Source organism: Aulonocara stuartgranti, assembly GCF_965226115.1.
Source record: "Aulonocara stuartgranti genome assembly, chromosome: 10".
Classification (NCBI taxonomy): Eukaryota; Metazoa; Chordata; class Actinopteri; order Cichliformes; family Cichlidae; genus Aulonocara; species Aulonocara stuartgranti.
The window spans coordinates 16,587,918-16,732,096 of record NC_138946.1 but is presented as its reverse complement, the minus strand read 5'-3'; the positions used below and the strand labels follow the sequence as shown (position 1 = coordinate 16,732,096).

At 42.4% G+C, this 144,179-nt stretch overlaps 8 protein-coding genes, 1 long non-coding RNA gene and 6 pseudogenes across 16 annotated transcripts; 12 read left to right on the top strand and 3 right to left on the bottom strand.

Annotated features, from left to right (window-relative positions):
* Positions 1 to 3,400: 3,400 nt before the first annotated feature.
* Positions 3,401 to 3,725, bottom strand: LOC309716161. The gene is made up of 3 exons (XR_014279378.1): positions 3,652 to 3,725; positions 3,509 to 3,567; positions 3,401 to 3,430 (listed from the first exon to the last, which is right to left on the bottom strand). It is a non-coding gene; the product is annotated as an uncharacterized lncRNA (long non-coding RNA).
* A 7,398-nt stretch (positions 3,726 to 11,123) lies between these two features.
* Positions 11,124 to 11,673, bottom strand: LOC309715464 (olfactory receptor 1E16-like; annotated as a pseudogene). Its single transcript has one exon. The product of its transcript is annotated as an olfactory receptor 1E16-like (transcript).
* An 11,184-nt stretch (positions 11,674 to 22,857) lies between these two features.
* LOC309716331 (olfactory receptor 1F1-like) lies at positions 22,858 to 23,584 on the top strand (annotated as a pseudogene). Its single transcript has one exon. The product of its transcript is annotated as an olfactory receptor 1F1-like (transcript).
* Positions 23,585 to 35,967: 12,383 nt separating this feature from the next.
* LOC309716152 (olfactory receptor 1500-like) lies at positions 35,968 to 36,694 on the top strand (annotated as a pseudogene). The gene has a single exon. The product of its transcript is annotated as an olfactory receptor 1500-like (transcript).
* A 7,043-nt stretch (positions 36,695 to 43,737) lies between these two features.
* LOC309715463 (olfactory receptor 1500-like) lies at positions 43,738 to 44,718 on the bottom strand (the record flags this gene model as incomplete). Its single annotated transcript, XM_082548616.1, has 1 exon — positions 43,738 to 44,718. The coding sequence occupies one exon, from the start codon at positions 44,716 to 44,718 to the stop codon at positions 43,738 to 43,740; it is 981 nt and encodes a 326-aa protein (XP_082404742.1).
* A 10,582-nt stretch (positions 44,719 to 55,300) lies between these two features.
* On the top strand, positions 55,301 to 56,016 carry LOC309716154 (olfactory receptor 1468-like; annotated as a pseudogene). The gene has a single exon. The product of its transcript is annotated as an olfactory receptor 1468-like (transcript).
* Positions 56,017 to 58,116: 2,100 nt separating this feature from the next.
* LOC309715725 (olfactory receptor 1500-like) lies at positions 58,117 to 59,088 on the top strand (the record flags this gene model as incomplete). The annotated part of the gene is made up of 1 exon (XM_082549063.1): positions 58,117 to 59,088. The coding sequence occupies one exon, from the start codon at positions 58,117 to 58,119 to the stop codon at positions 59,086 to 59,088; it is 972 nt and encodes a 323-aa protein (XP_082405189.1).
* Positions 59,089 to 69,088: 10,000 nt separating this feature from the next.
* Positions 69,089 to 70,272, top strand: LOC309716148 (olfactory receptor 1500-like). Its single transcript, XM_082549792.1, has one exon. It carries the CDS (start codon positions 69,180 to 69,182, stop codon positions 70,155 to 70,157), a length of 978 nt encoding a protein of 325 aa, XP_082405918.1. The 5' UTR covers positions 69,089 to 69,179; the 3' UTR covers positions 70,158 to 70,272.
* An 8,636-nt stretch (positions 70,273 to 78,908) lies between these two features.
* LOC309715724 (olfactory receptor 1500-like) lies at positions 78,909 to 79,980 on the top strand (the record flags this gene model as incomplete). Its single annotated transcript, XM_082549062.1, has 1 exon — positions 78,909 to 79,980. Exon 1 carries the CDS (start codon positions 79,000 to 79,002, stop codon positions 79,978 to 79,980), a length of 981 nt encoding a protein of 326 aa, XP_082405188.1. The 5' UTR covers positions 78,909 to 78,999.
* Positions 79,981 to 87,757: 7,777 nt separating this feature from the next.
* Positions 87,758 to 88,936, top strand: LOC309715723 (olfactory receptor 1500-like; the record flags this gene model as incomplete). Its single annotated transcript, XM_082549061.1, has 1 exon — positions 87,758 to 88,936. The coding sequence occupies exon 1, from the start codon at positions 87,959 to 87,961 to the stop codon at positions 88,934 to 88,936; it is 978 nt and encodes a 325-aa protein (XP_082405187.1). The 5' UTR covers positions 87,758 to 87,958.
* A 4,569-nt stretch (positions 88,937 to 93,505) lies between these two features.
* On the top strand, positions 93,506 to 94,232 carry LOC309715722 (olfactory receptor 1500-like; annotated as a pseudogene). Its single transcript has one exon. The product of its transcript is annotated as an olfactory receptor 1500-like (transcript).
* A 1,160-nt stretch (positions 94,233 to 95,392) lies between these two features.
* Positions 95,393 to 102,168, top strand: LOC309716157 (uncharacterized protein). Of its 2 annotated transcripts, none has more exons than XM_082549805.1 (3): positions 95,393 to 95,572; positions 95,916 to 96,116; positions 101,806 to 102,168. In XM_082549805.1, exons 1-3 carry the CDS (start codon positions 95,443 to 95,445, stop codon positions 102,000 to 102,002), a joined length of 528 nt encoding a protein of 175 aa, XP_082405931.1. In that variant the 5' UTR covers positions 95,393 to 95,442; the 3' UTR covers positions 102,003 to 102,168. The 2 variants fall into 2 exon arrangements, with proteins under 2 accessions (XP_082405931.1, XP_082405932.1); XM_082549806.1 differs by lacking the exon at positions 101,806 to 102,168 and adding an exon at positions 96,770 to 97,227.
* Positions 102,169 to 117,632: 15,464 nt separating this feature from the next.
* Positions 117,633 to 119,458, top strand: LOC309716153 (olfactory receptor 1F1-like; annotated as a pseudogene). The gene has a single exon. The product of its transcript is annotated as an olfactory receptor 1F1-like (transcript).
* A 5,038-nt stretch (positions 119,459 to 124,496) lies between these two features.
* On the top strand, positions 124,497 to 125,471 carry LOC309716158 (olfactory receptor 1E16-like; the record flags this gene model as incomplete). Its single annotated transcript, XM_082549807.1, has 1 exon — positions 124,497 to 125,471. Exon 1 carries the CDS (start codon positions 124,506 to 124,508, stop codon positions 125,469 to 125,471), a length of 966 nt encoding a protein of 321 aa, XP_082405933.1. The 5' UTR covers positions 124,497 to 124,505.
* Positions 125,472 to 136,936: 11,465 nt separating this feature from the next.
* Positions 136,937 to 137,908, top strand: LOC309715721 (olfactory receptor 1E16-like; the record flags this gene model as incomplete). Its single annotated transcript, XM_082549060.1, has 1 exon — positions 136,937 to 137,908. The coding sequence occupies one exon, from the start codon at positions 136,937 to 136,939 to the stop codon at positions 137,906 to 137,908; it is 972 nt and encodes a 323-aa protein (XP_082405186.1).
* Positions 137,909 to 144,179: the final 6,271 nt, after the last annotated feature.

Below are 144,179 nucleotides of genomic sequence, written 5' to 3'. Positions count from 1 at the left end.
GAATGTTTTTTCTACCCTGGTGCTTTTCTTTCTTTCTTTGGTAATTGATCTAATCAGTCGCAATAGTCAGAATGAAAAAATAAACAAAAAACAAAGTTAACAAAGTTGTAACCTGTGTTTTCTGTGTTTTCATCTAATCAAATTTTAGTGTTAGATGACATTACTTAAACCAGCAAACCATTAGTTTTATGTTTTGTATTCTGGCACAAAATGGAAGTTCTGGTGCCTCAGATGAATCAGGAAATCCACACTGACTAGCCTCAAGTAACATAAGTTTGGGAGTATTTTACCCTTTTAAAATAAAAAAAACTAAAAAAAATTATTTATATTTGCCTCTAAAAGTCCCTCTGACTGAGATACCCTCAGCCCCTGAACTACCCACCCAAACTACTTTAACTAGCCTTAGCACTCAGGACATGGAAGTGGTATGATATGTTCAGGATAAGAGATCAGCAATCATGAAATCACTGCCTAATAACCATTTAGGAAAATTGAGTCACAGTTCCTGAAATATCCCTCAGATCTCTGAGAAAGGATCAGGATTAGTTCCTTTGTCTTTCCCTGTTTTTCATTGGTAATAAATAAAGATTCTTAGACTTTATTCTTGACTTGACTGCAAACAGCTTCACAATTTCCAGATTATATACATCAGTATATAATCCTAAAATATGAAAAATGCTAAATATTGCCCATCAGTTTCCTGTAAAGCAAGGCGTGGGGATGCACAGTGTCAACGCAATATGCGGTTAGCTCGTTAACGTGTTGACGACGTGCAGCCCCACGCACAGGGCGATCCGTGGTAACTCGCTAACAGAGATTTGCCGCATTAATGCGGTTAAGGTGTTAACGTCATTTTAACGAGATTAACGCTGACAGCTCTAATTTTGTCATGTTGCTCTTAGAGAAAGCCAACAATTCTCTAAATGTAGATTTCTAGTTTAATCTGTTGACCATACGGCAAATTAGCAGACAGATTAAGGTTAAATGCTATTGCGGCAGTAGGTAGAAAAGACTAAAACTGTTGTTTAAACATCAATTTAATGAAATACTAATAATAATCTGTCAGATTCGCCAATGTCTCAATAAGAGAATTGTGATAAATCTGTCAACTCACACAGCATTTTTGCCAGCTCTCCTTACTGGCTTGAAGTAAGCTAAACTTTATTAATATAGTAGGTTTTTTCAATCTTACTGACTAAAGGGCTTAAAGAGCTCATGCATTTTAATAATGCTTTTAATACTAAACTCCCGTGCAGTGCAAACAGGTAAACACACACACATACACGCATCACAGCTTTTAATCAGCATTGTATGCATTTAACATAAACATATACTATGGGGAAAATGTATGAACTTTTTTTGTAAAATAAGCCACTTTCCTGCCAGTAAACTTACTATCCAATCACCATAATTCCGATTGGTTAAGTGCTCCTAACACTACACTTTCATGTAATTGTATTGAGGAAACTGTGTGTTCACCACCTCCGTTTGTCCTTCTGAGTATAAAATATCATTATCAACACTTTTCAAGTCAGAAGTTAATTTAGTTTAAGTAACCTGTGAATTTGCCTCATCTGTCTGTGTGGAATATGACATCCTCTGGCTGTAAATCCAATGTCATGAAAAATGTTTACCACCCTGTGTATATTAGCCCTGTGTTTTCCTGTGCTCATTGTCGCGTCATACCCTCAGATCCTGCCTGTGTGTTCCTGTTTGGTTTCATGGTTTGGTTTCTGTTTTTGTTTCATGCCAGCAATAAAAGCTGTGGTTTTCAGTTACATTTTGTCTCGGAGTCCTGCATTTGGTTCCACATTTCCACCTGCCCGCACACAGAGCCCTGACAGTGTGTATACATAGACCAGTCATTTGTGCGTTGAATCATATATCGTTTGATCTTTGCTTCATGTATATATTAGTAAAAAGTGCAAAAGAAAAGTCCATATAGGAAGCAGATGTGTTGGTGCAAAAGATTACAGTGCATCCAGAAAGTATTTGTACGGCTCACTTGGTCCACATTTTATCATGTTATAATCATGTTGCAAACCATCCATTCATCTTTCATGGATATCACCACTTCCAGCACATCTGCGGGGACAGTCTTTCCCAAGGTAGCCGAGAGATGTAATCTCTCCAGCAAGTCCTCGGTCTGCCCTGGGGCCTTCTCGCAGTAGGAGATTCCCAGAAGGCATTATCAAGGTTTTCTCTCTCTCTCTCTCTCTCTCTCTCTCTCTCTCTCTCAGGAAGACCACAGCCACCCTTCAAAGCAGATTAATTTCTGCCATTTGTAGCCATGACCTCATTCTTTTGGTCATTATCTAGAGCTTGTGACTGTAGGCAAGGGTAAGAATGCAGACTGACTGGTAAATCAACAACTTCTGCTTACTTCTCGTGAGGCCTGGTATCAAGATGAGTTCAGGCCTGAGTTAACATATTTAACTATTCCATCCTCGCTCCTTTGTGAGAACCATCTCACACCAGCCCAGAGAGCAGATGTTGCTGGATTGCAACCGTAGTTTGCAGATGTGTTCTCCCTCTGCCCGGTTACACCACACTCATAGAGTTCTATTTGGATCGCCCTTTCATTCTGTAGACTGATTCCTTGAGCAAAGGGCTGACAGTTGTTTCGACCCAGCAAGGGGATCGAACAACCTGTGGTTTACATCAGCCGAAAACTGTCATCCAGGTCATGGTAGTCTAAAGAGCTTGGAGAGAAAAGCGTCTGGACTTCTTTAAGGTGTCACAGATAAATACAACAAAATAAAATGATACAACCAAGACAAAATTTGTGGTACTTTGTAAATATAATAATAAACGTGAAATTCACTGTGTAATTGTGTAACTTTATTAGCAGCATCCTCCTGAACTGCGCCAACAACATTGAGAGAAACGTCCACCTCTCTGCCCCTTAATGCTATCTGGTTGCTATGGTAAGGTGTAAATATTCCTTTCAAAATAAGACACACAACTACAACACGGGGAAAGAACCAGGAAAACTGGGTTAACGATAAAAAACCCGAAAACCATAAATTTCACACCCGAGCTTCAACTTTCGGACTGCTCCTTTAAATGGCACATATTGTAATACCCAGAAATTCAAAATTTGATGTGTAGAGTGGTACTGAAGGATATTGGAATACTTTATCATTTCGAATCCTAAATCCTTATCAGTATTTTTCTGCAATTCTAAACTGCGCTCTAGTTTGTAACAACTTCTTTAATGACTCTTTGATCTCCTGTGTCTGAAGAACATAGATAATCGGGTTTAACATGGGAGGCAATACAGTGCTAATAGAAAGGCTTATGATTCTAGCATTTGGATGTATTATACTCCCAAAGATATACACAAATGTAAATGTAACTCCGAAATGACAACACAGGCACGGCTTCTTCAAGATGGGCGCTTGGCTGCATTTATTGAACGCCGTGAAAACTACAAACATAAAACACAAAGACTTTAAGCGCTTCAGTCTATCAAAATTAACACTTGTGCTTTAACAACGAAAATTACCTCGTGGCCGCCTGCCACTTCGGAGGTCCTAGAAGAATAGCTTTACAGTCTTGTGCATTCTAAATTAAAACATAAAATAATTAGAACACCATACATTACAAATTTTCACAATATCACAATACAGTTATGGCAATGACAAATACCTTGTACCGCTGGTAGACTAACCAGGCCTTTGCAGAGAGCTCGCTGAACTCCTTAGCGTGATTATTAAACGTGGGCTCACAGCCTATACTATCACGCCCAAACCTCGCGATAATAGCGGTGTAACAAAACTTGTTCTTTGTGACAAGATAAACACACCCTTACAATATTGGCCACAGAAACGTACAAGCAAGAACATTTTAACTGCTGGAACCATCTATTAAACTTCTTTATACATAAGCCATTTCTGTGACACTTACACTCCCACCAAAATCACTCATTGTTTGCAATGTGATTTTCTAATGAGTGTCAACCTTAGAGTCTGGTTCACCTTGCATGTCAGTCTCCAGTAAAGTCACTACCTTGTGAACAGGTCTTTCCAGATATATCAGCCTTGTCCGTGGTTTCCCCCTGTCAAAAGTAGTTTCACTGGTCTTGAGCTTCACCTTTCGAACCTTGCCATCTGAGCTCTCTATAGCCTCTACTATTAGAGCAAGTTTCCATTTACATCTTGGAGCATTATCATCCTGCAGTATCACAATGTCATTTACTCGCAGGTTTCGTGAGACGTTCTGCCACTTCTGTCGCCGCTGGAGATTTAACAGATACTCTCGCCTCCACCTTTGCCAAAACTCATTTGCCAGAAATTGCACTCTTTTCCATCTTTTGTTCAAGTACAAATCCTCTCTGCAAAACTCTCCTGGAGGTGGAAGAATAACCGAAGATTTCATTGTTAATATGTGATTGGGAGTTAGTGGCTCTGGTCCCAAGGGATCATTGAGATACTCAACACTTAAAGGTCTGCTGTTAATGATGGCCTTTGTCTCGTAAAGCAGTGTTCTTAGACTAGCTGTGTCGAGTCTGTTTGAGAACTTGTCCAGCATCGCTGTCAGTACACTTCGTACTGTTCGAATTTGACGTTCCCAGACGCCCCCCATGTGGCTAGCTGCCGGAACGTTCACCACAAATTCACAACCCATAGCTCTTTGTGGTTCTTGATCCATATCCTTCATTAGCTCCAAAAGTTCTCTTTTGGCACCCATGAAGTTTGTCCCTTGGTCGCATCTTAATTGCCGGACAGGACCTCTTATGGCTATCAGAACTCGAAGAGCGTTCATGAAGGCATCTGTCGATAAGTCATCTAGTGTTTCGATGTGCACCGCTCGTGAACATAAACATGTGAACAATAGTCCATACCTTTTGACTTCCTTTCTTCCTTCCTTTACCATGAATGGCCCGAAACAGTCGACGCCACAATACGTGAAAGGAGGTGCTGTTTCTGTTCTCACTTCTGGCAAATCTGACATCTGTTGGACATTTGTAGCCTTTCTGTATCTTCTACACTTAACACAATGGTAAATGTGTGAAGAAACAACACTCCCACATCCTAAAATCCATATGCCATTTGCCCGCAGTTCATTTATTGTCATCCCTCTTCCTTGGTGATGTACACGATCATGGTAGTGTTTGACGAGTAGGGCTGACACATGGGACTCCTTGGGGAGAATTGCAGGGTGTTTTACATCATAGTGTAAAGCTGATTGAGATAATCTTCCTCCTACCCTGAGAACATCCGATTTGTCCAAAAAGGCATGTAACTGCTTTAGTCTGCTGCGCTTGTGCAGAGAATTTTCTCCTTGAGATTTGATCTTCTGTATTTCCTCAGTAAAGACGTCTCTTTGCACTAGCTTGATGATGAATAATTCTGTGTCTTTTCTTTCTTCAAGATCTGTCACTTTGTTTGTTCTTCGTTGAACACCCTTGTACTCTTTGATGAATCGCCTGAGCCTGGCAATGGCCTTGATAGCTCTCGACCAACTGGAGAACTTCTTTAAACGCTCTAGCACTGGGTTTGCTTCCTTCGAATATACAGTGTGCGTATAGCCTTTACGGACTTCAGGATCCATTTCTTCAACCTCTCCCACCATTTCCTCTTTGACTGGAAGATCTTGTTTCCAAAGAAAATCGGGACCTTTCAACCAGTTTGAATCTCTCAGCTGAGTAGCATTTAAACCTCTTGAGGCCTGATCAGCTGGATTCTCCTCTGAGCTGACATGCTGCCATTTCCCAGGACTTGTGCTTTGTCTTATTCGTTGAATTCGATTGGCGACAAATGTGTGAAATCTTTTAGCATCATTATTTATGTATGCTAATACGACTTGTGAATCTGTCCAATAATATTCCTGTAGATTTTGGATGTCTAGTTCTCGTTTGATCACATCTGCGATGCGAACTTAAGTCACGGCCGATGACAGTTCGAGCCTTGGGATGGTTGTTTGCTTAATGGGCGTTACTCTTGCCTTGCCCATGACGAGCGCACAACTGACCTGTCCTTCTCTACCCTTTGCTCTGAGATATGAACATGCGCCATAACCACTGAGGCTCGCATCCGAGAAACTGTGCAGTTCGTACTGCACAATGTCCACATCTTGCGAGTAGCTTCGTGGGATCTTCAGAGCTGCCAACTTGGGCAGGTCTCTCAACCATGCTTCCCATTGTGGTAGAATGTGATCTGGGAGATCCTCGTCCCAATTAACTTTGTCCTTGCACAACGTTTGGAGTATTTGCTTTCCAATTAATATGAATGGGGCAACGAACCCAAGGGGGTCAAAGACTGAAGCAACAATCGAGAGCACCCCTCTCCTTGTCAATGGGTTGTCTTTAACTTGGACTCTGAATTGGAATTCATCTGCCTCTATGCACCATTGCACTCCAAGTGCACGTTCAATGTGGAGTTCTCCAAGAGCCATGTCCTGGTCTTTGGCTTTAGCTCGTTCCTCTTGGGGAATAGCTGCAAGCACTTCTTTATCGTTTGACACAAACTTATGCAGATGTAGTTTGCCTATTTTACAAAGTGCCCTTGACTCGTTTACCAACTGTATGGCTTCGACTGTTGATGTCACACTAGCGAGTCCGTCATCAACGTAAAAACCTCTTTGGATGAACTCAATAGTCTCTTCACTGAATCTGTTTCTACCTTGAGAAGCAATATGTTTGAGTCCGAAATTGCAGCATCCGGGAGATGAAGCTGCTCCGAAAAGATGCACTCTCATCCTGTACACTGAAGGCTCAGAGTCTAAATCGCCTTTGTCCCACCAAAGAAATCTTAAATAGTCTTGATGCTCCTTGATGACGTGGAATTGGTGGAACATCCTCTCCACGTCACACATGATGGCGATGGGGCCCTTTCTGAATCGACATAACACTCCAATCAGTGCGTTGGTAAGATCTGGTCCAGTCAGAAGGTGATCGTTAAGAGATGTCCCCTGGAAACGGGCCGAACAATCAAAAACCACACGTATCTTCTCAGGTTTGTGGGGGTGGTATACCCCATGGTGTGGTATATACCATGCTGCCTCCTTATCCAGTTCTTGCTCTGGGACCTTCTCTGCGTCCCCACGGGCTATGATGTCGTCCATGAACTTGACGTAATCCTCATAGTATTTCTTATCTCTTCTGAGCCGACGTTCCAACGAAGACAGTCTATGCTCAGCGCATTGTTTGTTGTTTGGAAGATTTGGGTCGTCGGTTTTGAATGGCAATGGGAGTTCATAGTGACCGTTTTCCCTTTGCCTTATGCCTTTAGTCACCTTTGACATGAACAAAATGTCTTCCTGAGAGACTGGATTGTCATCTGTTGCATGCTCAGAGAAATCAGATCCCAAAGCCTTTATTACATCAGCTGGACCCACTTCCTTCACTTGAGTTCTGCATACAAAATGCACTTCTTGCCTGAGTTCAACTGCTTGTTGTACTGCAGGAGTAACTTCTCGAACAATGATTCTGTGGCTTATGCCAATATCATCATTGTGATTTTGAACTTGAGACGTACAACCAACTATGCTCCAGCCGAGATCAGTTAGCTGTGCGTAAGGCTGATTCTCCTCACCTGCAATGACTTCCCGTGGAAGAAGGGCTTGCTGACAGTTATAGCCGAGAAGCAGACCAACTTCGCATTCAAGCATTGGAGGTAACCTATCTGCCAGCCTTTCGAGGTGAGGCCAATTCAAAGCAGTTTCAGACGTCGGGATGTGTGATCTGTTCACAGGGATGAATTCTCTTGTATAGACCGGCGGCAATGTAATTCTCTTTTCCTGCTTGTAGCCTCTAACTTGAAGATTTACCAGTTTCTCACATGGTATGACTGTTGACTTGGCGGACATGGTCGATAGTCTTAGATGAGCCTTACTCTTATCTGTGTCGAGATCCTGGGCTACTTCATCCAAGATAAAGGATGTATCGCTCTGAGAATTGAGGAGGGCATATACTAGAACTTCTCTGTCTGGGTGATTTTTTGATGAAACCCAGACAGGTAGAATGGAGGATGTCAGTGTGCTCGAAGCTACTTGAGTTACTCTATTAGAGATTGCAGTTGCTGGTTCATCTCCTTCGTCCTTGTCTTGAGAGTTATCATTCGGTGCAGGCATTATCCTTTTACGCTCCACAAACTTGTCATCATGCAGACACGTGGGATGCTTCTTCTGGCATTTCTCACACGTATTCCTTTTATCACACTTCTTAGAATGATGTCCCCCCTTTAAACATCCAAAACACAGCCTTTCTGCTTGTGCAAACTTGATATGATCCTGGACTGATTTTTCCATGAATTTGAAGCATTTATCCAGAATGTGACCATTTCTTTTGCAGTAAAGGCAGGTCATGGGATTTATGTGACTTGAGTTGGTTATGTGACTTGAAGTTGTCGTTAATGTTTTAGCTTGAACGACTTGGCTGCGTGAGTGTTTGGGTTTACTGATTTCCAAACCCTTGAGTGCTTGCATTGAAGCTATGGGGTCACATGCTAGGTCTGCTTCAGTGGATACAAAGTCCGTAAACATGTGAAATGATGGATATTCTCCATTAAGGGTTTTTCTTATTTTCATCGCTGCGCGATTCCATCTTGTTGTCAACCAGTCAGGAAGTTTCAGCAAGAGCTTCTGAATTTCCATACAGTCATTGAGAACCTCTAATGTCTTTATGTGTGACATCGCAGCTTCACAACTTCTGAGGAAGTCAGCAAACTCTCTCAACTCACTTCCATCCTTGGAGCTTATTTTAGGCCAACTGTGAAGTTTGTCTCTGAAGCATTTTCCTATAGTGAACAGATCTCCAAAGCGCCTTTCCAGCACTTCCCAAGCTGCATCATACGCTTCATCTGTGCCCACTAGGAGAAATCCTTCAACCACTCTCTTTGCGGGTCCACCAAGGTACTTCCTGAGATAATAGAGTCTTTCGTTCTTTGGAATGTTTTTCCTTTCAATCAAGGTCTCAAATGACAACTGCCAGTCCTTAAACTTTAAAGGGTCACCAGTAAATAGTGCAGGTTCCGGAGTTGGAAGACGATTAGCAATTATTGCATCTGCTAGTATGCCGACTAGATCCAAGTTTGGCTGTGGATGAGTTGCTGAAGCGGCAGCTTGTGTTGCTTTAGGGATAAATGGCGGACTTGATGCGTTTACTGCTTGGCCTGTGGTGCCCTTAGAATAGAATTCAACTTTATTGTCATTGCACATGCACAGGTACAGGGCAACGAAATGCAGTTAGGTTGCACACCAGGGTTTTGTTGGGCTTGGTTTATGACTGTGGGAGTATGTGGAACAAATACAGGGCTTGTGGCATTATGGGCTTGGGTTGTATTTGGAGCTTGAGAGGGAACTTGTGGTGGAGCAGGGATTGCTGAGGTTTCGCTCTCAGTTTTGATACTGCGCACTAAACTACACCTTTCAGAAATACTTTCAGCTTCTGCATAAACCTTTACTTTAGCTCTTGCAGCATTAAATTTTTTAACCTCTTCCAAGCGTTCAATCTTTCTGCGCTGCTCCTCCATTGTTTGTTGCCTTTCCAAGTTTTCAAGTTCCAACCTTTTTAGTTCAGCTGCTTCCCTTTCTTGATCCTCCATTACTGCTAATATTTCCTGACACGCAGCTGCCTCAGCCTCTGCTTCTATTCTTTTAATTGTTTGTGAGTATGACTGGCTTGAACCACTTTTAGACCTTCGTGATTTTGACCTTGATTTAGTACTTTCAGATCCTAAGCATGATCCCACATCTGGCCATGGCTCTTCATCACCATCTGCAAGGTCTCCTTGTAAGTGTTTTTCAGCTCTTCTGACAATGAACGAGGAAAGTGATGTACATGCATCCACTTTGCGTCTTTCATCTGCATCAGGAGTTTGTATTTGCCGTATTTGTTCATAAATGGTTTGGACATCCTTGCAGGCAACATTTACATTGTTGATGAGCTCATTCACTTCACTCTCAGAAACCTCATTTCTTAATATTACTTTGCTCAATCTTGCTTCATATCTCCATTTTTCAAAAACAACAGCATATCTGTGTTGGAGGCCTTTGAGTTTCTTCTCTTGAAGCTCTTTACCCTTTTCTGTTAGTGTTCTTACTCTTTCACTTTTACGAACAGTCTGTAGTTCTGTAATTTGTTCATCATCATTTTCTTCCACTTCGGTAAGTGGTACAGCATGGTGCTCTTCGAGATCTTTGTCAACCATCTCGGGAGTCTAGTTAAATGTCATTGAGCGCACTGTGTTCAGATTTCAAATACTGTATACTTTAAGTGCACCTTTTCTTAAAGGACCTTGTAAACTTCACTCAAACTTTGACCTTAAGCAAGCACACAGAACTATTCATCAAACTACTAAGCATCTCCTTGAAGTACAGTAGAAATAAATAAACTTTGACAAATGTGTTATAGATACTTATTGTGGCTCTTTAAACTTGACTTAAACCACTATTATTCTACCTTTAACACTGTCCTTTATTAATTTCCACCTTACTCCAGTTGTACAACGTTGTTGCCGCTGTGCTTGGCTGCTTGAGAACGGTGAGCTTATGCAATGGCGCCCTCTTGTGTCGCTCCACTTCACCGTCGCTCTCTGCAGCTGCCGTCTTCGTAATTAGCTTCTCACCGGCACTGGCTAGGGCGAGTTTTCACTGTAACTCCGAAATGACAACACAGGCACGGCTTCTTCAAGATGGGCGCTTGGCTGCATTTATTGAACGCCGTGAAAACTACAAACATAAAACACAAAGACTTTAAGCGCTTCAGTCTATCAAAATTAACACTTGTGCTTTAACAACGAAAATTACCTCGTGGCCGCCTGCCACTTCGGAGGTCCTAGAAGAATAGCTTTACAGTCTTGTGCATTCTAAATTAAAACATAAAATAATTAGAACACCATGCATTACAAATTTTCACAATATCACAATACAGTTATGGCAATGACAAATACCTTGTACCGCTGGTAGACTAACCAGGCCTTTGCAGAGAGCTCGCTGAACTCCTTAGCATGATTATTAAACGTGGGCTCACAGCCTATACTATCACGCCCAAACCTCGCGATAATAGCGGTGTAACAAAACTTGTTCTTTGTGACAAGATAAACACACCCTTACAATATTGGCCACAGAAACGTACAAGCAAGAACATTTTAACTGCTGGAACCATCTATTAAACTTCTTTATACATAAGCCATTTCTGTGACACTTACAGTAAATGGAAGGAAATAAATTGCCACTAATGAAAGGTGACCTGTGCAGGTTTTGACAGCTTTCACTCTTTCCCTAAATGTAGAAATTTTTGACAAAGAATAGCCAATAAAGCAGTAACTTCCTACGATAAATGCCAGTGGAAACCGAAGAATTATAACTGGTGCCAAACCAGCAATTGCACGATTGGGGGTAATATCATTGCAGCCAAGACGATACATAGGACCATGATCACAGAAATAGCTCTGAATAACAACAGACTTACAAAAAGAAAGTCTTGTGAGAAGGCCAACTACAATGAGTACAAGAGTTATGGCAAGAAGCCAGAAAAAAAGCGATCAAAGATAAAATGAGCTTGTGGCTCACTCTCATTTGATAGTGCAGCGGGTACATGATAGCCATGACTCTGTCAAAGACAAAATAATATCTAATATTAGGTATGCCAATAAAACCACTTATAATAAAATATGCAGGTCGCACAAAGGTGATGTTGTTCTCAGCAGCTGAGTTAATCAATGCCATGTAAAGAGCTTCTGTTAATCTTCTATAATTCTGTGTGTTTTATCGTTTGTTTAGGGAGCCTCTATTTTGTGAAGGCTATCTACAAATAGAAGCAGAGCAACATTGTGCTCTGATACTTATAGCAGTGCTCTTTTCCCTTGTGTCAGCTGTAAGCAGGCCTGGGTTCACAAATGTTTCTATCGGCCCATTTGAAAAACATTAAATAAGTCTGCCTCTTCTCTTCTCGATAGCTACATGCCAGTCTCATAATTCATATTTACTGCTACTTGCTAAGGTTTTAGAAAAGGTTGTGGCCAAGCAGCAGCAATAAAGGAATCTTGATCATTTTCAGTCTGGCTTTGCAGACCTCATTTTACAAAAACAACCATTTGCAGAGTCCAGCGACATCTTCTTTTCAAAGTCATGTAGGTAAAAGCTGAACAACATAAGGGCCAGAGTTACTTTCCTGAGGATTGTAACATTCTGTACTTCACTGAGACAGGGCTGACCCCCATCTGTGCCAGACCATGCCATAAATCTGTTGGACTGATTCTCAGTGTTCTGTACGGACAGAATGGGAGAGTTGAACAAAACCAAAGGTGGAGGGGTGGTTCTCATGGTAAACAGAAATTAGTGCAATGCCAGGAGCATTTCTACTGTCTCCAGTGACTGCTCGCCTCATTTGGAATACTTGACAATTAAGTATCACCCCTTTTACCTGTGTCGTGAGTTCACCTTGGCCACCGCCTATCCCACCCCACGGTGGACACAAGTATGGCTTTGTCTAAACTACATGATATGCTGAGTGCGTTTCAAAACCAAGATCCAGGTACAGCCCTCATTGTGGCAAGAGACTTTAATAAAGAAAACCTCAGAGAAGTTATGCCGAACTTTTACCAACACATTACGTGTCCGATGAGGGAGAAAGAATTTTGGGCCATTGCTATACGCCATACAAGTAGGGCAACAAAACTGTTTCACATCCAAATCTGACCACAACCCCATTTCCTCATTCCTAGTATAAACAAAACATACATATTGATGAGTAGTCACGAGGGAGGTGAAATGCTGGTCTGCCCAATCAGAAGCTAACTTACAGAAAGCATTTAAACACGTAGACCAGGACATGTTATCAATGACATTAGCGAGTTTACGGAAGTAGCAGTTAGCTTCATTAGCATTGTAGCAGGGGAGATCATCCTTACTGTAAGAGTCAAGATACTCCCAAACCAGAAACCGTGGTGGACGGATTGATTCGCACTGCAGTGAACACCAGGACAGCCACATACAATGCTGGTCTCGCCACTGGCAATATGAGCGCCTAAAAAGTGGCTTTGTATAGTGGTGAGGGATGCCAAACACAGGTATCGGGAGTGCGTGGAGTTCTCACTTCCACCATGGTGACACACAGAGCATGCGGCATAGACTGCGCAACATCGCAGATTACAAAGTCAGGGACACCACGACAATTAATGTCGATTCTGCATTTACCAATGAGCTGAAAGAGTCCTATGCCCATTTCAAGGTTAGCCAGGTGGCTAGTGCTAACTACAGCCCGACAACAGAGGACGGTGACGTCAGCACCGAGGAACAGGTAATCAGCATAGTGGAGCACGACGTCTGAGCGGCATTGAGGAGAGTGAACACCACAACAGTGGCGGGAACAGACGGCATCACTGGCCATCTGCTGCATTGCTGTGCTGACCAGCTTGTAGGTGTATTCACTTCTATCTTCAATGACTCCCTGGTAAAGTCTGTGGTCCCCACATGCTTGAAAATATCCTCCATTGCTCCGTGCCCAAGAACAACAAGCCAGACTCTAGGACTTAAGAGGCATCTATGTGCATGTGTGTTGGACTTCCTCATTGGCAAGTCTCAGGTGGTGAAGGTGGGTAGGTGTGTCTCTGAAAACATCACTACCAACACGGGAGCACTACAGGGGTGCATACCCTCACCACTGGTGTATTCCCTCTATACTTCTGACTGCATGGCCACTCATGGCTCCAATACCATTGTTAAGTTTGCTCCATCAACAATCCTATTTGGATGAGGTGAAGAACCTGGCATCGTAGTGTTGGGACAACCACCTCCAGCTGAACATCTGACCAAGACCAAGGAGCTGGTGGAGGACTTTAGAATGGGTCAGCAGTGAGTCTATCATCAATGGAGCTCCAGTGGAGAGGGTACTGCCCTGAAGTATCTAGGTGTTCACATTGCCTCAGACCTGACATGGTCTGCTTGCATTGAGGTCCAGTCCAAAAAGGCTAGGCAGCACCTGTACCATCTCCGATGGGGATGGGGTCTCTCAAATGATCCTTAGGACTTCCTATTCAGGTGGTGTGGAGCGCATCCTCACACAGAACATACTGGTATGGGAATAGCTGTGTTCATGACCAAAAACTCTTCAGAGAGTGGTCCGTGCGGCAGACCACTGCTGCAGGTCTGTTCTCCCTTTCCTACTGGACAGTTACCACAGGAAATGTTGGTCCAGAGCAGTTCGGATATTAAAGGACTCGTCCCATTCCAGTAACAAACTGTTTCCACTTCTGCAATCAGGCAGAACGTTCCACACTATCAGGACAAAAACGGAGAGATTCAAGAAGCGCTTCTATCCTCAGGCCATCTGAGTCCTAAATCGGAACATGCCCCCACTCCCCTCATAGCATCACCATAAGGGTCTGGAACACAACCTTATTATCATATTCTTTTTTTTTTTTTTTTTTTTTGCCTGTCCCATTTGGTTCTTTAGCCATCAGAATTGTTGTCTGAAGACCAACAAGGATACCCAATGGATTTACTTTGCCAAATGGATCATCGTGGCATTGCCGTATTGGTCCATTTGGTCGATCTTTGTTTTTATTATTTATTATATTTTATTTTCAGATGTTACAGACGGGACAGACATGAGTGAGGGATAGGAAAGGGAGAAAGAAAGAGGAAGGAAAGGAAAAACAGAAGGGGAGAGGGACAGTGAGAAAGGGGGGAGAAAAAAAAATCTCCTGGATCACCTGTTGAGAGAAGAATAGAAAACAAGCAAAAAAACAAAAAAAACAAAGCAACATACTAAACACAACACCATCGCATTAATCTAGGTAAGTGTAAACAGCAGTAAATACTAAATATTCAATGTTGTTTGTGCAGCACGCAGGACAGATGTGCTTCGAAGTAGCAGCCAAGAAAGGTGTAATTTAAGTCTACGAGCAGTGAACACCCGTGTGCATACCTGTGTGGATCAGCGCGCTTGTATTCCAAAGGTTTCTCCATGTAACGATCTGCTAGGGAGTGGGGGGGCCACAGCCCCGTCCTCCGGGGTATGAAGCAGGTATTATTATCATATTCTTGTCATATTTCATAATGCTCACTGTCACATTTCATATTATATCTGATTTATTATTACATCACACACTGCTACACTGATCATACTGCTTCACTGCTTATATTACTCTGGTTATTCTGTTCACATTACTCTGGTCACTCTGTTTACATTACACTATATTACTCTGGTCACTCATTCAATTACTCTGTTAAATTACACCACTTACATTACTTTGGTCATTTTGTTTATTCTACTTGCATTGCTCTGTTAATAGATTGCTGTGGTAATATGGCACAAAGCACTTTAACATTCCATTTGCACAATGTACATTTCTAGTTTTTTAATTAAAAAATTCTGGGTGTTTTAAAAATTTAAATTTACTTATTGTTTATAATGTTTGCACAGTCAAGGAGCAGTTCAGGACACATTTCACTGTGGGTTGTACTTGTAGGACAATGCATGTGACAAATGAAGAATCTTGGAATATTGGTAATGCTTCACATTATATCTGTTTTACATTACACATGACATCTCGCTGCAGGAAGGAGCGCTTTCGCAGATCATCCCAACAGCAGTTAGACTCTATAACTCCTCAATCACAACGTCATAAGTCACTGGACATTGTGGCGATCCACAGTCACCATTTCATGCATAATGCACCTACTATGTGTATGGGCGTGTGTGTGTGTGTATATATATATATATATATATATATATATATATATATATATATATATGTGTATGTATTTTGTATTACTTTTCCCTGGAACATTCTCTCACAGTCTGCTCTCTAAAACCTAAAAGAGGAATTATGGATTTGATCCACTGGTCCCTAAATGCAATTGACACCCCTTTCTCAACGAGAAGTTTGGGCTTGGGTGAGCCTGAGTGCTGAAGATATCTACCTATTCTGAACCATGGTAACAGGGTTCTGGCTGATCGGAGCTGGCTTGGCCCTGACTTATGGAAGAATTAAGAAAGCGGAACCGGCTGTTCAACCCCCCACAAGGGTGCCCGCTGGGATTGAAACGATGAAACTCAGAATAAGATCTCTGAGTGCAGACTGGATTACATCTTGGAGGGCGCGCTCGGAATAACATCTCTGAGCGCAAATTGGATTACATCTTGGGGAAGCTCACTGTGGTCATGAGTTTTCAGAATCGGCTCTTTGAGCACAATAATGACAACATCACAGAGCGCAAGTTTGATAACAAATTTGAATTTGAATTTGGGAAGCTCACGGCTCTCCAACGGGAGATTGAGAGACCAGTGTTGGACTGTTAGAACTGCTTTGAAATTCATATGAGCTGTTCGCACTAAAGTAAAAAAGCACCATCACTTCATGCGGATACCCTTTCGGCACCAGCTGCGGTTGCAAGGCTGGAACTGAAAACCCCCCCCACTGATAACGACTGTGTTTAGACTGTTCCTGTCACGGCCGAGGCTGCCTGAAAAGAGAAAGGACTCAAATGCTGGACGCCGAACAGCACGTAACTAGTTTTAGAGACAACGTTTATTTTCTTAGTAAGTGTTCATAAACAGGAAACTGGAATGTGCGTTTAACAAGTGCAAAATGCCACAACTAAACCAAAGGGGTTTTAAGCAGCCTGGGCTAAGTAAGTAATCTGGTGTTGGTCAGTAGAAACAGCAGTTCCAGGGATTGGGCTGGAGGGAGAGTCAAACTGGGTCCGGGGTTAGGGTCAGAGCCACTGTAATTAGAGTACAGATGTTCAGGTATGGTTCAGGAGGAATATGGGCAAGCAGTTCGTTCTGAATTTTCCTTCGCACTGCGTACTTGCCGCGGGTGGTCTGTAGTGGCGTGGAGGGGTGAGTGATCCGAAATTCCTGGCGTTGAGGCAGGGAGGCAGGCAGGTGAGTCGGGTGAACAGCTCGTGGGACTGTCAGGTGGTCCAGCGTCCGGATTGGAGCTCTTCGGCGGAGATTTGTGTCTGGCAACTTGGTGCGTGGCTGTGAGAGAAACACACAATGAGTCAAGGTAGTTTGCAAAGTGTGTGCGACATCACAGTGGTGGCCTGCACTAACTAGGGTTAGCTGAGAATCTGGCGAAGATAGGTTGAGTGCACTGGCCTTATGAGTCCCTGGCTTAATTACCCACAGGTGTGAGCAATCAGCAGAACACTGAGGCCCCTCCCAGGGGTGGAGATGCCGATTCGGAGGGAGACACCCTGGCACATACCCGGACCATGACAGTTCCTTTCTGTTCCATGTAAGGCCACCTGGGTTGGCTGGAAGACTATTTACTTAGCCTAGCAGGGCGAAGGACTCTGTCTCAGCTGAACTCTGGACACGCACACACATACATATACACTGATATGCACACACTCATCCCCCCTCCCTTTCCAAACGCCTTCGATGCTTGTTCTCTCCTGGGAACAGGGCGGGTCTAAGCCTGCGCTGGAATGATAGCGCTGGGCAGGATGGCTGCTGTGTTTGCTTCGGATTACTCCTCACCCCCCACCCTACCCTGTGGCTTGTCACGTGTTCCATAATGTTGTGCTGGGGACATTTATGTGCTTTTTTGTGCAGAGGAGTTTTTTTTTGTTTCCTGTTCTCATGCTGTCCTCCCAGGAGCCCAGCATGAGTAGAGGTCTCTTTTTTTCCTCTTGTACTTTCCCATTGTTTCTGGTGTGCGACATGGTCTTATCGGCTGGAGTTAAAAAGCAGAGTGGCTTTGGGGACAAAGGTGGCTCTCCTCCTCTCAGTCCTGCAGGAAATGCAGGACTGAAATGCGGGGTGAAGAATGTGAGAGAGGTCGTTTATGATTTTGTCTGCCTGTCTTGTGCAAGAGTTCTGACAGGCAGGCCAATGATTTTAGAGCACACTGATGCTGCAGTCTGTTCCTGTTCTGAAGGCTGAGGCAGTGGAACCAGCAGGTGATGGAGAAGGTCATGATACTTTCCAGGAAGGCATAGTAAAAAGTCAACATGATGGGTGTGCTGACTTCAAAGGAGTTGAGTTTCCTAAGGAGGTATAGCCGTTGGTGGCACCTCCTGAGAATCTCCTCTGTGTTAGCAGAGAATTTAAGGAGGTTGTCAAAGATGGTTCCCAGGTATTTGTACTCCTCAACTACCTCCACTGACTTCCCGTGGTGGCGGTGACTGAAGCAAATTCAAGTTTGTAGAGTGGTGTGACAGCTTCAAACTCCTGAAGAGCAGGCCTGTGGCGTTGTGAGGGGCCTGACAGCAGTGACAGGAGAACTGTGTTGTCAGCATATTTCACTGGGTGACAGTTGGGCTGTGTGGATCTGCAGTCAACGGTGTAGAGGACGTAGAGCAGAGGGGAGAGCACACAGCCCTGGGGGGAGCCAGTGGACGTTGTTGACGGGAAAGAGAGTTGTTGACCCGAACTTTCTGAGTCCTGTTTGTCAAAAAGGCCAATATCCACAGGGTTAGCAGATCATCCAGATGAAATCGGGAGGAAAGTTTAGTGGCCAGGATATGAGGCTCCAGACTGTTGAACGCTGATGAGAAATCAGCAAACAGAACTCTGGCGGAGGAGTCAAGGAGTTCCAGATGTTTGTGGATGGAGTTCAAGATGAAGATTTTTGCATCATCAACACCTCTGTGTGCACAGTAAGCAAACTGGAGTGGGTCCATCAGGGGGTCAGTTGCTCTTATGATGCGCTGTTTTATGATCTTCTCCATGGCCTTCATCACCTGTGAGGTGAGGGCCACAAGATGAAGATCCATCAGAGACTTTGGGTTGTTTCTTTTGGGGATGGGGATGACTGTGGAGTGTTTCCACAGCTGGTGGACGATGTGACTGTCAATTGATTGTTGAAATAGAGTCTGGAATAGGGCTGCCACGATTAGTCGACTAGTCACGATTATGTCGACTATCAAAATCGTCGACGACTGATTTAATAGTCGCCGCGTCATTTGAAGCTTTGTAAGATCCCAAAAGACACACGAATAAGTAGTAGGATTTAAGTGTGTAATAACGGACTGAAACAGAAGATGGCAGCACTGCATGTACAAGGATACCAGCTGCCGATAAACCCCGAAGAAGAAGACAAAGCTGTGTCCCAGAATTCATAGCGCAGCCCTGCTCAGTTTCCAACAATAGCAGCAGCTAGTTTTAATATTACTCTTTCATCATTCTTTCTGGGTCACAAAATAAACGTTTAACATATTTTCAGGCGAGAATGTAGATGTGTAAACCTCAAATATCTGCTCAGTTTATCAAGACACCACATATTTCTAAAAGCCCCCCGACGTTTTCGGAGATGTCTGTTACCCACTAGCTTGATAGCTAGCCCGGGTTCAAGGCTCACTAGAGCCGGTGGGAGCATCCGACTCCCGGGAAATCGTTTTCAAACCCCCCGCCGTCTTTCGCTACTCAGGTTAAACATGATATATAAGTCGCTTAGATAACTTTAAAATGTTATTGTTTGGCTTTTCTCAGTACTTTATTTGTTTCTGAGTAAATCGGTTTGGCTGAGATTAAAGTTATAGTTTTTACACAGCTGAATAAACCTCAAGCAGACAACTGATTATCAGAAGTGTGAGATGCTCGAGAATATACTCCGGTGTCCTGTTATATTTTAGATAGCAAGTTTATTAAACTTCACCGAAACAATCTGCAAATTTCTATTAAAATTTAATAAACTATCATCTTGTCTTTATTTTTAGTTAGAACATACCTTAAACACTTCAAGCTGTAAGATAATGATTGTTATATAAGAGCAGATGCATGCTGGTGCAATAAGCTGTACGCTGTACATCCAGTGGATGCATGATCTGATTAGTCGACTAATCGCAAAAATAATCGTTGACTAGTCGACTATCAAAATAATCATTTGTGGCAGCCCTAGTCTGGAACACACTTCCTAGTTGCCCTGCACAGTGCCTCAGAACTCGACTGCTGATGTTGTCAAGGTCCTCTTCCTGGTCCTCCTGAGGGCTCTCACCACGTCCTCAGTCTTGAAGGTGAATGTAGAGCTGCCAGGTTTGAGTGAGGATCTGGACCCCTCAAGCTGGGTGATATTGAATGGTATACACTGGGTGATATGTATGTATACACTTTTCTCAGACAGGCATGAACATTTTCACACTTTTCTCTCCTGTTTAAACACTCTCAAAGTTTAAACCTTCATAGAAAGATAAGTCCAGTATTATAAAATACTGCACGGTGGCACGGTGGTTAGCACTGTTGCCGCACAGCAAGAAGGTCCTGAGTTCAATTCCACCATCAGGCCAGGGTCTTTCTGTGTGGAGTTTGCATGTTCTCCACGTGTTTGCGTGGGTTCCCTCCGGGTACTCTGGCTTCCTCCCACCGTCCAAAGACATGCAGCTTGTGGGGATAGGTTAAATGGATAATCCAAATTGCCACTAGGTGTGAATGTGCAGGTGAATGTGAGTGCGAATGGTTGTCCCTGTGTGTTGGCCCAGGCTGGCGACCTGTCCAGGGTGTACCTGGCCTCTTGCCCTATGATAGCTGGGATAGGCTCCAGCGACCCTGAAAGGGATAAGTGGAAGCAAATGGATGGATGGATTATAAAATGAATCCAAAGGCACCCGCGGTTGCCTTTGATGGTGCAAAACGTTTCATCGACATTGGTGTTTGTTGGGGAGAAAATTTACAGACATACTGTACAGCACTTCAGAGTCACACTGCGAGTGATCGAACATTTATGTAAAGTTGACAAGCTGAATGCATTCTGTACTGTACAGGAGACATGGCATGAGATTGACAATGGTCTGCAGCCAATCAGGACGCAGAACGCAATGCACTGTAAAAAAAAAAAGCATGCACAAAAAAATCAACGAAACAGTGAGGCCGCGAAGGGTGAACTGCGTTATAGAGATTGAAAATGTGACGTCATTTCCGGGGTAAAACCGCAAAGGATTGTAGGTACGAGTGGCAAGCGGTACAAGCGCACGCAGGCTTTTACAAAAAAATAGTCACACAGCGATAAAAAGGAACACAAAGAATTCCAGTATGTTGTTTTGCAATGGTTATTTTTTATTTTTGCATTGTTGATTTGTTTTTCACCGAAGCAGCTAATAAAGCATAATGGAATACAACTTTGCATCTTTTTTTGTAAGATTCTATAATAGAATGAAACAATAATGCCAGTTATAAATAAAGACAATACATTGAATGAATTACAAAACACTAATTTTATTTCTATTAGATCTGAAAATGTTGTGTAATACTACAACCTGAAACGATAAATAGATTGCGTTGGCCTGTACAGGAGATAAAGGAAAAAATGTAACAACAGCTGTGAAATGGAATAGTCCAAATCACCAAAGTAACCTGGACCTGGGCTTGTTGCAGGGGTTTGAAGTTACTAAACATTTTGTGAGTGTATGCACTCGCACTTAGGACCATATAATAATAAATATGTGCGTGATGAAAGTTGGGCAGCATGCTAACGTCCTTACTCCACTCTGTATGCTCGTATGGGTCTGACCCTTTCACTCCTTTGATTGTTTTTCCTCATACTTTTTTTTTTTCCTTTTCGTCAAGTCTGTCTTTGTACGGACCTGCCGTGTTCACCGTTGTTTTGTGCATAACTGTTTTTGGGGCAAATAAAATGCAAGTAGGGATTAAAACCACAGAATTAATGATTACCAGTGCTGGAAATGCTAGTGCTTGATGCAGTGTTTTGATTTTGCTGCCACTCGTACCCACAATGCAATGCGCGAAAGTCACGTCTCTATAGCGAGGGACCACTGTAATGCCAGTATCCTGGGGTTTTCTCCAGCTGATGAGAGGGTTGCTTCCCTGCACCTTGAGGTCAGAATGGCTTCTCAATGACATTTGTGTCTGTACACCAAAAACAGTTCAGAGTACCCAGTCTTATTGGAGTTGCTGGGTGGGTTGCATGAGTGCTTGGGAGGAACATCATGGTCAATCTGAACCAGAGTTGTGTTCTGTTATTGGTCATCTGTGCTAACCACAGCTTGACCCATTACTAACCACTATGTTTGAGCATACGAGTAGTTCTAAATTCAAATGGCACTGACTGCATGTCTTTGAACTGTGGGAGGAAACCAGAGAGAACCCACGCAAACACGGGGAGAACATGCAAACTCCAGAAAGACCACAGCCTGATGGTGGAATTGAACTCAGGACCTTCTTGCTGTGTGGAAACAGTGCTAGCCACCATGCCGCCCCGTCAGGCCTTTCATAATCTTTAATAATCACATCCCTGGTCTGGAGGGGAAGGGAACGACTTACACTAGGGGTGAGGTCTAGAGATGGCACGATACCACTTTTGTATGTCCGAAAAATACATTTGGATATCTGCCGATTCCGATATGAATTCGATATTGTCTAATTCATAATCAATAAAATTGTTTGTTTAATGTCTTGCTACATTTTGTATAAGTTCGTAGTAAAATTTTAATAAACACTAAAGCTATTCTGTTATACTTGTGTGCAAAAATATAACTGCACCCAAGATATTTTGCAGTTCAACAATACTGATCTTTTTATATATAAACTACTTCTGAAACTTTGGAGGTTTTAGCTCTTTATACAGTAAAGTTACAAGAGGATAAAAATAATTATCAGGCAAAATGTCCTTTGTTTGTTAATATATTCCTGTCCCATACCACGTGAGAACAATAAACATATAATTTTCTGATGTAAGCCTCAAACTGAACGGTAATGTAGCGACAATCATTTTTCACAAATTTTTTTACAAAACTAAAATATTACTACTTCCATGTCTAATTGTCTGTAATGGAGGCGGAGTAAACTGGCCTGCTTACAGCTGACACAAGGGAAAAGAGCACTGCTATAAGTATCAGAGCACAAAGTTGCTCTGCTTATATTTGTAGCTAGCCTTCACAAACTAGAGGCAGCCTACACAAACGAGTACAGAGAATTATAGAAGATTAACAGAAGCTCTTTACATGGCATTGATTAACTCAGCTGCTGTGAACAACATCACCTTTGTGCGACCTGCATATTTTATAATAAGTGGTTTTATTGGCATACCTAATATTAGATATTATTTTGTCTTTCTGTGTTTTATTTACATTCTTGCAGTGGTGGGAAACACATTAGTGATGATTGTAATAACATTGGATCACATGTTGAGAAGTCCTAAATATATTGCTGTTTTTAACCTTGCATTTACAGACCTGTTAAGTAGCTCTTCTTTGGTTCCAAAGGTTGTTGACATTTTTCTGTTTAACCATTATTATATTTCCTACAATGACTGCTTGACTTTCATGTTTTTCTGCTTTACTTTCATTTCAATGCAAGGTTTTAATCTGGTTGTATTGTCCTTTGACAGAGTCATGGCTATCATGTACCCGCTGCACTATCAAATGAGAGTGAGCCACAGGCTCATTTTATCTTTGATCACTTTTTTCTGGCTTTTTGCCACAATTCTTGTACTCATTGCAGCTGGCCTTCTCACAAGACTTTCTTTTTGTAAGTCTGTTGTTATTCAGAGCTACTATTGTGATCATGGTCCTATGTATCGTCTTGGCTGCAATGATGTTACCCCCAATCGTGCAATTGCTGGTTTGAGTCCAGTTATAATTCTTGGGTTTCCACTGGCATTTATCGTGGGAAGTTACTGCTGTATTGGCTATTCTTTGTCAAAAATTTCTACATTTAGGGAAAGAGTGAAAGCTTTCAAAACCTGCACAGGTCACCTTTCATTAGTGGCAATTTATTTCCTTCCATTTACATTTGTGTATATCTTTGGGAGTGTAATACATCCAAATGCTAGAATCATAAGCCTTTCTATGAGCACTGTATTGCCTCCCATGTTAAACCCAATTATCTATGTTCTTCAGACACAGGAGATCAAAGAGTCATTAAAGAAGTTGCTGAAAACTCGAGTTACATCCAAAATTGCCACAAAATATTAAAAAAGGATTTAGACTTGAATGTCTGCAGTGCCCTCTGCCATCTGATGTAAAAGATTTAGTCTTTCTGTGACCAAAGAGATTCTGCTCCTCTGTATTTTTCAGGAGTAAGATGTAGACATTATTTTAACTTTAGTCAGTTTTAGTAGCAGCAATCTTCTTTTTTCTTTGAATTTGTTGTTTCAGTACCTGCGTGTGCCACTGTTATGGTACTATTATAGAATCTAAATGACCATAGAATTGAAATTACAAGTTAATATAATTGAAAAAGAATATTCAACAATAAAAATATAAGTGAAGTAATACCAGAGTAATTTCTCTTGCATGACCATAGTAAAATGAAATTGTAATAGCTGCTTTCCATTATAATCATTTATTTTTTTTAGAGTCGTACAATACCACGTGTCACATACTAAAAAAATTTGAAAAATACGAAAAATATATCGATTCTCACATTAAAATATCAATGTTTTAGTAATTTAGATTAAATTTGTAGTTTATCATTAACACAGTGGAAAGAAACTATAACATTTGGATTGTCTACATTAAAAGGAAATACTTCCTCGTCCACCTTTCAGACATGTGCGAAATACGGCTGTATAAATGTCTCGCAGCCCCTTGACTCACAGCAATGGCTGAGCGTAATTGGAGTCATGTTTGGACGTATTTTACCTCCACAAACAGCTGAGACGTGGTTTGCGATTCATGTGGCAAAAAAGTGCTCCAAGAGTGAGGTGTTGTGGCCATACTAGGGAGACATTCAAAAGGGCTGTTGGGCCGGGGGGGGGGGGGGGGGGGAGGGTAAATACATTTTACGGGGTTTATCTATCGGATAAAATACGTTAAATGTCACCGTTATTATTGGCCGGCTGGTAAACAGCGGTGGTGTCCAAATTAAGAGGCTGCTTCCACCTGAGGACCCGGCCTTCGCGGTCTAAAGAAAGCCGGGTAGTACGGCACGAGCTCCCTCGGTGGAGTGAAACTCTGCTGTCTGCTCCTTGCTATCTAAAATATAACCGGGCCCTGACTTAAACTCTCGACCATCTCAAACTTCTGTTTAATCATTTTCTGTTTGACGTTTATTCAGCTGTGTGAAAGCCCCGGAGGAACCCACCCGAGGGATTAATAAAGTTAAATTTAATTGAATCTAATCTAATAACTTTAATCTCAGCCAAACCGATTTACTCATGAACAAATAAAACACTGAAAAAGTCAAACAATAACATTTTTAAGTTATCAAAGTGACTTATATATCATGTTTAACCCGAGTAGCGAAAGATCGCGGGGGTTTGAAGATGATGTGTCGGTCGCCTCAGATATTTGAAGTTTACACAGCTACATTCTCACCTGAAAATATGTTAAAAAAAATTTGCGACTGTTGAGACAACGCCGGTGTCTGCAATTCTTTTGGTCCTGGTAGAGATCACGCTGAGATGTTTCCATGTTTTACACAATCCTTTTATTACCCATTATTCTTACAGATCCATCTGGAGATCAGCACAGTCCTATGCTAAAGGCTGATCTAAAGAACTCCACACAACAGTTACAGTTATAACCTCTGGTCTCCTCCCCCCTACAGTAAACACCCCCACAATGCAAATACACTAGTACAGTGGCCAAGGGTGCTGACACCCTGACCCCCATCTCCTTTTAAGGTCTTTGTCTGCCCCTCACCCTCAGTAACTCTTGCTTCCTGGCCTGGGGGTGGGGATTGATTGTCCTCCTGCCCTGCACCCCAGTTCTTTGTTCCCATTCCAGGCCTTCTTACACCCATTAACGGCCATATTGTAATATTACAATCCCAAACTACACTCAACAAAAATATAAACGCAACACCTTTGTTACTGCTCCCATTCCCCATGGGATGGACGTAGAGACCTAAAATTCATTCCAGATACACAATATAACCATCCCTCCCAAACAGTGGTCACAAATCAGTCCAAATGTGTGGTAGTGGGCACATCTGCTATATTGAGATAATCCATCCCACCTCACAGGTGTGCCACATCAGGATGCTGATCTGACATCATGAGTAGTGCACAGGTGTACCTCAGACTGCCCACAACAAAAGGCCACCCTGGAATGTGCAGTTTTTTGCGCTATTGGGGGTCTGGGGACCCAGAACCGGTCAGTATCTGGTGTGACCACCATTTGCCTCATGCAGTGTAACACATCGTCGCATGGAGTCTATCAGATTGTCAATTGTGGCCTGTGGAATGTTGGTCCACTCCACTTCAATGGCTGTGCGAGGTTGTTGGATATTCGTGGGAACTGGTACACGCTGTCGTATACGCCGGTCAAGCACATCCCGAACATGCTCAATGGGTGACATGTCCGGTGAGTATGCTGGCCATGCAAGAACTGGGACATTCTCAGCTGCCATCTGCCCTGAACAATGTGAACCATGATTCATCCGTGAAGCGCACACCTCTCCAACGTGCCAGACGCCATCGAATGTGAGCATTTGCCCACACAAGTCTGTTACGGCGACGAGCTGGAGTCAGGTCAAGACCCCGATGAGGACGACGGGCATGCAGTTGAGCGTCCCTGAGACGGTTTCTGACAGTTTGTGCAGAAATTGTTTGGTTGTGCAAACCAATTGTTCCAGCAGCTGTCTGGGTGGCTGGTCTCAGACGATCTTGGAGGTGAACCTGCTGGATGTGGAGGTCCTGGGCTGGTGTGGTTACACGAGGTCTGCGGTTGTGAGGCCGGTTGGATGTGCTGCCATATTCTCTGAAACGCCTGTGGAGACGGCTTATGGTTGAGAAATGAACATTCAATGCACGGGCGACAGATCTGGTTGACATTCCTGCTGTCAGCATGCCAATTGCACGCTCCCTCATTGCTTGTGGCATCTGTGGCATTTTGCTGTGAGACAAAACTGCACATTCCAGGGTGGCCTTTTGTTGTGGGCAGTCTGAGGTACACCTGTGCACTACTCATGATGTCAGATCAGCATCCTGATGTGGCACACCTGTGAGGTGGGATGGATTATCTCAATATAGCAGATGTGCCCACTACCACACATTTGGACTGATTTGTGACCACTGTTTGGGAGGGATGGTTATATTGTGTATCTGGAATGAATTTTAGGTCTCTACGTCCATCCCATGGGGAATGGGAGCAGTAACAAAGGTGTTGCGTTTATATTTTTGTTGAGTGTATGTCTGTGAAGGTTCTCAGTCATCCAGGTCATCGTAGTCAAAGGAGCTTGCAAAGAAAAGCGTCTGGACTTCTTTAAGTTGCTTGAAGACGTTTCACCTCTCATCCGAGAAGCTTCTTCAGTTCTAAGGTCAAATGGTGGGGAGTCCCAGATTTAAACCTAGAGGGACAAAAGGACCCCCTGATGATCCTCTAATCGCCTGAGCCAAGGTGTGAAACTGGGTGTGGGTCCCAATCAGCCAGAGTTTTGGGTGAGCTCATTGTGAAACCTGGCCCCACCTTATCATGCAAATTCCTGAGGTCAGATGGCCCAGGATGTGAGTGGGCGTTAAGGCGTCTGGGGAGGGAACTCAAAACTGGATTATAGATGGCAGACAGTTGGTGTCATAAACCACCGCCTCTGTTCAAAGATGGTCGCTCACAGTGGACATAGATGGCTTCTTTCACTCCTTTTTCAAACCATCTGTCCTCTCTGTCCCAAACGGGAACATTGGCATCCTCGAAAGAGTGTCCTTTATCCTTCAGATGCAGATGGACTGCTGAGTCTTGTCCTGTGGAGGTGGCTCTTCTATGTTGTGCCATGCGATTGTGAAGTGGCTGTTTGGTCTCTCCAATGTAGAGGTCTGGGCATTCCTCGCTGCACTGTACAGCATACACCACATTGTTAAGTCTGTGTTTTGGCGTTTTGTCTTTCAGGTGAACCAGTTTTTGTCTGAGCGTGTTGCTGGGTCTGAAATGCACCGGGATGTCATGCTTGGAGAAAACTCTCCTGAGTTTTTCTGATACACCGGCTACATAGGGGATGACAATGTTGTTGCGTCTGTCCTTCTTATCCTCCCTCGCTGGTGTCTGATCTTCGACCAAACTATATTCTCTTTAACTCTGATGTATATTACGGAATCTATTTTCAACACGACTCAGAAAGAGAAATAAGAGTAATATTAAAACTAAATAGCTGGAATTGTTAAATAGCTGGAGATGTTAGCCCAGTGCATCTTGTATGCACACTTTCTCACAGTGACCTTTGCATTGTAAACAATAGAAGGTCATATTAACACACAGCTTGTAAATAGACACAGAAAAAACTGGCAACCAAAAGATCTGCATGGCCTACAAGACATGCAAAACTAAGATGTTGCTTTCATCCTCCTGTTCCTGTAAAAAAAAGAAACATCCACGCTTTTTGCTCTGTGGGTGGAGGTGCAATCTTGCATATTGGTGTCAAGTCAGTCAAGTTTTTGTCAGTCCAGTCAGTCCCCATGTTTATTGCTGATAGCCGAACCTCTCGTGTCGCATTAAGTTTCTACTGCCAGCAATATGATGACATTTCAAAAAGAACAAAAATAGAATTTTAGAATGGATTACCTCGCTGAATCCTTTTAGGCAGGGACTCCCTATCTGGTTGCGTCCCAAATAAGTGACTTTCTCCAGAGCCCATTGTAATGTGGAGAAGCTCAGTTTGCGATCATTTTCCAGCAAAAATTTTACATAACGCTTTCAGATCCAATCATGCATGCCTGCTTGAAGGAGAGAAAATGGTCAAACAAAACTTTTAGTGCACTGTTTAAAAATACCAGCATAACCAAATATATAAAATCGTAGTCTTAGGGCTTATCCCTAAGTTACTGCAGTAGGTAACTGAACAAACTGGCGATCAGTAGCAGGCAGCGCTGGCTTAAATAGTCCTCCTGTAATTGGCAGCGGTTTGGGCTCAAGTGCGGCCCAGGTGGCTCCGCCCAGGAGAGAAGCCAGGGAACAATACTGATGACAAAATGCAAAAAGCCCCTAAGCTGCTCCCACAGACCATGACATTCTCTCACAAATCATTAACGTATTGCATTCATTGCTTTTAAGAAAACTTGTGTGTGATATGCAAGCTCCATTGGCAGCATTTATGACAACATGTAACTGCATATGGAGGGAGGCTCATGTGGGATTAATGCTATTAATTTACAGAAGGTTTTGTGGTTATGACACCTGTCTCCCACAGGCTAAAACTTAAAAAAAGAAGAAAAAAACCACAGAAAAACATTCATACTCACACCAATGGGCAATTTGTAATCACCAATTAACCTAACCCCACTAAGTGCATGTGTATGTACTGTAGGTGGAAGCTATGCAAACTCAGAACGTCTCAGCCAGTCGAGCAAAATATAATGTTCAACATAGAGATGGCACGATACCACTTTTTTATGTCCGATACCGATATCATAAATTTGGATGTTGGCCGATACCAATATGAATCCGATGTAGTGTGTTTTTCAATCAATAAAACTGTTTTTTTAATATCTTGCTGCATTTTGTATAAGTTCATACTCAAGTTGAAATAAACAACAACACTAAAGCTATTCTGTTATACCGGTATGTAAAAAATACACTGCACCCAAAATATTTCATAGTTCAGCAAAACTGATCAATCTAATGAACTTAAACCTACTCCATCCTCACTATTCTGGTATTTTAAAGAGTACTTAGCAGAAATATTAAGCAACCTAATTAATAGGGTTGCAAACTCCCAGCAAAAAAAAAACATAGGGAACCACCCCCCACCCCATGATGCTTAATTGACGTAATCAACTTTAATTTGATGCAGTGTGGAAAGAAAATGCACAGAAATAAATTATTTTCCAAGAATAATTAAATAGATTCAACATCTTTCTTCAACAGAATTGCAGACTGCACAGATGGTACCTTCCCAAAGGAAAAAGTAGTATAGCTAACTAGGGTATATTAGACTTAACAGTTACTATATACAGTAATGGACTTCTATATATTTTACATAAGATTAAAACTTTGGGTGTAAAATTCAGATAATTATTTATTAAAAGCGAGACATTTTAAATGAGAATAAGAAAGAAAAGTATGTCTTTGTGCCCCCTTCTCCCTGTTCATGTCCTATCGGCCCCCCTGGCTAAACTTTGCTAGATCCGCCCCTGCACAGTTACCAGCCATCAGCTACGTAGAAAAGGATCCTGGTCTAGAAAGTTATATAATATTAAATAAATTCTAACAACACCTTATCAAGCTTAAACGTGCTGCTGTTGTTCAGCCGCTGTTTTCCTCTTTCTGGTTGTTACGTCCCCTGGCTAGTCTAGGGGGTTGAAGGGACGAACATAAAGGTGGATAGAGAAGGAGGAGCCAAGATGGTAATTTTAGAAGGTTTATTTAATACTGGTGATGGGATTTGGGTTCAGACTGAGGTATAACGTCAGGGAGAGCCAAGGCCAACATAACAAACTGTTACGGCCGAGAGGTCCAGGCTGTGGGTGTGGACTCAAATGCAGACACAGAGGGAGGCAAAACGGGCAAAACGGGCGTGAACACAGTGCTTTATTTACAGTGCCTAGTGAACTTACAAAGTAGGAAACTATGAATGCCACATCTCGCTGATTCTGATGCGTCGGCGGGTCCACGGTTTGTGTTTACGTCTTTGTGCAGAATTGGTGTACCTGCTCTCATTTACTGTTTCAGTTGTTTGGTGGTGGTTGAAATGTAGTAATATTTATATTAAAAATCGATTCAGGGTTTTAATGAATCAATATCACGTTATCCAAGCCTGAATCGATTTTAATCGATAATCAAAACCTGCTCCTAGTACCTGTGTAATCATGCTTATGTACATCTGGATAATGACACAAACTAGTGTTTGGTGCTTCACTTTTTATTAAACTAAAAGACAGAAATCAGATTATAGGATCTGTAGTGTTGTTTATTTATATTATGGTGCTTATCATTTGTGATATTTATTACTGTGTGCATACTTTATAAGGAGAGATAAAAGAAAAGAAAAAATCTCTTCCTTGCTGGTTCGATCGAAGAAGAAATGCTCAAGTAACTACACTCAAAAAAGTCAACTAAGGCAGTTGTTTGATTAATTCAATAGACATTTGTCTATTTAACATGAACATATTGAGTTTAGGTTTTTAAATCATTATCAGTTGTTGGTTTAACATAAAATAACAAAAAGTTTAATGAACTAGATTTGCATTCTTCAGTTCAATTAAATGTAATTATTTTAAATCAACAACTCTAAAACCGATGCCTAGTGCGCATGCTCAAACTTCCCAGAAGTGAAGAGGCGGGAACGCGGAGAAAGTTATATGTGTTCAGTGAACTGCCATTTCCCTCTGCGGAATCTTCCACAATACAGGTAGGGCTGCCACAAACGATTATTTTGATAGTCGACTAGTCACCGATTATTTTTGCGATTAGTCGACTAATCACATCATCATCCATTGGACATACAGCATACAGCTTATTGCACCAGCAGCATCTGCTCTTATATAACTATCATTAGTTTACAGCTTTAAGTGTTTAAGGTATGTGCTAACTAAAAATGGTAAATGGCCTGTATTTATATAGCGCTTTACTAGTCCCTAAGGACCCCAAAGCGCTTTACATATCCAGTCATCCACCCATTCACCCACACTGGTGATGGCAAGCTACATTGTAGCCACAGCCACCCAGGGGCGAGGCTGCCAGACACTGGCGCCACCGGGCCCTCTGACCACCACCAGTAGGCAACGGGGGAAGTGTCTTGCCCAAGGACACAACGACCGAGACTGTCCAAGCCGGGGCTCGAACCGGCAACCTTCCAATTACAAGGCAAACTCCCAACTCTTGAGCCACAATCGCCCCAAAATAAAGACAAGATGATAGTTTATTAAAGTTTAATGAAATTTGCAGATTGTTTCGGTGAAGTTTAATAAACTCCTTGCTATCTAAAATATAACAGGACACCTGAGTATATTCTCGGCATCTCACACTTCTGATAATCAGCTGTCTGCTTGACGTTTATTCAGCTGTGTAAAAACTATAACTTTAATCTCAGCCAAACTGATTTACTCAGGAACAAATAAAATACAAAAAAAAAAGCCAAACAATAACATTTTAAGTTATCTAAGTGACTTATATATCATGTTTAACCTGAGTAGCGAAAGACGGCGGTGGGTTGGAAAACGATTTGCCGGGAGTCCGGTGTTCTCACGGGCTCTAGTGAGCCTTGAACCCCGGCTAGCTATCGAGCTGGTGAGACGTCTGTTACCCTCGTCAGAGCGCAAAACGTCGGAGCGCTTTTGAAAATATGCGGTGTCTTGATAAACTGAGCAGGTATTTGAGGTTTACACAGCTACATTCTCGCCTGAAAATATGTTAAACGTTTATTTTGTGACCCAGAAAGAATAATATGAGTAATATAAAAACTAACTAGCGGCCACCATTGTTGACAACTGAGCTGGGCTGCGCTATGAATTCTGAGACGGAGCTACTTCTTCTTCTTTGGGGTTTAACGGCAGCTGGCATCCTTGTACATGCAGTGCTGCCATCTTCTGTTTCAGTCCGTTATTACACTCTTAAATCCTACTACTTATTCCTGCGTCTTTTGTGATCTTACAAAGCTTCAAACGATGCGTCGACTATTAAATTAGTCATCGACAATTTTAATAGTCGACGTAATCGTGACTAGTCGACTAATCGTGGCAGCCCTAAATACAGGTAAGTAATAAATAACTCAAAATATCTTAGTCAAACGAAGTTGTTCCGTCCGTTAATTGTTTAACAATGTTTTTAATTCCAAATGTGTAAGTTGTCATTAGACAGCGGGAGTGGAGCAAATACAGTGAAAATCTGGTATTAGACGGTGCCAATCGGTACCGTCTAATACCTGATTCCTAATCCGCTCCGGGTATATTTATAAAAAAAAAGAAAAAGAAAGAGAAGAAAAAAAACAACAAAAAAAACAAACTATGAATGCTATGAACTATGAATGCTATGAACTATGAATGCTATGAACTGTGGAAGCTATGAACTGTGGAAGCTATGAACTGAGAACTGTGAGGCCAAACTGTGAACATGAAACTCTGAGTGCTATGACTAGGTGCTAGATTTCACGGATGGATCCGGGAATGGAAAAAAAGGGGCAGCGGCTTGGATGGAGGTACGCAGTCACTATAATGAGAGGAGACAAGTAGTCAGTGGCAGTCTAGTGAATCACAGCTGAAGGATTAGACTATGGTGGTTAGGGCTTACGCGTTGCAGGTTTAAAGTGTCATGCGAGGAGGGGGTGTCCAGGGGGTTCCGGGTGAGGAGTGTCCAGAGAGGATCCAGAATATGCTTGGAGTGAGGGACTTGGCAGGGAGGCAGGCAGGTGTAGTCCGATGATGGAAAGGAAGCAACCAGATGACAGAACCAGCGTCCAGGCGGAGATGTGAGTAGTCTAGGTTGGGAAGCGCGACTGCCAGGTGGGTCCTATGACAAAGAAAACACGGTGAGGAGAAAAGCAGTAGTTAAGGGTTCTCACAAGGGCTTGGCGGCCTAGCACTAACATGAGTTAGCAGAAGATCTGGCAGAGGTCTGTTGTGAATGCTGGTCTTATATGCTGGTGACTTGATTGGAACCAGGTGTGGAAGCTGATTGGAGTCTCTGCCTGAAGGTGGAGCCCAGCGGAGTGGAAAAACCCCGTACTCACCCGGACCATGACACAAACAAAACATCCCTGATGTAGAAATAAAGGAAACTTACCTAACTCCAAAGAAACAAAATATACAACCTATAACCATAACCTACCTAACAACACATAAACAGGAGAAAACAGGGTGTCAAAACAAAAGGCAGCTCTCCCCTAAAAGCAGTCCAAACATGAAACAACAATGCTCATACAAGATACAAAGGCATGCAAGCCTGCACAAGTATGGCAACCAAAATGGCCAGAGAGCACAGAAGCACAGCTCCACAGGCCTTAAATAGTGCTCTGTTGATTACCAATTAGCCGGACTCTGCGCAGCATCCAATCAGGACAGAGAAGGTGGAGCCTGGACAAAACAAAGGGTTAGTAGGGAGAAGAGACATCCTCCTGGGGGATGTAACACTGGTGCAAAGTGGGCGATAAACAAACAAGAGAGACGGACTCGCCACAGAAAAGCAGATCAGCTGATAATTAATCAGTTTCATGATTGAAGCAGCAGCAGGAGAGGGAGGGCGAGAGAAGAGGCAGTTGCTCCATATATCGGTTGCTAAGCTTAACATGGGAATGATTTAAAAAAATTCAGAGATGAACTTACACACTTGCTTTACTGCTCTCTGGGATAACTTCCTCAGAGATGAAATGCTGGTTTAGTAGCGAGGCTACAAATACACAAAGCTGCTCTATCACGTGACACACTGCACAGGTGCTACGCTTATGAGCTGAGTTACGCCATGTCGCAAGTTTTGTGAGGTGCTTTTTTTGATATTTAATGGATCGGATTACATTTTTTATTTCTCTCCAATATCCGATCCAGTAATTTACGTCAGTATCAGACCGATACCGATACGTAATATCGGATTGGTCCATCTCTAGTTCAACAGAATGAAAGGCAGAGGTCATGTCCATTGTCAGGAAAACACAATATTCGCCTATATTACATTACGTCAAAATCTTGTTGGACACTCTAAGACTAGCTGGGTCTGTAAAATGAGTAATATGAATTCATATTAATCAATGTATGTTCTCATCTGCACCGCTCATGTGTTGCTAATTGGATGTATTCTGATTTCCTGCATCTCAATTCAAGTAAAACTGAGGTTCTAGTGCTCGGCCCAAACATTCAAAGTTAGCCAGTACATCAGTGCCCTCGCTAATACCATCAAATCATCTGGTTAAAAACCTTGGTATCCTTTTTGATACCAAGATGAACACTTGAATTTTGAAAGTCATATTTCAAAGGTTACCCAGTCTTGTTTCCTTCATCTGAGAAATATTGTGAACAACAACCCTTTACTGTGAGTTTGTCATCTTGAACTTACTTTTAGTACACACTTTAATTTTCTCCTGTGTTGATTATTACAATTCACTTTTCACGTACATCTCTCAGTTCTTTCATAGCTCATCTTCAATTAGTTCAGAACGCAGCAGCAAGGCTGCTAACGAAAACTAGCCAGCAGTCACATATTAAACCTATCCTTGCTTCCCTTCACTGGCTTCCAGTGAAATTCAGAATCCACTTTAAATTATGTTATTAACATATAAACTTTACATGGACAGGCCCCTGCACACCTTATCAATGCAGCCGACCTTTTGGATCTAACCAGGGCCTTCTAGCCATGTATGCGTGTATGTAGGGATGAATATCCCTCAGTATGGCTGATTATATGCCTGTTTATGGGTCTCTATGTTTTAACATGTAGATTTAACTTCTATCTGTTCTATGTGTTGCTTTTATTTGAGCTGTAAAGCACTGTAACTTGATGTTTCGAAAGGGTGATATAATTAAGTTATTATTATTAACAATAATAATATTATAAGTCCGTTTGCGTAGGTTCTCTCCGGGTACTCCTGCTTCCTCCCACCGTCCAAAGACATGCAGCTTGTGGGGATAGGTTAATTGGATAATCCAAATTGCCACTAGGTGTGAATGAATGTGAGTGTGAATGGTTGTCTGTCCTTGTGTGTTAGCCCTGCGACAGACTGGCGAACTGTCCAGGGTGTACCCTGCCTCTCGCCCTATGACAGCTGGGATAGGCTCCAGCGCCCCCTGCGACCCTGAAAAGGATAAGCGGAAGCGAATGGATGGATGGATGAATATTATAAGTCTTAGCAATGAATGGGAATTATGAGATTGACCTTTAGCTGCCAAGAAGACAAGGCACAAGCCTATTTCTTTATTATTCTTTTAAGTGGGTGGATAACACTTGTGAACCCAGGTAGTCCAATACAACCACTGTGACCTGCTGTACAGCTGCAACCTAAAATAAAGCACCTGGAGCTTGGACGCTATTATCTGACTCCCGTATTTTGAATGGTGTTTGGCTGGCTGCTGAATTGTGTACCCTATGCACACATGCACACACATGAGGAGAGCAGTACACAAGAGAACAGAGTACTGCTATAAGTATCAGAGCACAAAGTTGCTCTGCTTATATTTGTAGCTAGCCTTCACAAACTAGAGGCAGCCTACACAAACGAGTACAGAGAATTATAGAAGATTAACAGAAGCTCTTTCCATGGCGTTGATTAACTCAGCTGCTGAGAACAACATCACCTTTGTGCGACCTGCATATTTTATAATAAGTGGTTTTATTGGCATACCTAATATTAGATATTATTTTGTCTTTCTGTGTTTTATTTACATTCTTGCAGTGGTGGGAAACACATTAGTGATGATTGTAATAACATTGGATCACATGTTGAGAAGTCCTAAATATATTGCTGTTTTTAACCTTGCATTTACAGACCTGTTAAGTAGCTCTGCTTTGGTTCCAAAGGTTGTTGACATTTTTCTGTTTAACCATTATTATATTTCCTACAATGACTGCTTGACTTTCATGTTTTTCTGCTTTACTTTCATTTTTATGCAAGGTTTTAATCTGGTTGTATTGTCCTTTGACAGAGTCATGGCTATCATGTACCCACTGCACTATCAAATGAGAGTGAGCCACAAGCTCATTTTATCTTTGATCGCTTTTTTCTGGCTTCTTGCCATAACTCTTATACTCATTGCAGCTGGCCTTCTCACAAGACTTTCTTTTTGTAAGTCTGTTGTTATTCAGAGCTACTATTGTGATCACGGTCCTATGTATCGTCTTGGCTGCAATGATAATACCCCCAATCATGCATTTGCTGGTTCGGCACTAGTTATAATTCTTGGGTTTCCACTGGCATTTATCGTGGGAAGTTACTGCTGTATTGGCTATTCTTTGTCAAAAATTTCTACATTTAGGGAAAGAGTGAAAGCTTTCAAAACCTACACAGGTCACCTTTCATTAGTGGCAATTTATTTCCTTCCATTTACATTTGTGTATATGTTTGGGAGTGTAATACATCCAAATGCTAGAATCATAAGCCTTTCTATGAGCACTGTATTGCCTCCCATGTTAAACCCAATTATCTATGTTCTTCAGACACAGGAGATCAAAGAGTCATTAAAGAAGTTGCTGAAAACTCGAGTTACATCCAAAATTGCCACAAAATATTAAAAAAGGATTTAGACTTGTCTGCAGTGCCCTCTGCCATCTGATGTAAAAGATTTCGTTTTTCTGTGATCAAAGAGATTCTGCTCCTCTGTATTTTTCAGGAGTAAGATGTAGACATTATTTTAACTTTAGTCAGTTTTAGTAGCAGCAATCTTCTTTTTTCTTTGAATTTGTTGTTTCAGTACCTGCGTGTGCCACTGTTATGGTACTATTATAGAATCTAAATGACCATAGAATTGAAATTACAAGTTAATATAATTGAAAAAAAAAATTCAACAATAAAAATATAAGTGAAGTAACACCAGAGTAAATTGTCTTGCATGACCATAGTAAAATGAAATTGTAAAAGCTGCTTTCCATTATAATCACTTACTTTTTTTAGAGTCGTACAATACCACGTGTCACATACTAAAAAAATTTGAAAAATACGAAAAATATATCGATTCTCACATTAAAATATCAATGTTTTAGTAATTTAGATTAAATTTGTAGTTTATCATTAACAGGAACACAGTGGAAAGAAACTATAACATTCGGATTGTCTACATTAAAAGGAAATACTTCCTCTTCCGTCTTTCATAGTCATGTGCGAAATACGGCTGTATAAATGTCTCGCAGCCCCTTGACTCACAGCAATGGCTGAGCGTAATTGGAGTCATGTGTGGACGTATTTTACCTCCACAAACAGCTGAGACGTGGTTTGCGATACATGTGGCAAAAAAGTGAGGTGTTGTGACCATACTTGCCAACCTTGAGACCTCAGAATTAGGGAGACATTCAAAAGGGCTGTTGGGGGGTGGGGGGTGGGGTGATAAATACATTTTACAGGGTTTATTTATCGGGTAAAATACGTTAAATGTCACCGTTATTATTGGCTGGCTCAGAAACAGCGGTGGTGTCCAAATTCAGAGGCTGCTTCCACCTGAGGACCCGGCCTTCGCGGTCTAAAGAAAGCCGGGTAGTACGTCACAAGCTCCCTCAGTGAAGTGAAACTGCCGTCTGCTCCTTGCTATCTAAAATATAACCGGGCGCTGACTTAAACTCTTCTGTTTAATCATTTTCTGTTAGACATTTATTCAGCTGTGTGAAAACCCCGGAGGAACCCTCCCGAGGGATTAATAAAGTTAAATTTAATTGAATCTAATCTAATAACTTTAATCTCAGCCAAACCGATTTACTCATGAACAAATAAAACACTGAAAAAGTCAAACAATAACATTTTTAAGTTATCAAAGTGACTTATATATCATGTTTAACCCGAGTAGCGAAAGATCGCGGGGGTTTGAAGATGATGTGTCGGTCGCCTCAGATATTTGAAGTTTACACAGCTACATTCTCACCTGAAAATATGTTAAAAAAAATTTGCGACTGTTGAGACAACGCCGGTGTCTGCAATTCTTTTGGTCCTGGTAGAGATCACGCTGAGATGTTTCCATGTTTTACACAATCCTTTTATTACCCATTATTCTTACAGATCCATCTGGAGATCAGCACACTGCATCCTATGCAGTCCTATGCTAAAGGCTGATCTAAAGAACTCCACACAACAGTTACAGTTATAACCTCTGGTCTCCTCCCCCCTACAGTAAACACCCCCACAATGCAAATACACTAGTACAGTGGCCAAGGGTGCTGACACCCCGACCCCCATCTCCTTTTAAGGTCTTTGTCTGCCCCTCACCCTCAGTAACTCTTGCATCCTTGCCTGGGGATGGGGGTTGATTGTCCTCCTGCCCTGCACCCCAGTTCTTTGTTCCCATTCCAGGCCTTCTTACACCCATTAACGGCCATATTGTAATATTACAATCAATCCCAAACTATATTCTCTTTATTCTGATGTATATTATGGAATCTATCCTCAACATGGCTTAGAAAGAGAAATAAGAGCAATATTAAAACTAAGTAGCTGGAATTGGCTGGGCCGCGCTATGAATTCTGCAATATGGTTTTTCAATTTTGTTGTCCGGGAGGAAAATCGGGAGAAATTTGGGAGAACGGTGGCTCCGGGAGATTTTCGGGAGGGGCACTGAAATTCGGGATTCTCCTGGAAAAATCGGGAGGGTTGGCATGTATGGTTGTGGCAACACCACTAACCTTGTCAAACACCTCAGAGTAAATCATATCACAGAATATGACGAGCGTATGTTGAGGCGAACTGAAAAGGAGGAGAGGGACAGGTGCTGCTAGCGCGAGATAGACGTCTCTCACGGAGTCCTTTAGTGCTGCATGCAGGCACAACTTAAGTTTTTTTATTTTTATATGATGAATCCTGCATTATTAAGTGATAAGAACAAGTAATCTGATGTCCTGTAATCATTATGATGCTATAATTTGAGATACAATAAATAAAAAAAGTTTTTGTACTAAGTATCCGTACGGATCAGTATCGTCGATACCACCCTGAATATTACTTGGTATTGGATCGGAAAGAAAATCACTGGTATCGCACATCACTACAATTCACACTAAAACATCCAACAAAACTGTGAGACAAAATGCACAAAGGGAATGAGCAGTGTTTGAATCACTTTTGTTATCTTTAACTGTGTTTAATTGCTCTGCATCCGGGGACACTAGTGTACAGTCACCTCGCCTCAGCGGCCGCTAGCCGACTGAGGAGAATAGCGCGCAACCACAGGAAGTGACTTTGTGAGAATTCAAAGGTCACACAAACAAAATAAAAGCTCCCAAAATACAAATACAGACATTGAGTACGTATAAATAAACACATATACATAACCAATACTGACAAAGCAAAATAACACTAGAGGATTGATCTTTGGTGAAATATAAATGATTTTTTAATACACCTGTTACATTTTGTTTTTTATTCATTAAAATAGTGCCTTATCAGCTTAGAGTGACCTGCTTATAGATTAAAAGCCTAAAGTGTCTGGATGTGGGTGGAAAATTTTCCCCTCTGCCTGCATCAGCATGTCCCTGCTCTGCGGGAGTTTCCACGGCTGCCTGCACAGAAGCTCTGTCAGCCAATGCACTGTTGGCCAGAGCCGAGCAATCAAACTTAGGATGTGATGATTCTCCCTCACTCTGGAGAAAGTGGGAGATATCGGGGGGGGGGGGGGGGGGGGGGGGGGGGGGGGTAAAGAAGGATGGTCCAGATGGCTGAACCTGACAAACCTCTCAGGCAGACCATGTGTGTGCGAGTCGTCGATGACCGCCCTTGCAACACACTCCAGAACACGGCAAGTGAATGGGGAACATTCAGCTTCTGAACCTGTGGGAAAGGAAGGGCTGTTAGGCCGCCTACTTCTTTTTTCTGGCCTGGTGACTGACAAGCTGACAGCCCGCACTCGTCTGTTGCCTGAGTGGAGATGCAAGGGCTGGCTGGGGCTTCATTTGTTTTGGGATCTTGAACTGAGTGGGAGGTTGGGTTACCACTTTCATCACGCGAACATTCATCACAGGGCCAGAGATGTTGTTGGCTCAGTTTTCCGGGGATGGCCTCATCATCCCTCTTCCTCACCTCACATTTCTGCTGCATGGAAGCCAGAGGAGTCCCAAAAATGTTGTCAGTCATGATCAACATGTCCAAGATGTCCTCCTTCCTCTCTGAGAGGTTTCTCAGGTTGAGCAATCTGGCTCTGCTCCTTTCAGTCATGGTGGACTGAAAACAGTCTTATTTTGATGGGATTCTGGGGGTCCTGGAGGAGGCCATAGCCAGCCCCAAATGGAGGTGGGCTGTGACTAACTGTTCCATAGGGGGCATGCAGAGTAAGGCGTGCTTGCCCATGCCCTCAAAATTAAGTGAAGAATCCCCCTGTATAGGGCTTCTGCTGCTGAATGGGTAGTCCTTCCAAGAGACAGTTACCTCTTCCAGTAGCTCCAAGAAGACTGAGAGTAACTGCTTTGCTACCCTTATGGCCTGCGCAATTTCTTCCCTTCTTAATATGATCTGGTGGTCTCAGTTAATACATTTGTCCTAGCGTTTCCCACTGTAAAACGTTTATACATGTTTTGCAGTGGGAGAGGCTGGTGTGCTCTAATTCTCATCCTGAAGAGTGGTCGTAACATTAGGCTTGGCAGCCTAAGAGGGAGGTACGAAGATTTCATATTCTTCCTCGTCGTAATTAAACTCCAACACATCATTTTTCTTTCTCTGTGTTGTTAGGAATATGGCTGGGATGAATAGACCTATATGTTTCCACTCTCCCCAATTACCCTTGTGTGTATATTTTGTTTCATTTTTCCCTCTGTTCATTGACAGGTCATCTGCTCACCTTGCACCATGTTTCTGGTTGTCATGCTTCATGCTCAGGTGTTCCATCTTTAAGTATTCCAAGTTAATGTTACATGTCCCTAGTGTTTAGTTTAGTCCAGTTTTCCCAGTTTAGTCTTAGTACGTTTTGCTTTAGTTTACTCCTGTCTTCCATTTGTATCACTCTCCATTTTTCCGATTTAGTCAAGTTTTGTTTCCACCTGAATATGTTGGAACCAGCAGACCTTTAGTTTAGCAACAATTTTGAGTTTGGTGTCTGTGTTACTCCGCTCCGCATCATATGGATATTCTCCACTAGAGAAGAGAAGGGCCTCAGTTGGCCCAGATTGCTATGGCCAACCCAGGTTTTATGGATTGCCTACCGTCTCGGCTTGCCAGCATCACCCACAACATCGTTGTTCTGAACTGATTAGAGTCAGCAACCTGCGTCTCTCACCAGCGGCATACTCACCAGCTCTATCACTACCATTAAGCCCTTCAACATCCATGTTGGCGCTGCTGCGGCAAAGCCTCTAAAGTCCTTCCAAGTCCATGTCACCACAGCAACGGACAAACTCCTCGGCAGGCATGTGGTCTGAAGATGGGGAGCCTATTGTGCAGACGTATCGTGTGAGCAAAGTATTCAAATACAACTAACTTGCATGAGCATGTATGTGCCCCACAGCTGAGTATGCTCGGCTTCTGCTTCTGCAGCTCCATCAACAAGCATTTGGGTGCACTCTGAGGAGGATGCATTTACTCGCAGATGAAAGAGGGTACTATTAAAACAGCGCTATTATTATTATTATTTTTCTGTTGACGGTTTCTATTAGCTTCATCATTATTAGCAAACTTACTCATGGGCAAATAAATAAATAAATAAATCACCCTTGTAAAAACGATCACCGTTGTGCTCAGTCTATCTATGACAGTCAATATATTCGTCCAGTCGCCCAACCCTAGTGTTCATGGACATGTATGTTGAAAATGTTTTTTGTGTCGCCGAATCAGCTCTCCCAGATACTGAGACTCTGCTCAGGCTCTGTTTAATGACTGAAGAAACTGTGAAAGATGAGAGATGGATTGTGTTTTGGATTTGTAGAAAACACATTTCCCAAAAGACTGTAAATACCAGTGGTTATCCCTGAGTGCACCCTTCTCATGTTTCTTTCCCCGGGGCAGCCGCAGTCCTGTCTTCCCCGCACCCATCAAAATTTCCCGGATGAGGGTGGCTAGGGCTCAGCCACTCCCTGTTTCTACTCCTAGGGTGGCTGCAGTCCAGCCTCCCCCTGTACCGAATCCAGTTCCCCAAATGAGGGTGGCTAGGGCACCTGACTTATGCTTTAGCAGGAAAACTACATCATAGCTACATTGTAACTGCAAATCCCTTGGAAACTGTACAGCGTAAATTGATTGCCTGATAGCAATTGGACTGTTCAGTATTACTGATTCCTCCTGTGCATTTCTAACTTCTTTTTCACCAATATTTTTGATTTTATTAGTGAGACAATAATAATTTTCTTATCTTATCATATTCATATAATGAATACTAATCAAAGCATCAACTTAAGGACTCAAAAATTCCTGGTGGGAAGTTGTTGAAAGTATGTATGTAATGTACAAAGAAGTAGAAAACCTTGCCTGCAAATAAAAACTGATAACAACAAACAGCAGGGACACAGAAGGGAAAACAACTCCCTATATTTAATTTGTTTCGCTCAGAGAACCAATGTTACAACATAACCACACAGCCTGTCACATTTAGTAGCTGTCTGTTCCTCTTCATTAAACCATGTGATCATAGAGTTATGAGTAGAATTTACTCAATCGGGTCACTACACAATGATTCAGTTTATTTGCCACAAAAAATAAAGTTTCTAGGTGTCTACCAGTTTAGTCAGTCCTTTACATAATATTTATATTTTGGTTGGACATTCTTTGAAACAGTAATCAAAGGTTCCTGATATCCACATAGAAGGTGGAAGAAAGAGAAGTTGGAATACTTCCTGACATATTCTCAGAGCAGACAATGTTTAAATATGTTTAAACAGTCATTAAAGTGTATTTATTTAGTTATATAGGGGCTTTAATAAATTCCCTTTAAACAAAAAACAAACAAATAAACAAGCATATGTCATGTTGCAATGCATACATCTCAGAAAGGCAACCCTTACATTTGGCTAAAGATAAATGTGATTACTTATCACTATCACCTCACAGCATCGAGGTCCCTGCTTTGAACCTAATCTTTCACCTTTCCATACATGACTTGTCAACTCCTTTTTATTTTATTTATTTTGTATATGTAATGATAAATGGTTCATAAACTGGCCATAGTTGTGAATAAGTATCTATATGTCTCTCTGTGTTGGTCCTAACAGTAACTATTACAATTGCTTAAAAAATTACAAATCACAAATCTTGCTACATGTGCTTTAAACTCAAACGCACATTCCCCCGTGAAGTGTGACATTTGTAATTTGGGTTCTATTTGGAAGTACTTAACCATAATTCAACACAGTTTTTATTTTATAAGCATTCCTTAAATAAACAAAGGGGTAAAAGTACTTATGCCAAATTTATTCTTACTTTTTAAATTTGACTTTACTAATTTTGTAGTGTGTTGTGATTCTTAAGAACCTCTTCAGAGATTCTTTGATTTCTCGTGTCTGAAGAACATATATGATAGGGTTCAGCATTGGAGGAAAGACTGATGTCAGAGACAGGTTTATGATTCTGGCATTTGGCTCTATGTTTGCGCCTAGAGTAAATGTGATTAATATTGGGAGGAAATAGATTGCCACTAATGAAAGATGAGCTGTACAGGTTTTAAAACCTTTCATTCTTTCTCGAACTGTGGCTACCTTAGCTAAAGCATAGCAGATACACAAATAACTCAACAAAACAATTGTAAGAGGAAGCCAAAGAATAAGAGCTGGCAAAATCCAAGCAGTTATATCGCTGGGTGTATAATCATTGCATGCAAGCCGGTATATCTGACCATGGTCACAAAAAAAGCTTTTAATAACGACTGATTCACAGAAAGAAAGCCTTGTAAGAAGGCCAGTTGCAATGAGTACAACAATAATGACAAATACCCAGAAAGAGGCAATTAAACAGAACATGAACTTGTGAGTCACCTTCAGTTGATAATGCAGTGGGTAAACGATCGCCATAACTCTGTCATATGAAAGTGCAACCAGATTTAGAGCTTGCATCGAAAGGAATACATAGCAGAAAAACAGGAATGTCAAGCAGTCATTATAGGAAATGTGAGGGTGATTAAACAAAAAGATATCGAGAACCTTTGGCACCATGGCAGAGTTACCTAACAGATCAACCAATGCAAGATTGAAAACTGCAATATATTTCGGTGTTCTTAGATTGTGATCCAAATATATTGCGGCCATGACAGCTGTGTTTGCCAGGACAGAAATAATATAAACAAAAAACAGAAAGGCATAATAATATTTTATATTAGGAATGCCAATAAATCCACTTATAATGAAAAATGCAGGGCGCAAAAAAGTAATATTTTTTCCAAGTGCAGAGTTGAAAAGATCCATTGGCAAAAAATCTTACAATCTTATATTGCCTAAGCTCTGATAATGCAGACAGCAGTACTGCACATTATGATTCTCTTATGCAAACTGGAGTACCCCAGATGAAGTTCTAACTATCTGCAGATCCCCTCAGTGTCTCCCTTAAGTGTATTGTACACCTATTCCAAAAAGGCCTATGCTTTTAAACCCATAACTACTAACACACATAGGTGTTTGTGTGTGTGTGTGTGTGTGTGTGTGTGTGTATTTTCACACACTATAGTTTCCAAATGTAAATGTTTTATTTTCTTTTCTTTGTTTGATATAGGATTTTAACTTTTCAAGCTGTAGGCTCTGTTTCTCAGTTCTACTTTTAAATACTCTAGGAACCACAAGTAAGCCACAGACTGAGAGCAAAGATCTCTAATGGGGTGATACGGCACTATAAGGTCAATAAGATAAGATGGAGTCTGATTATTCAAGACTATATGTAAGGAGCAGAATTTTAAATTTGATTTTAGATTTAACGGGGAGCCGGTGAAGAGAAACCCATATAGAATAAATATGCTCTTGGGTGCCGGTTTAGCTTTAGTGGGCTGAGCAGGTGACCATATGCCGTATGGCTAAGAGTGGCTGGCCTGGGTTCGAATAGGACCTTTGGCCCTTTGCTTCATGTCTTCCCAGCTCTCCCTCCGATTTCTTGTCAGTCTCTACTGTCCCTATCAAAAAAAGAAAAAAAAATACTAAAAAGGATAAATGTGTTCTCTCTTTCTAGAGATAAATGTGAAGTCATGCCGGCTTGTTGCCCGGATCAACAAGGTCCGTGTCAGGTGTTGAGGAACCAGGGCACCCTGATGAGAAGTGGGCTACTGGAACAAGAAGGCATTGGTAGGCAAGAGACGAAAATGGGGCGTTGTTGGAATGCTACTATGCAAGTAACCCCGGCGAAAGGCGCTACACGAATAGGATGGAATCTTCAATATACAACATCCACATTGAGCTACTAGTTGTTTCACAGTCGGAGTTTCAACATTCAGAAGAAGGGATTGTACTCACAGCTAGAGATTGACAAGGCACAACACACATGCTACAGCAAGGGTGAGCCAGGAAGACATCCGAGATTGGGTACAGGTCAGGCATCATAGCAGCTAAGATGAACAGGCACATGGGTCAATACATGACTGGGACACAGAAAGGGATTGGCAAGAATACCAGATGTGCAAAACACCAACGACTGGTAGACTAGGACCCTCAAGCTCCCACGCCTCTGGTAGAGGACCCGAGCTTGAAGCATATTAAGGGGGAGTTATCTAATTGTGTGTGTGTGTGTGTGTGTGTGTGTGTGTGTGTGTGTGTGTGTGTGTGTGTGTGTGTGTGTGTGTGTGTGTATTTCACAGTTCGGGTCAGTTCGATACTTTGGTTATATGGTTATATATTTTTTCAATACAAAAAAAAATGTTCATGCCTTTTTTCATTTGTAATTTATTAAAATTATAAATATTTCTTTTAACTCAAAATTACAGTTTTTAAATTAAATGTTGCTGAAACATCAAAATAATAAAATAAAAAAATTCTGATGGAGAGTTTATTACAGAGAAATGGCTCTTTCCAAAACAAAAGCTATACTATACGCTTCTTCTGGGGTATTCTCAGAAGCATATTAAACATATCAGGTCCCCATAAGGAGAATCATGTGCTAACGGCTGTCTAAATGACTCGGGTAAAGTTTGTAGCATGCGTGCTTGTTTTTGTCTGCTTCCACTTGTCTTTGCACTAGGATGCTGTCGGAGTAAATGTCATATTCGTTGTGTTCCCACTAGTGCTGTCAGCGTTAATCTCGTTGAAACGGCGTTAACGCCACAATACGGCAAATCTCCGTTAATGAGCTACCGCGGATCGCCCCGTGCATGGGGCTGGACGGCCAACATGTTAACGAGCAAACTGCGCTAACACACTAGTTCCCACCCATGTAATTGAGCATTGCATGGCACATCCAACATACTGTTTTACTTTAGTCCATGACGCGCTTACCTTCAGGGTCATACGTCACATGAAAACCAAAATAGTTCCAAACGCCAGATCTGAATGAGGGTGGGGGAGGTTCAATTTGCCATGTTGCAAGGAGAGCTTAACTTCTGTCTCGCTAGCTTGCCCTGCGCTCAGTGAATCTGCATTCGACTACTCCGCCTAGGCTGCACTGTCGAGCGCAGATCCACTGAGCGCTCAACACAGACAGCATCGTCAGAAGGAATGTTGATAAAATAAATTAAAAATTTTGTATTGTTTGATACATATGCGTACCGAACTGAAAGCACTGTATCGAACGGTTCAATATCGATACGAGTATCGTTGCACCCCTAATATATACATATATATGTATATATGTATATGTGTATATATATATATATATGTATATGTGTATATTTATATATATATGTATATATATATATGTATATGTATATATATATATATATGTATATGTATGTATATGTATATGTGTATATATGTATATATATATATATATGTATATATATATATATGTATATATATATATATATATATATATATATATATATGTATGTGTATATATGTGTATATATATGTATATGTATATATATATATGTGTATATATGTATATATATGTATGTGTATATATGTATATGTGTATATATATATATATGTATATGTGTATATATATATATGTATATGCGTATATATGTATGTATGTGTGTATATATATATATACAACCACGATTACCGACACTAACAAGCTGATCTACAATACGGCAGCAGTGATCAGTGAGATGCTTGGCTACAAGTTGAACAGCGACAAGGGGCAGTACCCTCCATGGAGAAGGAGGCTAGAGGGCAAGATCAAAGTAGCACGGAGGGAGGTTAGCCAACTAACAGAGTTGCAGAAAGGTGCGACAAATAAGGTGCCTAAGAAATACAGCAAGCTGTCCATACCTGAGGCCTTGGAAACTGCCAAGCAAAGACTCACAGCCTTGGCCAGCCGCTTGAGGAGGTACACCAGAGAGATAGAAGGCAGGAGAATAAACCAGCTGTTCTCCACAGAACCAGCAAAGGTGTACTCTCAGTGGCAAGGGAACAATAAGAGAACAGCACCACCAAGGCTGGAGACGGAGCAATACTGGAAGAGCATATGGGAGAAGGACGCAACCCATAACGGCAATGCTCAGTGGCTAGTGGATCTGAGGGCAGACCACAGCGACCTCCCTGAACAGGGTCCAGTAACCATCACAGTGGCAGATATCCAAGAAAGGGTCTCCAGTATGAAGAGTTGGACAGCACCAGGGCCCGACATGGTTCACGCCTACTGGCTGAAGAAGCTGACTGCACTCCACGAGCATCTGGCAGCACAAATGAACCAGCTGCTAGTTAACGAGAGACACCTGGAATGGCTAACTGAAGGCCGGACGGTCCTGATCCCCAAGGACCCCAAGAAGGGACCGGTCCCCTCCAACTACCGACCAATAACCTGCCTCAGTACTACATGGAAGCTCCTGTCAGGCATCATATTGGCTAAGATGAACAGGCACATGGGTCAATACATGAGCGGGACACAGAAAGGAATTGGCAAGAATACCAGAGGCTCAAAACACCAGCTCCTGGTAGACAGAACAGTCAGCCGAGACTGCAAGACCAGACTGACCAACCTGTGCACTGCCTGGATTGATTACAAGAAGGCCTATGACTCAATGCCCCACAGCTGGATACTGGAATGCCTAGAATTGTACAAGATCAATGGGACCCTAAGAGCCTTCATCAGGAACTCAATGGGGATGTGGTGTACAACACTAGAGGCCAACTCCAAGCCCATAGCACAAGTCACCATCAAGTGCAGGATCTACCAAGGAGATGCTCTGTCCCCACTGCTGTTCTGCATAGGCCTGAACCCCCTCAGTGAGATCATTAACAAGACTGGCTACGGATACCGACTACGGAACGGAGCAGTTGTCAGCCACCTCCTGTACATGGATGACATCAAGCTGTATGCCAAGAGTGAACGAGACATCGATTCACTGATCCACACTACCAGGCTATACAGCAATGACATTGGAATGTCGTTCGGACTGGAGAAGTGTAGTCGGATGGTAACAAAGAGAGGGAAGGTAGTCAGAACTGAGGGCATTGAACTACCAGAAGGCAACATTGCAGACATAGAGGACAGTTACAAGTACCTGGGGATCCCGCAGGCAAATGGGAACCATGAAGAGGCCGCTAGAAAAGCTGCAACCACCAAGTACCTGCAGAGGGTCAGGCAAGTCCTGAGGAGTCAGCTGAATGGTAAGAACAAGATCCGGGCCATCAACACGTACGCCCTGCCCGTGATCAGGTACCCTGCTGGGGTAATAGGCTGGCCAAAGGAGGAGCTAGAAGCCACTGACATAAAGACAAGAAAGCTCCTTACCATGCATGGAGGATTTCACCCCAAGTCCAGCACCCTGAGGCTGTACGCTAAGCGGAAGGAAGGGGGCCGGGGACTGGTGAGTGTCAGCACCACAGTCCAGGATGAGACAACGAACATCCAAGAATACATTGGGAAGATGGCCCCAACTGACCGAGTGCTCAGTGAATACCTCAGGCAGCAGAAACCCAAGAAAGAGGAGGGAGACGAGGAACCATCATGGAAGGACAGGCCCCTGCACGGTATGTACCACAGGCAGATAGAGGAGGTGGCTGATATCCAGAAATCCTACCAGTGGCTGGACAAAGCTGGACTGAAAGACAGCACAGAGGCACTAATCATGGCAGCACAAGAACAAGCTCTGAGCACAAGATCCATAGAGGCTGGGGTCTATCACACCAGGCAAGACCCCAGGTGCAGGCTGTGTAAAGATGCCCCAGAGACAATCCAGCAAATAACAGCAGGGTGCAAGATGCTAGCAGGCAAGGCATACATGGAACGCCATAACCAAGTGACCGGCATAGTGTACAGGAACATCTGTGCCGGTCACTTGGTTATGGCGTTCCATGTATGTGTATGTGTATGTATGTATGTATATATGTATATATACGTATATACATATACTGTATATATGTATATACATATATATATGTACATATACAGTAACAAAAGTGTTGTTTTAAAATGTGCTAATGCAGCGGTCCCCAACCTTTTTTGCGCCATGGACCGGTTTATGCCCGACAATATTTTCATGGACCGGCCTTTAAGGTGTCGCGGATAAATACAACAAAATTAATCTAGTAACGGTACCGAAAAAAAGAAAATTTATTCATAAAACACGTGAAAAGATCAAGGAAAACCGAGTAAACGATAAAAACGATAACAAAATAACGCTGAAAACCGATAAAAACCCTGAAAACTATACATTTCACACCTGAGCCTCAACTCTCGTGGCCTGGTACCAAACGACTCAGGGACCGGTACCGATCCGAGACCCGGGGGTTGGGGACCGCTGTGCTAATGAATAAATTCGACTTGCCTTTAAATTCTGCACTGGTCCCGTTTCAAGTCAAAAGGCAATTACATTGAAGTAGCCTATTATTAAAAATCACATGTAAATTTGCCTTGTTAGGCTTAAAGATTTCAGTGGAATATGACACCCTTTTTTCTTTAACACCCATGTCATGAAATGTATTTAATTTTATGAGGCAATGTAATTCTTGTTTTCTTTCTGCGTACCTACCAACTTCCCTAATCCTTCTCCCTTGGCTGTTAAAGTGTTTACCTAACCTTTCAGGACATTACATCATCCCGCGAGAGCAGTGGCAACAAACAGCTCATTAACAGTCTCATTAAACAGAGATTTTCCAACCTAGGGAGTTAAGATTGTTGTGAAGTCAAGTTCATTCAGACTTTACTTTATTACAGTATTTCTGAGGTAAGCTGTGTGATTATATATGTATACAATCTGTATACTCAATCAAGCTATTGTTTGTAGAAACACATATCAGATTTATTATATTTGGATTCCATACACACCCCTTAATGTTTTATACCAAATTTATAATGAAAAATATGCTGGATAATACATTGCCATGTTTTTTTCAATTTAAGTATCTCTGCAATTTATGCCACAGATAAAGATGGATGTATTTAACTGAAATGTGTCCCTCGTATCTGAGCTCGGTTAGCATTTGTCAAAACAAACATATTGTTTCTGAGATCAACACCTTACATCTACGTGTGCCATAAATGTGTGGTGAAAAGTTTATGCACTTCAGGATTCAATTAAATCTGAAGTTGATTCAGATCAAGTGTTAAATAACCAAGAAACACAACATAAAGCAACCCCAAGGTTTCAAGCTTTAACTACATGGAAAACCAGTGAAAAGTAACACTATTCTCCAGTACTTTGATGTTATACTGTAAGTGGCTGTATGCCATTTTTTTTTCAGAACCCAGCTATGAAGGGAGGTGTCATAAATCAGTGTAATCCTAGTGCTAATTCCTAGCCTAGACAAATGAGAGTTTCATCATGTAGGGGATCCTAGTGTAAAATCTTTGCTTAATAAAACGTATAGAATGACGTCAGAATGGTTTGAAGTTCAGGTCCAGCGCTGCTCGTCAACATGGTGCTGGTGGAAAGTTTGCTACTGCTGCTTCTAGCATCCACATGCATTAATACTCTGATGGATATACAGTGGTATGCAAAAGTTTGAGCACCTCTGATAATTTTCATGATTTTTCTTCATAAATCATTGGTTGTTTGGATCAGCAATTTCATTTAAATATATCATATAGTAGACAAACACAATAATATTTTAGAAGTGAAATGAAGTTTCTAGGATTTACAGAAAATGTGCAATAGTTACTTAAACTAAATTTGGGCGCCCTTATCATTTTATTGATTTAAATAGCTTTAGCACTAATTATTGGAACACAAAATTTGTTTGGTAAGCTCACTAACCCTTGACCTACATACACAGGTCAATCCAACAATGAGAAAGGGTATTTAAGGTGGCCAGTTGCAAGTTTTTCTCCTCTTTGCATCTTCTCTGAAGAGTGGCAACATGGGAGCCTCAAAACAACTCTCAAATGACCTGAAAACAAAGATTGTTCCATCATAGGGGAAGGATACCAAAAGCTATCTCAGAGATTTCAGCTGTCAGTTTCCACTGTGAGGAATGTAGTGAGGAAATGGAAGACCACAGGCACAGTTCTGTTTAAGGCCCAAAGTGGCATGCCAGGGAAAATCTCAGACAAGCAAAGGCAAAGGATGGTGAGAACAGTCAGAGTCAACCCACATACCAGCTCCAAAGACCTACAACATCATTTTGCTGCAGATGGTGTCACTTTGCATTGTTCAAATATTCAGCGCACTTTGCACAAGGAGATGCTGTATGGGTGAGTGATGCAGAAGAAGCCCTTTCTGCGCACATGCCACAAACAGTGTCTCTTGAGATATGCTAAAGCACATTTGGACAAGCCAGCTTCATTTTGGAATAAGGTGCCGTGGACTGATGAAACAAAAATTGAGTTATTTGGACATAACAAGAGGCGGTATGCATGGCAGAAACAGAACACAGCATCCCAAGAAAAACACCTGCTACCCACAGTAAAATTTGGTGGGGGTTCTATCATGCTATGGGGCTGTGTGGCCAGTGCAGGTACTGGGAATCTTGTTAAAGTTGAGGGTCGCATGGATTCCAGTAAATATCAGCAGATTCTTGAGAACAATGTTCAAGAATCAGTCACAAAGTTGAAGTTGCGCCAGGGCTGGATATTTCAACAAGACAATGGCCCTAAACACTGCTCAAAATCTACTAAGGCATTCATGCAGAGAAACAAGTACAACGTTCTGGAGTGGCCATCTCAGTCCCCAGACCTGAATATTATTGAAAATCTATGGTGTCACTTAAAGCAGGCCATCCATGCTCGGAAACCACCAAACCTGACTGAACTGGAGATGTTTTGTAAGGAAGAGTGGTCCAAAATACCTTCAACCAGAATCCAAAGTCTCATTGGAAGCTATAGGAAACATTTAGAGGCTGTTATTTCTGCAAAAGGAGGATCTACTAAATATTGATGTAATTTTTCTGTTGGGGTGCCCAAATTTATGCACCTGCCTAATTTCATTTAGGTAACCATTGCACACTTTCTGTAAATCCTATAAACTTCATTTGACTTCTCAAATATCATTGTGTTCGAAATTGCTGATCCAAACAACCAATGATTTATGAAGAAAAATCGTGAAAATTTTCAGGGGTGCCCAAACTTCTGCATACCACTGTATCAGAGAGCAACTTGGGGTTAGTGCCTCAAGGACATTTGGCATGCAGACTGTAGCAGATGGGGATCAAAACACCAACCTTCCAATTATTAGCAGACCTGCTCTACCTCCTGAGCCAAAGCCACCCATTTGAAATTGTTGTACCAAAAGTATATGAATATTGTTGAAGAGCACAAAGGAGTCTTATATGGAACTGTGAGTTTGCAGCTGGAAATCAAAGGGATAATGTTGAAATGTGAATGTGTATGCCTCACATGCCAGAAGACAAAGAGGAATTCTGGTGTTAAGTCGATGCAGTGGTAGAGTTATCTAGGTGTGCCTTAAAATGCACTCCTAGATAGATTGATAAACCCTGGGATAAATAGGATAAGTAGTTTTGTGTTACTTGTGTTGAAGTTGTTGTTTGTGTAGCTACTAAGGCTGGTAGGTCTAAATATCCCACCTGAAAGTTCTTTCACGTACAAGGACGAGGGGAGCAAGTAAATCAGTTCTCAGGGTGCAGAGACTGAGCAGGTCTTAAATACACCATTTATTCCCAAGAATGAAGAAATTCAGAATTACAAACACAATTTTAAAAGGACCTTTATGCAATAAAAACATTTTCAGTATGCTAAAATCCCTGCCGACAGGAATAAATATACACTATGCAAAAAAAAAAAAAAAATACCACTGTCTGGCCACGCTCGGGCAAATGTTTCTTATCTTTAAAACCAGGATAGAAATTCCTCTTCTGAGGGACAGACCACGCCAGCCAGAAAACCAAGGCGGAACCTCCTGTCTCAGCCCTGTTTCTTCCTAATGGGCGCGTCGCCACACAGCCCAGCTGCACTCCACACTTGGGCTCTCGATTACTGCAAACACGGCTGCCTCAGGGCACGCCCACACTTCAACAATTGCCTGCTATTGTCCGCCCAGTCAACAGTGGATTAAAATAATATCATGCAACAACACTAAAACATGCAACATAAATATCAGGGTAAAACCATGCAAATAAAATCAGTACTGTATGCACGAATATATTACAATCAAAACAACAAAAACCCTAAAACGAACACAAATTTCCACTGTGTGACATCTGCACTGTGTTCAATGCCCTGAACACAAACAAAAAGTAGGCTTTATTATAAAGCCACTCCTCCACTATTTACCTACCATATTTTTTGGACCATAAGGCGCACTGGATTATAAGGCGCACTGTTGATGAATGGGTCTGTTTATAAGGCGCATTCAGTGAAACAAAGCAGTCAGATAAGTCAAACTTATCCGCTGAATTCAAAGGCAATGTATGATGTAGTTACCTGTCAATATCTACAGGGGAGATTAAAATATTAATGAAAGTAAAGGGAGAGTTTGGCAAAACAGCTGAGTTACATGTAATAAATTGAGATATTTCCATAGATCTCAAAGTGTTGCTGAGCCTGTACCTGTTCAACTTGCCTGTTTTATGGACCATTGGTTTATATACAATGTGCATGTGCCAGAAACAAGCTGCTGCCCTTAGAACCTACAGCTCCAGTCACTTTTAATGGGGTACGACACGCTGTCAGGGGCAGAAATGACACTTTGTTATGAGACTGAAGTAAGTGCAGCTTTCAGTGGCAATATCTGACAGTGGCCACAAGGCAGCAATAATAAAAATCTTTGATGCACATATTAATTCACAGGTGAGGAGCTTTATGACAGAGCAGTGTGAGATTAAAAGAGTAAGATCATTTTAATTTGAAACCTTTTAATTTATGGCAAGGCAAGAAGTGTTTGCCTTGCTTGTCCTGATGTAACTGCCACTTGTATATATGAATAGCTGATTGGGAATTAGACAAAGAAGGGAGCCAAGACATGTGAAAACAGTCAGGACAATCAGGGGGAGAGGACATGAAAGAAAAAAAAAACCTTTAATGTAAAACAGGGAGTAATCAAAATAGACTAATAGACTAATATGAATGCTAACACTTAGGATTTAAAGATAAGGAAATGCAAATGGACCGAGGTGTAAACACAAAACAAGAGTGAAGGATCCGCAAACAGACACACAGGGATGTTGACTGCAACTCTAATGCCAATCAAAAACTCTTCACTAAAATAGCCAAAAACAGAAACCAGATTCAGCAATGCTACAATGCAATCAAATCAGTCAAACCATAGAACAATGAAAAAAATTAAAACAGGAATCCAAAATTTCAAACATTAGAACAGAAAAACTAAACAGAAAACTAAAACTTGAATATATTAATTAAGATATTAAAACAGGATAGAAGGAGCACTTTGAACCTTCACAGGTGATATTAAGATATACTGATAAACTGAATTTTACTGAAATATCAGAGAACAAAGGCTACCTAAGAAGATAGAGCACAGAGAATTATAGAAGATTAACAGAGGGTTATCTAATGGAATTTTTGAACTCAGCTGTTGAGAAAAACACCACCTTTGTGCAATCTGCATATTTTATAATAAGTGGTTTCATTGGCATACCTAATATTAGATATTATTTCGTCTTTCTATGTTTTATTTACATTTTTTCAGTGGTGGGGAACACTTTAGTGATGATTGTAATAATTTTGGATCGTATGTTGAGAAGTCCTAAATATATCACAGTTTTTAATCTTGCATTTACAGACCTGTTAAGTAGCTCTGCTTTGGTGCCAAAGGTTCTTGACATTTCTCTGTTTAACCATTATTATATCTCTTACAACATCTGCTTGACTTTCATGTTTTTCTGCTTTACTTTAATTTCAATGCAGGCTTTTAATCTGGTTGTATTGTCCTTTGACAGAGTCATGGCTATCATGTACCCGCTGCACTATCAAATGAGAGTGACCCAAAAGCTCATTTTGTCTTTGATTGCTTTTGGCCATCACTCTTACACTCGTTGCAGTTGGCCTTCTCACCAGACTTTCCTTCTGTCAGTCTGTGATTATTCAGAGCTACTATTGTGATCATGGTCCTATGTATCGTCTTGGCTGCAATGATGCTACCCCTAATTATATAATTGCGTTTTTGGCAATAGTTCTTGTTCTTGGGTTTCCACTGGCATTTATCGTGGGAAGTTACTGCTGTATCGGTTATTCTTTGTCAAATATTTCTACATTTAGGGAAAGAGTGAAAGCTTTTAAAGCCTGCACAGGTCACCTTTCATTAGTGGCAATTTATTTCCTTCCTATTATATTTGTGTATGTTTTTTGGCCTGTAATACATCCAAATGCAAGGATCATAAACCTTTCTATGACCAGTGTCATGCCTCCCATGTTAAACCCAATAATCTATGTTCTTCAGACACAGGAGATCAAAGAATCATTGAGAAGATTGTTGAAAGCTAGAGCGCAGGCTAAATTGGAAGTGTTTAGACTTAAACCTTTGTAGTTCCCGATTTCTATTCTTTCATTCTATTTTTTTTTTCTTTTTAAGTTGAATATGTAGGCGAAGTATTTCATACACAGTATTGCAGTCTTTTATGCATCAAGATTTCATTTGGAACAATAAACAATATAACTACTTTATTCACCGAAAAGCAAAATGATCTAAAACGTTAGTGTGAGAATAAAAATTGACAAAAGACAACAACAGCCAAAAACTGTAATAATGGACATTTATTCTTGCAAGGGAGCAAAAGCACCAAATACAAGGTTTCATATTAGATTTTGTCAATTCCACCCTCCTTTGCCTTAAAACTCTCACAAAATAAAAATTTCTTTCTACGGGCTTCTCACAGGTACAGTTATGAGTGTGTGTACTGTAGTGAGTAGATATTGAGTAGATAATTGAGTAGTATAATGAGATCACGAGTAGACATTTTTTTGCAACTTGGGTGTACTTCCAGGCACCGAATGTACTGAGTTTATCCTTGACTATAATGTAGCTCACGCTAGTTAGAACATTGTATAACATTTGTTTTTACCCATCAGTTAAGCACAAAAATCTAAAATGTAACTAAATAAATAAATAAATAAATAAATAAATAAAATAAAAAATTTGGGACTGTATAAAACTGATGATATAAAATGGGAAACTTCCCCTGAGTGTAAATACAAATGAAAATCCAAAAAGTTTAATGTTCTTTGGCTATATTTTTGTGGGTGTTCTATATCATATAAATGCTTCAAATTCAGTTTTCAAAGTCATAGCATTCAATTCCCTATATTTATTTATTTATTTTTTAAATAAAACATTCAAACACTCACACACACCCTCATACATCATACTTCTGACATTCAAGAAGTATGAAGTTTAATGTTGGTATCGGCACGACACAATTCTTGCTGGCTGCCTCTCAAAATGTTTGTGAAATGATTTGTTTTCTTTCTGACTTTATGGATATTGGGTATTTGTTATGGAAACAAACATGATTAAGCAAGTAAGTCTGTGTGAGAGGATTTGAGAATTATTTTCATCATACTAAAATAATTATAAAAAAACATACTTGAGGATATGTCATCTTATTTACTCCTTAAAATTGTACATTTTCAAACTGGCTTATGTGTGCATACGTGTGCATATATATATACTTGCAATTTTAAGAAAAAGGATGCTATGGCTTAATCGCATATTGTAAATATCAAATTAACAGTGAATAATATATACCGGTTTTGGAGCAAAATATGTAGCCATAAAGAAAGAATCTTTTTCAAGAGAGGCCTTGCCAAATTGAGCATTTAGCAAGATGATGCCAAATCACATTCTACCAGTATTGTAACAGCATCGCTACAGAGAACTACAAGTCCAGTTATTAAACGCTCCTTAACTAATTAAAACATTTGGTACAGTATAAAATGTAAGATATGACAAAAGAAGCCCTGAACTCAAATCCATTTTTGAAATTTCTGAAAAAAAAAAAATAAAAAAATAAATAAATAAATAAATATATATATATATATATATATATATATATATATATATATATATATATATATATGGGAATTTCTGTTGTCTTCTTATTATTAGTAGTTATTGGTTTGAATAATCAGGTCACTGAACTGAATTTAATGTACATTTTACACACCATGCAAATATTGTGGGAAAAACAGGTTGCAGAATACACTCATGGGATCATGCCTGAAGATAAACATTGAGGGGATCTGCAAACAGTTAAAGCATGCAAGAGCTTCATCATCTGGTGTACTGCATGTGCATAACAAAACCCAGTCAGCCAGTGCTGCCACCTGTCTCATCAGCACTTGGGCAATATAAGCTTGGCAGAAATCTTACAATGGACTTTTTTAACTCTGCACTTGGGAAAAATATCACTTTTTTTCGTCCTGCATTTTTCATTATAAGTGGATTTATTGGCATTCCTAATATAAAATATTATTATGCCTTTCTGTTTTTTGTTTATATTATTTCTGTCCTGGCAAACACAGCTGTCATGGCCACAATATATTTGGATCACAATCTAAGAACACCGAAATATATTGCAGTTTTCAATCTTGCATTGGTTGATCTATTAGGTAACTCTGCCATGGTGCCAAAGGTTCTCGATATCTTTTTGTTTAATCACCCCCACATTTCCTATAATGACTGCTTGACATTTCTGTTTTTCTGCTATATATTCCTTTCATTGCAAGCTCTAAATCTGGTTGCACTGTCATATGACAGAGTTATGGCGATCGTTTACCCACTGCATTATCAACTGAAGGTGACTCACAAGTTCATGTTCTGTTTAATTGCCTCTTTCTGGGTATCGGCCATTACCTTTATACTAATTGCAATTGGCCTTCTTACAAGGCTTTCCTTCTGTGAATCAGTTGTTATTAAAAGCTATTTCTGTGACCATGGTCAGATGTACCGACTTGCATGCAATGATTATACACCCAGCTATGTAATTGCTAAGATTTTGCCAGCTCTTATTCTTTGGCTTCCTCTTACAATTGTTTTGTTGAGTTATTTGTGTATCTGCTATGCTTTAGCTAAAGTAGCCACAGTTCGAGAAAGAACGAAGGGCTTTAAAACCTGCACAGCTCATCTTTCATTAGTGGCAATCTATTTCCTTCCAATATTAATCACATTTACTCTAGGTGCAAACATAGAGCCAAATGCCAGAATCATAAACCTGTCTCTGACCTCAGTCTTTCCTCCAATGCTGAACCCTATCATATATGTTCTTCAGACACGAGAAATCAAAGAATCTCTGAGAAAGTTGTTAAGAATCATAAAACATTACAAAATTAGAAAGGTCAAATGAAAAAAGTGTAAACTTCCTTTTTTTCATTTTAGTCTTTTGAGTTAGTGTTTTTATTATTTAAGGAATGACTATGAAATTAAAAAAGGCTCATATGTTGCAGTACTTTGAAACAGAACAGAAGTGGTACATTCAATATTCACAGTGCAAATTGTGGTTGATTTTAAAACACATCACCTAGCAAAGAGGTAGATTTTTTTTTTTTTTGAGGATTTGGAAGGTATGTTTCTGTGCATCACATATCTCTGTCTTCAAAAATGTTGTATTTGTGTTTTGCCCTATAATAGAAGAAAATGACAATACATATGTTGCAAATAATCAGGGATACATCATATTTCCATTTTAAAAGGAGTGTTTTCAAATTCAGTTCCTGTGCATCAAGTTATGTTAATGTCTCCTGTCAGGGACAACTTGAACTCTTCTGAATTTAATGATGAGCAATTTTTTGTGTACTTGACATTATCTTTTTGAGCCTATATAGTTTTTGAATTTCGGACTTTGCTTAATATTGTGTGAACGCAATATTAGCGTGGGCCTTGAGCCAGCTGTATACCTCTAATACTTTATTAGGGCCAGCATAGAGAAACAGGCAGCTACACATCACTCATTCACAACTATGGCCAGTTTATACAGACAGTTTATACACATACACACAGTTTATACAGTGCTAGTTACTTTTAAATGTACGAAAAAAAAAAAACCCTGGAAAGAACTCATGCACATAGAAACCCCACATTGAAAGGTCCCATCTGAGGCTCAAACCATCACCTGGTGACAGTGTCAGTGACGACTTTGGTCAAATGTAGGAGTTGCTTTTTAAAAATGTAACTGCAGTATATATTTATTGTTTGAAATATATTTATTGTTGTTCAAACAGGTATGCATAAAAGCACTTTTTTCTGTGTTACACTTTGTTGTTGTACTTTGTTCTGTCAGCTGTCCTTAAAATTGTAACTGTAAAAATACACTGCCTGTTTTATTGTCTGCTCTGAGAATGTCAGTACATTTTTGTTTCTTTGTCTTCCAGCTTGTAAATAATTATGTATGTTAATCAAAAAGTTAATAGTGATTAGAAGATTTTTGATCAATTTTATAGCCAGGATTGATCAGGTGACCCTAGGCCGTTCCTTCGTTGTGCTGCAAAAGGCCTTAGCAACTGGGGGCCTTCTCATGATGCACTGAATGTTATTCTTCACTCACCTCTCCTACTCTGTACACCACCCATATCATTTATTATGATTAATTTCTGGCTCCTCTACACAGTATGTATTTTGTAGTCTCTCTCTCCCCTCAACACTAACTGGTCGCGACAAATGGCTGCCCCTCCCTGAGCCTGGAGGTTTCTGCCCGTTAAAAAGGAGTTTTTCCTTACCACTGGTGCTGAGTGCTTGTTCACAGGGGCTCGTCTGATTCTTGGGGCTTCTCTGTCTTAATGTATAGTATACAGTATTAATAATAATAATAATAATAATAATAATAATAATAATAATAATAATAATAATGGATTGCATTTATATAGCACTTCTCGAGACTCTCAAAGCACTTTACAATTCCACTATCAGAATCAGAATCAGAAAGGGTTTATTGCCAAATGTTGAGCAGGTTTACAACATTAGGAAATTGTTGCAGTACTTAGTGCAAAACATACTGTCAGATAACGCTTAAATAAACATTAAAAATAAAAATTAAAAGTGCTAAGTAGATAGATATATACATGAGTGCAGGTGGTGATCAGTGCCAAACACGGAATGATGCAGTAAACACAGTGTAGGGTCATGTGTTAGTGGTGGGAACAGTCATATGGTTATTGTTCATGGGTCCAACAGCAGAGGGGAAGAAACTGTTCTTATGGCGAGAGGTTCTAGTGTGAATGGATCGGAGCCTCCTGCCTGAAGGGAGCAGGTCAAACAGACTGTGTCCAGGGTGAGAAGGGTCAGCTGTGATCCGAGCTGCACGCCCCAGTGTCCTGGAGGTGTATAGGTCCTGCAGAGATGGGAGTCTGCAGCCAATCACCTTCTCAGAAGAGCGCACAACACGCTGCAGTCTCTGTTTGTCCCTGATAGTTGCTCCAGCGTACCACACGGTGATGGAGGAGGTGAGGATGGACTTGATGATTGCAGTGTAGAATTGCATCATCGTCCGTGTTGGCAGGTTGAATTTCTTCAGCTGCCTCAGGAAGTACATCCTCTGCTGGCCTTTCTTTATGACAGAGGTGATGGTGGGCTCCCACTTCAGGTCCTGGATGATGGTGGTACCCAGGAAGCGGAATGAATCCACAGAGGTGATGAGGGTGTCAGTTAGGATGATGGGAGGGAGTGGGGCTGTGTGCTTCCTGAAGTCCACAATAATCTCCACTGTCTTCTGGGCATTCAGCACCAGGTTGTTGTGGCTGCACCAGGACACCAGACGTTCAACCTCCCTCCTGTAGGCATACTCATCCCCGTCCGAGATGAGTCCAATAACGGTGGTGTCATCTGCAAACTTGATTAGCTTGACAGACTGGTGGGTGGAGGTGCAGCAGTTAGTATACAGGGAGAAGAGCAGAGGAGAAAGAACACAGCCCTGAGGGGAGCCGGTGCTGATGGTCTGGGAGTCCGAGACCTTCTTTCCCAGCCTCACATGCTGCTTCCTGTCCGTCAGGAAGTCAGTGATCCACCGGCAGATGGGATCAGGCACATTCATCTGGGAAAGCTTGCCTTGGAGATGGTCTGGAAGGATGGTGTTGAAGGCAGAGCTGAAGTCCACAAACAGGATCCTGGCGTAGGTTCCTGGGGAGTCCAGATGCTGCAGGATGAAGTGTAGAGCCATGTTGATTGCATCGTCTACAGACCTGTTGGCTCTGTATGCAAACTGCAGGAGGTCCAGGAGGGGGGCTGTGAGGGTCTTGAGGTAGGAGAGAACCAGGCGCTCAAATGACTTCATGACCACAGATGTCAGAGCCACAGGTCTATAGTCATTTAGTCCAGTGATCCTTGGTTTCTTGGGGACAGGGATTATGGTAGAGGACTTGAAGCAGGCAGGCACATGACATGCCTGCAGTGAGGAGTTGAAAATGCCAGAAAACACTGGGGCCAGCTCGTTTGCACAGTGTCTGAGGGTGGCAGGAGACACACCGTCTGGGCCGGGAGCTTTTCGAGCATTCAGACTCTTAAACTGCTTCCTCACATCTACTTCATGAATATGAAGGGTTGTAGTGGGAGAAGGTGGTGTGAAATCCTCTTTGGGTGTGGGGTGTGGAGGGGGGTGTTGTAGGTGAAGTGTTTGATGGTGGTGATGGCTCTATGGAGGGGGGAGAGGTGGGGGAATGAGTGTCCAAAGTGTCTCTATTGTTGGGGCTGTTGGAGGTGTGAAGGCTGCTTGATGGCTTGTTAAAACGGCAGTAACAGTCGTTAAGGGTGTTGGCTAAGAGCAAGTCATCAGTGGAGTGGGGGGTTTTAGGCTCGTAGTTGGTGATATTCCTAAAACTTTTCCACACAGAGGCTGAGTCATTCTCTGAGATCTGCTGCTGCATCTTCTCAGAGTAATGATGTTTAGCAATGTCCACTTCTTTAGTGAACCTGTACTTGGCCTCTCTGTAGCAGTCCCTGTCTCCACTTCTGAACACCTTTCTCTTTTCCAGCCACAGCTTTTTGAGTTTAGCAGTAAACCAGGGTTTGTCATTGTTATAACTCACCCTGGTGCGTGATGGCACAATGCTGTCCTCACAGAAGTGGATATAGGAGGTGACAGTGTCCGTAAACTCATCCAAGCTGTTAGAAGCATCCTTCATTGTGTCCCAGTCTGTAGACTCCAAACACGTGCGAAGCTCCTCCACAGACTCGTTGCTCCACAGTTTTTTAGTCCCCACGACAGGTTTGGAGAGATTCAGCCTCTGTCTGTACGCGGGGATCAGGTGAATCATGACGTGGTCAGAAAGTCCGAGTGAAGCACGGGGCACTGCGCTAGGCCACGCTGATCGTGCTGTAACAGTGGTCCAATATCCTCTCCTCTCTGGTTGGGCATTTAATATACTGCTTGTATTTGGGAAGCTCTTGGCTCAGATTGGCTTTGTTAAAGTCCCCAAGAGCAATAATGAGAGAGTCTGGGAATGCCCACTCTATGTGCAGTATCTGCCCCGCGAGGGCCCACTGAGCTGCCTGCACATCCGCATCTAGCGGGATGTAAACAGCGGCCAAGAGGAATGAAGCAAACTCCCGCGGAGAATAAAATGGTTTGCAGTGTATAAAAAGGTATTCCAGAGAGGAAGAGCAGTGCTGAGCAATCACTGTTACATCTGTGACACTATTAATGTAGAAGCAGACGCCTCCACCTGCGGTCTTACCAGAGAGAGAGGCCTGCCGGTCCGTGCGCAGCAGATGAAAACCCTCCAACTTGAGCGGGCAGTCTGGGATGTCCTCACAGAGCCACGACTCCGTAAAACATAAGTCACAGGAGGAGGCAAAGTTTCTGTTCATACTTCTCATCAGGACCAGCTCATCCATCTTGTTCCAGAGTGAGCGTTGGAAAGGAAGATCCCAGGAAGAGCAGTTCGCAGTCCGCGTCTCCTCAGATGCACGAGTGCGCCGGCTCGCTTTCCTCTCCTTCGGCGTCTCACTTTCCTGATCAAGGTCTGTAGTAAATCTGCCGCAGATGCGACAAATATTGGAATTAAATCCACAGGTGTTGTAGTCCTGTAGTTAAGAAGTTCTTCTCTGGTGTAAGAATATCCAGAGGAGTACCCAGACACACAAGTTATGCACAAAAACAAAACAGAAGTAACGCACTGAAGTACCAGGGCATCCATACGCGGCGCCATCTTGGTTTCAAAGGCCTATTCATTCACTCTCACATTCACACACTGATGGAGGCAAGCTACAGTTATAGCCACAGCTGCCGTCCCAGAAGCAAGGCTTCCATATCGCACCATCGGCCCCTCTGGCTATTACCAGTAGGCGGTAGGTGAAGTGTCTTGCCAAAGGACAAAACGACCAAGACGAACAGAGCTGAGCAAACTGTCCGGCAACCTTCCGGTTACAAGATGAGCTTCCCAACCCCCTGAACCACGATTACCCCCATGGTTCAGAGAAATATAATACACTCCTTCCCGTACCACTGTGCTGGAGCATGATGTCGATATAGGGGACCACCCTCCAATCAAACAGCACGACTACGGGGTGAATCCCACTAAACATGCTCTTTTCCAGACAGGAGTTTCTTATCTGCTGGAAAATGGTCTTGTTGTTCCTAGCTCTAGTGCATGGAGTTCCCCATGACTCCTAGTGCCTAAAGCGGATAAAACCCCGCCGTTTTGTATGGATTTTCTGAAGGTGAACAGCGGGACCAAACCTGACTCCTATTCTCTTCCCAGTATGGAAGATTGTGTCGATAGGGTTGGTTCGGCAAAGTTTGTTACTAAACTGAACTTGTTGAAGGGCTATTGGCAAGCTCCTCTAACAACACGTATTGCCGACATCTCTGTTGGCCCTGATTTTGCACATCCTTTCAAATTAGAGGTAGATGCCAGTGCCAACGAAGCAGGTGCTTGGGTGCTAACAATGAAAGTCAAGGTCAAATGGTTAGCCAACCTAGGTATTCATGTCCCCCAATGCCTGGTATATTGTTATGAAGTGAAGAAAATCCATAAAAATTCCTGGATAATATAGTGTTCACTGATTTTCACATTTGGTATGACGTTGACTGTGACCCAGTTTTCATCACAATGAAATCAGCTCAAGCTTTTATTGGTATCTACCATTACACAAAATGAAATCTTGCTCCATGCTAGACTACTAACAAACAGACAGAAAAACAAATAAACGGAACCAATTAAATACTCCCTCCTTCCAGGGGAGAACTAACAACGCTGTCAATGTGCATATGACGTAAACAGCAATTTACAAGGTCCAGTCGGGGGCATTAAACTTAAGACAGAACACCTGTAGGGTGGCTGTAGCTCAGGTGGCAGAGCAGGTCAGCCACTAATCAGAAGGTCGGTGGTTCGAGCCCAGGCTGCACCCTGGCTGCATGCCAAATATCCTTGGGCAAGATACTAACCCCATGTTTGCCTACTGGTGGTGGTCAGAGGGCCCGGTGGCGCCTGTGTCCGGCAGCCTCCCCTCTGTCAGTGGCTACAATGTAGCTTGCCATCGCCAGTGTGTGAATGTGTGTGTGAATGGGTGGATGACTGAATGTAGTGTAAAGCGCTTTGGGGTCCTATGGACTAGAAAAGCGCTATACAAATGCAGGCCATTTACCATTTACCTGGTGAACAACTGCAAGAAACATCTTACAACTGTGTTTGCCCGCAGCAAACACAGATGTTCATCCATTTTTATCATGGTTCCCTTTGGCTTGTGGGATACCCAGGGACTTGTAGCTTCCCTGTATATTTGCCTTCTGGCAACTCCACCCTTTTAGTGTGCATCACCTTCCCTCTCTTTGCAACCATTTAGCCACTCTTTTCTTGTCCAAATGACATCCCAACATTTTCTCTGTAGATCCTGGTGAGATGGATGATATCTTGCTCACTCCTGGCATACAACTCAATCTCATCCATGTCCAGGAAGTGGTTGATAGTCACTGAATCTACACTCAACAAAAATATAAACGCAACACCTTTGTTACTGCTCCCATTCCCCATGGGATGGACGTAGAGACCTAAAATTCATTCCAGATACACAATATAACCATCCCTCCCAAACAGTGGTCACAAATCAGTCCAAATGTGTGGTAGTGGGCACATCTGCTATATTGAGATAATCCATCCCACCTCACAGGTGTGCCACATCAGGATGCTGATCTGACATCATGAGTAGTGCACAGGTGTACCTCAGACTGCCCACAACAAAAGGCCACCCTGGAATGTGCAGTTTTTTGCACTATTGGGGGTCTGGGGACCCAGAACCGGTCAGTATCTGGTGTGACCACCATTTGCCTCATGCAGTGCAACACATCGTCGCATGGAGTCTATCAGATTGTCAATTGTGGCCTGTGGAATGTTGGTCCACTCCACTTCAATGGCTTGGATATTCGTGGGAACTGGTACACGCTGTCGTATACGCCGGTCAAGCACATCCCGAACATGCTCAATGGGTGACATGTCCGGTGAGTATGCTGGCCATGCAAGAACTGGGACATTCTCAGCTGCCATCTGCCCTGAACAATGTGAACCATGATTCATCCGTGAAGCGCACACCTCTCCAACGTGCCAGACGCCATCGAATGTGAGCATTTGCCCACACAAGTCTGTTACGGCGACGAGCTGGAGTCAGGTCAAGACCCCGATGAGGACGACGGGCATGCAGTTGAGTGTCCCAGAGACGGTTTCTGACAGTTTGTGCAGAAATTGTTTGGTTGTGCAAACCAATTGTTCCAGCAGCTGTCTGGGTGGCTGGTCTCAGACGATCTTGGAGGTGAACCTGCTGGATGTGGAGGTCCTGGGCTGGTGTGGTTACACGAGGTCTGCGGTTGTGAGGCCGGTTGGATGTGCTGCCATATTCTCTGAAACGCCTGTGGAGACGGCTTATGGTTGAGAAATGAACATTCAATGCACGGGCGACAGATCTGGTTGACATTCCTGCTGTCAGCATGCCAATTGCACGCTCCCTCATTGCTTGTGGCATCTGTGGCATTTTGCTGTGAGACAAAACTGCACATTCCAGGGTGGCCTTTTGTTGTGGGCAGTCTGAGGTACACCTGTGCACTACTCATGATGTCAGATCAGCATCCTGATGTGGCACACCTGTGAGGTGGGATGGATTATCTCAATATAGCAGATGTGCCCACTACCACACATTTGGACTGATTTTGTGACCACTGTTTGGGAGGGATGGTTATATTGTGTATCTGGAATGAATTTTAGGTCTCTACGTCCATCCCATGGGGAATGGAAGCAGTAACAAAGGTGTTGCGTTTATATTTTTGTTGAGTATATCCATAAACACCCTTAGCAATGAGCGGGCTTTGGGGTTGATGCCTAATCAGAATAGCATAGGGACATATTGCGCATGTTGGCATATTCCACATTTGATGGTGACTTGTGCAGTAGCCTTGGAGTTAGCCTCTAGTTTTGTCTTCTACAATCCCGTTTAGTTGTTGATGAATATTATCAATGCACATACTTAATCATATTTCTCCCATACTGGTTTCTCTTCATTGGCTCACATTACATCAAGAACTAAAATTCAAAATCTTTCTGATCACATATAAGATCTTTAATAATCTTGTCACGGCCCAGCGGCACGAGATAACAGAGATGGACACAAGTGCAGAAACCAAACCGGAAGCGAGACTGTAAGTGAACAGAAGGCTTATTCCCCCCCCCCACAGTTAAACACCAGCAAAACAACACGACGCCACCACACTAGAGGCGCGCAGAAAAACTAAGTTAACTAAGGGTGACCTAGACAACTCTAGGGTGCAGCTGAACAACTGAGGCAGTGGAGAGGTGGAAACTGGGCTATGAAGTGGCCGGGGCACTGTAATGAGAGGAGAGCACAGTCAACGGGATCCAGCAGACAATCGGCGATCCTCCACAGTCAAACTGAGTTGCCTTACTTGGTTTCAGGTGAAGGGGACAGGTGGGGCGGAAGGCCCGGATGCGGTCGAGGCGTGGGGAGGCATTCAAGTGAGTGGCGGGCCAGTTGGCAACGTCGTACCAGCAGCAGGTGGCCCAGGTCCAGGAAGGCGGGGATGAGGGAGGCGAGACCTCCACTCCAGGAGCTACCTCTGAGGACAAGAAAAACAGGTAAGTCGTCACACGGGTTCTGGACAAAGCAATCACACTCCACTTGACTAACATGGGGATAGCAGATACTCAGACGATGAACGGTTGAGTGCGCAGGTCTTATATGCTGCCGGAATAATTGCCCACAGGTGGTCAGCCAGGGAGGAGCAACCAATCTCTGTCTAAAGGAGGAGGAGCCGCTGTTGGAGACCTGCGGGTAACCACCCAGACCATGACAAATCTGAACCCATCTTATCTTAAAGGCCTCATGGTACCATATCATAGAATGGGAGTGGGTGACCTTGATATCCACCCTTAAAAGTCCTGGGCTTCTGGGGGGGTTCCTGAGATGCACTATTTCTTTTTCCTCATCTTTTTTGACTGACTGTTTATACACAACTTTGCATTTAATCACTGGTTATTATTAATCTCTGGCTTGCTTCTACAGTCTGGTTTTGTCTACTGTTCCTCTGCTCACCTCCAGCCAGTCGCAGCAGATGGCTGACCTTGCCTTCTGTCTGAGGATTTTTTCCTGTTAAAAGGGAGTTTTTCCTTCCCACTTCCCAATAATGGTGTATCACTTCAGCCTAGTGAAAGAACTACTGCTTCGAAGATGCCTACCTGTTCATCAGAGGTTTCACGCTTGAGCTTGTTGGAGGCATTTGCTGTCCCAGAATATCCAGGGTGTGGCTCACCCTGGATATTCTGTCTCTGCACATCTCACCGCCTGCAGAGACTGCTCCCCAACTGCAGCAATTGATACTGTCTCTCCACATTCCTCCACAAATGTGAGTGAAATTGACTTGGGCCCAACTTTAACCCAGCTTTACTTTGTTTTTTGAAAGGTTCCAGCAATAAAGATGACTTTTGAGTTTAGTTCTGCATCCAAGTCCTGCATTAGGGCCCATACACTGCCTGCCACACAGAGTCATTGTGACAAGTAGTGCAACAGCATTGCTACATAGAGCAAGAGTCCAGGTTTTAAACTGTTCTGGCAGTTCAGACCTCTCACTTTGTAACATATTGGCACAGCATAAATTTTGAATTATTGAAAAATGCTGAACATTTAAAAACCTATATCAAACAACAAAGGAAAAAAGCAACATGTGAAACTACCTCCCACCACCCACCCACCTCACCCCCACTGATAACACACACACACACACACACACACACACACACACACACACACACACACACACACACACACACACACACACCAGCTATCAAACCAGAGTAGCTATTGGTTTGATAAATATAAACACTGAGGGGACCAGCTAGAACTTCATCATCTGGGGTACTCCAGTTTGCATAACAGAATCATGATGTGCAGTACTGCTGTCTGCATTATCACAGCTTAGGCAATATAAGACTCTAAGATTTTTTGCCAATGGATCTTTTCAACTCTGCACTTGGAAAAAATATCACTTTTTTGCGTCCTGCATTTTTCATTATAAGTGGATTTATTGGCATTCCTAATATAAAATATTATTATGCCTTTCTGTTTTTTGTTTATATTATTTCTGTCCTGGCAAACACAGCTGTCATGGCCGCAATATATTTGGATCACAATCTAAGAACACCGAAATATATTGCAGTTTTCAATCTTGCATTGGTTGATCTGTTAGGTAACTCTGCCATGGTGCCAAAGGTTCTCGATATATTTTTGTTTAATCACCCTCACATTTCCTATAATGACTGCTTGACATTCCTGTTTTTCTGCTATGTATTCCTTTCGATGCAAGCTCTAAATCTGGTTGCACTGTCATATGACAGAGTTATGGCGATCGTTTACCCACTGCATTATCAACTGAAGGTGACTCACAAGTTCATGTTCTGTTTAATTGCCTCTTTCTGGGTGTTTGTCATTATTGTTGTACTTATTGCAACTGGCCTTCTTACAAGGCTTTCCCTCTGTGAGTCAGTCGTTATTAAAAGCTTTTTTTGTGACCATGGTCAGATATACCGGCTTGCATGCAATGATTATACACCCAGCGATATAACTGCTTGGATTTTGCCAGCTCTTATTCTTTGGATTCCTCTTTTGTTTGTTTTGTTGAGTTATCTGAGTATAAGCTATGCTTTAGCTAAGGTAGCCACAGTTCGAGAAAGAATGAAGGGCTTTAAAACCTGCACAGCTCATCTTTCATTAGTGGCAATCTATTTCCTCCCAATATTAATCACTCTACGTTTAAACATAGAGCCAAATGCCAGAATCATAAACCTGTCTCTGACATCAGTCTTTCCTCCAATGCTGAACCCTATCATATATGTTCTTCAGACACAAGAAATCAAAGAATCTCTAAAAAAGTTAAAGGGAAGAATCACAACACACTACAAAAATAGAAAAGTCAAATTTAAAAAGTAAGAATAAATTTGGCATAAATATTTTTACCCCTTTGTTTATTTAAGGAATGCATATAAAATAAAATAAAAATGTTCAAGTATGTTTAAGTACTTCCAAATAGAACCCAAATTACAAATGTCACACTTCACGGGGCAGTGTGTGATTGATTTGAAAACACATCCTGTAGCAAAGATTTGTGATTTGTAATTTTTTAAGCAACTGTAATTGTTACTGTTAGGACCAACACAGAGAGACATACAGATACTTATTCACAACTATGGGTCAGTTTATGAACGTGAAAGCTTAGGAGTTTATCATAAATAAAATAAAATAAAATAAAGCCTGTTGACAAGTCATGCACAAACAGGGAAAGCATGGAAAGGTGAAAGATTAGATTCAAAGTAGGGACCTTTATGCTGTGAGGTGATAGTGATAACTAATCACATTTATCTTTAGCCAAATGTAAGGGTTGCCTTTCTGAGAAATATGCATTGCAGCATGACATATGCTTGTTTTTTTTTTTTTTCAAAGTGAGATTCAGTAAAGCTACTATATAACTACAGAAATACATTTTAATGACTGTTTAAATAGATAATTTTCTGCTATGAGAATATGTCAGGAAGCCTTCCAACTTCTCTTTCTTCCAGATTCTATGTGGATATGGGCCGCCTTTGATTAGAGTTTCAAAGAATGTCCAACCAAAATGTAAATATAATGTAAAGGACTGACTAAACTGGTAGAAACCCAGAAATGTTATTTTTTGTGGCTGAATCATTGTGTAGTGACCCGATTGAGTAAATTCTACTTATAACAATATAATCACATGGTTTGATTACAGAGGGAACACAGGGCTAATAAAAGTGAAAGACCATGTGGTTAAGTTGAGACTATGAGTCGTATTCTTTATATTTATGAGAAAATTCATATTCACTCACTAATAAATTAAAAAACATTGGTGAAAAAAAGTTTAAAAAGCACAGGAGGAATCAGCAGTACTGAACAGGCCAATTGCTATCCGGTAATCAGATTACAATGTAGGGTTTCTGAGTGATTTGCCGTTAGTAGTAACAAACCACCCAAAGTGTAAACTCAAAGTGTAGACTCTACACACTGGGTACTCTTCAAGGGGTATAAAAGAAAATCTCACCAGTCTGTACAAGAGCGAGGTCTAACCAAGTGTGTTAGCTCACATACTGTAATATGTAATTTGCTGGTAATAGAATCACAGTCAGTCTTTCAGTAACAAAGGACAACAATGTTTCATGTCTCATAATAACAATATAACATTTTATAATTGGTGGTGAAAAGTGAGACTATTTAAAATGTAATGTATAAAAATCCTAAAAATAATGTGTGAACATTTTATTGTGAACACAATTGTGCTGGAGTAATACACTTACAAGTAGAAAATATTTTAAATCTAATTTCCAGTGTTTATAACGATGACCAGGAAGCAGGGTTGGAGGCAGTGACTCAGCGGAGGGTGGCCTCCAATTCCTGGTTGAGGCGTTCTGTCTGACCGTTAGTCTGAGGATGGTGTCCTGAGCTCAAACAGGGTTTTGTTCCTAAGGATGTACAAAACGCCCTCCAGACCTGCGACGTGAATTGCGGTCCTCTGTCAGAGACGATCTCAGTGGGTATCCCGTGCAGCCTAAAAACATGGTCAACTAGCAGATTAGCAGTTTCAGTGGATGTGTTTGTCGAGGGCAATGAAGTGAGCTGCCTTGGAAAATCTGTCAATCACAGTGAGGATTGCGGTCTTGCCAGAAGAAACCGGTAGAACAGTAACAAAATCCAAAGAAATATGCAACCAGGGACGCCGTGGAATGGAGAGAGGCTGCAACAACCAAGCCGGGCGTTGCGTGTTAGATTTGCGGTTTCACGTTGCGGGACCCTGGGCGGTAAGAGATCGAGAAGTTAAACCTACTGAAAAACATGGACCAGCGAGCTTGACGTGAATTCAGTCTCTTGGCTGTACGAAGGTAAGTCAAGTTTTTGTGATCAGTCCACACTATGAATGGGTGTTCCGCTCCCTCGAGATAGTGCCGCCACTCCTCTAAGGCCAGTTTCATGGCCAACAGTTCCCTTTCACCCACGTCGTAATTCCGCTCAGCGGTGATAAGCGACAGGGAAAAAAAGGCGCACGGGTGAAGTTTGGACGCCGTGCCAGAGCACTGTGACAATACCGCTCCTACCCCGACGTCAGACGCATCCACCTCAACTATAAATGGCTTCTTGGGGTCGGGGTGAATTAAAATCGGCGCTGAGGTAAACAGTTCCTTTAACTTGGAGAAAGCAGCTCCTGCTTCCGGACCCTAAATGAAAGGGAGCTTTGAAGATGTTAGCTGGGTCAGCGGTGCTGCTACTTGGCTGTAGTTTCTGATGAAGCGGCGGTAAAAGTTTGCGAAGCCCAAGAAACGCTACAGAAGACTCCGGGACGTTGGAATGGGCCATTGCACGACTGCCTGTATTTTAGCCGGGTCTGTCTTCACCTGCCCCCCCAAGGATGTAGCCCAGGAACGAGACGGAAAGGGAGTGGAATTCACATTTCTCCGCCTTAACGTACAGTTTATTCTCCAGCAACCGTTGTCACACGGCTCGGACATGCGTTTGGTGCTCCTCCAGGTTTTTGGAAAAAATCAGGATGTCGTCGAGATAAACGAAGACAAAACGGTCGAGGAAATCTTGCAGTACATCATTCACCAGATTTTGGAAAACCGCTGGGGCATTTGTGAGACCGAAAGGCATCACTAGATATTCAAAGTGCCCCAAGTGAGTGTTAAAGGTGGTTTTCCACTCATTGCCCTCCCTGATTCTGACGAGGTGGTACGCATTTCTGAGGTCTAATTTTGTGAAAATGGAGGCACCATGGACCGTCTCGAAGGCGGAACTGATCAGCGGTAAGGGGTATTTGTTTTTTATCGTTATGTCATTAAGCCTCCTAAAATCGATACAGGGCCGTCCTTCTTACCGACAAAGAAAAATCCGGCCCCCATGGGTGAAGAGGAGGGTCTGATGATGCCCACGGCCAGAGAATGTACTTTTCCATGGCTGTCTTCTCGGGGCGTGTCAGGTTGTAGAGGCGGCTTGAAGGTAGGGTGGAACCCGGTAACAGGTCTATGGCACAGTTGTAAGGTCTGTGCGGGGGTAGTGATTGAGCTTTGTCTTTGTTAAAAACCTCCCTTAAGTCATGGTATACCAAAGGTATAACAGAAAGGTCTATGTTGGCGCTTTCGTCATGTGCGAGCTCGACAATGGCAGACGGCGGGGCTGAGACGAGACAATTGGCATGGCAAAATGGGCTGCAAATTATAACTTTCTGCCCTGCCCAGTGCAGATGAGGGTTATGTAGTTTTAGCCAGGTGAAACCAAGGATAACGGGAGTGCTGGGGGAGTGGAATGTCAAGAAGGTGAGTCTGTCCCTATGGTTGCCTGAGGTGACTATAGTAATAGGTGCGGTGCAGTGAGTGATGTGAGAGAAAACTTGGTTTACTAGTGCTTTAACTGGGATGCTAGAGTCCAACTCAAAAAGGGGAATATTCAGCTGCTTGGCTAATTCTTTATCAATGAGGCTTTGCTCGGCGCCCGAATCGACTAATGCCTGGGACGTGTGGGTCGCAGAACCGAGCAAGAGCGTAACCGGCAACAAAAACGGGGCTTAGAATCAATATTGGTACCACCCACCCGTATCCCCGGACCTACCGGTGGGCGCCCCCTTTTCCTTTCTTGGGACAGGTGGAAATAAAATGCTCAGCGGAGCCACAATAAAAACACGAGCGAGAGCGACAACGCCTCTCCCTCTCTTGCGGGGACAACCGGGATCACCCGATCTGCATGGGTTCTGGTTCCGATTCAGTCCTCTCCACGGCGACTGTGGCCGAAGGCTGAACCGGAAGCGGCGATGGGGAAATGAAAACCGGGGACACACGCCGCACTGGCTGACGGGTACTGGAGTTCCTCTCTCGCTCCCGCAGTCTGTTGTCAATGCGAAGCGTGAGCGAGGCTAACTCCTCGAAAGTGACAGGTTCGTCTCGGGACGCTAGCTGATCCTTCATGTGCTCGTTCAGCAACTGCAAATAGACTCCCTGAAGGGCCTTATCGGGCCAGCCGACTGCCGCCGCGGCAGTGCGGAAGTCAATCAAATAATCCGCGATGCTACGGCAGCCCTGACGGAGATTTAACAGCCGCCGAACCGCACTGCCCACCGAGATAGGGTGAGCAAAAGTCTTCTTGAACTCGCCAAGAAAGGCATCATAGCTACAAGACAGCAACGGGTGTACGCTCAGGTATGCCTCGGCCCAATTTAGGGCTTGGTCGCGTAGTTTACCTATTACCGTATTTCCACAACTATAAGGCGCACATAAAAGCCTTAGATTTTCTTTAAAAAGTGCGGCGCGCCCTGTAGTGCAGTGCGCCCTGTGTGTTGTAAGGAGGACGTAGTAGAGAACACCATGAGAACGCTAAAGGGTGAAGTGTGGGCGTTGATCGTATATACCGGGACAATCGCACATACCTGTCTAGAAGGACAGGTATGTGCATTATGCGGAACATCGTTGTTTTAACAACCCTGAAAATGGCAAAGAGACACGCTTATGAAGCACAGTTTAAACTGAAGGCCATCAGCTACGCGGAGGAACATGGAAATCGAGCAGCCGCGAGAGAATTCAAGATTAATGAATCAATGGTTTGCAAGTGGAGGAAGCTGGAAAACAAGCTCCGACAGGTCAAGAAGACGCAGCTGAGTTTCCGCGGACATAAGGCGAGGTGGCCCGAGTTGGAGGAAAGACTCGAGCAGTGGATCATCGAGCAAAGAATGAGTGGGAGAAGCGTTTCGACGGTCACCATTCGACTAAAAGCAGTTTCGCTAGCAGAAGAAATGAAAATTGAACATTCGCGGAACAGGTAAGCTCGCTGGGGCTCGGGATCTGCCACGGGCTGAGGTGAACTACTGGCGGCGGGTTCTGACTCCGCCGAGGGTTGAAGGGACTGGATGTCGGATTGCATTTTAACCTGCTCGTCTGTAAGCGTGTGTACTTGGGCTAGGAGATACTGCAGCGTCTGTTCGTGACTACCGATGATAGCCCCCTGCTTACTTATCGCTACACGGGTTGGGTCTGCTGTGTCCATAAAACTGTCCTGAGTATACTGTCACGGCCGAACGGCGCGAGGTAACAGAGATGGACACAAGTGCAGAAACCAAACCGGAAGCGAGACGGTAAGTGAACAGAAGGTTTATTTCCCCCCACAGTTAAACACCAGCAAAACAACACGACGCCACCACACTAGAGGCGCGCAGAAAAACTAAGTTAACTAAGGGTGACCTAGACAACTCTAGGGTGCAGCTGAACAGCTGAGGCAGTGGAGAGGTGGAAACTGGGCTATGAAGTGGCTGGGGCACTGTAATGAGAGGAGAGGGCACAGTCAACGGGATCCAGCAGACAATCGGCGATCCTGGTGGATGAGGTGGAGGCGAGACCTCCACTCCAGGAGCTACCTCTGAGGACAAGAAAAACAGGTAAGTCGTCACACGGGTTCTGGACAAAGCAATCACACTCCACTTGACTAACATGGGGATAGCAGATACTCAGACGATGAACGGTTGAGTGCGCAGGTCTTATATGCTGCCGGAATAATTGCCCACAGGTGGTCAGCCAGGGAGGAGCAACCAATCTCTGTCTAAAGGAGGAGGAGCCGCTGTTGGAGACCTGCGGGTAACCACCCAGACCATGACAAATCTGAACCCATCTTATCTTAAAGGCCTCATGGTACCATATCATAGAATGGGAGTGGGTGACCTTGATATCCACCAGGGGCGGAGCGTGGGGGTGGCTTACTGGGCTTAAGCCCGGGTTGTTTTGTCAGAAGCCCGGGGTCTTTTGGAGTGTAATTTTTTCATAGATGCCTGGCTGACAACTGTATAAAACAAAAAGTACACACAATATTCGAAGCACATAGTGCACACTGTGGGAATTTACGACTGTGCGTGAATCCCCCCTGATATTGGTATGATCTGAGCTCAGGCACTAAGCGACTGAGCGAGGGGGCGGGGCAGCTGCTGCCTGTGTGCGCTGTTGGAGAAACGGAGCCAGCCATACCAAGGAGAGCTTAAGTTTGACCAGGTACCAAAGCAAATCATTCGTACCGTACAAATAATGTAAATATGACGGTGCATCACGAAAGATTGATATCAAACTGATCACTTGACCAATATTACGTTACTTGCTCTTCAAGTGAATCAACAAATGGCAAAATGAAAAGCCGAACAAATGCTATTTTTTTAGAGAGTCTTAGCTTACGTGTGTTTATTTCATATTTTCAGTTCTTACCCTCCCCGACTAAATCGGTTTCAGTTATGTACTGAAATATAAGAATGGACATTAGAGGGTTCTTTCAAAGAAAAAACTCAGGTAAATGTTATTTTATATATTATGCTTTGTATGTTGTTCAGTATATTTCTATGCAAAATAAGAGGGATTTCAGTACACAGCAGGATATTCACATTTGTAACCAGATATTTACATACACTTTAGGGAGAAAACATAAAACATTTTTACTGTACAAGATCAATTTAGAGTAAACTTTTGTTTTAGATAAATATTGAAATATATTTTGAATTAGTTAAATGTCAGAATAAAGAGAGACAGAGATTTCTGTTTTTTATCACTTTCATCAAATTTAGGAGTACATGTACACTAAGTTTATTGTTAATTAATAAGAAAACTCCAGACGATTCCATTCTGAGCTGAAGAAGCTTCTGATAGGTTAGTAGAGTCCATGTGAGTAAATTGGTGGCACAGCTGTGGATGCATATAAGGCAAAACACAGAGTCTGTTTCTTTGACATGGGAAAATCCAGAGATGTCAAAATAATTGTGGAGCTCCATAAGTGTGGCTCAGTTTGAATACAATTTGGTGCCATTTACAATTAAGAAATACAGATAGTTTCTCTCTTTACTCTTAAAGTTAACAAATATGTTTTTTATATTTATCAATCTAAAAAATAAACATTTAGTCTGATTTGATGTTACAATTATAAAAGTGTTTTGATCTGAAGAGTTTGTAAATATCTGGTTTCAACTGTATATTTGATGATTGTCAGCACAAAGAGGGAGAGAGAGGAACAGAGAGGGAGATGGAGAATGAGGACAGAACAGAGGTGGAACAAGAGCAGGTGAGACACACATGTTAGTCAAATGGTTGTTTACCAAAAGTATCACCGTATCATAGGTCCTCATGTATCTCGTACCTAGTGTTTCTTTTTAGGTTTGTTATTTTTCAAATTCTATATTTATTAAGTTATGCAGGCTTGTTTGCACAACAAGGCTAAATAATTATATAAACTTTTCTCAATCTAAATAGTGTACTTTGGTAGAATTAAAAAAATAAGTGTAGTGCAGGTCTATGATGATTTTTAGTGCTACTATCATCTAGTTCTGATTCTGGTTCTGTCTTGGTTAAGTCCTCAGTAGTCCTGATTTTGAACTGTTGTAGTCCTGTTTTAATTCTGGATCAGTTCTGGGTCTGGTTGAATTGGGGTTTAGTCCTCGTGTCTTGATACAGCCCTGACCTTGTTCTGCCTTGCTGCCTAATTAAAAAACTAGTTTTAGGTGTCCTGCATATGATATATATTTTTCCCTATATGAAGTCATTCTTCTTTGAACAAAACTCAAAACAGAGCCAATTAATCTTTCAGTCATTTCTACCCCCCCCCCCCCCCCCGCCCCAAAAAAAAAAAAAAAAAAAATCCCACATGCATACTACCCTTTTTGGCTAAGCCCCGGGTGTTTCAAATGTCTGGCTCCGCCTCTGATATCCACCCTTAAAAGTCCTGGGCTTCTGGGGGGGTTCCTGAGATGCACTATTTCTTTTTCCTCATCTTTTTTGACTGACTGTTTATACACAACTTTGCATTTAATCACTGGTTATTATTAATCTCTGGCTTGCTTCTACAGTCTGGTTTTGTCTACTGTTCCTCTGCTCACCTCCAGCCAGTCGCAGCAGATGGCTGACCTTGCCTTCTGTCTGAGGATTTTTTCCTGTTAAAAGGGAGTTTTTCCTTCCCACTTCCCAATAATGGTGTATCACTTCAGCCTAGTGAAAGAACTACTGCTTCGAAGATGCCTACCTGTTCATCAGAGGTTTCACGCTTGAGCTTGTTGGAGGCATTTGCTGTCCCAGAATATCCAGGGTGTGGCTCACCCTGGATATTCTGTCTCTGCACATCTCACCGCCTGCAGAGACTGCTCCCCAACTGCAGCAATTGATACTGTCTCTCCACATTCCTCCACAAATGTGAGTGAAATTGACTTGGGCCCAACTTTAACCCAGCTTTACTTTGTTTTTTGAAAGGTTCCAGCAATAAAGATGACTTTTGAGTTTAGTTCTGCATCCAAGTCCTGCATTAGGGCCCATACACTGCCTGCCACACAGAGTCATTGTGACAAGTAGTGCAACAGCATTGCTACATAGAGCAAGAGTCCAGGTTTTAAACTGTTCTGGCAGTTCAGACCTCTCACTTTGTAACATATTGGCACAGTATAAATTTTGAATTATTGAAAAATGCTGAACATTTAAAAACCTATATCAAACAACAAAGGAAAAAAGCAACATGTGAAACTACCTCCCACCACCCACCCACCTCACCCCCACTGATAACACACACACACACACACACACACACACACACACACACACCAGCTATCAAACCAGAGTAGCTATTGGTTTGATAAATATAAACGCTGAGGGGACCAGCTAGAACTTCATCATCTGGGGTACTCCAGTTTGCATAACAGAATCATGATGTGCAGTACTGCTGTCTGCATTATCACAGCTTAGGCAATATAAGACTCTAAGATTTTTTGCCAATGGATCTTTTCAACTCTGCACTTGGAAAAAATATCACTTTTTTGCGTCCTGCATTTTTCATTATAAGTGGATTTATTGGCATTCCTAATATAAAATATTATTATGCCTTTCTGTTTTTTGTTTATATTATTTCTGTCCTGGCAAACACAGCTGTCATGGCCACAATATATTTGGATCACAATCTAAGAACACCGAAATATATTGCAGTTTTCAATCTTGCATTGGTTGATCTGTTAGGTAACTCTGCCATGGTGCCAAAGGTTCTCGATATCTTTTTGTTTAATCACCCTCACATTTCCTATAATGACTGCTTGACATTCCTGTTTTTCTGCTATGTATTCCTTTCGATGCAAGCTCTAAATCTGGTTGCACTGTCATATGACAGAGTTATGGCGATCGTTTACCCACTGCATTATCAACTGAAGGTGACTCAAAAGTTCATGTTCTGTTTAATTGCCTCTTTCTGGGTGTTTGTCATTATTGTTGTACTTATTGCAACTGGCCTTCTTACAAGGCTTTCCCTCTGTGAGTCAGTCGTTATTAAAAGCTTTTTTTGTGATCATGGTCAGATATACCGGCTTGCATGCAATGATTATACACCCAGCGATATAACTGCTTGGATTTTGCCAGCTCTTATTCTTTGGCTTCCTCTTTTGTTTGTTTTGTTGAGTTATCTGAGTATAGGCTATGCTTTAGCTAAGGTAGCCACAGTTCGAGAAAGAATGAAGGGCTTTAAAACCTGCACAGCTCATCTTTCATTAGTGGCAATCTATTTCCTCCCAATATTAATCACATTTATTCTACGTGCAAACATAGAGCCACATGCCAGAATCATAAACCTGTCTCTGACATCAGTCTTTCCTCCAATGCTGAACCCTATCATATATGTTCTTCAGACACGAGAAATCAAAGAATCTCTGAAGAAGTTCTTAAAAATCACAACACACTACAAAAATAGAAAAGTCAAATTTAAAAAGTAAGAATAAATTTGGCATAAATATTTTTACCCCTTTGTTAATTTAAGGAATGCATATAAAATAAAATAAAAATGTTCAAGTATGTTTAAGTACTTCCAAATAGAACCCAAATTACAAATGTCACACTTCACGGGGCAGTGTGTGATTGATTTGAAAACACATCCTGTAGCAAAGATTTGTGATTTGTAATTTTTTAAGCAACTGTAATTGTTACTGTTAGGACCAACACAGAGAGACATACAGATACTTATTCACAACTATGGGTCAGTTTATGAACGTGAAAGCTTAGGAGTTTATCATAAATAAAATAAAATAAAATAAAGCCTGTTGACAAGTCATGCACAAACAGGGAAAGCATGGAAAGGTGAAAGATTAGATTCAAAGTAGGGACCTTTATGCTGTGAGGTGATAGTGATAACTAATCACATTTATCTTTAGCCAAATGTAAGGGTTGCCTTTCTGAGAAATATGCATTGCAGCATGACATATGCTTGTTTTTTTTTTTTCAAAGTGAGATTCAGTAAAGCTACTATATAACTACAGAAATACATTTTAATGACTGTTTAAATAGATAATTTTCTGCTATGAGAATATGTCAGGAAGCCTTCCAACTTCTCTTTCTTCCAGATTCTATGTGGATATGGGCCGCCTTTGATTAGAGTTTCAAAGAATGTCCAACCAAAATGTAAATATAATGTAAAGGACTGACTAAACTGGTAGAAACCCAGAAATGTTATTTTTTGTGGCTGAATCATTGTGTAGTGACCCGATTGAGTAAATTCTACTTATAACAATATAATCACATGGTTTGATTACAGAGGGAACACAGGGCTAATAAAAGTGAAAGACCATGTGGTTAAGTTGAGACTATGAGTCGTATTCTTTATATTTATGAGAAAATTCATATTCACTCACTAATAAATTAAAAAACATTGGTGAAAAAAAGTTTAAAAAGCACAGGAGGAATCAGCAGTACTGAACAGGCCAATTGCTATCCGGTAATCAGATTACAATGTAGGGTTTCTGAGTGATTTGCCGTTAGTAGTAACAAACCACCCAAAGTGTAAACTCAAAGTGTAGACTCTACACACTGGGTACTCTTCAAGGGGTATAAAAGAAAATCTCACCAGTCTGTACAAGAGCGAGGTCTAACCAAGTGTGTTAGCTCACATACTGTAATATGTAATTTGCTGGTAATAGAATCACAGTCAGTCTTTCAGTAACAAAGGACAACAATGTTTCATGTCTCATAATAACAATATAACATTTTATAATTGGTGGTGAAAAGTGAGACTATTTAAAATGTAATGTATAAAAATCCTAAAAATAATGTGTGAACATTTTATTGTGAACACAATTGTGCTGGAGTAATACACTTACAAGTAGAAAATATTTTAAATCTAATTTCCAGTGTTTATAACGATGACCAGGAAGCAGGGTTGGAGGCAGTGACTCAGCGGAGGGTGGCCTCCAATTCCTGGTTGAGGCGTTCTGTCTGACCGTTAGTCTGAGGATGGTGTCCTGAGCTCAAACAGGGTTTTGTTCCTAAGGATGTACAAAACGCCCTCCAGACCTGCGACGTGAATTGCGGTCCTCTGTCAGAGACGATCTCAGTGGGTATCCCGTGCAGCCTAAAAACATGGTCAACTAGCAGATTAGCAGTTTCAGTGGATGTGTTTGTCGAGGGCAATGAAGTGAGCTGCCTTGGAAAATCTGTCAATCACAGTGAGGATTGCGGTCTTGCCAGAAGAAACCGGTAGAACAGTAACAAAATCCAAAGAAATATGCAACCAGGGACGCCGTGGAATGGAGAGAGGCTGCAACAACCAAGCCGGGCGTTGCGTGTTAGATTTGCGGTTTCACGTTGCGGGACCCTGGGCGGTAAGAGATCGAGAAGTTAAACCTACTGAAAAACATGGACCAGCGAGCTTGACGTGAATTCAGTCTCTTGGCTGTACGAAGGTAAGTCAAGTTTTTGTGATCAGTCCACACTATGAATGGGTGTTCCGCTCCCTCGAGATAGTGCCGCCACTCCTCTAAGGCCAGTTTCATGGCCAACAGTTCCCTTTCACCCACGTCGTAATTCCGCTCAGCGGTGATAAGCGACAGGGAAAAAAAGGCGCACGGGTGAAGTTTGGACGCCGTGCCAGAGCACTGTGACAATACCGCTCCTACCCCGACGTCAGACGCATCCACCTCAACTATAAATGGCTTCTTGGGGTCGGGGTGAATTAAAATCGGCGCTGAGGTAAACAGTTCCTTTAACTTGGAGAAAGCAGCTCCTGCTTCCGGACCCTAAATGAAAGGGAGCTTTGAAGATGTTAGCTGGGTCAGCGGTGCTGCTACTTGGCTGTAGTTTCTGATGAAGCGGCGGTAAAAGTTTGCGAAGCCCAAGAAACGCTACAGAAGACTCCGGGACGTTGGAATGGGTCATTGCACGACTGCCTGTATTTTAGCCGGGTCTGTCTTCACCTGCCCCCCCAAGGATGTAGCCCAGGAACGAGACAGAAAGGGAGTGGAATTCACATTTCTCCGCCTTAACGTACAGTTTATTCTCCAGCAACCGTTGTCACACGGCTCGGACATGCGTTTGGTGCTCCTCCAGGTTTTTGGAAAAAATCAGGATGTCGTCGAGATAAACGAAGACAAAACGGTCGAGGAAATCTCGCAGTACATCATTCACCAGATTTTGGAAAACCGCTGGGGCATTTGTGAGACCGAAAGGCATCACTAGATATTCAAAGTGCCCCAAGTGAGTGTTAAAGGTGGTTTTCCACTCATTGCCCTCCCTGATTCTGACGAGGTGGTACGCATTTCTGAGGTCTAATTTTGTGAAAATGGAGGCACCATGGACCGTCTCGAAGGCGGAACTGATCAGCGGTAAGGGGTATTTGTTTTTTATCGTTATGTCATTAAGCCTCCTAAAATCGATACAGGGCCGTCCTTCTTACCGACAAAGAAAAATCCGGCCCCCATGGGTGAAGAGGAGGGTCTGATGATGCCCACGGCCAGAGAATGTACTTTTCCATGGCTGTCTTCTCGGGGCGTGTCAGGTTGTAGAGGCGGCTTGAAGGTAGGGTGGAACCCGGTAACAGGTCTATGGCACAGTTGTAAGGTCTGTGCGGGGGTAGTGATTGAGCTTTGTCTTTGTTAAAAACCTCCCTTAAGTCATGGTATACCAAAGGTATAACAGAAAGGTCTATGTTGGCGCTTTCGTCATGTGCGAGCTCGACAATGGCAGACGGCGGGGCTGAGACGAGACAATTGGCATGGCAAAATGGGCTGCAAATTATAACTTTCTGCCCTGCCCAGTGCAGATGAGGGTTATGTAGTTTTAGCCAGGTGAAACCAAGGATAACGGGAGTGCTGGGGGAGTGGAATGTCAAGAAGGTGAGTCTGTCCCTATGGTTGCCTGAGGTGACTATAGTAATAGGTGCGGTGCAGTGAGTGATGTGAGAGAAAACTTGGTTTACTAGTGCTTTAACTGGGATGCTAGAGTCCAACTCAAAAAGGGGAATATTCAGCTGCTTGGCTAATTCTTTATCAATGAGGCTTTGCTCGGCGCCTGAATCGACTAATGCCTGGGACGTGTGGGTCGCAGAACCGAGCAAGAGCGTAACCGGCAACAAAAACGGGGCTTAGAATCAATATTGGTACCACCCACCCGTATCCCCGGACCTACCGGTGGGCGCCCCCTTTTCCTTTCTTGGGACAGGTGGAAATAAAATGCTCAGCGGAGCCACAATAAAAACACGAGCGAGAGCGACAACGCCTCTCCCTCTCTTGCGGGGACAACCGGGATCACCCGATCTGCATGGGTTCTGGTTCCGATTCAGTCCTCTCCACGGCGACTGTGGCCGAAGGCTGAACCGGAAGCGGCGATGGGGAAATGAAAACCGGGGACACACGCCGCACTGGCTGACGGGTACTGGAGTTCCTCTCTCGCTCCCGCAGTCTGTTGTCAATGCGAAGCGTGAGCGAGGCTAACTCCTCGAAAGTGACAGGTTCGTCTCGGGACGCTAGCTGATCCTTCATGTGCTCGTTCAGCGACTGCAAATAGACTCCCTGAAGGGCCTTATCGGGCCAGCCGACTACTGCCGCGGCAGTGCGGAAGTCAATCAAATAATCCGCGATGCTACGGCAGCCCTGACGGAGATTTAACAGCCGCCGAACCGCACTGCCCACCGAGATAGGGTGAGCAAAAGTCTTCTTGAACTCGCCAAGAAAGGCATCATAGCTACAAGACGGCAACGGGTGTACGCTCAGGTATGCCTCGGCCCAATTTAGGGCTTGGTCGCGTAGTTTACCTATTACCGTATTTCCACAACTATAAGGCGCACATAAAAGCCTTAGATTTTCTTTAAAAAGTGCGGCGCGCCCTGTAGTGCAGTGCGCCCTGTGTGTTGTAAGGAGAACGTAGTAGAGAACACCATGAGAACGCTAAAGGGTGAAGTGTGGGCGTTGATCGTATATACCGGGACAATCGCACATACCTGTCTAGAAGGACAGGTATGTGCATTATGCGGAACATCGTTGTTTTAACAACCCTGAAAATGGCAAAGAGACACGCTTATGAAGCACAGTTTAAACATGGAAATCGAGCAGCCGCGAGAGAATTCAAGATTAATGAATCAATGGTTTGCAAGTGGAGGAAGCTGGAAAACAAGCTCCGACAGGTCAAGAAGACGCAGCTGAGTTTCCGCGGACATAAGGCGAGGTGGCCCGAGTTGGAGGAAAGACTTGAGCAGTGGATCATCGAGCAAAGAATGAGTGGGAGAAGCGTTTCGACGGTCACCATTCGACTAAAAGCAGTTTCGCTAGCAGAAGAAATGAAAATTGAACATTTCCGAGGAGGTCCGTCTTGGTGCTTTCGTTTCATGAAACGGTGCCATTTTTCCATCCGGACCAGGACTACGGTAGCGCAGCAACTTCCAGCGGATTATAATGAAAAGCTGGCCATCTTCCGTTCCTACTGCAGCAAACACATCGCCGACAAACACATCCAGCCCAGCCACATCACTAACATGGACGAGGTGCCGCTCACTTTCGACATCCCGGTGAGTCACACTGTGGAGAAGAAGGGGACCAGCACGGTAGCGATACGCACAACGGGGCACGAAAAGTCTTCTTTTACTGTTGTGCTTGGCTGCCATGTTAATGGACAGAAACTGCCGCCTATGGTGATTTTTAAGAGAAAGACTTTGCCTAAAGAGAAGTTTCCAGCAGGAATCATCAAGGCAAATGAAAAGGGCTGGATGGATGACAAAATGATGAAAGACTGGCTGAGGGAGGTGTATGTAAGGAGACCAGGTGGTTTTTTTCCACGCATCACCATCGCTGTTGATCTGTGACTCTATGCGTGCCCATCTCACAGCCGATGTGAAAAAACAAGTGAAACAAATGAACTGTGAGCTTGCTGTCATTCCGGGAGGCCTGACAAAGGAACTCCAACCGCTGGACATTGATGTGAACCGGCCGTTCAAAGTAAGGCTGCGAGCGGCGTGGGAGCGATGGATGACCGATGGAGACCACAGTTTCACTAAGAGTGGAAGGCAGCGCCGGGCGAGTTACGCCACAATTTGCGAATGGATTGTAGATGCTTGGGCTAACATGTCTGCATAAAAATGTGAGTACCTAACTCAGTTTTGCTCCCGCTTCATTTTTAAATACGCACACTTGTATGCTGATGATGATGACGATTACCGGTAATAAAAATGTGAGTACCAAACTCAGTTTTGCTCCCGCTTTATTTTTAAACACTGATACTTGTATGCGCCCTATAATCAGGTGCGCCTTATGTGTGTGTTAAATACAGTAATGGCACACATAACTGAGACTGCGCCTTTTAGTACGGTGCGTCTTATGGTTGTGAAAATACGGTATATAGGAAACTCGAACTGTGTCTAAAACGAAAGAGCGGGGCGAACGCCCGAACGCCAGCTCACACTGTAAAAGAAAACCGCTACAGGCCCCCGGGTGACCTGCGCACGGCTCCGGCTCCGGGGAAGCTGCGTCGCGGAACAGGTAAGCTCGCTGGGGCTCGGGATCTGCCACGGGCTGAGGTGAACTACTGGCGGCGGGTTCTGACTCCGCCGAGGGTTGAAGGGACTGGATGTCGGATTGCATTTTAACCTGCTCGTCTGTAAGCGTGTGTACTTGGGCTAGGAGATACTGCAGCGTCTGTTCGTGACTACCGATGATAGCCCCCTGCTTACTTATCGCTACACGGGTTGGGTCTGCTGTGTCCATAAAACTGTCCTGAGTATACTGTCACGGCCGAACGGCGCGAGGTAACAGAGATGGACACAAGTGCAGAAACCAAACCGGAAGCGAGACGGTAAGTGAACAGAAGGTTTATTTCCCCCCACAGTTAAACACCAGCAAAACAACACGACGCCACCACACTAGAGGCGCGCAGAAAAACTAAGTTAACTAAGGGTGACCTAGACAACTCTAGGGTGCAGCTGAAAAAGCTGAGGCAGCGGAGAGGTGGAAACTGGGCTATGAAGTGGCCGGGGCACTGTAATGAGAGGAGAGGGCACAGTCAACGGGATCCAGCAGACAATCGGCGATCCTGGTGGATGAGGTGGAGGCGAGACCTCCACTCCAGGAGCTACCTCTGAGGACAAGAAAAACAGGTAAGTCGTCACACGGGTTCTGGACAAAGCAATCACACTCCACTTGACTAACATGGGGATAGCAGATACTCAGACGATGAACGGTTGAGTGCGCAGGTCTTATATGCTGCCGGAATAATTGCCCACAGGTGGTCAGCCAGGGAGGAGCAACCAATCTCTGCCTAAAGGAGGAGGAGCCGCTGTTGGAGACCTGCAGGTAACCACCCAGACCATGACAAATCTGAACCCATCTTATCTTAAAGGCCTCATGGTACCATATCATAGAATGGGAGTGGGTGACCTTGATATCCACCCTTAAAAGTCCTGGGCTTCTGGGGGGGTTCCTGAGATGCACTATTTCTTTTTCCTCATCTTTTTTGACTGACTGTTTATACACAACTTTGCATTTAATCATTGGTTATTATTAATCTCTGGCTTGCTTCTACAGTCTGGTTTTGTCTACTGTTCCTCTGCTCACCTCCAGCCAGTCGCAGCAGATGGCTGACCTTGCCTTCTGTCTGAGGATTTTTTCCTGTTAAAAGGGAGTTTTTCCTTCCCACTTCCCAATAATGGTGTATCACTTCAGCCTAGTGAAAGAACTACTGCTTCGAAGATGCCTACCTGTTCATCAGAGGTTTCACGCTTGAGCTTGTTGGAGGCATTTGCTGTCCCAGAATATCCAGGGTGTGGCTCACCCTGGATATTCTGTCTCTGCACATCTCACCGCCTGCAGAGACTGCTCCCCAACTGCAGCAATTGATACTGTCTCTCCACATTCCTCCACAAATGTGAGTGAAATTGACTTGGGCCCAACTTTAACCCAGCTTTACTTTGTTTTTTGAAAGGTTCCAGCAATAAAGATGACTTTTGAGTTTAGTTCTGCATCCAAGTCCTGCATTAGGGCCCATACACTGCCTGCCACACAGAGTCATTGTGACAAGTAGTGCAACAGCATTGCTACATAGAGCAAGAGTCCAGGTTTTAAACTGTTCTGGCAGTTCAGACCTCTCACTTTGTAACATATTGGCACAGTATAAATTTTGAATTATTGAAAAATGCTGAACATTTAAAAACCTATATCAAACAACAAAGGAAAAAAGCAACATGTGAAACTACCTCCCACCACCCACCCAGCTCACCCCCACTGATAACACACACACACACACACACACACACACACACACACACACACACCAGCTATCAAACCAGAGTAGCTATTGGTTTGATAAATATAAACGCTGAGGGGACCAGCTAGAACTTCATCATCTGGGGTACTCCAGTTTGCATAACAGAATCATGATGTGCAGTACTGCTGTCTGCATTATCACAGCTTAGGCAATATAAGACTCTAAGATTTTTTGCCAATGGATCTTTTCAACTCTGCACTTGGAAAAAATATCACTTTTTTGCGTCCTGCATTTTTCATTATAAGTGGATTTATTGGCATTCCTAATATAAAATATTATTATGCCTTTCTGTTTTTTGTTTATATTATTTCTGTCCTGGCAAACACAGCTGTCATGGCCGCAATATATTTGGATCACAATCTAAGAACACCGAAATATATTGCAGTTTTCAATCTTGCATTGGTTGATCTGTTAGGTAACTCTGCCATGGTGCCAAAGATTCTCGATATCTTTTTGTTTAATCACCCTCACATTTCCTATAATGACTGCTTGACATTCCTGTTTTTCTGCTATGTATTCCTTTCAATGCAAGCTCTAAATCTGGTTGCACTGTCATATGACAGAGCTATGGCGATCGTTTACCCACTGCATTATCAACTGAAGGTGACTCACAAGTTCATGTTCTCTTTAATTGCCTCTTTCTGGGTGTTTGTCATTATTGTTATACTTATTGCAACTGGCCTTCTTACAAGGCTTTCCCTCTGTGAGTCAGTCGTTATTAAAAGCTTTTTTTGTGACCATGGTCAGATATACCGGCTTGCATGCAATGATTATACACCCAGCGATATAACTGCTTGGATTTTGCCAGCTCTTATTCTTTGGCTTCCTCTTTTGTTTGTTTTGTTGAGTTATCTGAGTATAAGCTATGCTTTAGCTAAGGTAGCCACAGTTCGAGAAAGAATGAAGGGCTTTAAAACCTGCACAGCTCATCTTTCATTAGTGGCAATCTATTTCCTCCCAATATTAATCACTCTACGTTTAAACATAGAGCCAAATGCCAGAATCATAAACCTGTCTCTGACATCAGTCTTTCCTCCAATGCTGAACCCTATCATATATGTTCTTCAGACACAAGAAATCAAAGAATCTCTAAAAAAGTTAAAGGGAAGAATCACAACACACTACAAAAATAGAAAAGTCAAATTTAAAAAGTAAGAATAAATTTGGCATAAATATGTCTACCCCTTGGTTTATTTAAGGAATGCATATAAAATAAAATAAAAATGTTCAAGTATGTTTAAGTACTTCCAAATCGAACTCAAATTACAAATGTCACACTTCACGGGGCAGTGTGTGGTTGATTTGAAAACACATCCTGTAGCAAAGATTTGCAATTTGTAATTTTTTAAGCAACTGTAATTGTTACTGTTAGGACCAACACAGAGAGACATACAGATACTTATTCACAACTATGGTCAGTTTATGAACGTGAAAGCTTAGGAGTTTATCATAAATAAAATAAAATAAAATAAACCCTGTTGACAAGTCATGCACAAACAGGGAAAGCATGGGAAGGTGAAAGATTAGATTCAAAGCAGGGACCTTTATGCTGTGAGGTGATAGTGATAACTAATCACATTTATCTTTAGCCAAATGTAAGGGTTGCCTTTCTGAGAAATATGCATTGCAGCATGACATATGCTTGTTCTTGTTTTTTTTTTTCAAAGTGAGATTCAGTAAAGCTACTATATTACTACAGAAATACATTTTAATGACTGTTTAAATAGATAATTTTCTGCTATGAGAATATGCCAGGAAGCCTTCCAACTTCTCTTCTTCCAGCTTCTATGTGGATATGGGCCGCCTTTGATTAGTGTTTCAAAGAATGTCCAACCAAAATGTAAATATAATGTAAAGGACTGACTAAACTGGTAGAAACCCAGGAATGTTATTTTTTGTGGCAAATAAACTGAATCATTGTGTAGTGACCCGATTGAGTAAATTCTACTTATAACAATATAATCACATGGTTTGATTACAGAGGGAACACAGGGCTAATAAAAGTGAAAGACCATGTGGTTAAGTTGAGACTACGAGTCGTATTCTTTATATTTATGAGAAAATTCATATTCACTCACTAATAAATTAAAAACATTGGTGAAAAAAAGTTTAAAAAGCACAGGAGAAATCAGCAGTACTGAACAGGCCAATTGCTATCCGGTAATCAGATTACACTGTAGGGTTTCTGAGTGATTTGCAGTTAGTAGTAGCTATGATGTTAGTTTTCCCGCTAAAGCATAAATCCCCAGTAACAAACCACCCAAAGTGTAAACTCAAAGTGTAGACTCTACATACTGGGTACTCTTCAAGGGGTGGAAAAGAAACTCTCGCCAGTCTGTACAAGAGCGAGGTCTAACCAAGTGTGTTAGCTCACATACTGTAATATGTAATTTGCTGGTAATAGAATCACAGTCAGTCTTCCAGTAACAAAGGACAAAGAAACATATGCAAAGGAAACAATAATCCTGGGAGACTACTTACAGAACAATGCCTAAACATATCAGGTCAATGGACAGAAGGTTGTAACTCATACAAAACACTTGCACTAAGAACACTTGAGTACAACACATGCTGTACTCACTAATTGTACTCACTCTACCTGCTGAATTGAATCATGTTATATGTACTAGTGTCCTTAAAGCTGGATGTGAGTGATAGTGAGCAGGCTCAGGGTCGCTATTGCGGGGACCCAGTATTCTTGGAGTTCTTGGTAAGCTGGTGAAAGTCACCCCACTTCGGGGCTCCATTATCATACTGGGGGACTTTTCTTGGTCAATAACAGTGGGGTGATTGGGAGGAATGTCCTACACCCAGTCTGAACATGAACATACTGTCCATGACAAACAACATGGTTAAATATAAATGTGTCTATACCTGTAAGTGCACATATGCAAGGGTGCCCTAACTAAAAAATAAATAAAAATAAATAAGTAAATGGAAGCGTACAATTATTCATTTTCTGTGCTGCTGTCACTCTCACCTGGATGATACTGGTGGCATAGCGAGAAACATGTTTTAAAAAAAAAAAATAATAATTTTCAGTACCCTATACCACCCAGCAATTTCTGCTAAGTCTCATGGTCCTGAGCCTGCCGACTCAGTGTTTTGTGTTTCCTTATGCTTTTGTTGTATGTATTCTGTTGTGAATTGCCATTTGTTAGGTTTCTGTTCTTTGCCTGCCTGCTCCCATTTCTCTGTGTTCCCTCCGTCTGTCCATGGTGTCACACTGTCTGCTTGTGAATCTGCCTGTTTAGTTCTTTGTCTTGTCTGGTTCTGTGTCTGTGAGTTTCCTGTTTTATTGTGAAGGTCTCCGTCTCATGTGAGTGTGTTCAGTTTACGTTTCCCCTGTCCCGTCAGCTCTGATTTCTCCCAGCTGTGTTGCCCTCCTGTCTCTCATCCCCCGATTACTGGTGTGTGTATTTAAGCCCTGTGTGTTCTCCTGCCTGTTGCCGGTTTGTCTATGTTACTCCGTGTCAGTCTGCGTTACTCTGTGTTCCTCTGTGTCCTGCTCTTCGTCTGCCTCTCTCTGCCTCTCATCCCTTTGTCGTATGCTCCCATTTCTGTTATTTTAGTTCTCCCACTTTAGGTGTCTTCAGTTATTTTGTCATGCCCCACTGCTCGTTTGCCACTACACCACCTTGTAAATAAACTTCACTAGCATCTTCATCCACTGCTTGCATCTTGGGTCCTCCTTCCTCCACACCACACGGCTCGCCTCCTCAGCCGTGACACTAAGTGAGACTTCCAGTATAACAGTGGAATATGCCACCCGCAGAAATCTTCTGATGACAATAGTGGTTGGGCGCATTAGGGGTGGGAAGGAGTTTGAGTACAGGGAGCTGGTGAGGAAGTTTGTAGAATGGTCCGAAAGAAACACTTATTTCTGAATTTCTGCAAGACAAAAGAGATGGTGGTTGACTTCTGGAGGAAAAAAACTGTGAGTTGGCCCATCACAACATCTGCTCCACTCCAAACTTCCAAGGCAGTGCACAACATCTATCTATCTTTCCATTCCATTCCAGCCATCCATCCTCTTCTGTTGTGAAGTTTGCGGACGACACTACAGTGGTGGGTCTGATCACCAACGGTGATGAGACGGCTTACAGGGAGGAGGTCAGCGCCCTGACCCACTGGTGTCAAGACAACCATCTCACCCTCAACGTCGCAAAGACAAAGGAGTTGATAGTGGACTTCCGGAGGTGCAGAGAAGTACACACCCCCATCACCATCAACGGCGCTGCTGTGGAGAGAGTGAGCAGCTTCCGGTTCCTTGGTGTACACCTGGCTGAGGATCTTACGTGGTCAGTACACATAAACAAAACAGTGAAGAAGGCGCAGCAGCGCCTCTTCTTTCTCAGGAGACTGAAAAGATTTGGCATGAGCCCCTGCATCCTCAGGACCTTCTATCACTGTGCCATGGAGAGCATCCTCACTGGATGCATCACCACCTGGTATGGCAACAGCACCGCCTACAACCGCAAAGCTCTCCAGCGAGTAGTGCGGTGCTCTGAACGGATAATTGGAGGTGAGCTTCCCTCCCTCCAAGACGGTGCGGTGCCTGAGGAAAGCGGGGAGGATCATCAAGGACTCCAGTCACCCCAGCCATAAACTGTTCAGACTACTTCCATCAGGAAGGAGGTTCTGCAGCATCCGGTCCTGTACCAGCAGACTGAGAGACAGCTTTTTCCATCAGGCCATCAGACTGCTGAACACATCATAGACACCTCACCTTCACTACTGGAACTTCAACATTATGCACTACATACTGTACAGTAAGGCCACTGTTTTGCACATGTCTCACTCTGTATATTTTTATATATTTTATTTATTGACTCTATTTAATTTGTAAAATATGTGTATACACACACACACACACACACACACACACACACACACACACACACACACACACACACACGTAGAAAAACATTTAGTATACCCATCCAGAAATTTTTTTTTTTTGCATATACTATTATATATTGTACATATATTTATTAGTTTCAGATGTAGCCATTCTTGTATTTTGCTTGTTTACATTATTGTATTTTGCACAACTCTGTTGCTTGTGAAGCTCGCACACAAGAATTTCACTGGCATGTGCTGTACCAATGTACCTGCACATGTGATGTGACAATAAAAAAAAAAAAAGTGAAAAAGTTTCATGAAAAAATACATTACCTTTGATGAGTCTTTTAACACATGTTAGCGTTTACCATTATTGACTGATTTCTATTAACTAAATTTGCTACTTACGAGCTTATTGACACAAAATAACAGTGCCCAACAGCAAGCTTGGCAGGACAGCAAAGCCGGTATTTGATAATCTTAGATTAATATCAGGAGTAGAAAAAGGGCACACATTTTCACAAAGTACCCTTTCCAGCTTTTTAATTAATCCAAAACAACATGATTTTGAGTTGTATTGTCAGTCTGAGGTTGACCAAAAATTCAGGATAGTAGGATGGCAGTCAGAAAATATTAACCATGATGTAATATTAACCATTATGTAATAATGTAATGTAATATTCCTATTAGTTAAATTGTCTGCACAAAGCTGTAACCATATGGTTTGATGTCATAAGGGAATGCCAAGTGACTATAAGGGACAGAACACAAACGTGCTCTGCTTCCATTTGGAGCCAGTCTTAACTAAAGAAGGTTTGCTGAAACATAAAATAAAGGACATTAACTTTAACCTTCAACATTAAAAAAAAAATTATTCAAATGGAATTTTTAAATTCAGCTGTTGGGAAAAACATCACATTTGTGAAACCTGCATATTTCATAATAAGTGCATTTAATGGCATAGCTAATATTAGGTATTACTTTGTCTTTCTGTGCTTTATCTACATTTTTTCAGTGGTGGGAAACACACTACTGATGATTGTCATAATTTTGGATCATACATTGAGAGGTCCAAAACATATTGGAGTTGTGAACTTTGCATTTACAGACCTGTTAAGTAGCTCTGCTTTGATGCCAAAGCTTGTTGACATTTTTCTGTTTAACCATCACCATATCTCCTACAATGACTGCTTGGCATTCATGTTTTTCTGCTTGACTTTTTTTGCAGCACAGGCTTTTAATCTGGTTGTGTTGTCCTTTGACAGAGTCCTGGCTATCACGTACCCGCTGCACTACCAAATGAGAATCAGCCACAAGCTCATTTTATCTTTGATCGCTTTTTTCTGGCTTCTTGCAATTACTATCATACTCACTGCAGTTGGTCTTCTCACAAGACTTTCTTTCTGTGACTCTGTGGTTATTCAGAGCTTTTTCTGTGATCATGGACCTGTGTATCGGCTTGGCTGCAATGATCTTACTCCAAATCGTGTAATTGCTCATTTGGCATCAGTTCTTGTTCTTTGGGTTCCACTGGCATTTATCGTGGGAAGTTACTGCTGTATTGGTTATTCTTTGTCAAAAACTGTTACATGTAGGGAAAGACTAAAGGCTTTAAAAACCTGCACAAGTCACCTTTCATTAGTGGCAATTTATTTCCTCCCTGCACTATTTATCTTTACCTTTGGGAGTACAATACTTCCAAATGCAAGGACTGTAAGTCTGTCTTTGGCCACTGTCATGCCTTTGACTTTAAATCCAATAATCTATGGTCTTCAGACACAGGAAATCAAAGAATCGTTGAAGAAGTTATTAAAAGTTAAAATGCAATTTAAAATTTCTGCAAAGAAATAAACAGCATTCAGATTTGAACCTTGGAAGTACCCAATCATCCTTTGTTGGGGGTTTTAAAAAGCTGAAAACAGAAAATTTCATGTAAAATAATCCAAAATATGGCAAACAAAACAATGTTTCATGTCTCATAATAATAATATAACATTTTATAATTGGTGTTGAAAAGTGAGACTATTTAAAATGTAATGTATAAAAATCCTAAAAACAATATGTGAACATGTTATTGTGAACACAATTGTGCTGGAGTACATTTACAAGTAGAAAATATGTAAAATCTAATTTCCAGTGTTTATGTCATTATATTCAGTGGTACAATGTCACAATTTATGCTATAATTTTTTGCTCTTAAAACATCACGTATACGGCTATTGTGTGTGTTTTTGTGAAAGACTGTAATGTAATAGTGTATTTGATGCTGGTCAATGAACATTACAAAGCATAATTATTAATTTTAATCATTTCTTTACATTCTCATTTGACATTCTATGTGAAAACAGATTTAAGAGATCAAATTAGTTTCCAATATGTCTAGGGATGGGAATTGCTACAAATTTACTGATTTGAATCCCATTTTCAAAGTCAATTATCAATTTGATTTCTTGCGGTGTGTTCACACCGAACGCGGTAGACGCGACCAGAGTGTCAGGTTTACATGTAAAGTCAATCGAGAAGCGCGATGCCGCGCGACTGGGGGTCCCGCGAAAATTCAGAAGCAGATTTGCGTCACGAAAACGCATCAGTTGCGCGTCCAAGTAGCGCGAGTGACGCGCGAATAAAAATATGCACGTCAGTTTGTGTGGTGCATTTTGTGCATTCGCGCGTATCGCGTCAACCGCTCGAGTTGGAAAAATCTGAACTCCAGCGTCAAGTCGCGCCGCAACAACCGATCAGGAGCCTGGTGACGTGATGCTCTGACCTAGTTCAGAGGGGCAGGTCCAGCCAAAGCCCTTCATTCTTCATTCAATATGGAGGAAAGGCTAATCAACGCCATAGCAAACCACCCGGAGCTGTACGACAACAGCTGCTTTCTGTACCGAGACAGGAATAAAAAGGACCTAGCTTGGTGGAAGATATGTGAAGAGATCGGGCAACCTGGTAAGTTCATTCATTTCTCTTTTGAAATTTTTGACTGACCCAGGGAAGCCGCACAAAAGCTAGCAAGCCCACCTACTGTCCTGCTATTTTCCCACTGATGTACAAACTGGTGGTGGTCAGAGGGCCCGGTGGCGCCAGTGTCCGGCAGCCTCGCCTCTGTCAGTGCGCCCCAGGGTGGCTGTGGTTACAATGTAGCTTGCCATCACCAGTGTGTGAATGGGTGGATGACTGGATATGTAAAGCGCTTTGGGGTCCTTAGGGACTAGTAAAAGCGCTATATAAATACAGGCCATTTACCATTTACCAAATACCTTTCCGGTAACAAGATAATGTGTTTATTTAGAGGAAACCCGCAGGAGAAAGAAGAGGAGTGGGTCTGCAGCAGGATCAGGGAGGAGATGGAAGTTTTTCGCGGTCATGGGGTTTCTGGACTCCTTCCTCACCCCGCGGGAGACTAGCAGCAATATGGTGGGGACCGCGGAGAACTTCCCCCCCGAGGATCAGGGACAGCCCGAAGAGGCAGCAGGGGAGACCCAGTCAGAAGGTATGTTTACAATGAATTAATGTAGGCAGTTAATTTATGCATGTTGTCATATAGAAATATATGTTACTGTTTATTAATAAACAGTATACAGCGGTCCGACTGTTCATCCTTCACTGCCTCGCTTTTTCGCAGATTTGTACTGTACAACTTTCAACAATGCGTATTGCATCCTGCAGTAGGGATGGGTATCGAAAACCGGTTCTTGTTGAGAACCAGTTCCCACTGTTTCAATTCCTTGGAATTGTTTGCCATTTTTGCAAACGATTCCCTTATCGATTCCAGTTTCCCCGAATGACGTCACCACGTTGCGGAGCGTCATTTACCTGGCAGGAAACATGGCGGCTCAAACGCTCAAAAGTTTGATTATACTTTACCAGAACGGATGACAACAGGGCAACTTGCAATACTTGCAAAGTAGATATTTCATTTAAGGGAGGAAACACTATGAATATGCAAAAGCATTTGCTCACAAAACACACGATGACCTTAAATGAATGTCGTGTTTTTAATTCCGCTCCGGACTCAACCCAGCAGCAGCGGTAACGTTTGCACGTCCTCTCCCGTTAATGCGGCAGGTAAATAATCAACTAACAGTGCATATTATGTTAGCGCGATCTGCCTCATTACAAAACCTGCCATTACTGTGCATTTAGGTGACCATGATGAGAGAGACAGACAGAGTCTGGCTGGCTCAGATGCTGGCAGTTGTCGCTGCAGTCTACCGGTAGCGTCTCCTTTCAGGCCAGGATAGACGAATGTCACCGAGCAGTGACTAAGTTTGTGGTAAAAGGCTTGCACCCATTTGCCACAGCAGATGCCCCCAATTTTCGGTAAGTGAATGTGTTTAATTGTAGGCAGGGACATTACTGGATATTCTTGTGTAATTGCTACAGAATAATTTATGTTATACTTTGTTATTGCTACAGAAGAATATTTATTTTATTATTTTACATTTACAATTTTTTTTCCTGGGGACCCTGTGACACCCCATTGAAGAGCCGTAGGCTGGATCTCTTAAGATCTCACTGCTGGGTTTGTAAGGCCATGTTACTCCTAAATCTCTATCTTGTTCAAAGAGACGATATAAAACAAAGTTCTAAGCTAATCAACCTCAGTGTTCTCCTTTTTAAAAAACAAGAATCGATAAGAGAATCGATAAAGAATTGAATCGTTTAACAGAATCGAAAATGGAATCGGAATCGTGAAAATCTTATCAATACCCATCCCTATTCTCCAGCCTGATTGACAAATCTCCTCCATGTCGTTTCTCCTGTGCTTGCCAAATTTATCATGTTTGGTTTTGATAACCATCACGTCCAAAAGAAAAAACAGCACAAAAACACCCATAACTCATAACCCTCATTTGGAAATAGACACCTGCACTGGGAGGGAAAAAGGCGCACAAAAGTGGCAAGCAGACGAAGATAAAATGCGGCGATCGTGGCTCAAGAGTTGGGAGTTTGCCTCGTAATCAGAAGGTTGCCGGTTCGAGCCCTGGCTCTGACAATCTTGATCGTTGTGTCCTTGGGCAAGACACTTGACCCGTTGCCTACTGGTGGTGGCGCCAGTGTCCGGCAGCCTCGCCTCTGTCAGTGCGCCCCAGGGTGGCTGTGGCTACAATGTAGCTTGCCATCACCAGTGTGTGAATGGGTGGATGACTGGATGTGTAAAGCACTTTGGGGTCCTTAGGGACTAGTAAAGTGCTATACAAATACAGGCCATTTACCATTTTACTTTTACATTTTGAAATCTACAAAGGTTTGTACTTTGAGAATCAACTTGTGAGAACTGTGAGCAGAGGCGGAGCCAGACATTTGAAACACCCGGGGCTTAGCCCTAAAGGGTAGTATGCATGTGGGATTTATTTTTTTATTTTTTTTTGGGGGGGGTAGAAATGACTGAAAGATTAATTGGCTCTGTTTTGAGTTTTGTTCAAAAAAGAATGACTTCAAATAGGGAAAACTATATATCACATGTGCAGGACACCTTAAACTAGTTTTTTTAATTAAGCAGCAAGGCAGAACAAGGTCAGGGCTGTACCAAGACACGAGGACTAAACCCCAATTCAACCAGACCCAGAACTGATCCTGAATTAAAACAGGACTACAAGAGTTCAAAATCAGGACTACTGAGGACTTAACCAAGACAGAACCAGAATCAGAACTAGATGATAGTAGCACTAAAAATCATCATAGACTTGCACTACACTTATTTTTTAATTCTACCAAAGTCCACTATTTAGATTGAGAAAAGTTTATATAATTATTTAGCCTTGTTGTGCAAACAAGCCTGCATAACTTAATAAATATAGAATTTGAAAAATAACAAACCTAAAAAGAAACACTAGGTACGAGATACATGAGGACCTATGATACGTTGATACTTTTGGTAAACGACCATTTGACTAACATGTATTTCTCACCTGCTCTTGTTCCATCTCTGTTCTGTCCTCATTCTCCATCTCCATCTCCCTCTCTGCTCCTCTCTGTTCCTCTTTGTGCTGACAATCATCAAATATACAGATATTCACAAACTCTTCAGATAAAAACACAAACACTTTTTTAATTGTAACATCAAATCAGACTAAATGTTAATTTTTTTAGATTGATAAATATAAAAACATATTTGTTAACTTTAAGAGTAAAGAGAGAAACTATCTGTATTTCTTAATTGCAAATGGCACCAAATTGTATTCAAAATTGAGCCACACTTATGGAGCTCCACAATTCTTTTCCTGGTGTTTTGGTTGACATCTCTTAATTTTCTCATGTCAAAGAAACAGGCTCTGTGTTTTGCCTTATATGCATCCACAGGTGTGCCACCAATTTACTCACATGGACTCTACGAACCTATCAGAAGCTTCTTCAGCTCAGAATGGAATCGTCTGGAGTTTTCTTATTAATTAACAATACTCCTAAATTTGATGAAAGTGATAATTAATAGACAGATCTCTCTCTCTTTATTCTGACATTTAACTAATTCAAAATATATTTCAATATTTATCTAAAACAAAAGTTTACTCTAAATTGATGTTGTACAGTAAAAATGTTTTCTCCCTAAAGTGTATGTAAATATCTGGTTACAAATGTGAAAATCCTGCTGTGTACTGAAATCCCTCTTGTTTTGCATAGAAATATACTGAACAACATACAAAGCATAATATATAAAATAACATTTACCTGAGTAAATGGGGAGGGTAATAACTGAAAATATGAAATAAACACACGTGAGCTAAGGCTCTCTAAAAAAATAGCATTTGTTCGGCTTTTCATTTCGCCATTTGTTGATTCACTTGAAGAGCAAGTAACGTAATATTGGTCAAGTGATCAGTTTGATATCAATCTTTCGTGATACACCGTCATATTTACATTATTTGTACGGTACGAATGATTTGCTTTGGTACCTGGTCAAACTTCAGTTCTCCTCTGTCTGCCTGGCTCCGTTTCTCCAACAGTGCACTCACAGGCAGCAGCTGCCCCGCCCCCTCACTCAGTTGCTTAGTGCCTGAGCTCGGATCATACCAATATCAGGGGGGATTCACGCACAGTCGTAAATTCCCACAGTGTGCACTATGTGCTTCGAATATTGTGTGTACTTTTTGTTTTATACAGTTGTCAGCCAGGCATCTAACTATGAAAAAACTACACTCCAAAAGACCCCGGGCTTCTGACAAAACAACCCGGGCTTAAGCCCAGTAAGCCACCCCCACGCTCCGCCCCTGACTGTGAGTAATGTTCATGTGTATATATTTTCTCTATTTCTCTATCTATTATTTTCAACCTGTTAACATTTAATATTGTCTTGACATAGCCAACGGATTCTGCAACAGAGCCATCCCCTGTTGCTTCTCCTGGCTCCCCAGTCCCTGGTCCCTCTGCTCCTGCTGCTGCACTCACAGGTACAGTGGGGCAAAAAAGTATTTAGTCAGCCACCGATTGTGCAAGTTCCCCCACCTAAAATGATGACAGAGGTCAGTAATTTGCACCAGAGGTACACTTCAACTGTGAGAGACAGAATGTGAAAAAAAAATCCATGAATTCACATGGTAGGATTTGTAAAGAATTTATTCGTAAATCAGGGTGAAAAATAAGTATTTGGTCAATAACAAAAATACAACTCAATACTTTGTAACATAACCTTTGTTGGCAATAACAGAGGTCAAACGTTTACTATAGGTCTTTACCAGGTTTGCACACACAGTAGCTGGTATTTTGGCCCATTCCTCCATGCAGATCTTCTCGAGAGCAGTGATGTTTTGGGGCTGTCGCCGAGCAACACGGACTTTCAACTCCCGCCACAGATTTTCTATGGGGTTGAGGTCTGGAGACTGGCTAGGCCACTCCAGGACTTTCAAATGCTTCTTACGGAGCCACTCCTTTGTTGCCCGGGCGGTGTGTTTTGGATCATTGTCATGTTGGAAGACCCAGCCTCGTTTCATCTTCAAAGTTCTCACTGATGGAAGGAGGTTTTGGCTCAAAATCTCACGATACATGGCCCCATTCATTCTGTCCTTAACACGGATCAGTCGTCCTGTCCCCTTGGCAGAAAAACAGCCCCATAGCATGATGTTTCCACCCCCATGCTTCACAGTAGGTATGGCGTTCTTGGGATGCAACTCAGTATTCTTCTTCCTCCAAACACGACGAGTTGAGTTTATACCAAAAAGTTCTACTTTGGTTTCATCTGACCACATGACATTCTCCCAATCCTCTGCTGTATCATCCATGTGCTCTCTGGCAAACTTCAGACGGGCCTGGACATGCACTGGCTTCAGCAGCGGAACACGTCTGGCACTGCGGGATTTGATTCCCTGCCGTTGTAGTGTGTTACTGATGGTGACCTTTGTTACTTTGGTCCCAGCTCTCTGCAGGTCATTCACCAGGTCCCCCCGTGTGGTTCTGGAATCTTTGCTCACCGTTCTCATGATCATTTTGACCCCACGGGATGAGATCTTGCGTGGAGCCCCAGATCGAGGGAGATTATCAGTGGTCTTGTATGTCTTCCATTTTCTGATGATTGCTCCCACAGTTGATTTTTTCACACCAAGCTGCTTGCCTATTATAGATTCACTCTTCCCAGTCTGGTGCAGGTCTACAATACTTTTCCTGGTGTCCTTCGAAAGCTCTTTGGTCTTGGCCATGGCGGGGTTTGGAGTCTGACTGTTTGAGGCTGTAGACAGATGTCTTTTATACAGATGATGAGTTCAAACAGGTGCCATTCATACAGGTAACGAGTGGGGGACAGAAAAGCTTCTTACAGAAGACGTTACAGGTCTGTGAGAGCCAGAGATTTTCCTTGTTTGAGGTGACCAAATACTTATTTTCCACCCTAATTTATGAATAAATTCTTTACAAATCCTACCATGTGGATTCATGGATTTTTTTTTTCTCATTCTGTCTCTCACAGTTGAAGTGTACCTCTGGTGCAAATTACTGACCTCTGTCATCATTTTAAGTGGGGGAACTTGCACAATCGCTGGCTGACTAAATACTTTTTTGCCCCACTGTATGTAATTGTAGCAACAGATGTACAGCACTGATAGCTTTTTACTCAGTTGGATTCTGTTTACCTTTACTAAATATCTACAACCAATCTGATTATATCCTGTTTTTTTTTTTTCAATTTTGAAAATGAAAATCTAGTAGCAGCCTTCTCATTTCTTTGTGTTGTTTTGTGCTTTGTTTTACAGGCCCACAGAGGAGGACAGCTCCGAGGTGGACAAGGGACGGATCCCAGGACGGTCCATTGGCGGTGGAGCTGGCCATCCTGGAGTCCCTGAAGAGGCCACGCCAGTCTCCAACAGAGTATTTCCTCCTCAGCCTTGTTCCTGCTCTGGAGAGCAATGCCGCCTCAGACGAGAGTATTAGTGAAATTTCAAATTTATAAATAAGTTTTTGAAAACAGCGCAGCTGTGTTAAATTTGGAAACATTGGACCCTAGCAATCAGTAGTTTTCTGATGAGGCAGCAGGCTCTCCAGGGCAGAAACAATGTTCTTATTTTTCTCATCCTTCTCCCTGAGGCTCTTCCACTTTAATCTAGGTCCTTTTTATTCCTGTCTCTCTGTAAATAGTTATATTTTATATATTTATGTTTAATCTTTTTCTGTTTGAGAATTTTAATATTATTTCAAATAAATTTTTCTAATGACTAATGTCTCTGTTCTACTACACAGCAAATATTGGCACACAACTTGACACATGTAGAATTTATTTCATATTATACTAATGAAAAAATATAGTGGAACATAGAAGAAGGAACATAGTGAAGACCAATTATTTAAGAGAATAAAGAGAGGTTAGTTTATTTTGGAGGCAAGCTCCATTTATTAAGAAAACTTTTAAAAAGGCAGGAACGCTCTTTAGAGGTTTGTGGGTGGCTCAGAGCTGTTGTGTGTGTCTCTTTATAAGATAGACCTTCTGAATATCACTTCAAAGATTACCAACAGTGGTCCTCATACCACAGTTTGATATCAGCAAACACTGAGAAAATACATTGATATGACACCAGAGCCATTCTATCATTGCAAACACTTATAACATAGCATAAATTGAATTAAATCAGGACTTGGTGAGACCTTTTGAGTATCACTACAAATATTATAAACAGTCGTCTCCATACCACAGTATGCTATCAATAAACAGTCTCGGTCGTTGTGTCCTTGGGCAAGACACTTCACCTACCGCCTACTGGTGTTGGCCAGAGGGGCCGATGGCGCGATATGGCAGCCTCGCTTCGCGTCTTCCCCAGGGCAGCTGTGGCTACAACTGTAGCTGCCTCCACTAGTGTGTGAATGTGAGAGTGAATGAATAGTGGAATTGTAAAGCACTTTGAGGGTCCCGAAAAGCGCTATATAAATGCAATCCATTATTATTATTATTATTTACTGATAGCATAACACAGCCATGTTTTCAGTGTATAAACGGATAGTTTAGCATATATTAGCACAGGTATCAATAAAGGACTACCGTATTAAACACTTTTACTAACCGCAGGCAGATGGACAGGCACTCTGCAGGTGGGATTGAGCGCCTGTAGTTGGTGTCTAGGCGGGCGTTGCTTGGGCTAACGCGGGACAGCAGCTCCTCAAACTGGGCGAGGGAAAGACAGTGGTACCGCTGAAAGTCATCCACACGCAGCTCCTGGAGCAAGTGGTGAAACTCACCAAACTGCTCACGCTTCTGGAGGACCTGATGGACCCAGGTACGGCGAGGACGTCCTTTACACCGCTGCTCGGCTCTCCACAGTAAATAGAGAAGGGAGACTCTCTCTTCAAATGCTAGATCGACAGCTGCCATCTTGCAAACATACCGTCTGGCACTACTTCCTCCCACATTTCACGCGAATAATTCGCGTTGGACGAGGTGCGAATGTGCACACGTCAAGCTAAGGGCGTCTGGGGCGTTTTGGTCGCGTCTATCGCATTCGGTGTGAACACACCGTTATAGATAACTGGATGTTGTGTGGTCAAATGTTTGTCTGTGTTGGAGGTATTTCCCCGCTTTGTAGTGATCGGTGTGGAGGTTGTTAAGGAAATAATGTATTACACATATTACACTGAGCATTTTTCTTAAGTTATGCAGCATGTTACTTAACTACTCCCAGAAGAAAGTAGTTAGACTGCTTGTTACTACTGATTTTGCTGGTTAGGGATGGGAATTGATAAGAGTTTAGCAATTCCGATTCCATTATTGATATGACTTATCGATTTGATTCCTTATCGATTTGTATTGGCTCCAGTTTGAGAGTCACAACCATCTCTAAGCAGCATATCAAAGACATTACATTCAAGTACATGCAAGTTAATTATGTGCTGCGTAGCCAAATGTTTGGGCATGTTGGAGGTCTTTCCCCTCTTTGTTGTGATCAGTGTTACTAAGGGTCATTACTCAAAAAAGTAATTATTGCAAATATTACACAGAACACTTTTCTTAAAAGCAATGAAGTACGCTACTTAATTACACCCAGAAGAAAGAGATTCATTATATTTCTTGTTACATTGCTCTCATGTTACTCTGTTAAATGATCTGAAACACACTGTCTCGTAATTACTATTTAACAATATAAACCTACAGGCTACAGCCCCACACACCAGCAAAAAATATCTATCCTAATTAGGACAGACGTGATCTTTCTCTTAGTATTCTAACATTAGGGGTGATCGTGGCTCAAGAGTTGGCAGTTTGTCTTGTAATCGGAAGGTTGCACCGGCTCCAACAGTCTCGGTCGTTGTGTCCTTGGGCAAGACCCTTGACCCGTTACCTACTGGTGGTGGTCAGAGGGTCCGGTGGCGCCAGTGTCCGGCAGCCTCGCCACTGTCAGTGTGCCCCAGGGTGGCTGAGGCTACAATGTAGCTTGCCATCACTAGTGTGTGAATGTGTGTGTGGATGGGTGGATGACTGGATGTGTAAAGCGCTTTGGGGTCCTTAGGGACTAGTAAAGCGCTATACAAATACAGGCCATTTACCATTTACAATTCACATATGCTCTCAAGCACCAGAGGTTTTGATCTCAACACGATTTATTGTATAGGTAAAGGAAAACAAGCCATTAACCCCGAGGAGCGTCCTCACTCTCCAGCTCCAAACAATAACAACAGCAAGAACCCCGTCCCCTTCCTGCACACAGTCACTCACTTTTTCTGCAGCACAACCAAACATGTCTCTTAAAGAAACAACAGTCCACAGAGATAGTTAACCTGTCACAGTAAAATAACCTTTAACAATCGTTACAGTGTTTAGTTATGAACACAAAGTCAACAGCACCAAACTCAAAGTTGTAAACCAGCACAAACAGACTTTAAAGCGATCACCACAATGATTCTACTGTAGAAACATGAACGGGTAGAAATGGACTGCAGCCTGACTTCTCATCATTTTCTTACCTGTTGAAGTTCATCAGCAGCTGACTTTATCCCAAATGACGGCCCACTTTAGCACTGTGTTGGGCTGGAGTAAGCATTTACTTCGCTTTAACGTCACTCTGGGTTCTTGGCTAGCTTAGCGTTAGCATGCTAGATGTGCAGAGCTATGAAGAGTTGAAGTTGTGTTAACAGTATTATCGGTTCTTGTGAGAGTGCAAGAACCAATTCAGTGCAGGCCAAATGACACCACCCACCCCCAGCCAGTGGTGAACTACACAATAGATAATGAGACACTTGTGATGTGCGGGCCCAGGATGGTGTTGTTGGCGGTCCAGGAGGATGCCTTTTAGCTCCACTAGGAAGGTAAGGAGACGTTTGGTGTTGTAAGACACAAGGACAGCATACCGGTGGACAAGCCCCTCCGAACCCATGGCCGCACAAAGGGTAATATTTCCCCCCCGTTGGCCAGGGACCTCAGTGATGGCTCTTTGGCCAATGATGTTATGGCCTCTTTGCCTTCGTTTCTGCAGGTTGAAGCCAGCCTCATCCAGGAAGAGGTACTCATGAGGTCTGGTCATCGCATCCAACTGTAATATTCTCTGTGAAAATGTGAAAGTGCACAGGTGTTCAGAACAACAGTCAATCAGGTAGCACAGTATTGTCCAGAAGTAATGTAGGCCACTGAGCAACACAGTATGTCCACTAACTGCACTGTGACCATGGATGTATACTTACTTGCACATACTTGTAACATAGGTCGTTGTGTCGCGCAGTGTTGCGCTTAAAGGGAACCCTATAGACCTGTTTCATCTGCGTCTTTTTGCACCGGAGAACTCGGTCTATTGTGGCCAAGCTGACATCGTCAATGCTCTCAAAGTTGACATTATCGGCAATGACTTTGTCTCTGATGTCAGGGAGTCTGATGAGGTTGTTCCCACAAACCATATCCACAATGAGGGTTTCTTGTGCTGCTGTAAATATGGCAACCCTCCCACCTCTATGTGGCATTCTTTCAACTCTAAAGAAAGAAACATGTGTTGTCAATTGACATGTGTTACAATACAGTCACAACTGATTTGAAACCAATAGACTACTTTCACAGGTTTGTAAAACTGTTTTGTGACAAAGAAAGCAATTGAGTACAATACCTGTTGTGTTGTCTGAATGCCCTGATAATGGTGGCCACGGTGAACCTACTCAGGTTTGGACGGACTCTTAGTCCTGCTTCAGCCATTGTCATGCCATGGACAATGACATGGTCAATGACTGCTGCTCGCATCTCGTCCATAATGATGGTGCGAGGTTGTCTTGCTCTCCCTCCTGGACCTTCTCCTCTCCCATGTTGGCCTCCTCTTCCTCGTCGGCCTGCTCCTCTTCCTCCTGTCATTTGAACTCCTCTTCCTCATTGGCCTGCTCCTCTTCCTCCTCTCATTTGAACTCCTCTTCCTCGTTGGCCTGCTCCTCTTCTTCCAGGACCAGCTCTTCTCCCTCCTCTGCATCGAATTCCTCTTCCCCTTACTCTGCCTTCATCCATTGTGTTTGTTTGGAATCTTCAGCATACTGTGCACTCTGAACTTGCTTTTATACATGTGGTCACAGCATTAGCAACAGGTGTCTTCAATTTTGAGTCGTTGTGTGTAATGAATGACGCCAGGTGTGTTCATTGTGTTCAAATATTGCTGACTGTGGCAAGCATGTTGCATCACATGAGCATTCATTTGAGAATATGAGCAGAGTTCTTTTGCAACTTGTGTTTTAGCAAGGAAAGTAGTGATGGTGAGATGAAGCCTCATGATGAACTGAAGCTTTCCACCCAATTGGTCGACTCATTGAATCACTACCTTATCGTGGTGGAGGGGTTTGTGTGTCCCAAGGATCCCAGGGACTATGTTGTCAGGGGGCTTTTGCCCCCTGGTAGGGTCTCCCATGGCAAATTGGTCCTGGGTGAGGGACCAGACAAAGAGCGATTCAGAAGACCCTTATGAAAAGAATTTACCCTGCCCGGGATAGGGTTACCGGGGCCCCGCCCGGGAAGGATGCCCGAGGGCGAGCGTCTGGTGGCCGGGCCTTAGTCCATGGGGCCCGGCCGGGCACAGCCCGAAGAGGAGACATGGGCCCATCCTCCCGCAGGCCCACCACCCGCAGGAGGCGCCATAGGGGTCGGATGCATTGTGTGTCGGGTGGCAGCCAGGAGCGGAGGCCCTGGCGGACTGACCCCCGGCTGCCAAGACTGGCAATAGGGACATGGAATGTCACCTCTCTGGTGGGGAAGGAGCCTGAGTTAGTGCGTGAGGTTGAGAGGTACCGGCTAGATATAGTCGGGCTCACCTCTACGCATGGCTTGGGCTCTGGAACCAGTCTCCTGGAGAGGGGCTGGACTCTGTCTCAGTCTGGAGTTGCCCCTGGTGAGAGGCGGTGGGCTGGGGTGGGTATTCTAATATCCCCTCGGCTTGCTGCTGGTACGTTGGGGTTTTTCCCGGTGGATGAGAGGGTTTGTTCCCTGCGCCTTAGGGTCGGGGAACGGGTCCTGACTGTCATCTGCGCTTATGCGCCGAGTGGCAGTTCGGAGTACCCAGCCTTCTTAGAGTCCCTGGGGGGGGGTGCTGGAAGGTGCTCCACCTGGAGACTCTGTTGTCCTGCTGGGAGACTTCAATGCTCATGTAGGTAACGACAGCGAGACCTGGAGGGGCGTGATTGGGAGGAACGGCCTCCCTGATCTGAACCCGAGCGGTGCTTTGTTATTGGACTTCTGTGCTAATCACAGTTTGGCCATAACGAACACCCTGTTCGAACATAAGAGTGTCCATAAGTGCACGTGGCACCAAGACGCTCTAGGCTGTAGGTCGATGATCGATTTTGTAATCGTATCACCAGACCTGCGACCATATGTTCTGGACACTCGGGTAAAGAGAGGGGCTGAGCTGTCAACTGATCACCACCTGGTGGTGAGTTGGATCAGGTGGCGGGGGAGGACGCTGGACGGACCTGGTGCACCTAAACGCGTAGTGAGGGTGTGCTGGGAACGTCTAGCAGAGGCCCCAGTCCGCGAGATCTTCAACGCACACCTCCGGCAGAGCTTCAACAGCATTCCGAGGGAGACTGGGGACATTGAGTCCGAATGGACCATGTTCAGCGTCTCCATTGCCGAAGCTGCTGCATTGAGCTGCGGCCGCAAGGTGGTTGGTGCCTGCCGTGGTGGTAATCCCCGAACCAAATGGTGGACACCAGAGGTGAAGGGAGCCACCAGGCTGAAGAAGGACTCCGGAGGCAGCCGACAGGTATCGACAGGCCAAGCGGAATGCAGCTCGGGCAGTGGCTGAAGCAAAAACTCGGGTGTGGGAGGAGTTTGGAGAGGCCATGGAAAAAGACTTTCGGACTGCCTCGAAGAGATTCTGGCAAACCGTCAGGCGTCTCGGGAGGGGAAAGCGGTGCTCTACCTGCACTGTGTATAGTGCTGGCGGAGCGCTGCTGACGTCGACTGAGAAAATTGTCAGGCGGTGGAAGGAATACTTCGAGGACCTCCTTAATCCCACTGACACGTCTTCCGAGGAGGAAGCAGAGTCTGGGGATGAGGGGAATGACCCGCCAATTTCCGGGGGCGAGGTCACTAAGGCAGTTAAACAACTCCTTGGTGGCAGAGCCCCTGGTGTTGATGAGGTCCGCCCCGAGTTCCTGAAGGCTCTGGACGTTGTAGGGCTGTCCTGGTTGACACGCCTCTGCAATGTTGCGTGGAGATCAGGGGCAGTACCTGTGGACTGGCAGACCGGGGTGGTGGTCCCCATCTTTAAGAAGGGGGACCGGAGGGTGTGTTCCAACTACATGGGGGATCACACTCCTCAGCCTCCCTGGGAAAGTCTATGCCAGGGTGCTGGAAAGGAGAGTTCGTCCGCTAGTCGAACCTCGGATACAGGAGGAACAATGCGGTTTTCGTCCTGGTCGCGGAACACTGGACCAGCTCTTTATCCTCTCCAGGATACTTGAGGATGCATGGGAGTTTGCCCAACCAGTCTACATGTGTTTTGTGGACTTGGAGAAGGCATTCGACCGTGTCCCTCGGGGTGTCCTGTGGGAGGTGTTGCGGGAGTATCGGGTGTCTGGCCCATTGCTCCGGGCCATTTGATCCCTATACAACCGTTGTAAAAGCTTGGTTCGCATTGCCGGCAATAAGTCGGACTCGTTCCCGGTGGGTGATGGGCTCCGCCAGGGCTGCCCTTTGTCTCCGGGTCTGTTCATAAATTTTATGGACAGGATTTCTAGGCGCAGCCAAGTGGCGGAGAGCTTTCGCTTTGGTGGCCTCAGAATCTCATCTCTGATTTTTGCGGATGATGTGGTTCTGTTGGCTTCATCGGGTGAGGGCCTCCAGCTCGCACTGGAACGGCTTGCAGCCGAGTGTGAAGCAGTGGGAATGAGGATCAGCACCTCCAAATCTGAGGCCATGGTTCTCAGCCGGAAAAAGGTGGAGTGCCCACTCCGGGTCGGGGATGAGTTCCTGCCCCAAGTGGAGGAGTTCAAGTATCTCGGGGTCTTGTTCACGAGTAATGGGAGAAGGGAGCCGGAGATCGACAGACGGATTGGGGCTGCAGCTGCAGTAATGCAGACGCTGCACCGGTCCGTCGTGGTGAAGAGGGAGCTGAGTGTAAAAGCGAAGCTCTCAATTTACCGGTCGATCTACGTCCCTACCCTCACCTATGGCCACGAGCTGTGGGTAGTGACCGAAAGAACGAGATCGCGGATACAAGCGGCAGAAATGAGCTTCCTCCGAAGGGTGGCTGGCCTCTCCCTTAGAGATAGGATAGGGTGAGAAGTTCGGCCATCCGGGAGGGGCTCAGAGTAGAGCCGCTGCTGCTCCACATCGAAAGGAGCCAGCTGAGGTGGTTCGGGCATCTGACAAGGATGCCCCCTGGGCGCCTCCTGGGTGAGGTGTTCCAGGCATGTCCCACCGAAAGGAGGCCCCGGGGCAGACCCAGGACACGCTGGAGAGATTATATCTCGCGGCTGGCCTGGGAACGCCTTGGTGTTCCCCCGGATAAGCTAGAGGAGGTGGCTGGGGAGAGGGAGGTCTGGGCCTCTTTGCTTAGGCTGCTGCCCCCGCGACCCGGCCTCGGATAAAGCGGATGAAGATGGATAGATGGATGGATGGTCGACTCATGGTTCGAAGCATTGTGATGATTCATTTGCTCTACTGCGCCATCAAGTGGACAATTCAAGTGAAGCGGGCTCTGTGATTATAATGATGTGTAAACCTCTAAACTGAATAAATAAATTGTTTTCATGGTTATTTATCCCGAATATTGTCTCAGTACGTGTGATACAAAAGAGAAAGTGGAAACTATCAGGACAGAGTTTTGGTATGATTGTATAACTGTCAGCCTCAGACAGTCAGTCAATAGTATAATTCAGATCATAGATCAGTACATTTTCATATTTTTATAACTATAAAAAGAAAGCTGACACTTTTGAGACTTTATCTAAGGTGTAAGCATCACAGCAGATGCCTTTGTGTCAACATAGCTGAGGCTAAAACAGAAAAACGATTTTATAAAAATATTCAGCAGTAGATCAATCAGAATCAGAATACTTTATTGATCCCTGGGGGAAATTATTTTTTGTTACAGTGCTCCATTATAAACCAACATTAAGACAAGACAGACAATACACTAACTAAGAATAGTACAATATATACATATATATACATACATACATACATAAGTCACTTATAAATAAATAGTTGGAAAAGAAACATGTGTAGCTGTAGCAGCAAACAGTGTGTTAAGTGGATGCGTTGTACAGGGAGATGGCCACAGGCAGGAAAGATTTCCTGTGTCGTTCAGTGGTGCTTTTCGGTAATCTCAGTCTCTCACTGAACGTGCTCCTGTGACTGACCACCATGTCATGGAGTGGGTGGGAGGTGTTATCCAACATTGTCTTTATCTTGGACAGCATCCGCCTTTCCGACACCACCTTGAGGGAGTCCAGCTCCATCCCCACAACATTGCTGGCCTTACGGATTAGTTTATTAAGTCTGTTGGCACCTGCGACCCTCAGCCTGCTCCCCGAGCATGCAACAGCATAGAGGATCGCACTGGCCACAACAGACTCATAGAAAATCCTCAGCATTTTCCGGCATATGTTGAAGGACCTCAGTCGCCTCAAAAAATAGAGACGACCCTGGCCCTTCCTGTAAAGTACTGTGGTGTTTTTAGCCCAGTCCAGTTTATTGTCAATGTGTACTCCAAGGTATTTATAGTCCTCCACAATGTCAACACTGACCCCCTGGATTGAAACAGGGGTCAAGTGTTTCCTGGTCTTCCTGAAGTCCACGATCAGTTCCTTGGTCTTTGCCACATTGAGCTGCAGATGATTCTGCTCACACCACGTGACAAAGGAGTCGACCACAGCCCGGTACTCTGTCTCATCATCCCTGCTGATGCATCCAACCACCGCAGAGTCATCAGAAAACTTCTGAAGATGGCAGGTCTCTGTGCAGTGGCTGAAGTCTGTGGTGTAGAGGGTGAAGAGGAAGGGGGAGAGGACAGTCCCCTGTGGTGCCCCTGTGTTGCTGATCACCTTGTCAGACACACACTGTGGGAGACGTACATATTGTGGTCTTCCTGTCAGGTAATCAACAATCCAGGACACCAGAAAAGCATCCACCTTCATCTCTGCTAACTTATCACCCAGGAGGGTCGGCCTGATGGTGTTGAAAGCACTGGAAAAGTCAAAAAACATGACCCTCACAGTGTTCGCTGTGAGGGTCCAGATGGGTGTAGACACGATTGAGCAGGTAGATGATGGCGTCCTCAGTTCCGAGACGAGGCTGATAAGCGAAATGAAGGGGATCCAGATGTGGTCTTACTATGGGTCGCAGCTGGTCCAGGATGAGCCTTTCCAGGGTCTTCATGATGTGAGAGGTCAGTGCCACAGGCCTGTAATCCTGGGGGCCACTGGGACGTGGCGTCTTTGGTACAGGGACGAGGCATGATGTCTTCCACATCACCGGGACCCTCTGCAGACTCAGACTCAGCATAAACAGTTTATGAAAGACTCCACACAGCTGGGGGGCACAGGTCTTGAGGACAAGGGGACTCACTCCGCCTGGTCCAGCAGACTTGCCTGAGTGAAGTCTCCTCATTTGCATCTCAACCTGGTATTGAGTGAAGGTGATGGGTGGGGGAGGGGTGTCAGGAATCTCACAGGAGGCAACAGCGCCATGTGAAGAGAGAGGCTGGCACAGTGGTGTGGCTCTGGATTCCAGGCTGACTACAGGTGAGGTTGTGGGGGTGGGAGCAGACACTGTGGTGTCGAATCTATTGAAAAACAGATTCAACTCGTTGGCTCTATTCTCACCTCCCTCAGCTCCCCTGCTGTTGGTTGGCCTGAATCCAGTGATGGTCTTCATGCCCCTCCACGCCTCTCTCATGCTGTTCTGCTGGAGTTTCCACTCCAGCTTCCTCCTGTAATTGTCCTTAGCCTCTCTGATCTTGTCCTTTAGTAACACCTGGACCTTCCTCACCTCCTCTTTGTTGCCCCCTCTGAAAGCCCTCTTCTTGTTGTTGAGGAGGGCTTTGATGTCCTTAGTCACCCACGGCTTGTTATTTGGGTAACAATGAACAGTCTGAGCTGGAACAATGGAGTCGGTGCAGAAAGTTATGTAGTCTGTGATACACTCAGTAAGCCCATTGATGTCCTCGGCGTGAGGCTCACAGAGTGTTTCCCAGTCGGTCACCTCGAAACAGCCCTGTAGTTCCGCTATTGCCTCCTCTGACCACCTCCTAACAGTCCTGGTGGTCACAGGTTCCCTCCTCACAATTGGCACATAGCGGGGGGTGAGGTGAATCAGGTTATGATCTGACCTACCTATCAAAACCGAAAGAAAACCATTAATCAACAAATGAACATTACCTGATGCTGCTGAATTGAAGCAGAGCAAATTACAGAGGTTTTATTAGAGACACACCTTAGCGTTTTGCAATTTTGCATAATGTTAAAAAGTTTAAATTATTTTAGTAGCCTATTGAACGGCAGAAACGTATGGAATGCCAGGACTGCCATAATGAATTAATTAAATACACCATTAAATAATTAATTAAATGTGGCAATTATTAATTAAAATTGGAATTAATTAATTAAATAGTTATGACACATGTAATTAATTAATTATTGACACATTTAATTAATTAATTATTGACACATTTAATTAATTATTTATGTATTTCACATTTTAATTAATTATTGACACATTTAATTAATTATTGACACATTTAATTAATTATTTAATGATATATTTATTTATTTCATTTTGGCAGTCCTGGCGCCTGGCTCTCATCATGAAATAATTTTATCTGTCAGCCTCACCCATCAAACTCAGGGGGCGGGGTTAACGCTGCCCATGCAGCTTCTCTAACATTCGATTGGTTGCCGTGCAAAGTAAGTCAAAACAGGTTGATCCTAGATAATCGATTGCTTGTGTAGACTTGGGGCAGCCAGGTATCCCAGAATGCAGATCAAATCACAGGCAGCAATGGTGGTGGTGTAGTTTTAAAATACCCCGTTTTTCTGTCACCAGCTACACTTTTAACAGTGTTTTAGCCACGAATGTCGTGACGTATGTCTGGTCAGGTTGTCAACATAGAACATGTTTGCAAAAGTGCTCAGATGTTTTCAGAGATTTCACTAGCTCTGCTAACAATTAGCACGCAGAGTGCACCGAGGGGGTTACGTTAACCGGTTTGTTTACATATTCCACTCTCCGTGTTCCACATGTTACATTCGCAGATTCTCATTTTCACCGAACGATCGTCTCTTTCCGCCTGGTCTTGTGTCTCTGTGCTTCTGTAACATAAAGAACGAGCTGACATTTTTCTCACAAAACCAGCGATCAGCTCAACAGACCCTCAGTTTACCTGCATGCATCCTCCTCCTCATCTGTCAGCTGTTTAACACCTGCTGCTAATTCAAGAAACACGCCTACGTTACCTGGTGATAGTCACAGTTTAACTGGGCAGATATAAAGCACTCGATATAAAGCAATGTCAGCGCATTTTTCTGCACAAGATAAGTAAATATAGTGTTTTCCCCGAGCGCAGAGCTACTGGAGCTTGTTTCCTTACAGAGCACTTTATAGGCGAACAGCTTCATCAGCGGCTGATGTCCAATCACCGGCACACAGCTTTGAAACCTCAGCTGAGTTTTAGCTCTCAGTGGTTAAACGCTGGACTTCATTCACTCAGGTTCTGTCTGTCGGGTCACGTTTACTTCGCTGTTTTATTTACAACTGAGCAAATCGGTTTGGCTGAGGTTAAAGTTACGTTTCATAACTGCATAGTTTCACAGACGTTTAATGGTTCACTGGCACATGTGTTAGACTGAACTATCATCTAAATATCATCTGTTTTTTAATAGTTATTCAACTGTATTCTAAGCACCAGCTGTCTGTTAGAATGTGATTTTTTTTTTCTCTCTCTGTTGGCAGACGTATAAAAATGCGCAGGAAAATCTGACGTGCATGGCAAACTTCACCGACGATATTTAGGGAGGAATAAACACACATCAAACATAAATGAACCATTTGCCTGTCTCCATAATTGAGAGCATTTTCTCTTCTTATGTCAACACTCTCTCTCTTTTTTTTTTCTTTTTTTTTGCTTTTTCGGTCATGTTATGTTTACCTGTCAAAGGCTTGTTACAAACTATGAAACACATCGTGCAGACTTCTGGATGTTAGAAGAAAACTAATACTGCTCATGAATGAGACTAAAGGCAGGAAGGTGTCCTTTAAAACTAAACATGTTAATAGGACCTCCCTATTTATATCATAGTTTATGATATAGCACGTGTATTTCAGTAATAGCCTGCTGAGGCCACTATACGTGCTGGCCTCATATCAAATGTGAAGGCAGACTGAGTCTATGTTTGACGTTTTTTATATCTAATCTTCCTTTTCAAACATTTAAACAGCAGCGAGTCTGCAGCTGAGGGAATACAAACTCAAATTGTCGGAACAGGTTTGCTCGTTTCTTGGATTCATTTGGTGATTTATTAAATGTATAACTGTTATTCTAATCTGCTGCTGAGTCTCTTACACTTTTCTTTATGCTGTATATTTTCACGTCTCTGGAATAGTTGGAAGTTAGATAGTCAGCTGGGAAACTTTGTGTTAACTCATGGAGCTGAGGATATCGTGGATATGCTGACCTCGCTGCGTGGTGTACAGAGCAAGGTCAGCATGATTAATATTCACAATAAAAATATTAGTCTGTATGTGTTTCATAGTGTCGAACAACCTTTTTACAGTTAAAGCCAGCAGTACATGACGGAAACACCAACGTTATCTCTTTTATGTGTTTATACACAGGTCACGCTGATTACTGAACAAAAACCCAAAGATCAGATGTTAAACAGATTTATTTGCTCTCTCTCCTCCTTAAACATGTTTTTAATGTTAGTTATAATTCAGAATTGGCGACTGAAACACGTAGGACACATAAGAACATCAGGAAATAAAACACCGATAAATATAACCTCAGTAAAAGAAGTCAGCGGGGGTTACTACAGCTGTGTACCGGGGCCTGCGCTTTGTCGGTGGGATTGCTTGCGAGGCGAGCGGGTCTATCCCACGCTTTGCCGTGAGACTGGGCAGACATCTCCGAAATCATCGAAACACTTTTGCAAAGAGGCTGTATCTTGACAAACCGACCAGACACATGAAGATTAAACCACTACATTCTCGGCTAAAAGAATATTAAAACGGTATTTGGTAACACACAAACAGGGTTTTTCAAAGTTCAGTTCTGTTAGCTTCCACATGCCGGTTGTTGTGTGCTAGAAACAATGGCCACCAGGCCAAAGCAATGGTTTTGACTCGATAAGCGTTAACCCCGCCCCCTGAGTTTGATGGGTGAGGCTGACAGATAAAATTATTTCATGATGAGAGCCAGGCGCCAGGACTGCCAAAATGAAATAAATAAATATATCATTAAATAATTAATTAAATGTGTCAATAATTAATTAAATGTGTCAATAATTAATTAAAATGTGAAAAACATAAATAATTAATTAAATGTGTCAATAATTAATTAATTAAATGTGTCATAACTATTTATTTAATTAATTAATTCCAATTTTAATTAATTATTGCCACATTTAATTAATTATTTAATGGTGTATTTAATTAATTCATTATGGCAGTCCTGGCGTTCCATAGAAATTAGGTTTTCTTTTCGGAAGTAAAAAGATGGGAAACTGTTCTTGAAGTATACTGTGTGTGTGTGTGTGTGTGTGAGAGAGAGAGAGAGAGAGAGAGAGAGAGTGTGTGTGTGAGAGAGAGAAAGCTGTGCATGAAGTGTGATTTTATCCTGGTGAAAGTCAGAGGAACAGCAAAAGTCAGAGGAAATTCATGACGATGTTTATGTGAAGCGTAGTTTGGATCTCCTTTTGCTGCTGGTTCGGCAATATTGTTTGAATAGAAATAAAACCTGCAGCTTCACAATCAGCGCAAAAAAGGCGTAAACACGAAGCACGGACCTGCCGACGGATCAGAATCAGTGAGCTGTCGGCTTTCAGCCCCGACCGTGTCCGTACTGTCTGGTGAGAAAGGCGACATCTCACTGATTCTGATGCGTCAACGGGTCCGCGCTTTGTGTTTACGTCTTTGTGCAGATTCGGTGTACCTGCTCTCATTTACTGTTTTAGCTGTTTGGTGGTTGTTGAAATGTAGTAATATTTATATTAAAAATTGATTCAGGATTTTAATGAATCGATATCACGTTATCCAAGCTAGAATCGATTTTAATCGATGATCAAAACCCGCTCCTAGTAACTGTGTAATCATGCTTATGTACATCTGGATAATGACACAAACTAGTGTTTGGTGCTTTGCTTTTTTAATAAACTAAAAGACAGAAATCAGATTATAGGATCTGTAGTGTTGTTTATTTATATTATGGTGCTTAGCATTTGTGACATTTATTACTGTGTGCATACTTTATTAGGAGAGATAAAATTACATAAAAATCTCTTCCTTGCTGGTTCCATCGAAGAAGAAATGCTCAAGTAACTATGTAACACGTACGTAATCCAATTCCACAACACAGTGTGATGGGGAAATCAGCTGTGTTTTTCTGCCCACTTTATTTCGAATCTGGCGCGAATCGGTGAACCAGTCCCTGAATCAGTCACGTGGTACGGACTGCCCGCGAGGCCTCGAACGTCACTGCATACGTAATCAAAGCAAGCCTCGATACGCGCTTCACAAAAACGCCCCCGAGATTACCCGACACACGGGTCGTGTCCAAATTCATGGGCTGCATCCTCCTGAGGACCCAGCCTTTGCGGTCTACGTGGGCCGGGTCCTCAGAAGGTCGGGTAGGGCGGGAGTAAACGGCTGTGAAATTGGACGGTCTAGCCTTCTGATTAGCGTCACCGCTGTCTCGGTGGAGTTTAATAAACTCAGCCGTCTGCTCCTTGCTATCTAAAATATAACAGGACACTGGCGTAAATTCTCGACCGTCTCATACTTCTGTTTAATCAGTTTTCTATTTGATGTTTATTCAGCTGTGTAAAAACCAAGGAGGAACCCACCCGGGGGATTAATAAACTTTTATTTTATCTAATCTAATCTAATAACTTTAATCTCAGCCAAACCGATTTACTCACGAACAAATAAAACACTGAAAAAAGCCAAACAATAACATTTTTAGGTTGTCTAAGTGACTTATATATTATGTTTAACCCGAGTAGCGAAAGTCCCCGGTGATCTGAAAATGATGTACCGGGAGTTGTGCCGTTCTCGGCGGCCTCAGTGACCCTCGAGCTCCCGACTAGCTGTCGAGCTGGTTGGTAGCAGACGTCTCCGAAAACGTCGAAGCACTTTTGCAAATATGCGATATCTTGATAAACCGAGCAGATATTTGATGTTTACACAGCTACTTTCTCGCCTGAAAATATGTTAAAAGTTTATTTTGTGACCCAGAAAGATTAGTAAGAGTAATTTTAAAACTTAGTAGCGGCCGGCATTGTTGGAAACTGGAGTTTGGCTGGGCCGCGCTATGAATTCTGGGATATGGTAGGCCACGAAGGACACACCCGACCCATCCTTCAAATTCGGGGAAAAGGAGGACGCATTTGTCAGCTGCATTCGGAGGAGTCTACGAATTTGGACAGCCTTCGGCGCGTCGCTGTGACGTAATCGGTCTACAAATGCGACCTCAGGAGGATGCAGCCCATGAATTTGGACACGACCAATATTCGATGTTTCGACACACAGGACACATCACTAAAGGAAAGATGTGTTTAGATTTATGACAACGGAGGATTGTGTTCTGTGAATTGTGTCTTCATGTGACATGTGTTTATGATATTGGTAAATGACGGCTAGATTTACTAAATGTGTTCAGACAACTGGTCATTTGGTTTAGAGGATTGGGTTTTGTGTTTTAGCATTTGAGAAAAACTGTAATATTGTGTTTTTAATCATAACTGTTGTGGGCTTTTTAGCAGTTATATATGAGTTTTTTTTCTGTAAGGAAATTGAGAAACTTTCTGCTATAGTCAGACAAGCTTGACCCTTATTAAGTTACCCCTATTGCCTAGCCTTTCTGTATTCAGCCTTAATCACCCTGTTACTTCCACAAGGGAACAGATAGCTGCTATAAGGAACAAAACACAAAGCTGTTCTCCTTCTATTCAGAGGCAGGCTTCACTAAAGAAAGCTTGGCTGAATTGGAAAAAAAAGAAGACGACAAAAACGTCTTGAAATGGATTTTTTAAACTCAGCTGCTGAGAAAAACACCACTTTTGTGCAACCAGCAAATTTTATAATAAGTGGATTTGTTGGCATACCTAATATTAGGTATTACTTTGTCTTTCTGTGTTTCATTTACATTTTTTCAGTGGTGGGAAACACAGCTGTGATGCTTATAATCATTTTTGACCATACATTAAGAAGTCCTAAATATATTGCAGTTTTTAATCTTGCATTTACAGACCTGTTAAGTAACTCTGCTTTGGTGCCAAAGGTTCTTGACATTTCTCTGTTTAACCATCATTATATTTCTTACAACAACTGCTTGACATTCATGTTTTTCTGCTTCACTTTAATTTCAATGCAAGCTTTTAATCTGGTCGTTCTGTCCTTTGACAGAATCATGGCTATCATGTACCCGTTGCACTATCAAATGAGAGCGAGCCACAAAATCATTCTGTCTTTGATTGCTTTTTTCTGGCTTCTTGCTATTGCTCTAACAGGAACTGCAGTTGGCCTTCTCACAAGACTATATTTTTGTGAATCTGTGGTTATTAATAGCTATTATTGTGACCATGGCCCTATATATCGGCTTAGCTGCAATGATGTTACCCCTAACAAAACAATTTCTGCTTGGTCAAGAGCTTTTGTTCTATGGCTTCCTCTGATATTTATCCTGGGAAGTTACTGCTGTATAGGTTATTCTTTGTCAAGAATTTCTACATGTAAGGAAAGAGTGAAGGCTTTGAAAACCTGTACAGGTCACCTTTCATTAGTGGCAATATATTTCATTCCTATTTTAGTTGTTTATAGTTTTGGGAGTACAATGCATCCAAATGCAAGGATTGTAAACCTATCTTTAGCCAGTGTCACGCCTCCCATGTTAAACCCAATAATCTATGTCTTTCAAACTGCAGAAATAAAAAAATCTTTGAAAAAGTTGTTAAAAGCTAAAATACAAATATCACACAGAGTGCTGTAGTTTAATGAAACGCATGTAGCAAAACATTTATAATTCAGTGTGTAATTTGTAAAATGTAACATATAACCATGACACTAAAAAGGACAACCATTTGAAAATTAAAGTGGGAAATCCTAAAATAAGTAAATTAATATTTTATTTGAATGTTTCTTAATTGAATTCTGCAGGGGTAATTCCTTCCCTTAACATGTAGAAATTATTGCAACTGTATCCAATGAAAAAAGTAGCAGCAGGACTAACCTTTCTTCATTATACCTTTCCACAATCAAAAGCTAGCTGCTGTGCATATGAAGTTTGTTTGGGTTTTTTTTAATGTTTTTCATTAAAGAAATTAAAAGGGAAAAATGAATTTTGTTTTTCTAGAAAGAATACTAAAGGCTTGATATTTGGGGCATCTTTCTAATATCAATGCATTATATGTACATCAGGAAAAATTATTTGAGTTTTATGTTGTGATTTATGAATTTTTTGTAATAATCTTGGGTTAAATGTAAGTGTCGCCATTTTAGAACATAATGAACCATTATTTAAAGCAGACCTTCCCAAAGTGTGGGGCCCACCCCCTAGGAGGGGGGGGCGCAGAGCCATTGCGGGGGGGGGGGACAAAACGCTTGGACACTGCTAGCACGGGGCGCCCACAGAAACGCAAAGCAGGAGATGAAGCATAGCTGAATATGTTTCCAAACCAACTTCATTCTAAGCCAAAGACTAGAAAATATGGTGAAGCATATCTTCTTTTTGGTTTCACCTGCACAAGTGCCGAGGTAGGTCTCCCCTGCAGAATTGGTTTTCCTTGTGTCGGGAGCACGCGCTGGGCTGTTCAAATCACAGACAAACAGTATCCTACAGTTGTTTATGTTTTTAAACCCATTTTGCACAGAGAGGCGTTTTTTGAAAAATGAATTAATAGCAATGTTGAATATTATTACACATGAAAAAAAACAACTACAGTAAAATAATCACACCGTGACGCCTCTGCCTTTCTAAATGGAGGGACAGTAACTGCGTGTGTATATGTAAGCGTGTAAAACCAGAAGATAGTAAGATTAACAGTAACAGTATTTTGTCTTTATCTCCCATTCTGCAATTTATCTCATGTAAACGTGGCGCACACCGTGACGTGAAAAAAGGCACATACCTTTGACGTTGCGTGACACTCTGTATTCCTCGTCCACACATAAACGGAAAAAAATGAGTTTTAAAAAATCTCCATTTTCGGTGTGGGGCCTAGCAAAAAAAGTTTGGGAACCACTGGTTTAAAGTATACTTTTTTGAAACAGGTATGTAGAGAAACATATTTTCTCTTCTATACTTTGTTTTATCAGAGTTCACACTGAAACTAAAAGTAACTTGCTAAAGACATTTATTTATTGTTTGATCTAAGAATATTTCAGCATGTACTCCTGCCTTTGTCTGTCATGAAAATGTATATATATTACTGCAAATACCATTTTAACAAAAGTCTGACCGATTTTTTAATAAAATGTGAAGATCTGACCAAACTGAAAGAAAGCTAGAAATGTCAAGCAAGCTCAGCCATTACTTAGTGACCACTAGGGGTGGGTTCTTATAATCGATTTATCGATTAAAATCGATTCTGGCTTGGATAACGTAAAATCGATTCATTAAAATCCTGAATCCATCCATCCATCCATCCATTCACTTCCGCTTATCCTTTTCAGGGTCGCGGGGGGCGCTGGAGCCTATCCCAGCTGTCATAGGGCGAGAGGCGGGGTACACCCTGGACAGGTCGCCAGTCTGTCGCAAGGCTAACACACAGGGACAAACAACCATTCACACTCACATTCATTTGGACATTTACACCTAGTGACAATTTGGGTAAAATCCTGAATCGATTTTTTAATATAAATTTATTTTGCCCGAAATGCCAGAATCTCTGGTGAAATCTCACAAACTTTCAACAACCACCAAACAGCTAAGACAGTAAATGAGAGCAGGAACACGGATTCTGCACAAAGACTTAGACACACAGCGCAACCCGCGGATCAGAATCAGTTAGATGTCGCCTTTCTCACAGTCGGGGCTGAAAGCCGACAGTTCGCTGATTCTGATCTGTCGGCAGGTCCGCGCTTTGTGTTCACGCCCTTTACGCGCTGATTCTAAAGCTGTTAGTTTGATGTCTCTCCAAAACAATATTGACCGAACCAGCAGCAAAAGAAGATCCAAACTACGCTTCACATAAACATCGTCATGAATTCACTCTGACTTTTACTGTTTTGCTCTCTCTCTCTCTCTCTCTCCCTCCCACCCCTTTCTCTCTCTCTGTACTTCATTATTCACTTGCTTGTTAGGCACAAGTCTACCGTTGTTTACAGTGCTGTCGGCCTACGTTTTTTTTTCGTTTTATATACTTCCGAAAAGAAAACCTAATTTCTGCTGTTCAATACTGAACAAATGTAAACTTTTTAAAATTATGCAAAATGCAAAACGCCGTGTCTCTAATAAAACCCCTGTAACTTCAGAGGTAATGTTCATATGCTGATTAATGGTTTTCTTTCATTTTTGATGTACTGCAGAATATTTTTATAAAATCCCAGGCCAGGAAAATCACCTTCATGTTTTTCTGTTTTATCCTCAGCTACTTTGACACAAAGGCATCTGCTGTGACGCTTACACCTTTGATAAAGTCTTGCGTGTGTCAGCTTCCTTTTTATAGATACAAAAATATGTAAATGTACTGATCTGAATTATAATATTTCTGACTGTCAAAATTTCCCAGATTCAAATCGAATCGAATCGAATCGAATCGAATTAAATCGAATCGTGGATCGAATCGATTCGGGACCTTGTGAATCGGAATTGAATCGATTCTAGAAATCAGTGACGATACCCAGCCCTAGTGACCACTATTCACTAAATTCTCTGCATAAAGCTTAGATTACCTGATTTGAAGATGCCGGGGAACAGGCAGCTGCTGTAAGTGACAGAACAGTGTTGCATCTATGTGGATCCAGTCTTCACTAAACAAAGCTTGCCTGAACAAAGAATACAGGGCTTTGATTTTATAGAAGATTAACACAAAAAAAGTTTTTATGTTTTCTTTTTTTTAAACTCAGCTGTTCAGAAAAATATATCCTTTGTGCATCTTACATAGTTTAAGTACTGGCCATTCTTTCTTAATAATTTATACATATAGAGAAGAATGAAGGCTTTAAAACCTGCACAGGTCATCTTTAATTAAAATAAATCGATTTCCTCCTTAGTATATGTATATTTATTTATATATAGTACCTTCAAATGCTAGGATTATAAATACCTCTTTAACCTCTGTTATGTTGTATGAGCGTCATTGGGACTGGAGAAGCATGGTTGGATGGTAACAAACCATAACCATGGGGCCATTGGGACAATGGTCGCTAAATTGCACAACCAGAAGGCAACATTGGAGACATCGAGAATAGTTATGAGTGTCTTGGAATCCCACAGGCAAATGGGAACCGAAACAAGATCACCAGGAAAGCTGCAACTGGCAAATACCTGCATAGTGACGGGCAAGTCCTGAAGAGTCAGCTGAATGAGAAGAGCAAGAATGGGACAATCAACATCTATGCCCTGCCAGTTAATAGATACCCTGCTGGGATAATAAGCTAGCCAGAAGAGGAAATGGAATCCACTGACATCAAGAAAAGAAATCTCCTTGCGACAAATGGAGGGTTTCACGCCAGGTCCAGCACCATGAGATTGCACGCTAAGTGGAAGGAAGGAGGCCGAGGACTAATGAATGTCAGAACCACTATCCAGCTATCTTTGTTATTTGAAACAACAAAGATTCAACTGACTATGTGCTTAGTGAATATCTCAGGCAGCAGAAACCTGAGAAAGAAAAGGAGATCCTAGGAGGAGATCCATCCAATTGCAACCTGAAATATAAAAAATGCATTGACGGTTCTGTGTATAATAACCGTATGACTGTTCCCACCACTAACACATGACCCTACGCTGTGTTCACTGCATCATTCCATGTTTGGCACTGATCACCACCTGCACTCATGTATATATCTATCTACTTAGCACTTTTAATTCTTATTCTTATTTTTATTTTCATGTCTAAGCGTAATTTATGACAGTATGTTTGCACTGAAGCACCGCAGCAATTTCCTAATGTTGTAAACCTGCTCAACATTTGTCAATAAAACCCTTTCTGATTCTGATTCTGATTCTGAAATGACATCTGAGATCTCTGTCCAGAAGAATACAGTCCTAGGGACAGCAAAGACCCTCAACCTCCAAGGCCTCTGGTAGAGAACCTGAGATTGAAGGCTAAAAGTCTGCCCACATGGGCGAGTGGGGAAATTAAAAAAAAAAATATTAGTGTTCATCACAATATTTCTATCAAAACTTCAAAGTCGTAGTTGTGCAACGTTATAGACTGATGTGATAATAAAGTGTATCTTTTCACACTTTCCTGACTGCTGTTTATTTCTTACACTAATTGCTCATATAAAAACAGTAAACTAGTTGAAACATCATCCATCCAATTGCAACATGAAATATAAAAAATGCATTGACGGTTCTGTGTATATTTTTAACATGATTGCATTCAGATGTACTGAAATAAACTTCACATTTAATGATTTAAATGCATTTAAACACATTATTTACCAGATATCCAGAAGAAGACAGCTTCTCTTTAGCATCCTCTTTGAAAACAGGTAAACATAAACAGAGCTCTTCCCCCTGAGAGTAAGGTGCTTTCCTCCATCTACATAAGAGTATAGAGTCATGATACTAGCGCAAAGGAGAGGCATCTGTGTGGACACCACTGTGCTGTAGGCATCTTTGCAATGGAGTTATTCAACTCAGCTCTTGGAAAAAATATAACTTTTGTACATCCTGCATTTTTCATTATAGGTGGTTTAACTGGAATCCCAAACATAACATTATATTATGTCTTTCTATTTTTTGTTTATATTGTTTCTGTGGTGGGAAACACAGTTGTGATGGCTGTAATATACTTGGATCATAATCTGAGAACTCCAAAGTATATTGCAGTTTTTAACCTTGCATTTGTGGACCTGTTTGGTAACACTGCCCTGGTGCCAAAGGTTCTTGACATCTTTCTGTTTGGGCACTACTATATCCCCTACAACGATTGTTTAACATTCCTGTTTTTTTGCTACACTTGTCTGTCACTGCAGTCATTTAATCTGGTGGCACTCTCGTATGACAGAATGGTGGCCATCATCTTTCCACTGCATTATCAAGTAAAGGTGACCCACAGGTTCATGTTTTCTTTGATTGCCTCACTTTGGGTTTTTACTATTATTGCTGTATTAATTTCAGTTGGACTACTTACAAGACTTTCTTTCTGTAAATCTGTGGTTATTAATAGTTATTTTTGTGACCATGGTCAGATATACCGACTTGCTTGCAATGACCATTTCCCCAGCTATGTCATTGCTTGCTTGTACCCAGTGATTATATTTTGGCTTCCTCTAGCTTTTATCCTGTTAAGTTACCTTTATATTGGCTATACGCTGGTTAAAGTGGCCACACTTCAAGAAGGGCTCAAGGCTTTTAAAACATGCATTGGCCATCTTTCATTAGTGGCAATCTATTTTATTCCACTGTTAACTACGTTTACTTTGATGGAAAAAATACAACCAAATGCTAGGATCATAAACCTGTCTTTGACTTCGGTCTTCCCTCCCATGTTGAACCCAATAATTTATGTTCTGCAAACACAAGAAATAAAAGAATCTTTAAAAAGGTTATTAAAAAGGCGAGGAAAATCCAAAATAACAATTTAATACTAGCAGTGATGTGAGCATTTGTTTGCACTATATATTGTGTATGTTTGTGTTTCTTTGAAATATGTCCTTTGAAATAGAATTTAAAGTAGAATTGTCTAATGTCATTATGAGTTAAGACTGTTTGCAATAAAAGAACAAGTAATTTCATAGGAATGGAGATTATTTCTTAAACAAAATGTAATCAACGATAACACAAAAAGTCTGTTAGGATGCACGTATTATTTGTGATCAAGGTGATTATGGGGTGTTTAAAAAGCAATAGTATCTAAAAAATCATTGAATGTCTCACCTATTTTTTTGTCTCTGTGTTGATAATCATTTCAAAACAGAATGCAATTATTTTATCTTGGTCTAATTTTCTTCTAGGAGGGTTTTTTTTAGTGAAGAAAGCAAAACATATATGCATTTTTTTTTAACTTTTTCATATCCACGATTTCTAATAAATTCGCTGTGCCAGCTTGTCTCTCTGTGAGGCAGCACAAAGGCAAACACTGCTTTGACTGAAAGCCAAATATCAGCATGTAAAATGCTTGCAATGGTAGTGCTGGTGTTTATAAGGTGGAAAGTTAAGTGATGTGATTACTTTTGTAGAATCAAAACATTGGAGAAGAGTTGAAATTTTTACTTGATAGTGACATTAGAACCCTCTACTGCATAGCGTTGCCCTGAGGCAACAAACCACATTTTCATGCCTTACAGTGGCCCTTCAAAAAAAACCAACTTTTTTTTCCAAACAATGCTACCAGGTACATCTCTTTTCAATAAAATGATGAGTTGAAGGTGGTGTGACTTTGATTTAGGGGGGGGGGGGGGGGGGGCAGGGCCCCTTTCTGCAAGCTGCACTACATGAGAGACATCTCCATTAGGAGGCAAGATAAAGATCACTATTTTACATGTTTATAGTGAAGTAAATGTATATTAAAAATACTTTTATGTGCATGAATATGTTAAGAAGCATATTTGATTGTTTGTTCTACTTTTTTAAATGTATTTATACTGTAAAACTGTTCATTTTCATTTGTTGCCTCAAGGCAACACTGCGCAGTTAGCCCAATTTTTTTCAGGCAATATAATGCATTTGGATATGTGTGTAGAGATGTGTTTGTGTGCATTTATATGATCATAGTCAATGTTTTTTACTTTACAATCTACTCATAATTACAGGACATGGATGTAAAAACTTTTTATGCAAGGAAACCAAGGGAATGTGCACTTTCTGTCCTCAGAAAGTGAGGACAGTGAGCTTTCAGGGAGTAACAGTGAAGTAGAGGAGTGGATCCCTGAATGAGGTTTGAGAGACACTTAGGAGCTCAGGGGTCAGTTGGTAAAGTAACTGTGTCTGTGTGTGTGTTAGTGCCCACATAGCAAGCAGGTCTGGCCAGGATCTGGTATCAAACCGGCACTTTGAGTAATCTGGGAGAGTAGAAAAGCGCTACATAAAAATCAGTCCATTCACTGTCTGAACAGAGTTTCGGCATGTTACTTTTGCACTGTTTTGCATGTTCTGGCACAGGCTGTTATTGCATGGCTTGATTAAGGTACACATTATGCTGACATCTAGGGCCAGAGCTGAAACCGTTCTGGGCCAGCACAGGGCCAGCAGTGTGTCTACAACTGGCCCGTGGCTGCACACCACCTACAGATGGCCCACATACCGCAATGAATAATGGCCCTTTGGTGGCCCAGATCAGGTTTGCCAGAGGTAATCCACACATGGGCCAGCACAGGACGACCAGGGTGTCTGAAACTGGCCTTGTGCTGGTCCATGCGTGGGCCACCTCTGGCAAACAAGGTCTAGGCCACCAAAGGGCCGTTATTCATTGCAGTATATGGGCCATGTGTAAGCACATTGTGTGGGCCAGATCCCTGCCATACCAATATTGCTGTGTGGGTATCAGTGTGTGTGGTCATGTATTACTTATTGTTGTGGGGACACAAATTGGTTTACACACTCATATTGTGAGGTCTCGCCTACTTTATGACAAATTGCAAGGTAAATCATTCAATTTTAGGGTGAAGGCTTGAGTCAGGGTTAGGGTAAGGTTCAGGCAGGGACTTGTGATGGGTAGAGTTAGGATAAGTCTCCAGGAAATTAATGTAAGTTAGTCCCCAAAAGTGATGGGAACACAACGCGCGTGTGTGTGTGCATGTGTGTGTGCGCACGTGCATGGGGTTAGGGTCAAATGTTGGATGTATTTTGGTGTTTTATTGTTTTGTGAAATGTTTACATTGTTTATTTGTTGTTTATTTATTTGTTCATCCTTGTTGTACTAATACAACTTATTATAGAATAACTTGGCATTTTACTACCCTTGTTGCACAGTGTTGCCTTGAAGCAACAAACCAATATCTGGCAGGGTGTCAAATTTTATGATTGATATATTATTAGGGACCCTAAAACTCCCCCAAAATAGGGAGAAATATTTTTTTTCCCCAAAATTAAAAAGTCATGCAGTAGAGGGTTAGAAGTCAGGGGATTATTTTTTATTTTTTTGTTGTTCAGTTTGGATCTTTAGCCATCAGAATTGTTGTCTTAAGGCCAAGAAAGATGCCAAGCGGATTTATTTTACCAAGTGGATCATCATAGCCTTGCCATATTGGTCCATTTGATTGACCTTTATTATAATTACTGTATGTACTTATTTTATTTTATTTTTGGTTGCTACAAACGGGACAGACATGACTGGGGGATAGGACAGGGAGAAAGAATGAAAGAAAGAGACGGAGAGAAATAAAAACAGAGGGGAGAAGAGATGGTGAGAAAGTGGGGAAGAAAGAAAGAAAAACAAACAAAGCACCTGGATCACCTGTATGGAGAAAAAAAAAACAGAAGAGAAAGCAAACAAAAAAAGAGCAACATAATAAATACAGCACCATCACAATAAACTAGCTAACAGTAGATAACAGTAGATACGAAATATTAAACGCTATTGTGCAGCACGCAAGATAGACAGCGCACAATGTGCTTTGAGGCAGCAGCCAAGAAAGGTGTAGTCCGCGTCTGTGAACACCCGTGTGTACACCTGTGTGCATACCTGCGTGGATCAGCATGCTTGTATTCCAAAGGTTTCTCCATGTAACGATCTGCTAGGGAGTGTGGGGAGCCATAGCCCCGTCCCCCAGGGTATGAAGCAGGTATGGAGGAGATCCAGGCCCCAGACATCCAGAGGCCCCAGAGTACGAGGACTCGAGGAGGACCACCAAAGGGGGGGAACCGTGCCACCCTCCTGGGAAGAGCTGAGTAGAGCTCCAAACGAGAGGTCACCCAGCAGCTACGGAGCAGAGGCCAGAGGGGGTTTCAGTGGCGTGCCCGCGGGCTCTGCCGGCAGCCAGCTGTGCCAGAGAGGACCGAGCTTCAGGCCCAGAGGCCTGAGGGCACCCCACCCCCCAGAAGGGGCCCAGCCGGGCCACAGGCGCCAGGCCCTGCCAATCGGCCACCAGGAGTGAGCCAGTACATACATGAGCGCCCAGCCCCAGTCGACAAGAACCACCAACACACCAACGTCTGAGGGCATCAGCCACCGGCAGGGAGTGTGGTGAGGGGAGATAGGCCTCCGTACTTTGGAGGGCCTGAGATGTACCCAGAGAGGTGGAGTCTAAGACCCAACCTGACATATAGACACAGACGAACAGGCGCACGCGGACACAAACGTGCATTCCCACCCCCATATACACAACCAAATACTCGGCACTCACCCAACGTGTAGACAGACACAAATAGACACTGCACAGACAGTCACACTCCCCAAACATACTCTATAACCTAGGTCCAGGTACCCCCGCCCCCAGAGGGCCAAGCCGCACCTAGACCCAGGAGATGTAACCCTTCTCTCTGGGATGGAGGCAAGCGGACCACCTCCTTCTCTGCAGTAGCAGGGAGGCCCCGCATCCCAAAACCCAATCTGACGGCCAGCACCTCCTCCCAGCCCCCCAGCCCTGACGGCTAACAGAACCAGGGTGAGTGAAGACCCCAAACCTCCCTCCGCCCACTCATATGTAGTGTTGCTGTGTGCTGTTCTAAAGTGCATTTAAAACACAGGAGAGCGTGGTTCCTGCTTCCTATCAGAGAGCAGCACGGCTCCTCCCGAAAACCCTCAGTGTCTATATGCATTTAAAATTGAGGGTAGGGCACCAGCGCCAGAGGTGGGTTGGAATACACCGACCATCCTCTGGATGCTGTAAAACATGCCCACCTCCAAGGCCCTATATGTATGTGTTATGTGAGAGTGTGCGTAATGTGGATGTCTAAGTTGCAGAATAAAATTGAGGCAAGAGGTCAAAAATGAATCAGCGACAAAACTAATTTTGAGAGCTTCACTTTTACACTCAGCTCCCTCTTCACCACACCAGACCGGTGCAACATCTGCATCACTGCAGCCGCAGCACCAATCCGTCTGTCAATCTTCCACTACCTTCTCCCATCACTCGCGAACAGGACCCTGGGGCTACGTCCACACTAGATAGATAGTGATAGATTTGAAATCAGTTACAAAGGGCAGCATTGTCATTGTTCATTCGTGCACAATGTCCCCAGTGTCCCTTGGAATGCTGTTGAAGCTCTGCTGGAGGTGTGCATTAAAGATCTCACGGACTGGGGCCTCTGCTAGGCATTCCCAGCTAGGGCTGCCACGATTAGTCGACTAGTCACGATTAGGGCTGGGACAACGCGTCGACGTAATCGATTACGTCGACCCGTAAAATACGTCGACGTAAAACAATTTACGTCGATGCGTCGTCACTTTCAAAAAAATACATGGCGGCAGCGAGTAGCGGTAACATGAGTGAGGTAGTCGCAGTCGACTTAAACCACTGCACCCGAACACGCAGTTCTACAGTATGGGGATATTTTAACCAAAAAGGAAGTGATTCAGTCGTTTGCCGGCTTTGTAAGGTGGAAATGGCCTATCATAAAAGCACGACGGCTATGCACCAGCACCTCAAACGACGACATCCAGGAGCAGCTTCTGAAAAGGACAAACCACCGTAAGTTTTCAACTTTTTTACTAACGCTGGTTTTTACCCGTTAATTCATCCGACCCCCCCCCCCCCTCCCCTAGACATACACTCACTCATAGACAGAGATAAACACCCAACCTCCATAAATACAAAACTAATTTAAGCTGCTTAGTAGTAACATATAGCAGCTGCTGTTTAGTTGTTTTTTTAATTTGTGGCCCATGCTGGCAAAATGAGTCGGAATGCGCGCAGGCTGATTATCAGAATCGGCGAAAGATGAAAATGTGAGACATAGAATTGGCCGCAGGAGAAATGTTAACAAGGATAATTCACCACCACCTAAACGTAGCCGTCGTGGACAATGTTACAACATCGTTAAAGTGCTTGCAAAAGCAAAATGACAACGAACTCTTGATTTGTCAAGTTTAATGTCTTTCATCCTATTTGAATGCTGTTTTTATACATAATGCTTCTTCAGCTTGATCTTATAGGTCAAAGTTATGCCATCTAATGGCTAGAAAGCAGTGCACCAGTAAATGTGCCATCGGCTATGGCTGTTTAAACGCTATTTTTTGCAGTTATTTTTTGCAGCCATATCATATGTTCAACATTGGTGATTATCATTAATCTCTTACTGTTATGCTATGAAAGCACATGGCATAACAGTATTAGATTATTCTGTTATTATATGTTACCTTATATATGTAATCAAAGTAGTTGAATTAGAATACTGCTGTAGATCATATTATACCCTTTAATATAGAGTGTGTGAGCTGTATGTAGTTTAGTTCTCATTATACTTTTGAGTTAAAAGAACATATTCACTTATTAGTTTATTAGATAAGTGTGCATCACTCTGTATCCTTGATCTGCTGGGAATGTGTTACACTGTTTTCTTGACATGTTCTATTGTTGAATCATAAAGAGAAGGTTGTAAGCAGGAGACTCTGTGTCTAAGACAGGGGAGATAGACAGACCACATTCCACACCCCCACCTTACAGAAAGCAGAGAAACAACTGCCGAGGTCATAACTGAGGCGCCGTAAGAGAGAAAGAATGTTAATGTTTGGTCTTTTACGACTAGGTGGGGGCCACTAGAGACTATAAAAAGCTGAGCAACCCGTCACCATTTTGAGACTTGCTGTGACCCTCTGCAGGCAGGTCTCCCCATCATGATGGTCCTTATGCTCTTAAGTGTTGAATTGTATGGAAATAAATGATTGTTGATTGAGCATAAATACACCGAGTATTGTCCTTCCTTCAGCCCAAAGATTCAAAGAATTGGGAGATTTCAACAACAGTAAGGCACATACATGGTTTATATTTATTTATTATAACAACCAGATCCTTATCTAATTATTTTGATATTATGCTTTCCATATAATTATTTTGTAATTATTCGAATTCATCTGTGTGCTGTGTGTGATTTATGATTTCAGGAACAAACAGAAAAGTCTGGAGGACTACTGTCAGAGAAGAAGTACACCATGCACCCCCCAGGAGGCGGCTGTACTTACCGAGAGCGTCTTAACTATGATTTTAAAAGACATGAGACCACTTGCTGTGGTTGAGGGTGAGGGATTCAAAGAAATGCTGACCACTTTCCAACCGGGATACACTCTGCCGTCTAGGCGTCATTTTACAAGCATGATGGAGAGAAAGTATGAAACTTCAGTTGAGAAACTAAGGAATGAACTAAAAAAGGCCACATCCAAAATCTCCCTTACCACTGATGCTTGGACAAGTCTGGTCACAGAGTCCTACTTAGGGGTAACTTGTCATTTCATTAATGACAATTGGGATCTTCTCTCCTTCAATTTAGCAACACTGCCAGTTGAAGAGCGCCACACTGCAGAAAACCTTGCCTCCTGGGTGGAGAAGGTGGCAGAGAAATTCCACATTTCCTTGCATAATGTCCTTGCCATTGTGCATGATAATGCAAGTAACATAGTTGCAGCTCTCCACATCCTGAAAGAGAAGTTTGGAGTGGTGTCCTATCGGTGTGCCGGGCATACACTGCAACTGGTTGTAAACCATGCACTGAAAGATTGGCAAGATTGATAAGGCACTATCAGCTGCACGGGGCCTTGTAAAGCACATCAGGAAAAGTGAGCCAGCTTGCACCAAACTTAAGCAGAAGCAAAAGCAGATGGGTACAGCTGAGCATAAACTAATCCAGGATGTCGCTGTCAGATGGAACAGTTCATACTACATGATTGAACGTCTGTTGGAACAGAGATGGCCAGTGGTTGCGACGCTTTCAGATCCAAAAGTCACACAGCGTGGGAAACAGTACCTAGATCTGAAAAGTGATCAGTGGATTCTTCTGGATGAATTGAAGGAGGTGCTCAAGCCTTATGAGCAAGCCACTAATGTTCTTAGTGGACAGTCTTATGTCACAGTCTCTGTTCTTCCCCCCCTGCTGAAAGGTCTCCTGAAATCCACCAAAAACAAATCATTTGATTCTGCTGCAGTGAACTCTTTCCAGAACTGTGCAGAAGAGGAAATCTTGTATAGGTGGCAGCCAGAGGTATCTGCATTTCAAGCAGATGGAAAAAATGTGTCACTCATTGCTGCTGCCCTTGATCCACGTTTTCGTAAACTGAAATTCCTTTCTCCAGAAGATGCTCTGAAACTGCAAGTAACAGTACAGAGGGAGGCACTTGATCTCAAAAGGGAGCAGAGATCACAGTTACAGCAGGAACATGTGGGACAGGAAGCCTCAGCAAGTCCCCCAACAAAGAAGAGGTCTGTGTTGGACACTTTGTTGGGTACAGATTCTGAGGAGGAAGATTGTAATGAAAACACTGACCAGGGTGGGGATGGAGAAAATGAGGCGGTGAGGAAAGAAGCACTGCTGTATTTTGGGGAAGCCCCTATTCCAAGGGATAATGACCCCCTTACATGGTGGAAGAATAATGCAACAAGATTCCCCACACTGGCTAATTTAGCCAAATCATATTTGGCTGTACCTGCCACATCAACACCATCTGAAAGGCTTTTTTCAGTTGCTGGAAACATTGTCACCAAAAAAAGGGCAAGCCTGACTGCTGAGCATGTAGAAATGCTAACATTTCTCCACTCCAATGCATAACTACTTCATGTGATGAACATGATTGAACACACACACACACAAACACACACACAAATAGGAGAGAAGGCAGCAAAATGGATATTTTGTTAACAAAGAGCACTTTTTTTGCAGAGAGCAAAGTGAATGTTACGTTGTATTTGTTCAAAGACGCCATTGCTGCTGTTTATATTTTATTAATTTTTTGCTATGATTTCCTTTGTTCATATTTGTTCTGCACAACATTTAATTTTTTGTTAAAAACAGAAGATTGTACTACAATGTTATTGTGGATTTTGTTTTGTGAATGAAGAGCACTTTTTGGGAGAAAGCAAAGTGAATGTTACATTTTGTTTGTTTAAAGACACCATTGTTGCTATTTATTTGAAATGTTTTGTTAACTTTTCCTTAATTTTATATGTTTGCACATTTCATTTCTTGTTAAATGCTATTGATTGTATGACCTCTACAATTTTATTTTGCAATTTTTTTTATTAAAAGGTCTTCAAATGAAGAAATTTGTGTTTTTCATTGATATACATAAATTAGTAAATGTGAAATTGCTATACAAGTCAAAAAATATGGAAATAATCGATAATCGAATCAAATCAAAATCGAATCGGATTGAAAAATTAATCATTAGATTAATCGATGCATCGAAAAATTAATCGCTAGATTCATCGATTAGGAAAATAATCGTTTTGCCCAGCCCTAGTCACGATTACGTCGACTATTAAAATTGTCGACAACTAATTTAATAGTTGACGTGTCGTTTGAAGCTTTGTAAGATCCCAAAAGACGCAGGAATAAGTAGTAGGATTTAAGAGTGTAATAACGGACTGAAACAGAAGATGGCAGCACTGCATGTACAAGGATGCCAGCTGCCATTAAACCCCGAAGAAGAAGAAGCTGTGTCCCAGAATTCGTAGCGCAGCCCAGCGCAGTAGTCAATAATGGTGGCAGCTAGTTAGTGTTAATATTACTCTTATTATTCTTTTTGGGTCACAAAATAAACGTTTAACATATTTTCAGGTGAACATATGTTAAAATATGATAAAAATGTGTCAGCTGTGTAAACTTCAAATATCTGCTAGGGTTTATCAAGACACCACATATTTTCAAAAGCGCTCCGACGTTTTGCGCTCCGACGTGGGTAACAGACGTCTCACCAGCTCGATAGCGAGTGGGGGTTCAAGGCTCACTAGAGCCAGTGAGAACACCGGACTCCTGGCTAATCCTTTTCAAACCCACCGCTGTCTTTCGCTACTCAGGTTAAACATGATATATAAGTCCCTTTGATAACTTAAAAATGTTGTTTGGCTTTTTCAGTGTTTTATTTGTTCGTGGGTCAATCGGTTTGGCTGAGATTAAAGTTATTAGATTAGATTAAATTAAATGTAACTTTTTTAATCCCTTGGGTGGGTTCCTTCGGGGTTTTCACACAAACAGAAAACTGATTAAACAGAAGTGTGAGACGGTCGAGAGTTTACGTCAGCGCCCGGTTATATTTTAGATAGCAAGGAGCAGACGGCAGCATTTCACTCCAAGGAGGGAGCTCGTGCCGTACTACCCGGCTTTCTTTAGACCGCGAAGGCTGGGTCCTCAGGTGGAAGCAGCCTCTGAATTTGAATGTAGACAATCCGAATGTTATAGTTTCTTTCCACTGTGTTCCTGTTAATGATAAACTACAAATTTACCCTAAATTACTAAAATATCGATATTTTAATGTAAGAATTGATTCTAGAGCATAAATGATTGGTATCAGAGGAATCGATATTTCAGGATTGATCCACACATCACTAGCAGGTGCTGTTTTTCTCTCATTTGCACTGAGGAGCAACTGTGAAGGTGAAGAGCCTGAGATGATTGAGTAGCCATTCACACACACTGTGGTTATGTCCTTACAGCAGAGACTCAAGAAGTGATTTTAGAAGACCTCAAGCAAGTTGTGCAGCAAACATAGTAGTCAGCTGGAGGACGGACTGCACATGGTTGTGTCACAGTTTTAGAGTAGAGCCGCCTTTTAAAACTGATGTTTTTTTAAATTCTGGGTTTGTTTTTTATCTCTACTGGTCTGGTGTAATATTAGTCGGGCAATGTGCACACTGGGTGCTCTTTAAGGGGTGGAAAAGAAAATCTCCCCAGTCTCCACAAGAGCAAGTGTGTTAGCTGACATACTGTAATATGTAATTTGCTGGTAATAGAATCATAGTCAGTCTTCCAGTAACAAACGACAAGGAAACAAAAGCAAAGTAAATAACAATCCAGCCATTTCTGCTAAGTGAGAAGCTTCTCGGGATGGATATCACAACTTCTACTGTCTCCTGATTTGCTGACTATCTGTCAGAGAGGCCTCAGTTTGTAACTCTGGGGGGCACCCTTCCTGATGTGCTGGTTAGTAATATTGGGGCACCACATGATACGGTCTACATCTCCATTCCTCTTTACCTTGTACACTTCTGATGACACTGCAGTGGTTGGCTGCATTAAAGGGGGGGGGGGGGGGGGGCAGGAGTCTGAGTACAGGGATCTGGTGAGGGCAACTGTAGAATGGTCCGAAAGAAACACCTCTTTCTGAATGTCAGCAAGACAAAATAGATGGTGAGATGGCCCATCACAACATCATGGGTGAAGACCAATTACACCTGCTTTAACACAACATTACCTACGAGCTTATTGACACAGGTAACAGTGCCCAACAGCAAGCTTGGCAGGACAGCAAAGCCGGTATTTGGTAAGCTTAGATTAATAAAAGAGATGGTGGTTGACTTCTGGAGGAAAAAAAACTGTGAGTTGGCCCATCACAACATCTGCTCCACTCCAAACTTCCAAGGCAGTGCACAACATCTATCTATCTTTTCATTCCATTCCAGCCATCCATCCTCTTCTGTTTCATGAAAAAATACATTACCTTTGATGAGTCTTAACACATGTTAGCGTTTACCATTATTGACTGACTTCTATTAACTAAATTTGCTACTTACGAGCTTATTGACACAAAATAACAGTGCCCAACAGCAAGCTTGGCAGGACAGCAAAGCCGGTATTTGATAATCTTAGATTAATATCAGGAGTAGAAAAAGGGCACACATTTTCACAAAGTACCCTTTCCAGCTTTTTAATTAATCCAAAACAACATGATTTTGAGTTGTATTGTCAGTCTGAGGTTGACCAGCATTCGGAAAAAAATTCGGGATAGTAAGATGGCAGTCAGAAAATATTAACCATTATGTAATATTCCTATTAGTTAAATTGTCTGCACAAAGCTGTAACCATATGGTTTGATGTCATAGGGGAATGCAAAGTGACTATAAGGGACAGAACACAAACGTGCTCTGCTTCCATTTGGAGCCAGTCTTAACTAAAGAAGGTTTGCTGAAACATAAAATAAAGGACATTAACTTTAACCTTCAACATTAAAAAAAAAATTATTCAAATGGAATTTTTTAATTCAGCTGTTGGGAAAAACATCACATTTGTGAAACCTGCATATTTCATAATAAGTGCATTTAATGGCATAGCTAATATTAGGTATTACTTTGTCTTTCTGTGCTTTATCTACATTTTTTCAGTGGTGGGAAACACACTACTGATGATTGGCATAATTTTGGATCATACATTGAGAGGTCCAAAACATATTGGAGTTGTGAACTTTGCATTTACAGACCTGTTAAGTAGCTCTGCTTTGATGCCAAAGCTTGTTGACATTTTTCTGTTTAACCATCACCATATCTCCTACAATGACTGCTTGGCATTCATGTTTTTCTGCTTGACCTTTTTTGCAGCTCAGGCTTTTAATCTGGTTGTGTTGTCCTTTGACAGAGTCATGGCTATCATGTACCCGCTGCACTATCAAATGAGAGTGAGCCACAGGCTCATTTTATCTTTGATCGCTTTTTTCTGGCTTCTTGCAATTACTATCATACTCACTGCAGTTGGTCTTCTCACAAGACTTTCTTTCTGTGACTCTGTGGTTATTCAGAGCTATTTCTGTGATCATGGACCTGTGTATCGGCTTGGCTGCAATGATCTTACTCCAAATCGTGTAATTGCTCATTTGGCACCAGTTCTTGTTCTTTGGGTTCCACTGGCATTTATCGTGGGAAGTTACTGCTGTATTGGTTATTCTTTGTCAAAAACTGCTACATGTAGGGAAAGACTAAAGGCTTTAAAAACCTGCACAAGTCACCTTTCATTAGTGGCAATTTATTTCCTCCCTGCACTATTTATCTTTACCTTTGGGAGTACAATACTTCCAAATGCAAGGACTGTAAGTCTGTCTTTGGCCACTGTCATGCCTTTGACTTTAAATCCAATAATCTATGGTCTTCAGACACAGGAAATCAAAGAATCGTTGAAGAAGTTATTAAAAGTTAAAATGCAATTTAAAATTTCTGCAAACAAATAAAAAGCATTCAGATTTGAACCTTAGCAGTACCCAATCATCCTTTGCGGAGGGGTTTAAAAAGCTGAAACATAGAAAATTTCATATAAAATAATCCAAAATATGGCAAACAAAACAATGTTTCATGTCTCATAATAACAATATAACATTTTATAATTGTTATTGAAAATTGAGACTATTTTAAATGTAAAAGAGTCTGTGAAAGAGTCTAATGTAATAGTGTATTTGATGCTGGTCAATGAACATTACAAAGTGTAAATATGCATTTGACTTTAAACCTCAAGGCAGTTAATAAAAGCCCTACTGTGACTTTCAAGATATCTAGACGTGTTAGTGGAAGTTTCTGTTTTGTGTATGGTCTTGGTCTCTAAGTTTTGTGTAGTTATTTAATTGTCACTTTTTATGGTGGAAACTTATGTCCAGAGTATGATTTAGCTGTGACACCTTAGCATTAAATGCACTTTAAACCAGTTTAAGGTAAATCATTTTAAAAGTAAAATAAAAACTGTAAATCTAATTTCGGCCTTTCTCATTGGAAAACACAACTGTATGATATATTACAGTTATTTTATTGCAAAAATCTCCTTTCTTGGTACTTTAGTGTAGTACTACTGGTACCTGTGCTCACCAGAACATTCCAGTTCAACACATAAGAAATTATACTTGACTGGCATTTACAATCATCCACTGCTTATGGTTAATTAAAAAGGTAATAGCAGATGAAGTCTACTCCAAACAAAGACACACTCTTAACTTTAAAAAGCTTGTGACATTTACACATTCTATGTGAAAACAGATTTAGGAGGTCAAATTAGCTTTTCAGTGTGTGTAGGGATAGGAATTGCTACGAATGTAGTGATTTCAATCCCATGTTCAAAGTCAATTATCAATTTAATTTCTTATAGATTCTCTTCATGGGGTTTCAACACAATCTCCAAGTAGGATATCACCGACATTACAGTCATGCAAATTGCTTGACATTCATGTTTTTCTGCTCTACTTTAATTTCAATCCAGGCGCCATCTCGTAAAGGTCACAGTATGACACACTGGAGCCACTGTTTACCAATAATAGACAAAATAAAACCTTCCCATTGCCCAAACATAGATATCATGCATTCCTCCAATGGGTTGTGTATTCTTCATTGTTCATGTATTGTTTTGGATAATGTTCTGAGGCCTTCCAGGCTCTGGTTACAGAACTGTCTGGAGCAGTGTTCTTGGGGATGAAAGTGCAACACATATCTCTAAACATTGCACACACACCCCCTTAGGACCTTAGGACATTGTAATGTATATAATTAATGCGATCTATGCGATTAATGTGACTCCCCTAGGGACCCCTATGGTGTCCATATATGTTAGAAACCCCACAAATAAGTCAAACAAGTAAGTGGACCTTTAGAACAGCACCTGGCATCTACGCTGGGCTGTGAGCTGCCCTGCCCTGTTTCCTGAGACCCTTACCCCCTTTTCACCCAGCATAATAGTACAAAGCCGCTCTTGCCCATGGGCCAATTTATGTCATGTTTTCCCTGGAGGCATTCCCTTGGGCTGGATACACCACCGTACACCAGTCCACTGGGATCTCTCCTGCATCATACATCTGACTTCCCTAGTTGCTCACTGTAAAATCAAAACAGGTATAGTTAGCTTTTCTTGGGGTAAAATGTCCTAGATTAGTTTTATTGTCAATTGGTGGAAACAGGCTGGAGAGAGTTTAGCAGTTTCCTATATAAACAGCACTTCTTGTTATTTTAAGCATACAACCAAATCCCCACGTGTCATTTGAATAGAAAGGGCCAGGTTCAGTGAAGAGGTGTGGGCAAGTGTAGGGATGGGTACCGGTATCCGGGTTCTGACATAAACGGTAGTAACCAGACCGAAAAGCAGCGCACATTTCGGTGCTTTATTTCGGTGCTTTTTTTCCTAAGCTGTGATACACTTTAGATTCTAGCCAATCATTTTACGTTTCCGAGGATAGTAGGCCGGTCTAGGTACGTACGTTCTTTTATGCAGAGCTACAGATTAAAATGCCCAAGGCGAAGCGGTCAAAAGTCTGGCTGTACTTCACAGCAAAAGATGCAAACTCAGCGGCCTGCAACAAGTGCTTTAAGGTGATATTGTCAAAGGAGGTAACACCTCAAATCCGATGAAACACCTGGTGACGCATAGCGTTTTTTTTAAAAGCCAAGAAATGCGCCGTATTTGATAGCTTGCTGCAAGACCTCACACCGTGAACATCTACTGCGGGTGGGTTGCCAGTTATCGGACCCAGAGCAACATCCCCCAAAAACCCGAAGAATAGAGTCCTGGCCCCTAGCCCTGCCAGTGTAGCAGAAATGATGACGGATGATAATGGCAGCAACAGCCGTTCTTCTCTGCGTGAGTAGCTTAATGTTGTTCGTGTGTAATTTACGTTGAGTAGGCTAACCACGTTATTACATTAATGCATGTAAGGTGAACTAGCAAACATCATCATAGCTACATGCGGCTGTCTTCTTGTTTGATGGCAGATACTCCCTTCACCCTGGCCAAAAAGGCTAAAATGACCAAAGAAAAAGTGGAAAACAGTTAAACATGAGAGGTTTTTGGACAAAGTTTGTGTTTTTTCCATTGATTAAGCACTGCTTCCAGCCAAGAGTGACACCATATATGCCCCATAGCTGCAGAAAAGGCTAACATTGTTATCTTTTTACAAAAAAACAGCTGAACATGAGAGGTTTTTGGACCAATTTTGTGTTCTCCATTCTTTAAGCACTGGTTTGAGCACCGTTTAAGCACCGGCACTATTTCAAAAGTACCGGTTTGGCACCGGTATCGGATAAAACCTAAACGATACCCATCCCTAGGCAAGTGGCTACGCCCGCCGCACAGTCTGACACCTTTTGTTCCTTTATATTTTGAATTAGCCAATCTAACCCCAGGTTGCTATTTCTATACCCATTACATGTCAGTTCTCTTAGTTGCCGCGCTTTTTTCCCTCTCTGGACAGTCTGTCCCCCTTTAACGAGTGGACCAGATGTGGGATGACCACTGTGTTCGGGCAATTAACATAACATAAAAATCACACAGACTATTAGTAAAGCTAATACTCTCAGACCTCCCATTACTTTCCAGCTTCTACTTTTTTTCTACTACCCTGAGGTCTTTTCCACAGACCGGGGGATTATTCTGCCCCCTTTTGTTGAGGTCTGGGTGTTTCTCTTACTCAACTGACTCAGCGTGCTGGTCCTTCTTGGTCTGGTCCTTCTGGATTTCCGCCAACCCCCTCGTGGTTATTGCTGCACCCCAAATGACACGACCCTTGACCTCAATCACTGATTGTGCCGTCTGCTATGCCTGGAATGATTTGTGATTCTCGCTGGTTCTCTAGGAAAAAATCCGGAGTTGTGGGAACTCATGGTTCATTATAATCTTACGTTTTATCTGTACCTGAATTGGTAATCACACAAATCACCATAAAATCATAGAAAAATGATCATAGAAACCATTGTTTGCAGCATTCTGGACTAACTGCAGCCTTGCCAGGCAGGTCTGGCTAACTCCAGCATATAAGGAGTTACAATAGTCCAGCTGGGATATAATAAAAGCATGAATCACCCGTTGAATGTTTTTAAAAGATAAAAATGATCTCACCTTAGATAAAAGCCCCAGTTTGAAGAAAGACTGCTGTACGACTGAGCTCATCTGTTTTTCAAAGATGAAATTGCTGTCAAATATTAACCCCTAAATTTTTGGCATGCGATTTGACAAAAGACTCAAGACTGTGCAGGTTAAAATTAGAGGTGCTGGGATTGCCACTTGGTCCAAAAATTATCACTTCGGTTTTGTTCTCATTGAAGTTAAGGAAGTTAGAGGCCATCCAAGATTTAACTTCACCGATACACTGCCTCCAGTTCTGCCTCTAGTGAGGCAGAACTATTTCCCTTCAGTTGAAGATAGATCTGAGTATCATCAGCATATGAATGAAAACAAATGTTATATTTTGTAAAAATTAGACCTAGAGCTATTAAATTAGACCTATAAATGGAGAATCCAGAAGCAGAAGCACAGCTGAGTCACCTGAGTCAGTGGCTAATAAAAGATCATTAAGAACTCTTAAACGTGCAGTTTCTATACTATGAAGAGTTTTAAAACCAGACTGAAACCTCTCAAGAACATTGCGTCCATTTACAAAAGATTGCAGCTGATCATAGATCAGCGATCATAGATCGAAGACGTTTTATCTTATTGATAAAAAACTGCAGGAACCTTTCACAGGTGTCTGAGGAACCTGTTGTCGTAAGCCCGACAACAGGTGTCAGGGTGAAGTATTTTTCAAAATCGTGTCCAGGTAGCCTTCATTCTCACCAATAAGCCACTGCGTTTCCCACGGCGCCCTCTAGGTTGAGGTAGCACCGGAACACAGCGGAGGCAAGCTGGAACTCCTGACAGGAGCGGTGGGGAGAAGGTTCCCTGATATCCACGATTGCAATAAAGAGTTTTTTAACTGAGAGGATCTTATAGCCAGCACCATTTGGCAATCATATACAAGCAGAGAGTTAGCATGTTTTAAAACAAAGTAAAAATAAAACACTAGTACAAACAGAGTCCAACGGCAGGCCGTAAACACTGGCGCCATCTTGACCAATGATGGGTCTAAGTGCACTGTTACATATAAAATATTAGACCTATTTCAGAACCCGTCCAAAATGAACTGTTTTCTCTTAAAAAGGGAAAACAAACCAGAAAAGCTCTTGCTCCCAATAAAACAATATGATGTAGGCATTAGAACTTCCGGTAACACGAGATTCAGTGCTGTCGTCACTGCTTCTAGCTTTAATTAAATGCTGATGCTTATCTGGTCTGAACTCAGACTTAAGTGTCACCCCCTCTGTTCATTTTCCCTACATCATATTTGCCGGTTGCCCACAAGTGCTCCACAATTCTGGAGAGTCTGGGATCAACTGGCATAGTTCCACCTGCTAAATACACAGAGAATTTTGTTAGCAACTGCAAAATTCACACAACACTAATGTTCTCCATTAACCACTTCCTAAACACTTCATGCCAATGTTTCATCACTAGATTGTAAATTTCTTCTCCAGGTCTGCACTGCTGCACTCATTTTAGTCACAGACCCAATCACTTTACTCAATTATATTGTAACATGCTGTCATGTATTTTACAAAGCAAGTTTATTTTCATATAGTCAGAGGTGTATATCAACCTCACCCATGCATCAGAAACAGGAAACTCGGTTTTTTTAGTCTCTACTCTAACAGACTCTGCTACATCCTGTTAACTTGTGAGATCAAACCATCTATTCCTAATCTAACAATGATCACCTAATTTTCATATCAGTTCATAACCCACATAACCCACTGTCCTGTCAACCCAAGTTGACAGGACAACAGAAATGCATATTTGAAATATTACCACAAAAAAGAATCTCCTTCATACAGTAAATCACTTGTATTGCTCAATCAGCAGAAGACATCTCACAATTTACTATTTTAAAACTACATTTATTGTCTCATCACTGGTTGGTCATACCAGTCTATTTTCCTTTTCACAGAAGTCAACCTGTTGTCCTGCAGCTTGGAGAGTTATTTCTCAGCGATGGATAACCTCAGCATTTGATAGCAAGTGTCTGTTAAATCTACACTATTTTGGCAATCAGAGGACCAATGAGCTGTTTCTTCTTATCTGTTCATTCTTTTCTTTTCGGTCTCTTCTTTTGCTGCTTAACTCCCAGCATGGCAAATGCAAAACAGATGGTCCTCTCAAGTTCATTCACACACAAGGATGTCACTGGTGAACTTCCCAGCTTGTGATTAAGAGCGCATGCTTCCATCCACGATAGTATTTGTACATGCTGCTGAACCTTTCAGAGTTTTAAGTCAGTGCTGCTGTCTGTTCACCAGCTGTTGATTCTTGAAGTTGACGCTGTTGGTCTGGAGCTGCCTTTTATCTTCAGGAAGAGATTGACCATCCTTAAAGCTTCTTTCCAGGATAAGATGTACATCGAGATGAAGCTGTGAAATTTCAGCCAAAACCTGGCCTGGGTATCATGCCAATTATGTTAATCTATCATTTTGACCCGGCCGCTGTGCTCGTGAAGGAAGTTGATCCAGGTCCGTGGGCACCTGTACTAACAAACTAAGACATTTATTTAATATCCTTCTCATCACTACTTATTGACACTTTCATTCTGTGATTCTTCTATCCACATTTTAAAATGTCTCTTTCTCGTCATTCGTTGCACTCACATCAGCCAATTTCCTTCAGAC

Excerpts from the sequence above, each read along its gene's own strand:
- LOC309716157 (XM_082549805.1), top strand. The coding sequence starts at position 95,443 with ATGGAGGAAAGGCTAATCAACGCCATAGCAAACCACCCGGAGCTGTAC. Across the intron at positions 95,573-95,915 it reads TGAAGAGATCGGGCAACCTG|AGGAAACCCGCAGGAGAAAG; the intron begins GTAAGTTCATTC and ends GTGTTTATTTAG. Across the intron at positions 96,117-101,805 it reads AGGGGAGACCCAGTCAGAAG|GCCCACAGAGGAGGACAGCT; the intron begins GTATGTTTACAA and ends TTTGTTTTACAG.
- LOC309716148 (XM_082549792.1), top strand. The coding sequence starts at position 69,180 with ATGGATCTTTTCAACTCTGCACTTGGAAAAAATATCACTTTTTTGCGT.